Here is a 132703-nt window from a genome sequence, read left to right as displayed (position 1 = left end):
CAATTACAAACTACAGTAATCAAATGTGAAGATAATGTTTAAAATAAGAACAGCATTAGGAAGTGGAAAAAAAATAGGAAGCAGAAAAACCCAGTGTGCTCTGTAGCCTGGAGGAAGGCAGAAAGAATTGGGACATATTTCTGCATTTTGTTCCCTTATGTCAGTCAGTTCCACACAGCACATACTGTGGAGGAACCAGACAAACAGACATAAAATAGCAACAAGACCACAACATATGAGGAAACGTAATCCAGAGCCCAGAGCAGGGCAGAACTGGGAGGTGTGACTGGGAGGGGTGTCAGCGGCTGTGGCAATTCCTTACAGAGAGGAATTCAGCCAGTTTAAAAATAGAAGTTGTCAGGCAAAACAGAAAGTCCTGGATACAAGCAGGTGGCTGCAGCATATTTTTGTGTGAAATGAAAAGGTGGAGGAAAATTACCATCTTCATCCAACCTTTTTGTTTCTTGAGATTGAGAAGAAGCCAGGAAAGCTCATGGAAATCTCTTGCCTTCCCACTGAGCACCCTTTTTATGGAAAAATTAAGATAATGTACAATATGAACTATTGCTGCTTCTCCAGTTAGTGTATTGATGTTCTCTTTGCTCCCACAGTTTGCAAGGTCAGTTAGAGGCCGGATACTCTTCCAAATGTAAGATGTAATTTACTGCCTGTGTCAAAGGTTTTTTTAGTTTCTCTGGGGCTCTGAAACACTCATCCTCATTCCTGCTAGCACTTGGAGACAGTTGCCTCTGGCAAGGAAGGAGACAGTTGCCTCTGGCAAGGAAGGAAGGGATCCATTCCTAAAGTAACCAGATTATGTCAGAAATGGGAACAGGCAGAAGCAGACAAACAACAGCCAGTGCAATCCATCAGTGATTCCCACGGCTCTTAGCAAACAGCCGTGACACGCTGGGTGCAGGAATTTACCATCAGTGTAACCAAATAAAGCTCCATGCACTGCAAGAAGAACAAAGAATTTTCTTTGATTAGATGCTACATGTAAACCAATAAACATATTGTCAAAGTACATGCTTTTGCAGATAATTTGTTTTAAAAAGAGTGGACATAGTTTTTTGTGACAAAAATACCTCTGCTGTACAGGGAAAGATACATTATTCCTAATTTTGGATGACTATAGTGCTTGTTTATCTATCTGAGCTCCTGACTGCCAATGGAAACAAAAATTAGGCAGTTTTAAATATGATGTATATAGTGTATTTTAGATATTGACTTTAGAGTGACATCATGGACAGTTGTAACCACTATTAAGAAAAGTCAGATGAATGTCTCTGACATACTGTTCTCCACATCTGGTCACATGGGAAGGAGTAGTTTAACCTAACAGACCTTGGCCTGTGTAGACCAGCACTTCCCAGTAGCTATAACCTCCTGCCCAATGTGGATATGCTGGTTTATTTAACCTACAATGTTTTACAGTCATCTGGGACAACCTCACTGGTCTGCTCAAGCTAGCAATGGGAGGATTATGTAACAGACCCATGCCTTTGGGGCAGCACTGTCTGAACCAGGTCTCTTTTCTGGACTGGTATTGCATCTTTGTATTTTCAGGGATGCCTGAACTCTCCACATTTCATTCCCCAAACAGCAATAGGGACTGCAAGAGCTGTACTTCACAGTGTATCACCAGGAAGACAAGCAGTCTAGTCTTTTCCTGTTCCTTTTCCTGTTCCACTGGAAAAGGTATTGACAGCAGTATATCAGCCTACAAAGTTCTGAGGCATAGATAAGGTTCCCCCAAATCCTTTGGTTTTCAGCTGCACACCCTGATATACTCTGGTGTGTAGGTGACTAATTTCCACTTGGTTTCTTCTGTAGATCTATCCTGCTCTCTTTGTTTTTCTCCTGAAGCTTCTTGCCATTTCTTTTAGTTTTTTTTTTCCACAAAATGTGTTCATTTTGCAAATTTATAACTGTTCAAGGGCAGTATGAAAGGCATGAAGTAGGCCTGAAATCAGAGTCTGGGTAGGACATTTCCAATTAATTTCCATCCTTTGAGTTCCTCAGAAATGGCAGTTTCCACCACTGGGAAACTCTAGCATTTCTGACCTTATATTCCAAATTGAAAAACCTCAAATCAACCAGGAAATCTGAAATCTTATACCAGTACAGGCATTTTCACCTGTGGCTGTGTGCTAAGGGATTAAGAGGGAAGTTTGAATTCTGCAAAACAAATATTTTTCAAAGGAAAAACATTAGTTATGATATTTTCAGCCACAGATAAGTGAAGTCTATCTCTTTATTCAGATCTGACTTTCTTCATTAAATTCACTTGGCAGGATACTGGCTTAAGAGAGATTATTTTGCCAGCATGCTGTTGTGCAGCATTTCCCAATTTTGTTCAAATAGCTTTTCCCCAGATAGCCCATGGGTAGGTGGTATAAACAGTAGCATATATATTGTAACTACCTTTCCAATTTCAAAGAAAATTCAAGTTCACTTGCTATTGCAATGTCTATCTGGCAAATGACTTCTAGTCATAATCTATGATGCTACCTTCTGTGTTTGTGCAATTAAAAAGACATGATCAATCTTAAAAATATCACGTTGTAATGCCACTAATGACCTTGTCTGCACATTCAGGGGATGAACACTTTCCCTGTATTCCTCTTATGGTAATGAAGTGTCTTTGTTCTTGCTACTGCCTTTTCTGTGGCAAAGGTAGGAAATGTTAAATACATCTCTGGTGTAAACCAATGCACCTTATAAAGACACAGACTTAATTAAGTGATTTTGAAGAGGTTTTCTCCAACTGATAGAAAATATGGATACGAAGTCTCAAAAGTGCAGCACAGGATACAAAGGGAATTTGCTCAGTGCATCTGTTAGAGCAATATGTGTGCATATATTTCCATACTCAGCATGCAGAAGGGAGGGGGTGTTAGGATCCAGTTATTAAAATTGTTAGAGATATGCCTCTGCCCTGACTAAGGTGCAAATGAGACCATATGCCAAAGTCAATAGTATGGATTGTATCTAGCAGTAAAAATGAGATAGAGAAAGAAAGAGAAAAGGGGAGTGGGGGAAAGAGCATGACAGAGAGACAGATTAAGTAGAAAATGTCACCACTCCATAGATCCCAACAGCGTCCTGTTGATCCTCTTCTTCTGGTCTTCTCGGTGGTGGGTGTCCCACTAAACACAGAGTTCAGTGGATTAATATATGTTCAGACTGGGTGGGAATACCCAGGTACCTCACTTTGTTGGGGGGAAGTTTGGAGCTGTCTCTTGCAACAGACTCTGGATCTGTTGCATCATTTGGCATCACATGCAGCCTCTCTGGTGCCAGGCCTCAGGAATGAGTCTGGGGTGCTTTGGGTGTCTTTGATGGTTTATGACAGCTCCTCAGCTGCCTCTCACATATATGTCCTCTGTGTATGTGGCCTTCCCATGGTGGGGGCTTTTACAACTGAGACAGTTTGTGTCAGGCAGGATGGGTGTTCACTCCCTCTGACCAGAGGTTACACCACACACCCAAAAACTCTCCTTCTCCTGCCTTGGTTGGGGGGGAGTATGTGCAAACCTGGCCTCAGCAAATGAGTCTATGGGCTATGGCCTCTCCCAGTCCGAACCCAGCCAGGGCTGAGTATCAGGGCAGCTGCTGGCTTTGGCTTTCCTTGTGGATACATTCGTCTCCTTAGACCTGGGACAGCTTGACTCACAGTCCAGTTCCTATCAGGAGGCATATCTGGGTGGGGAGTGGGCTTTGGTGGTCGCAGCTTCTTTAACGATGTTTAAGCCATTAACCATAACTTTTCAGTCTCTCACAGGGGGTTTTATATTGTGGGCAGTAGAACATGAACTTCTTCAGTATCTTCTGGGTCCTATGTAGAACTAGCAGAGCACTGCCAAGCAAGCCAGTCCCATGGGGACTTCAGCCATCACCTCACTTCACCTCTGTCCTGGCCTTCTAATATTTCCTCTGTGAGCAACAGCTGCATGTCAGGGTAAGCTCTGCTCAGGACAAAGACTGACTGGCATCCTACTCCCACACCATTCTGGCAAAAGATCTTTGACCTCTGCTCCTCTTCCCTTCCTTTCTTTCCCAGTCTGCTTCCTGTAAGTTCAGTTCTCAGAGGAAAAAAATGTCATTGTGACACCTGTAAGTGAAATGAATAATGGTAACTCCTTTTATCTGAGATTTTTGTGCTTCTGAAAACACTTCAGTGAAGTCTGTAAGTTGGCATCTCATTTTTCTTTGGCAGAGGTCTCTGAGGCATAAGGGCAAAACAAGGACTGTAGGGCAGTATCTGTGCCAGCCTGTAGACACTGAAGACTAGGATAGGAATAGAATAGCATAGAACAGAACAGAATGGAACAGAACATTTTGATTGGAAGGGACCTACAAGGATCGTCTAGTCCAACTGCCTAACCAATCCCAGGGCTGACCAAGTTAAAGCATTTTGTTAAGGGCATTATCCAAATGCCTCTTAAACACTGATAGGCTTGGGGCATTTACCACCTCTCCAGGAAGCCTGTTCCAGTGTTTGGCCACCCTCTTGGTACAGAAATGCTTCCCAGTATCCAGTCTAAACCTCTCCTGGTGCAGCTTTGAGCTATTCCCACATATCCTATCACTGGATCTCAGGGAGAAGAGTTCAGCCCTCTTCCCTTGCCCTCATCAGGAAGCTGTAGCAATGAGGTTGACACTCAGCTGCCACTTCTCCGAACCAGACAAGCCCAGAGGCTGTCGCCACTCCTCACAGGACATGTCACAGGGTGTGCCTACCAGCCTTTTCACCAGCTTTGTTGTCCTTCTCTGAACACACTCAAGCACCTTCACTTCCTTCTTAATTGTTGGGGCCAAGAACTGCACACAGTGCTCAGGGTGAGGCTGAACTAAGAGCCTCAGCAGTGGGATAATCACTTCTTTAGATATCTCCATTTGAACTCGACACCTTAGCTTCCCTTTCCAGTTAGCAGACAGAAGTAGACTGAGTCATCATGCCTATGGTAGATAAGATGAACTGCAGCCATTCCTCTCCACTGATCACAGAGGTAATGCAGTGATGACAAGCTTGGCAGCAGATATCTGCGTTTTAGAAGCTGATGTAGAATGAGTGGCATTTTCTCCATTTTGATAAATGTCAGCATTCTCTGGCATTACTTTTGATACACCATCAAGACTACCTGCTGCCCTGTGATGAATGTCATGTTCAGGCTCAGCTCCAAGGTAAGGATGAGACTGATGTTGCTTGGTCTGGGTTGTAACTTCTAGGTCTTATCTAATGTCTTCAGCAAACTTTGTGACTGAAAAGTTCCACAAGTAGTTGACTACAAAGGACATTTGCCAGCCATAACTTGTGTAAAAGAGTGAGAAAACAAGATGAAAGAACTGTTACTGTGGTCTTGATATTACTCAGCATTAGAGAGCTTTAGAACCAGTTAGCCTTGATTAAAGAGGATAAAAACCAGGAAAACAGAACAAGTGAACAAGAAATTTACTTTTTAGACTGTGGTAAAACCCTGTCCTTCCTACTCATCACATTCCAGTGTACATCTCGAGAGAGACACAGTTTTTTCCAAGTGTGGGCCATTGCCAATCCCAGGTAAAAAATGCCCTGTTCTGAATGACCACAGATTATCAAATTTACTCATTGTTAGCTTTTTCACCAGAATGTTTTGGAGAACAGCATTTGTAGGACTGGCATTATGGAGAGCCAAGATCTCTAGGTAGTATGAAAATGTCATATTCCTTTTCACTTTATTTTCAGTTTTACGATCTTGCATGATAAACATAAAACAAATCACTTCTCACTCATTATATCTTCCAGTAAAGAAGACCTAAGCCATATCTCCAGGATAAACAGTGTAAAAAGAGTCTCATAACATAGTGAGACACCTTGTCTTGGCACAACCAGCTGTCTTTGGCTGGGAGAAATTACAGTCATCTCATCTTTGCCTGTACTGCCACTGGGATACATATCTTCTTGAAGCAGTTACTCTCAAATCCCATTCGAGCCCCTTGTGATAGTCACAGTACCACAGAAACCATTTATCAATGCCCTAAAGGGCCATTTTGATTTAACTAGAGTAATCAGGGAGATAAAATATTATCATTTCTTCCTGATTAAAGAAATCCCACATCTCAGATTTAATTTTAATGGGGTGGGAGGAAGGGTATGTTTAAAGAATCATATCCATTTGGCTGAATTAATTATTGAGATTAAAAGCTCTGACATAATCAAGCAGGAAAGATGAAATCATACTGGGAAGCAAATACTGTATTTGGGAATCAAGACACTTATTTGCATATATGCCACAAGAGGAAGATAAAGGACAGATGGCTTTTTGATCATCAATTCAGTTTTCATCTTGTCAAGTCTTACAGAGATGCCAGCTTTGCAGGCCAGGTCAAAAAAACTAAACCAGTAAACTGAAGTGTAAAGAAGGATTATGTTTGGTTTTTATATCAATCTTGTGATTCTCTGTGAAGGATAGAATCAGCTCTCCCTGAGCCATGCTGGGCCTGAAACGAGTTAATTGTGTAGGCACAATTTCTGTATATTCAATGTCATCTTCTTCATATGAGATCATATTTAAATTAATATCTGAATTCCAAACCAAAGAAACATACAAGCAAAAACCCAACAAAAAATGTTGAGAGGAAGTATAAAGCCAAGAGGAAAAGGATTTTTATGTCTTCCGTTCAGCCAAGTCTGAAAGCCATGGGCTGAGTGTTCCAGTGGACCAACATTATCTTATGTTGGGGTTTTAGGAGCTCTCCTGGGGTTTTTTTTTCTGTTAAAGGAATTTTCCCCATATGTGTTGGTAGGGGGACAAATTGCTGGGAACTTAAGAAAAACAAAACAGCTGGCTATGGAGGTGGGGTGCATCTGGCTACTCTTTTGTTTCACTTGGGTGTGTGGTCAGTCGGTCCCCAGCGGCATTTGAACAGAGAGAGAGGCTGCTTCTTCAGCTGCTTTTCCTTCTGCCAGAGAAACCCCAGGATCCCAAGCCCGCCTTCCCTGCCCTGCTGGGAGCTGGGCTGTGGCTGTCCTGCCCCCGCCGTTGCATCAAGCCTTCTCTATGTTGTAGCCCTGCTCACCCTGCCTGCCCAGACCTCTGGGGGGTTCCCACCGCAGCTCCACAGTTCGATACATCTCGTCTGCCACCTGGGATTTGTGCTTTTCCCTGCCGTTCCAGCCTGCTGTTCCTGACGGTCCAGCCAGACACCGGGATCGGCTGCCCAGGGGTTTGTGAAGCCTTTGTTCCATCCCTTCCCAGGATCCCAGGGCACCAGAGCAGCCGCGTGCTCCCCGAGCTCGCTCCGGAGCGCCCCCTGCAGCCGCGGGGGAACCATCGCACCTGCCCTGCTCACCGGGAGCCGCCAGCACCCCTGCCGGCTGCGAGCGGAACTGCACCCGAGGGGAAAGGGCCCGACAGCCGAGAAGGCTGGGACTGGGTTTGTGTTTGCTGTTACTGCCAGAGTTATTGTTGTTTGTTTGACTGGTTATATATATAATAGTAAAGAACTGTTATTCCTATTTCCCACATCTTTGCCTAAAAGCCCCTTGATTTCAAAATTATAATACCTTGGAGGGAAGGGGGGTCGCATCTGCCATTCCAAAGGAGGCTCCTGCCTTCCTTAGCAGACACCTTTCTTTCAAACCAAGACATCTTACAAGGCACATAAGCGTCTCTTAGCAGGAGTAGCTCAGATCTGATTGAGCTGCACTCTTATCTCACAGTGCTCATGAACTGATTCAGCTGTATTACAGGATCATGCTTGCTCTTTGTAAAAACACAAGCAGAACAAGCAGTTTAAGAGTTCAGGCTTTGCTTGTTGCCTAAAGGTGAGCTAGCTGATTGATTGAATGGATTTCTTTGTTATCTAGAGAGATGACTTCTCTAGACCTTACCTGCTGGCCACATGTGTAAGGAAAGACAGAACATGATCCTGGAAGTAACTGAAATACCTGTACTGGCTATTTTCAGAAACAGGTTTCTGAAAAGATGGACATGCCTTAAAGTTCTGGGTACTGAGTTTAATCCTACTGAGGAGTCTTTGGGGAGACACATGCTGACTTCAGTAGCAGCTGAATTGTGCCTAATTTCCCCAATGAATTATGATGGAGTACCCAAATTAACTGCTGTCACATTTTATATATACAGGGCTGTAATCATTTAAAAATGGACATGATAAGAATATGAAGGAAAACAGAGATGTCCTGTGCTGTTATATTCACTTCCTGTGTGCCTGTACAGAGATTGCCTAGACAAAGCAGTGTGTGTGGGCACAGTGGTCGGTCAGCACAGGAGTATGTGCCCACAAAGACAGAAAATCTCTGTCCTTGGAGATTTCCAAAACTCAGCTATGCAAGGTGCTGAGAATCCTGATCTAACTTTGAAGATGTACATGCTTTGAGCAGGAAGCTGGACTAGATGATTTCCAGAGGACCCTTCCAAGATAAATGTACCCAAATCATGAGACTGTATAAAGCTGCTGAGAAGTTTGAAAATGCAGCAAGAATAGAAGAAACCTACTTGATGTTCTGAAAAGAAACAAAGAGTGGAAAGTTAAAAACCCCAAACCACAAGCCTACCATCATTCTTTCAAATTAATTGCCCATAATAATAACTTAAATCAGTCATCTTTTCCTCTCATTCTGTGTGCTAATGCTAGAGCAGAGTAAAAATTTTCCCTTTTTGCAGCTCTAGTTTCCCCTGTTCTTATTTGTGTCCCACCCTTACACACCCCCGTCGTATCTGTTCACTACCACAAGAAAACACACTGCAAGAAGTTGCATCTATTGCCATACTCTGCCGTCTCTGAGTTTCATGAATTTGAATCCGTGAAGTTTCATAGTGACACTTTCCTTTATACTCCAATCCAAATTCGTGAGGATATTTGGTGCCCTCCTACTCCTTTAGGCAAGGCAGACTGCCATGTAGTTGTTGTTAGATCTTCCACAGCTCAGCCCATCACCCCAACCTCTCAGATGTTACATTTCTCTGCCGCTGAGGTTTTACAAATCCACTGACAGGGTCCTACAGTGCTTACCTAGGGTTAGAGACTCACAAAATTGCAGGTAAGAGCCTCACACTGTGTTTGCCTTGAACAGAGAGCTTTATGAAATCCTGTTGGCACCTTCTGCTTGCTAATGGACCACCAGACAAAAGTCGTAAAAGTTCTCTCTCCAAAAAGTATCATATATGGTTATATAAATGTATTGGGATGGAGGAACATCAGCAGAAAGGGGGAGTGGGAGTAGGACACTGAGAGTGTTGCACAGAAAGGAGACAGGACACCTAAGTAGGTGACCTGGAGGGAAACAGAGGATAAAGTCCTGTCTGGGACCTGTCTGTGGCTCATGACCCACCCCTGTTCATAAATCCCCATCCCTTTTAGGAAAGATGTAGGTTCAAGGCTGAAACTTTCTAGGAGATGATCAGAAGGGCAAAGCTGACCACATTTAAATCTTTGAAGATTTGGTCATGTGTACACCCTCCAGCTGGACTGCCTCTGTTCTGGCAAAGGAGTGACCAGGCTGCTTGTGGGCTGCAGCGTGTCCATAAGGGCAGCAGGGTGCTCAGAGCTGAGGAGCAGTGCCTGATCTCTATGCACCAGATCTCCATGGTGGAGGTGCCAGCAGAAGGCACTCAGATATGCACAGAGTGGTCCCAGGGTGGCTGAGAAGTCTGTGCCCTGCAAATGTCTCCTTTTGTGTAGCACTTCTCATGAGCTGTTCTGCAAACATAGCCAGAGAACAGGAAAGCAGGTTTCATTTCACACTGATTTTTTAAAATGGCGATATAAAAATATATTTAATTACATGACTGTGAAAGAAGGACATTATTTCAGCCAGGATAGTGGGGAAAAAAAAAACCCAACCAAATTCAGGTGGGAGCATGAATCAGATTCTTTTCATCAAATTCCAAAACTTCTGTGCAGAGGAGATAGATGGAAACTCTATTAAGTACACATTTTCTACTCTAGTCCAGTGTGTGAAAGGGTTCAAATCTGCCTAGAGAGGACAGAAAAAAATAGGAATCATGTTGGATTTTCAAGTGAAAAAAATATTATAAGGTTTTATTTTCCACAGAGTAAAATTAAAAGCAAGGAAGAACAAGTCACAAACCTCCAAGCGGAACCAACTTTTGCTGGCGTAGAGGGAGGCAGCTGACCCAAATCACCAGAAGAGCAGTGATACAGCTGGGACTGGACAGCAGACCTCCCACATGCACCTATTCTGCCTCCCATGGGGCTGTCCTTCATCAGTTCTTCTCCCTGGATCAAAAACATTTTATCTGGTTAATTATTTCTAGAGCACTTTTCGCCTGCCATATCACTTGTTCGGAATTATGTGTGAGGTATAGATGAGAAAATATGTGTATTGTGCCTCTGCATCAGCAAGGAAAGCTGCTTGTGCAGTCTTGCTTTCCACAATCCACATTTTCCAGACATACAACTTTCCCTTTTCCCTCTCTGTTCCCTTCTTGAGAATTTCATTGCCTTTCACCTAAACTTTTGCTCATTTCCTTCCTTGTATCTTCAAAAGCAAGGAAAAGAAAAAAAAAAAGAGGTAGACATATTTAATAGCTGAATTTTCTGGCCAAAGAACACTGCAGCAAACTCAGAGTAAAAAGTAAATTTCACAAATTTCAGCTTTTTAATGAATTCCAGATAGAGTTCACTGAAAGAAATTAAGATGTAAGAATTTGGTGCTGTGAAGGAGGTTTTATTGGCATTCTGTCCCCCTGAATCATCAGCACTGTAAAACTATGAGCTCTTTTGTCCGTAGTGATACATGAGGGATTAATTTGGTCTTTCTTGCTACTTTATAATGCTCTGGACAGCAGGTGTTACATGACTCAGACTGAAGCACAGTTTTGCTGAGCTATGGGCTCATTGCCTGTCTCAGAGGGGTGGCCCCTCAATGCACACCTGCAGGGAAGCACCACAACCTCCTCTTTTCCCACAAGCTCACAGGACACGGGCACAAAGATATCAGCATTGAAACTTCATCAAATGGGCTGTAAGAGGAGCAGGGAGGAAGATGAAGGAGGGAAAAGGTTAGCTCTAGAGTTGAGCATTTCTCCAAGTAGTGCCTGAGAAAACACAAGGACACCATTCTTATTTACACCTGTGGCATTTGTGGAATATGATTCATGCATTACACTGAGAATTGAGGTGTTGGGCTGGAGAGATGGGGCCAGTGCTCGAGTCCTGGTTCTGGGATAGTGTGTGCCACCAGTTTCCTTCATGGACCTCACTCAGTCATCTCCTAAGACTCTCCCATAGTGGGTCACTCCCAGGGCTTGCTTAATGCAATATCACTTTTTGTTTTAAAATTCCTTTGTGTCTAACCCTTTAAATCCAAATTAATATGTAGCTATATCCTTTTAATATCCACTTACAATTTCCCTCTAGAAAACATAACATCCATTTTACAACCAGTATATTAATTTCTTCCTCTAGTAGAAACCAGTTTGTCTTATACACTTCCTCTGTTCCAGCCTTGGAATATTTTCATGCTGAATTGACACAGCTAAAAAATCTGTAGCACTCTGTAGAAAATGTGGGAAAAATTAATCTTACTAAATCAAAGAATACATTAAAACAGAAACAGACTTCAAAAAAGCTTCACTGGCTATGGCTAGTCAAGGGGAAACCTCTCACAGTGGAATGCTGGTATCATTCTATGGACTTTAATAGAAATAAAAGGAACTGAGTGAAATTTTAAACGGATTCAAAAATCTTTCACCAACAAATTTCTGATCCAGAATTGCTCTTAATTAAGTCCTTCATTTCTTTTCATTCACCACTCTCTGGATACCTGAATCACTGTCTTTTATTGCACCAGAAGAGGGATCATGAAATAAGTTATAACAATAATCAATCTTCTGCCCAGCCTGTCACAAGTAATCCACTACTAACAGAAGTGGGAGGCTGAGTTTGCACTGGAGACAGTCTTTGGGGGATACTGTAATGTGGTACATTTTTTGTCTAATCTACAAAGTTCACTTAATAATTGCCATCTGACCTGAGGTCAAGATAAGACACAGAATTTAGATGACATGCAAATAAGTCACGTCTGCCCCTTTCTTGGTCTTTGAGGTTCTGTCTGAGCAGAGGTTTTTTTTGTTACTATCTCCTCTGCTCAGATTCTGCATGTAATAGTCCATAGTGTTACTCTGCATATAATGATATATTGGAGTAAAAAAGAAGTGTCCTGATACAATAACATATCTTCCACAATTCAGTGTATTGTGCACTCCCAAAGTATCTTTCAACTGGAAATCTTTAAGAACAACTTTATAGATCCACTGGGATTAACAATGGAGAAAATAAATGGATTTCTTTCACCATTTTTTTCTTTCTCCATGGCTGGCTGCAGTGCATGCCTAAGAAACAGGGACAACAGAGCAAGTGACTGGATCTGCCTGACTCCCCCACCTTTCTCCAAGTGATACAGCTTGGCAGGTTACACCAGACTAATTATGACGGTGACTTTTGCAGTTAAACTACATGGCCCCTGAGGGTACCCTGCTGCCCTGTTCAGCAGGAATGAGGTCTCAGCTGGTGCATTTGGATACATTCAGAGTCAAAGACCCAGAAAAAATAGAAAGGTCTTGAAATATATGTTAGGTTTCTATTAGGGAGAAAGAAGTAATACTCGCTTCCATCCCAGGATAGGTAGAATAAGAAGCAATCAAGGAAATGTGAAAGATGTTACATATCGGAAAGCAGAAAACACTTTCTGTGAGAACAATAGATGTTCTACTACCTTCTCACGTGCTCTGAAGAAAGGATCCTTCTAATCCTACAATTTCCTGTATAATAAATACTTGTAAGTTTGCTCAGTTGTAACTGCTTGAGATAAAATTTTCCAGCCTGGGAAATCTCCCTGGACTTGAGCTTTAGTCAAATTTTCAGCCCAAGCAGCAACAAAATTTTATGTTCTACCACTTGTCTTGACTCCATTGCTAAGTTGGGCTGGAAAGATTTGGTTTGGAAAAACTGCAGTCTTTGCTGCTCCCAGTCATCCAATCCAAACTGGAAAAATTACTTTAGAAAACCGCAAACCTCAATACATACCTGTGGTGGATGGTTAGGCTGTGGTACAAAGAACAGAGACAGTGTGTGGTAAGACAGTCCCTAGTACCAGAGACTTCTGTCCAGGCCACGGTGAGAAAAGAAGCCTCTCCCTGGATGCTTTGTTCTCTTATGTTAATCTACCCCAATTCTGCTTCCCCGGTTGGCTGTTGGCCGCTCTGCCCCCTTGCTACCTTATATGTTTCATATCCCAGAAAGTTCTCCAGGTTCCCCCCATTGGCCTTTGCCCCTCACCACTCCCCCAGAGCTCCCCCATGGATCCCCATTCCCTAGTCCCGCCTTTGTACTGCCCCCGTACTTAAACCTGGACCCTCCATTGTTCTCAGTCTTTGTCTCTGGGATCCTTCACAGTGTGGAAGAAATAAACTGCTCCTGTGGAAATCTATGCAAAGATCGTCCTGCCTCTTTGCTGTCAACTTATATTACTGAAACTATCCATGCGTTTGTGCATGCACACAGGTGTGAGTGGATATAGCTGATCCTGCTGAGTGCCTTCGCTTTGGAGACGCTTTTTAGAGATCGCTACACCTTGCACTCAGGCACAGAAGCTGCAGAGCTCGAGATAGCGATACATACCCAACAGAATTTGTATTTTGTGGTTATCAAATAGAAAAACTCTGCATTCAGAGAATCAAGCTCAAATAAGTGATGTTTGAGCAGGTATTGAAGAAGTTCCTTTTACTGGTACTTCTGACAGTAGGTGTAACACTCGCAAGGTCTTTAATGTCTCACATGTGGCTTTTTTCCCATTGTAAATGAAATGAAAAAGTGATGCAAATGTGGGTACATCTCCAATAATTGGTATAGGACCTATCTCAGGCCCTTATCTCTGCTTAAACACTCTTCTTGAATTTGGAAACTGAGATGAAGCACAAGCCTTTCCCATCTATTTGATGTCAGCCTGCCAGGATCGCTAAATCAGCTGCTCCTGTTGCCAGAATGCTGTACAAAGCTTCTGCACCTTCACCTGCCTGAGGGGAGATAGCCATTGAGATCCTGTCAGCCTTTCTGAACAGGTTGTGCTCCCTGCTGCCATTCATGGAACCAGCATCCAGCTTCTGGTCTGGTTTCACGATGAAATGGGCTTTTTTTCAATCAAACACCTATTTGCAACACAGTTTAATTCTTCAGCTATTATTGGCTTTAATAATAGCAATTAGCAGATTGGAAGAGCCTACTCGACCTCTGAAGTCTCTGCAATGATTTTCCTGCTATCAAAGAACAGCAAAGTCCTGAACCCTGATAGAAATACAAGAAACATCTGTATCAGAACAGCTGTGGAAATGTGACAATGATATCACCATTTGAACAAAAACAAACGGCTGTCTCATATTGTGCAAAAGTGACTGATGGGAAAATGCTGTGATGATAGCAGAATCATGGTATTTTCCCTTGGTCAAATAGAGAGGTGAGATGATTCCCCCCTTTCTTCATGTTATCTCAGATAGGTCACGCCCAAGAATTGGCTGAGATCAGGCAATGCAGTCTGTGTGAGGACAGAGAGATACTTGCTGGGGCAGTTGTGCTGGGCCTGGCAGTGATCTCACAGGATCAAAAGAGAAAAAACTGCAGGAGGAAAGACATGAGTGTTTTGGGGACTTCCTTGCATAAAACTTTTTATTCCCCTGGACAAGGGAGGCATGTGCCAAGAGCAGACAATGAGAGAAGGGTGCCTGGAGCTAGAAGCTGTCCCTCAGGTGCTGGAGAGGGACTTCTGTCTGGGAGCTGGCACTGGGGAAAACTGTCTAAGGAGCTGCCTTTGAAGCTCTGCAAGAGGCACAGTGTCACTCATCCTGGGTGGCAGGTCCCAGTGGTACTGCCTGTGCACATCTCTAACTCCCCTGGTGCACAGGCTTCTCACTTTCCCAAGACTTCTCACAAGGCAAGGCAGGGGTGACAATATGACTAATTTAGTTCAGCCAAGCCAAATTAAGGTAGCTGCACTTCAAGTAGGGGAAAAGGTTACAGAAGAGAAAGGCAGAATAAATGAACCCAATCTCATTAAATGAACCCAACCTCAGATCCTACCTGTGTAGAAACATTCCTCCCTGGTAGTTGCTGAGATGCCCTGAGGATTTTCTCATCTGAAGAGCAGAAAGAAGTTCAGGCATTGACACTCCTGTTCCTGCATGCTGCTTTCAGTGTTGAACCCTAAAAGGGTTTGACCTCTGAGGTCTTAGCCCTGACCAAATACCTTCCACATCCCTCCTGTGGTGGCTGTGGCTGAGCTCTCTCTTGCTCTTTTTATCTGTGATGGGCCTCCTTCCCAGCTGCATTTGAATTCTGCTTGCTGGTTCTTCCCTGTGGTAGGAAGGCAGCCTTGGCTCAGATTATTGTTATATTGGACCATCTGCTCTAACAATAGACAGGCTCCAAAAGACAGGCTTGGAGGGATAATGTGCAAATGTAACAGGACTTCTCTTGTCCTCCTAGGCAGCCCTTCACTTCTAGAGTCTTTTTAGGCTGAAGCTTTCCTTCTGAATTCCTATGACTCACACTTTGTAAGACACATTTATTGTACAGACACCATGGGAAACCCACGGCCCTGCTGGACTTTATCTCTCTACAGGGACCGAGAACTACATCACTAATGCAGAGGTTGGAGTTGTCCAAACTGCTCATTCCCACACCTGCCCACACACTGCTCACAGAGGACCTGCTGGGAAGTCAATATCTATTTATTTATTGTGCTGTGGGGTACAGAGGAAGCAGCTGAAAGGTTTTTCATTACCTTGGTCACTGCCAGAGAGCAAACTTTTTTCCTTGATTTAAATAACTATGAAGGCACACTTTCTGAGTGCCTAAAACTCTTTGAAGGGTTTTACCACCTCCCTGACTGTGACAGTGTGCTTTCCCCTCTCTCTTTTCCTGCTTATGCAATAGCCACCAGTGGTGGTCATGAAGGCCATGTCCAGCTTAGAAAGAACAGCACAATAATTAAGGGCCATAAATCTTGTTCAACAGCTGAGGACTAGTTGAGCATGTGCCAACCCAGAATACAACTGGTGTGTAAATATGACTCTGTCAATCATCCTACTTCGTAAAGAACAGGCAGCCCAGGGTCCATTGGATTCTCCTGCAGGGCAGCAGGCTGCATGACACAATCTCCCCTTGTGTAGGGATGTCTCCCTAGGTTACTCTTGAGGCTGACAGATGCTTACGTGCTAAACTTTGAAATCTCACCTAAGGGATATAAGGAATTGATTGTGCCTATATAACCCTCTAGACATAAATGGTTGACTGAGTCTGGGACTAAACTTGGATCTGGCTGCACCTACATCTCCATCTCCTAACCACAAAGGTTTGATTGGTGGGTTTATTAAAATGGCTTGTTCTTGGTCAGTGCTGCTGTGCAATCTGAGCTCAGGAGCTCTCTCTCCACTGTCACTCTGAATTGCTCTGCTGCGTACTGTTTGTTCCTTCTTCCAGCATTGAAATGCTCTTGACTAGGAGGGTTCAATTCTGCAGCCACTGACTGCTAAAAATGCTTTGTGGCATCTCCTGCCCCATCTCAGTATGTCCCATAAGGTGTTATTTGCAGCCAGAGCTCATATCCAGGCTTTCATAAGTATCTTCAGATCTCCTGGAGAGGATGGGCTGGTGAGGTCCTCGCATCAGGTGCTGCAGGGAGGGGTGGTGGTGTGAGCACAAGCAACTGACTGTGCTGCTTCTGCTCTGCCTCCCAGTGCCTGCACCACTTTACCCATGCAAATGGGGCATCTCATGGGGGCCCTGCCCTCATGTCTCCAAGGTGATGTCTCTCCATGCCACCCACTGAGCCTGGATGGGAGAAATTGATCCCCAGGGTCGCAGTCACTCTGCGGGAGTTTAGAAAAGCTTTTTTTTCCCTCCAGATAGGTTTATTGTGGGCTTTTTGCCAGCCCCACCCCCTCCCCAGCCCTCATGTTGAGTTCTGCACTACAAAAGTCTGAAAATGTGAAATACTGAAGCTACTTACAGCTTTTTTATAATGGAGCATTTGATCACAGTGGCTCTCTCTTTGCTGTGTGCTCTGTTTCCTCCAACATACAAAACTGTGAGAAGCACATATATTTGATGAGAACCAACAGAGGTTTTTTCCAAAGCTTTCAGCTGCAAAGTTGCTCTCAGTCTGCTGACTGTTTGAAATCTAGCAATCTCAAGCCCCGCACACACCAGAAACAGCTCCCACTGTGTTCAGCAAGAGCCGTACTACTTTCCTATGTGATGCTGTGGCTGAGAGTCATTTCAGTTTAATATTTAAGCTGTGCTGGGGATGATTGACCACACAAAACATATTGTCTGTTAATTAGTTAATTGAGCACGAATGCTGTGGCATACCAATGTTTCAGGGGCTCTTTGATGGTGGGTCTCATCATCAGAGCTTTGCAAGGTGTGAGCAGGATGCATTCCACAGTTCAGCAGATACCTTGCAAATGCCCACATGCCCCACTTTGTTTGCTTCCTTTTCAGTGAAGTATGGTAGCAAGTAAAACCAGCTCACAAGGGTTCTTGTATAAAAGACCTTAGTGCCCTGAGATGACAGGTGTTTTGATGGATTAAAAAATGGAGATCACAGTCAGGCACATTCAAAAATCAAGAGCCTGGTAAAAGCTCTGAATTAATGTAATTATAAGCAGTGCAATCAAAGAGCTCTCACATATGAAGGACTTGCCAGTTGCCCCAGGTTAAAAGAACATTTTTTGTTGACAAATTCGCCCTGCTGTCTCAAAAGCATGGAAAAAAACCCCATACTGCCTGTTTTTCTGATACAGGTATCATCATTTATTTAATTCAGTTGCAAGAGAAACTACCAGTGGTTTTGAATCAACCATAGCCTTTGAAAAACTTGTAAAATATACTGAATTGCCTACAGACCCACAGAGCTGAAATGAGACCAGATCGTGTAGGATTGAGCTATTGCTGTCAGACACTGACCCTGATCAGTGCTGAGGAGCCTCAGCATTGCCAGAGGCTGTCCTCAACCACACATCCCACAGGGCAGCCTGCTCCAGTTGATAAGCCTGCTCCTGTCGGTATCAAGCTGCTCTGAAACACGGAGGTAGCAGGATCAGCTGTGAAATTTGGAGCTGGTTCCTCCTCTGTGTTTCTGTTGTGGGTTGGAATGTGCAGGAGCAGGGTTCCAGGTCTGGGTCTGATTTGTGCTGCCAAACCTGCTCGTAAAATGCATTTTCTTAAACTAAATTTCATTTTTTTCCAAGCAGGCAAGTTTCCCAGTCCCAAGGACTGCAGAGGTGTGAACCACCTGATTTTATAGTTTAATTTACAGCCAATAACAGAAGAAAGTCAATAATACAGGCTCAGTAATCAACATGCTGTGGGTACTTGGCCTCACACGGAGCAATGAGGAGCAGAGATAAACCAGGTATGTTCTGCTTTTCATTGCTGGAGGAGGAAGAGCTTATTCCATCAGTATTTAAAATTAAAGAAGAACCCAAAATGTTGCTTACTTCCAAAGAGGGAATGACTTATGTGCTCTTGCAGTAGTGGGAACAGGTGGTACAGGGGAGAAGAAACAGGAGTTTTACAAGGCCACTTGGCAATGGTGAGTGTTTAATTTTAGTAGTGAGTGAGAGCTGATTTGGAAACCTTGTCTTGTGATCAGGGACTGCAGGAAAAACCTTGTGCCCTTGAAGGATGCAGAGGAGAGGTCTGAAGGCAGGGAGTCACCCAAAGGTAATTAACAGGTAGAATTCATGCTCTGCTTGTCCTTCAGCCTCATTGTATGGGTTCAATTAACAAAGCAAGGCGTGATCAGCAGGGCTCGTTAAGTATTGCAGCCGTTACAAGACCAGACTCAAACAGAGAACTGATATTTCTCTCACAAGGTGTCAGTCCCCCAACCTGTCTGGGAGTCCTCAGGATGCTCATGGGGACTCATGAGGAACATCCTTTCAGCGTAGCAAAATGAATGGGAGTAAATTCAGAGTCAAACCTGTCACTTTTTTGTGAAGCTAATGAAATGTAAATGATTGCAGCAACCGGGGTTTAGTTTTGTGTGCAGCAAGATCATTTTCTTCCATGAATAAATCAGCATATCTGAATACTAACCAAGTGGAACAACCTTTCAGGCATCTATCAGACCTCTTTTATTCTGTGCCTAAAAAAGGTTTTGTGCATGGCATAAGCAATGGACTATCTGGGGTCTGACACAGACTGAGATGCCACAGGGAATTTAATCAGCACCCCAGTGACCACAGGGGCAGGAGATCTACAGGTGCAATTTCCTTCTTTGGCTCTAATGGGAAGCCACCTTGGACAACCTAACATCTGCTAGGAAATAATTTGCCCGACATAGTAATAAAAGGCTTTGGCAAGGAGGAGTTCAGCTACACAAGATCTCACACTCCGGAGTGTGTTTATGATACAGATCCCCAAAGATTGATGGAAGAACTCAGCTGCTGCTGGGTGGGCAGATGACTTCGATGGCTCACAGTCCAGCCAGAGACAGTAAAACCAAGTTCTCATTAGTCTCTGCTTCCCTATCCATAAATCCAGCTGACTTCTCAAACCACTGAATGGAAATGAAACCACTAAAGCTGATCTATAAAATTTCAGCCCCCAAACTAGAGATATTGTGTGGGAAAGTGAGGTTTTCAGAAATAAAGATGCTTTAGCTCTTGATCTGAGGGCCTGTGGGGGCTCTACAGTCACTGGAATATTAAAGGGTTGTAATAGGATTTGAACTACAAATATAGTTCTTCCCTAACTTTTCTTGTTTATCTGCCTGCACAATCTTTGGTTTTACAAACTAAAAATGTCCTGACCAAAACCTGTGGAGACAGTCGAAAGCATTAAGCCTTTCCATCTTTCCTCTCCCCATCATAGATGCTACAGAAAAAGAAACAAATATGCTGACAAAGCATCCCAGCTCCACTTTCCAGGCTGAAAAGTTTTTCCTGTCCAAAACTCCAACTGTTCCTATTTTTACAGCACACGCGTTGACTCCACACTGCAGAGGTCTGTGGTGGGCATGTCCTTCAAGGGCACATCTATCACCAGTGATAGATGTTGACCCAGAATCACATGGACAGCACTGGTTAAGGCAGATGTTCAACTCTCTTAAGGTTCTATCATGGCCCTGGGAGGGAAAATCAGAATGCTTGGCTTTGAAACCCATCTTCCATATTGTCACATTTTAAATACCCAGTCCAAAAGTGCTCCTCACAAATAGCTACTGCAGCTCCTTGTGCCAAGAACAGGAAGACCTGGCCATGGTACTTCAAAATCCCGTGTCCAGAGCCATGAGCAAATCCACTTTGTGGTCATAGCTGCTGATGGAATATCTGTGTGAGCTGCATACCATCAGCATTCAGTCAAAGCACAGCTTGGGACATGCGAACCATTTCCAAATAAAGATGATGAAGGGGAAAAAATGTGCTAACTGAGCAGAACAAATCCTCCTAAAGCGTTGCTCTTATTATCACTCTTTTCTTAATATGTTGACTTTTCTGCACTGTATTCACCGCAGTTGTGTTCCAAGGCACTAAAATAGCCTTTGAAGCTGCTATAGTGTAGCACTTTTGCACAAGTTGTGTGCATCCATCTGCACTGTGGGTACCAGCTCCCGAGAGCTGTTGGTTGAAGGCAAAGCTGCTCTCTTGGGTGAAACTATTCACACACCAAAAGCAAGAGCATAATGATTGTGTCAAGAGGCTTTTGAAAAGTGTTTTGTTAGGTGCTTTGGTGAGGTTTTATTGCTATGGCTAATTAAAAGTTCATCACAAGCACTAAACACAGCCAATGTTTATTTGCTGTACAGTCATATTGACAGGCCAGTGCTTTGTCAGTATATTAGAACTGTGTGCTGGTTTCTGGAGAGGATTAACTATTGCTTACCTGTCAGGAAAAAGAAACATCACTAAAAAATAAGTAAACAAACAAATCCTTGTCTCTCATGTTGTATCAGCCTTTGCATTTGGCTCTTTTTCTAACATTTTTCTAAAATCTGGCATGTAAGTTGCAGTGCAAAGCTAATCAGTGTATGCCAGCATGCTTTGGGCATGACAAACCTATCTGGATTTTCTTGTGCTGAAATATGTCCCTTGGCCCAATGGGGGCTTGCAGCTGTAACCACTGCTCATGGGTGCAAGGTGCCTTGATCCAGGATGAAGGGCTGAGAGGCAGGGCTTCCAAATATGGCTGCATGACTATCTGCAGCCACTTAGGCTGCAAGTAGCAAAAGTGGGTGAGGGATTCCTCTGAGATGTGGTATCCCAGAGTGTCTGACTGCCCTGGTTCAGGAACTGAGGGCACACAGAGACCCTTAATGGATGAGAACTTCAGAGAATGACAAAGAACTAAAGGAAAAGGAATCCACTGGAAGGAGGTGATGACAGTACAACTATACTGTTTGACTATCCCACCTAGCAGTGTAGAGACCCGACAAATTTCTGGTCTGTATTCATTATATATTTTTATATATATTTCAGTATTTCCCAATCTCCAGTGATTCTCAATTTTGCCCACTAGTGGATACCAAATTTCTGTACGTGCCTGTCTTAAAAGACATTTGGGAAAGAAGTCTTACAGCACCTGTTGATATCACCTACAGGTCTGGCATGTTTTCAGTATTTGAATGCTGAGGGAAAATCAGGCTGCACATTTAAATTGAAGGTGGTTTCCCTCCTCTCTGTCAGTCTCCCCTTCACTCCAACTTCTGAGGCAGCAGTTGCCTGTAGTGCACTTGCAGCTTTCCAGTTGCTCCCTGGCAGGAGCCAGCTGCTTGGTAAAGAGCTACAGCCACCCCTGCAGCAAAAGGAGGCATTGCTGGGAGCAGTATTCTCTTGTGTTGGTGGGTCAAGCACAGCCCTTTTGAGGAGCTGCAATATGAAAAAGTTCTGAGCTGTGATGGGCAGGTAACTCTGAAAGAACAGCATGTTGGAATTAGCCAGTTAATGAACTGTCAGTGTCATCACAGAGAGTTCAGCCAGGGCCACTCTTCGGTCAGAGGGAGGGAAGGAACATCCAGAGATCTTTCTGGCTTGTTCCTAATGAAGGTGGCCTCTGTTCCTGATGTGGAGTCCTGGAGCCACAGCAGAGGCATCCAGGAAGCAGACACAGTTTCTGCTAATCATTGTAGCTCTGATTAGTCTTCATAGCTGCTTACAGAAGTTCTTAAAAGAGAGGCTGTCTGGAACAGTTCTATAAATTAGCCTTTCTCCAACAGAAATACATGAAAATTTATTTGTTTGCTATTGAGACAGAGATTAATTAGAAAATGGAAAGAAGTGGCTGTCATATACCAAATGTCTGGGAGGCTGGAACCAGATCTTGGGTTGAGCTTTTCCCCAGTCACAAATAGCTGATAAAAAACATATCAACTAGTCTGGAAGGAGACTGCACTTTGGAGCTGATGGCAAGCAGGCTATTCAGCCAAGACAATAAAAATCCCTTTGGAGGTGGCAGCTGGCACACAGAGCAATGAGGAGCTCTGCCTGGCAACCAAAACCCCTTTCTGTGACTAATATGTGAAGAAAGCAAATTCTTGTATCACCTTGTCAAGGGATTTCTTTCTTCCAAATACAAAAATCATTTTAACATAATGATTAGTCACTATGAGACCAATCTGCTGGGTCCAGTGCAGTTTGCAGGCTGGGAGCAAGGCACAGAATATTCTGCAGAAATACAGAGCAGACCACAATCCAGTGCTTCACACAGTCCAAGGCAGCAAGAACAAGCAAGCAGAGTAAGGACGGATTAACACAACAGCTGCCATGCAGGATCAGGACCTCTGACCTGACACACTGGAAAAAATTCAGACGCATTGCCTTTTTGGCTGTCACAACATACTCCAGTCATCAATATTTATCTCTCATCTTTTGCACCAAAATAGTTTTATTTGCTCTCACTGGAGCTTTTAAATTTCATTTCCAAAACTCATGGTATGATGAGACATATTAGGAGAAACAGTATTATTTTTCTGTTTCATACAGGTTTAGTTGCAATATAGCACAAAATTTAAAATGTGGTTTCAGATGAATATGTCACACGTGTGAGCGGAGACTGCACCAGACAATGGCCTGGTGCAGAGGGATATGAGAGGAAGAGGGACTCCAGGGTGATCAGCACCTTTCCATATCACTTGCTTTATTTGAATGTCTTGCTACATTCAACTACGGCAGATTCAACCCTGTAATTGTGTTCTAATTTCTCGGTCATATTAAATACACTTTCTAAAAGAAAATAAACAGAAAAATTCATTCACTGTGGTCCTTTGACACATGTCTAGTTGTAATATACTCACATATCTGGATAATTTAGTTATATTTATTATACGTTCAACATGAAATTTAGAAGAAAAACTGAGTCACAATCTGCTGGAAGGAGTGGGGATGGAATGCTTTCCCCTTGCCTTATCCATCTGCCACTATCATCTGTGGAATGGGAAAGAGGCACTTTTAGAGCAAGTTGTCCCATCCAAAATAAGCCTCCAAAGTGCTCTTCAAAAATAAGGTATTGATACCTTGAGAGATCACCTAAAAACAGAGACTAGACAGGAGTAAGGGAATAAAGGTAGGTATTTACTTGAAAGGCCTTCAAAGGTACCCCCTGGGGAGCCGGAGGCTACTGCCAAGATGGACCCCAAGATGGATGACAGGTCACGAGTTCTTCACACTTTTATAGGTTTGGTTCATTTGCATGTCAGCATAAATTCTCCAATTAAAAGTCCAGTTAATGATGTAATTCCCCTCAGCTTGCCCTCCTTTCAGAAACTTTTGGTTTACATATTTTGGGCCTAGGACAGTCTGAGTGTCCTTGGAGAGCAGGCCTGGAGAGGCTTTGTTATGTCTACCTAGCATGAGAGAGCAGAAATTAACAGGCTACAAGAAACTTCAGAGTTACACACTAGGCAGCACAGGATTTAAAAAATATGAAAGTTAAAACCTCCCTGTGGAAGTTTCACTGACATCCATTTTCCAGGCTGATTCCAGACTAATTACTTTGTTGTAGGCCAGAGGGGAACACAGAGGCTCATTGCACAGTCATAACAGGCCAGGTAAAAGCAGTACCAAACAAGCTTCCTTTGGAAATGGCCTCTGAGAATTATCAAGGTGCTGCTTTTCTATTCCTGCACCCTGAGCTTGCCAGAATTATCAGCATTTATAGGATCTCTTTGTCTTGCCTTTTGATACTTTAAAATGTGCAAAGGGTGCTCACACTTTGTATGAGTGGTGCATGGTGGAAAGCAGTTTCACAAAAGTTGTCTTTACAACAGGTCTGACTGTGGTCGACACTGGGGGAGGTTTGGATGGCTAAATTCAAATTCATAACCACTCATCTGAAGGCCAAGTGGGGTCATTGAGTTATCAAGCCTTGCCTTATGCCTGACACGGGTAGCAACATTTTATGTATTCTTAAGCAGGATGAGGATTTTCACAGTGACAACTGTGCAAGGTTTTTTCCCTTGTTTTCTTTAATACTCCATGGTTTGTTCCGCTCTGCAGCCCTTCTCTTTTCCATTGCTCTTTGCCTTTGCTTTTCAAGCAGCAGGATTTTTCCTGTTCCCTGTCGTCTACAAGGATCATTTGTTACCACAATGCCCATGGATGAGTCTTCATCTTCCTGATCCCTCTCCTCCAGAGACCACCAGCACTTTCAAATTGCAGCTGGAAAAAGGCTCTTTCAGTCTCTGATACTACATCCCTGTCATGGGCACTTAGCTCATTTATGAGTGTGTGAGATGTTTTTTGTAGAACATAGCATTTTTACCAAGAGGTGCAGGATAAATTCTACACAACACCAAATGAGACAATTTAACCTTAGATGTCTTTTAATAATACCTTTTATCTAAAAATATGGCATTATAAGGTTATTGAAAAACAGTTAATTAATTACAAAACTATGCAACGACTGTATTATACATTTACCTTTGTGTAAAGATTTTGACCTTAATATTTAATCGCTCATCTGTAATAATAAATACTTGACTGAGAAATCAGTTTCTGCCTTGCATTGAGGAATTTACTCTTTAATTCAGTTTTAGGTACATAATGACACTTTCAATAATAATGTCAATAAAGCTGCAGCAGTAATGACGTACATCATTAATATAAATCATTAATGTACATTAATGGTAATGTACATTAGGGATGGGTCTTAATGAGCATTCAAAGAAGACGTTCAAATATTCTGAGAGCTCCCATTTCTGGTGTGAATAGTTATTTTTCTTTTTCGAAAGAATGAGATATTTCAGATTAATTAATTCTTTTCGCCTGACTTATTTTTAGTGAAAGTTTTCATATTTGATTGACTACAATGAGAGCCATGATCTACCCTTTTCCTATAACTATCCTTTCACTAATTGCACCTGGCAGTGTGTAGATGAAGAGAACCAGGAAGACAATGAGAATAAGGAGAATTATGCCAATGATGATGTACTTCTTGTAATTCCTCCAGATCAGGTGATACAAACACTTGAAAGGATTTACAAACCAAGAGAAGGATGTGTCTGGTCGGCTAAAGGGGAAGAAAGAAAAAGAAAATCATTTGTTAAGGCAGATCCATCTCTTTCCAAAATGATCCCACTGCAAAATATATATTTGAGTCTAAAAAGGACCTTTAACTCCTGGGAACCCACTACAGAGATTAGAGGGAATGTCCACGAGTTTCACAAGCTGGTGGGTCACTTCCACCCATTCACGAACCCAAGCTCCACACACCCCTTGTAATGAAATTCCAGCTCACACATCATAAATACTTCCATTTATGTCATGATATAGGGTTTAAATTTGAAAACAAGATCATGATAAACCCTAAAGAAGAAATGCAGGCATCATGAACTTGAGTACAAAAGCTTTCTAATAATTTTAAGAAATTTAGCATCACAAAAGTGGTAATGAACTGCTACAAAAAAATCTGATTGCACAGTGATAGTCATGGTTCCATAATAATCAGAGCCAGCTCAGATCTGGCATGTGGCCCAAAATGGTGTATTTTTGGAAGGAAATTTAAAACAGGCCTCCTGAAAACAGGAAATGATGAAATGAAACCCAGATGGTTTACTTGTGTATATAAAGAAGAGCCTCCTTCTTCCGGTGGAGAATATCTGCATCCCACAGTCCAAGTTTTTCCAAATGTTGCCCCATGTTGTGTTCTCCTCCACACCCAGAAGTTTCTTCACACTGTACAACAAAGCTGACTGCATACAGAGAGGAAAACAATGTTCTACTTAGGAAAAATGTTGGCCTGGTCTCTCCTCTGATTGGGTGGGCACTGTGCCTCTCACTCCAACAGCCCTACCCAAGGCAGCATCTGTCAGCTTTTTCGATGGGATGACCCAACGAACGCAGTGGTGTGGGGCAACATTAACACCTGCAAAACTGGGGCAGGTTGTCTTTCTTATCCAATGTCACGTTGTGCAGATAGTGCAGCAATAAGGAAAATGAAATTAACTGAGGGTCACAAAAAGCTGTGGCCGTGTCTCACTCCAGAACGGTGTTTTAGGAATTTAAGCAATCTTAGTTATCTGATGAACTCAGCATTCAGCCAGTGGGAGCGAATGCCAATGGGACAGAAAGTCTGTAAATCCAAAAGGCCAACTGAATATCTTTTAATGAAAGACTGAGCTTCATACTGAGGTGGAAATGACTCAGAAATAAATCATCAGATTATCCCTCCAGGTTAAAAGGAATTATTAAAAAACTGGACACTCTGAAGAATAAAACTACTTGAGTAACAAGACCCTTAATCTGCATGTACCAACTGCTTGAGGACTTTTCATAACCCTTAAAGGCTGGGAAAAAAAAAAAAAACAAAAACCCAGACTGTTGCTTATTTAATTTGTTTCCTTTGCAATGTAGGCAATAGAATTCATTATCAGTTAGAGTAGTGCATTTATTGTAATAGACTGCATCTGGAAAGGCATCCTGTCTTGATCAGCAGAAATGAAGAGATGAATAACCTCACAGTGCTCTGGCCAGGAGGAAATTACACTCATTGAACCTTATTCTTCGTTTGCAAGTTTCTCTCTCTAGTTCACAGACATTTAATCTTTGTCCACCTTTGCTTTGGTACATTAAAGAGTCTGCTACTGTCTGTAGCGCCTAGAAAACAATTTTTGTTTTGAAATTATTTTGTTTCTTAATTAGAAAGAAGAATTTTGCAAAACAATCAGAAAATTTGTCTGCTTCTCTGGGTATTCCTACATGATGAGGAAAAAACAGAGTGAACCTACAGTAGTGGCACAGAGATGTGGAAGTCCTGACAAAAAGATCCTTGAGATCCACTCCTTCCTGAAGAGGACTCATTTGAAGGGTAGAATCAATTATCTTTTATCTCCCAGCTGATTGTGACTACTCTGCATGTATGAACCACACATTGCATCACTTGGGGGTACTGAGCTTGATGCTCCAAGGCATCAAGCTGGTAAACTTTAATATGTTTAAACTTAAATGAAACTGGGGCTTGCAATGTCTTCAACTATTTATTTTCCTTCCAGTGAGTGAGTGTCTAGCTAAAATAATTTTTACTATTCACATGCTATATTGCTTTAGTAACCTTAGGATTTATTTTGTCTAACTTTAAAACCTAGGGGCTCAGTCTGGTCATTCATGGGCTGTCTGCATGGGGAGAGGAAGGACCTTCTGGAGATCATTTCTTTCCCCATCTCACGTCTTAAGATATGTGTGGTACGTAGATGGGATGACTCCCCCACTTGTACCATGAGCAGCTGCAAAAGGAGCCTGAATATTTTGCTTCTGAGATAGGTAGTGTCAAGTGATGCTAGCCCCACCTACTTTTGCTTTAATTGAGGCATACATCTCAATTAAGAATAGAGTAGAACTAGAGCCATGTGTTGGCTGTGTATTCAGACCACAAAAACCACTGATTACTCAGTGCAAGATCTGGAGGAAGACTCTGGTTTTGTGGCTTCTGGGTCAAAGCACCTCCATGCTGTGCAGCAGAGAAGGGGCCACCAGGCTGGTGACAACCTTTTGGCCCAGCAGCACATTTGCACATAAAATGCCCTTGAGCTTAAAACACTGGGAGCCCTAGTCAGCCATGGGTGCATGGGCTGGGTCTCAAAAAATGAGAATGAGACAGTGCCTTGTGCATCCTGTGAACAATCTTCTGGACATATAGTTTTTCTACTACACTTGACACTCCCTCTTAAAACTCCCTAGGCTGATTGCTTTCCACCACATGTATTTCAGAGCTATCCCCACTCCTCTCTCCTCTGAAAAAAGTGCTTTAGTTTCCATTACTGGGAGTCTTTCAGGCAGACACCTGTCAGGCAAAGCTTATCCTGCCTTTGGGTAAAGGTGTTGGGTGAAGTGATTGATTGAAGTCTTTCCAAGGCTTGTTTTAAAAAATGTTCTGATACCTCTGATCTGACAATTCCTTTATGCTGCTTCCTCTTTTCTCATGTTTATCCTGAGATATATCTCAGACCAACAAAATTAAACAGAATTACCATTATGACTAGCAATTGAATTTTAGAAATTTTGGTAGCAGGAAATATAACATCAATTCCTCTCACTCTCTATTTTTTTTAATCTAGCTCATTTAAAAAGTGCTCAAGTGTTTTAGTAGAACAAAGCATTTGAGCCAAAATAGATTAAAAGTACTTTTTTTCTGAATGCAAAAAACTCAGCTGATATTTTTTTAATGTGACAAATACTGAAAGATAAACTGCTGCTTCTAGATCATTTGCCTTAGTTAAAACACTTAAAATGTCCTCATTAAAAAGTCTTATGATGAAAAATAAGCATCGTCATTCTTTAAGTATGAACAATAAAATTAGAGACAGAATTTTGAAGTCATATCCTTCGTGTGTCTAAAGAAGGACAATGATGCTGGTGAAAGCTCTGGAGCACGAGTCTTGGGAGAAGCAGCTGAGGGAACTGGAGTTGTTTATCCTGGAGAAACGAAGGCTTATTGCTCTTTACAACTACCTGAAAGGAGGCTGTAGCCAGGTGGGAATTGGTCACTTCTCCCAAGTAACAAATGGCAGGATGAGAGGAAATGACCTTGAGTTGTTCCAAGGAGGGTTTAGACTGGATATTGGGAAAAATTTACTGACCAAAAGGACATTGAAACAGGCTTCCCAGGCAAGTGGTGGAGTCACCGTTCCTGGAGGTATTTAAAAGACGTGTAGCTGTCACACTTAGAAACATGAGTCAGTGATGGACTTGGAAGTGCTGGATTAATGGCTGGACTTAATGATCTTAAAGATCATTTCCAACCTAAATTATTGTATTATTAATATAATAAATATAATCCATCTGATCTTTATAGGTGACGAAACTGAGATGTTAGCTGTATGTGTAAACTGTGATGATTTAAGATATTATCACGTGCCACATCAGCTATGGAATGAGCTCATGTGTGAATTCTAGCTGAGGACAAATGTGCAGCAATGCAATTTATTTGGGCTTCCAGAGGAAGACATTTAAGCAAACCTGGAAGGTGCTGCCAGCAGGAGTGCCAGCCACCAGGCCATGCACAAGCTGGACAAATTACTTGCTGAAGGTTGCAGCATGAAAGAGAAGAATATCCAGGAGACCAGAGAGGACACCTGCCCTTCCCCATCTCCTGCTGAATGCCCCTGCCCTGGCATCTTTAATGAGTATGCTCCTACTCACTTGGGTTTTTCCAAGGGCTCGGGCTCCTTTCGAGCTTTGCCTACTGGATTCTTCTCGGCTTCTTCTGCTGTGACCAAGTGAAACTCGGCTTCTACCTTGCCCTGGATCAGAGAGAGAATAGTAAGCATCCAATCCTGGGTTATTATCATCACTAATTTACAGCTAATTCCTCTTGTGGAGAAATGATGGAATCAATTCAGGGCAAAGGAAATTGAGTAAGGAAAATAAGATAGTCTTTGCTTTTGAAGAGAAAGAACAAAGGAAAACCCAGGCACAAATTCCTGACTTATGCTCAAGGACCATGAGGAAAGAGAGGTAAGATATTTTCTTCCATTAATGTATTTTCTGCTTCCTAAATTATAACATAATTAATCTGAGAAGACATCTTCTACCTATCACACATTCTGGCAGAGCTGAAATGTCTGAGGTAGAAGCTGTGTTGCTGACGTGGACCAGATGTAATCCTTCTGCAGAGGGAAATTCAGGCAGTCACAAGTGCTGGGGCCATTGAGCTGTGGGTCTCAGCTCAAAAAAGGAAGATGGGATTCCAGTAACAATTAAGAGCAGATAAATCAAATCAACTTTATAGAGTCTGTGATGGATAAAAAACAGACAAATGGCTTTACATATATTTGTGATTTTCCTACCATATACCTTTGTGGATGGTATTAATCTAAAGTGTTGATCTATGGCCACTAGGTGGGATTCAGCAGGAACAGGGATGAAAGAAGGATGCCAATAAAAGGAGTAAAGGTGGAAGCAGGGAAGAGAGTGGACGGAGAGAAAGGGAATCAATTGTACTGGAGCTGAGAATATAAGTAAATCTGGCATTTAGAAGTGGAGTTCATTCACTAAATCCATGGAAAGTACACAGTCGGCTTCAAGCTGAAGAAGGCAATGAACTTGAAGATGGAACTTTTTATTAAAACATTCTTTTTGCTGGAATAGACACAAAAGTGAAGGAATTGTGAGGTTTAGGGAAACTCTTGGAGAATCAATAAATATCTAGAGACAGAGGGAGAAACCCCTAAAAAAGGACCAAAGCAGGTGAATTTCTAGAGGGCTATACTACTGGAAATGAGTTTGTAGCTCTTGGTTTGTGTCCCCCCATGGAACTAAATGCACCTAAAAAGACACTTTAGTGCTCAGTTGCCTGGGTTTTTCTGAACTAAATATATGGAGAACTACTAACATTTAGAGGAGTCCTATGGATTGCCAGTGGTGGTTGTTCAAAATACAAAATTAGCATATCGGTCCCAGAGAAAACCTGTCAATCTCTAGTGAGGTGCTTACTGTGAGCTCCCCAGCCTTGATGAAAGGCCACCAGCCTTTGATGCGCTTCTGCTGAAATATGGAGATCTTGTTTTCTTCACTTGCTGCCACAACTGTGCCAAGGTCACAGCTCTTGGCTGTCTTTGCTGCTCGAGGGAACCCATTCAGGTCCAATTCAAGGGTGCCTGGAGAAAGAAGTAATGTGACAACACTCAGGGACCAGACAGACATACAAACATTCAAGTAGCAGCTTCCAGATGAGATACATGAAGGAATGCAGCAGCCGGGCATTTCTCTGTACTGTCGGTCATTCATTTGTATTGCCCTGGCATTCTCATCTGATTCCTAATTATTGAATTGACAAGAAATGTGTAAGTTAGCACTGTGGTGCTTCAGAAAGAGAAAAGCAAAAGTTGGGGCTCAGACAGCACTTTTTGCATACCTCTGCAAAACACAGGCCTGGTGAGACGAAGTTCAGGCAGATCCATTGCATACTTACCCAAGAAATCATCTGAAGAGAGTCTTTCGAAATCCCACACCTGAAGCACCAGCTCAGCAGGTATTTTGCGTTCTGTCTTTTCTAAGGAAAATATGTTTTCTCTTTTAGTAACCACCATTTGTTTCTCTGCTGGGAGATAGTGGAATGGGAACACAAAGCGCCAGTTGAAGTTGCCCTCTCCTGTCAAGGAATTGTAATGTACATCTGTCTCCTGTTTGTCCTCTTCCAGGCCCTTTATCCACCTACAGCAGGCACACAGTGGAAAGCATCGGTGTCACCAGGGGATCTTGAATTGTAATCATTGTTATTTGGGTACAGGCCTGACCATTTACTAATTCCTCCCTAACCAGTAACAGGCAACACACTGTTCAGGACTGTGACAGGCAGCAACAGCCCTGGGTCAGGCCTCTTGGGACACAGGCTGCTGTAATGATCAGTGGTGATCAAAAGCTGAGAGTGAGGACATGGTTTTTATTTCACTCAGACCCCAAAGTACCAGTTGGCCCTTTGCTATTGGCCAGGACACCTCTCTTCTTTGGGACAGGCAGTGGTGACAGCATCAGTCATTTATCCAGCACTGAATATCCTGTATTGATGTTTTGCCACACTAACAAATTCTGTGTCGGTGTCTCAAGACTGTTATCAGTGCTCAGTATTAGAGACTAATTTTTTTTTTAGTTGCTGTTTGCAGGTATAAACATAGCGTTAGTATGGCTGGAGAAGTCTCTCGGGGTTTTTTGTGATTTCCTCTTGGTTTCTGCTACAGTATGCACAATATCAGATGTGCTGTGGTACAAAGGACAATTCTTTCTTAAACATAATTTTCTCGTCTGAAGAGCTCCACTGAGGTAATGACCCAGCAAGGTATGTTTTAGTTCTGTAGATGATTTATCACAGCTTGAGTAAAGATTAGCATTTTTGAGCTGTATCCAAAGAGAGCTTTTCCCCTGCAACCCCAGTGTTTCAAAAAGGAATTGTGAAAAATGGTAACAATCTGAAACATGGCACTGCCCCAAGTGCAAATCCATGCCTGCTGACAGATACAGTGCCACATGCACTGTTTGAACATAATGAGATTTGTGTCTTCATCATTAAGGCACAAAAGCAAAAAGTTTCCCACTCCTGGCTTCTCTGTCAGACCGCTCTGGCACTGATGGTGATGTTCTCATCACACAGCTCAGCACAAAGGCTGGCTCCCTATTTAATTCCTCAAATTCGTGTTCTCAAAGCTACTCTGCTACTGCTCTGAACACACAATTCATACTGGCATATTAAACTTACTCTCTAGTAGTGGAAAAATGGCAAGAAATCTAAGACCAGTCTGGCACCTGAGATTTTTCAGTACTTTGTACTACCACTTATACCGTAATTTCCTCCCAGCCTTCCATAGTACCTGCATTCAAATCCTGCTCAGAAGCAGAAAGTGCAAAGCAGTGTTCTAAAACAGGCAAGGAATTAAGAAATAACTGGCTACAATCTCAGGAAAGGAAGGAGATGGAGAGCAAAAAGTGCCCATGTGATGTTCTCCTCAGCATGACCGTGGTCATTCACCCACACACACTCCCCACATGAGGTTAGAAAATATTTCTAATAGAAAAAGCTTGGCAAACACCTGCTTTCTTATTTCTAATGTGGTTAGGATGCTCCTTTCTCTGATTATGTTAAACCTCTCTGCATCTGTGTAAGCTCTTACAGTTCAAGTCTTGTAAGTGTTTGATCTCTCTGTGCTAAACTGTGAGCTTGGTGCTTGTTTTGTGCCATCTCTGCCTGAGAAGGAACTAACGACTAGTGTCATTTTACAGTTACTCGATTTTCAGAGGAAATAAAACAGGAAAAAAGGGAGCAGTATCCAATATGGGTGAGTAATTTGGGCAGGCATTCAGAGCAAAGTGCCAAGGTCACTGAATAGTTTATCAAATATTCTCACAACCCATTTTTTTCCTCTGATTTTTGAATGAAGTATTTCATGTTATTTTGATGATGAGTGCTGAAGAACTTACCCTTTTACATAGATATCACTTGATTTTTGCCCTGTAAAGATATTTTCATCTTCTAGAATTACATCCTCTGTATTCCAGATTATTACCCTCAGTTCATACCTGAAAAAGAAAGTAGGCCTGTGTGTAAAGCTCTGGTCAGGCACTAATGCCAACCTCTATCAAATCACGCTTTTATAAAGTGAGAAATACTGTATTTGTGCATCAGACTCAGGCCTCTTCTGTTTACAAGAGTCTAGTGATAGAGTGGGGATGTTGGCTCCTCTCAGCTCATGGAATATGATCGACAACAACAGGGTCACTGCCAGCTTTGGAGGGATGGAAAATTCCTTTCTTTTTATATGCCTGTTCATTTTCAACTCTTTTCACAAAAATAGTGCAGTGGAACAAGACAAAGTTGATCTGAAAAACTTTGTCAGAGCAGTCTCCAAAACAGTGATCAGCTTGCTAATAAAGAACAGAGCTGACTGAGAAGTGCTTTTTAGAAGAAAGGCCCCAAAACATTGCATTTTGTGCAATCTAGTGCATTAAAAGGGAAGAGAAGGACTGCTTGGAGATATTTGCATTTAAGCAGGTACAATCATCTTTAGAAACAACAGTAAAAGGAATTAAAGTTTCTCCATCCTTTCCACTCCCTATATGCAGACATTTATGGTGGCCATCCCAAGCTCTCAAAACTTGATGTGAAATACAGATATTGCAGGTGACATAAAAAATTAATACTGAAAGATTTAGGTATTCCTTGAGTCATTGTATGAACTGCAAAATACATTAAAAAGACAAACAAACTATGTTTGATAACACCAACATATGATTTCCCTGATATGACATATTTTGTCTTGGAAATAGCCTCAATCTCAGGGTGTGGAACAATTTGCTTCAGAATTTACCAGATACTCTATGTCATGGAGCTCTTAGGGAGCTCCATGAAAACCAAACCTCTGCAATTGCCAAAGAAACTTGAATCTGCAATGCTCCCCCTTAGCCTTGTTCAATCAAAGATCATCAATAAGAAATATTTTCACAAAAGTGCTTGAAGTTTTATAGAGGTTGGAGCCTGTTTTGCTGCAGGAGATAAACATTTGTCAGCAAGATGTGTAACTTGTGTCTACATGTACTGTTTTTTTTCTCATAATTAATGTTTGACACTATTTTCCCCTGCTTTAGTAGACTGGCAGCAACAATTTGTTTTTATGGGCACGATTAATTTTAAATATTTTTGGATTGTAAAATGCTTGTTGTTAAGTAGTTTTATAGAAAGTTCTGGTCTGAAGGAAGTAATTGCTACATGGATTCTTGTTTGTTTGTCAAATAAAATAATGTAGGAATAGTACCTGATGATGTTTCAGACGTTAAATTCTCAGGAAAGGTCTTGCTAAAATACAGGATGGGCTGAGAACTCTGTTTCTCATTTTTGTTTTCTTTACAATATTCAATTAGCTTGAAGAACTATGTGCAGTATTGCATGTAAAGCAGTATAAGTAAATGAGAGAAGGCTATTCCCAACAGAAATTTTCTATCTGTTGCTGCTTTATGTGTTTCTTGATCTTATCCTTGAACAAATTTCTGGAAATCCAATACGCGTAATGCTATTGCAGCAGATAAAAGAGCTCAACTAGGGTCAAGGAAGTTATCTCAGTGAAAGGTAGTGAAGCCAGAATTACTTCTTGCAGCTCAAAAAGTAGATGATAACATCAGAATTATTTGCCTCTAGCCACCTGCAATCAATTTACTGGGATAAAGGATAAAAAAGGATATCTTGGTAAGAGGTGTGTGATAGCTCTTGCTGAAAAAATCACCAACAGTTCTTTGAGTTGTTTAATGGAGGAAACCAAATTAGATGCTCCTGTTTGACTTGAAGCCATATGAACCTAAGAAAACTTTCCTCAGGACTGAAGAGGTTTGTTTTAGTAGTTTGTTTTCTTTTTTTTCCAGACACTTAAGAAAGACTCGATCTTTGAAGAGTTATTGCCACTGTGGTAGGAGGAAAGCACAGAGTATTACCCTTTGGGTTTTCTTGGTGAAATGTCCACAGGGGGTCCCGGCAGAGGCATGTCATTAGGAAACATGTCAACCCACATCTGTACACGACCCTTGAAAACAAAGAGATAAACATCCCTGTAACCCTATTTTACAGAGGCTGTAGAAGGCCTAAATGTAGTTCTGACAGCCAAAATCACCACTTCCTCTACAAGCACCAACCAGCTCAATATCCTGTAACTATGATTTAATCTAGAAACTTTCTATACAATATATTTTTCATGCACATATTCTTTCAATCTTTCAGTTATTTGATGAAGTTGAAATAGAGCTCAAACATTGTCAGCTTCACGGTAAAATCCATGCAAAAATATTATGTGAGGAACAGAAAAAGAGAACCAAGGTCTAGATACAAGCAGAGGTTTTGTTAACTTAATAAAGCATTTGAAAGAATGAAAATTTGCAGTTACACCTTGTGTGATTACTGTGTATTTGGGTAATTTGCTGTATACACACATGGGTAACAATTTCCAGGTTGATACTGTACAAAGTCTCCTGTTTGGTGTAACGCTGGGGTGCTGACTCTGTAAGTTTGCAGTTACAAATAGAAACCACAATAACTGGAGGAAATGAAAACTGCTCCTGGGTCTACCACCACCATCACCACCTCTGAGCTGCTCTACCTGTTCCATTCCTGGCTTATCCTTATGATAGAGAGGCCGAGTCTCAATGTGCTCTGGGACCAGTTTGTAGCCAGCTCCAGGGATTTCTTCCCAAGCACGTAAAACCTTTAAGGAGAGATGTTCATATGATTCAACTGGCTCCTCTATAGGAAAGAGTAAAACAAAAAGAACAATCAGAGCTGAATTTTAATATTATCAATAATATTGAACCCCTTGGTAATATGTTTCATAAGTTATTAGAGGTACTCATTAAAAATTTGCTTAAGAGGAAGGCTTTATGTATTCCACCTAAATAAAGAAGGGCTTTGAAATGCTTCTAATTCACATAAATAAGGGGACCCATGTGATTAACTAGAAGATTAGCACTCAGGCAGCAGTCCTGTAAAAAACACAGCAAATCATTCCACTACTACAGCAGCCGTTTTTAACAGGAAGATGGAAGAAAAATGCCAACTATTCTTTTGACAGAAAATTGCAAATTTTTAAAGCTTGTGAAAAACACGGAGACTTGTATTTGACAAAGCCCACAGTAAATAGGCCCTAGGAGTTAACTATGCTTCTCTTTTCTTTGTGATAGCAACAGCAAACACCGCCTTGGAGAATTTAATCACACCTCAGAGGAAGAGAGTTGAAGTCCATGGGCAAGAACATTTCACCTCCTGACCATCTCACCTTGGCCACTGGAAGGGAGACCCAGAGCATCCCAGAGAATGGCACTTCAAGGAAGGACCGGTGCTATTATTAAAAGTAGGGTGGATGTTAGAAGGCAGAGAAAGCTCTTCGAACTCCTGAGCTTCTCTCTCCTCCTGTTTTGTGTGGGCTCCACACAAAAGGAGTCCAAAATTTTAACAAGTGATATGTTCTAGATTAAAAGTCCCTAAGTGAGAAGAAGGTTAAGATTTATTTGCGTCAACAAATTGTTATCACTTTTCCTACACATGTTGCTATGTCAGAATTACTAATAGTTGGCAAAAGACTCACTTGGAATTTAAACAGTAGATGTTAAAACCTCCCTAATGGCTCAGGAATTGAGGAAGGATGATCCTGTGGTTATGAATCTTGGTTCCCTCTTGTGCACCAACATTTTATTTTAGCCAGCAAAAAAAAGGTCTCTAGCTGCTATTCAGTCAGGCAGCCTCAGTAACAATGACACAGGTTATCCTACAATATCCTATATCCTCTCAAAGACACCTTTATAAAGATTTTTTTTTACCTCTGAAGATGCATATTTCTTCCCATTGGCTACAGGTAGTCCTAGACTACCTGGGAGTAGTGGACAGGCAGTTGGACTAGATGATTATTGTAGGTCTGTTCCAGCTACCCTGCCCTGCCCTCTCTTCTGTCCTGTCCCGTCCTGTCCTGTCCTAACTTCTTTGTTCCTAGAGCAAAGTTAAATTATTCCTTCCCTTGCAAGTTAAATCTGGGTGGATAAGTGTAATTTTCTCTACCCATACAGTGGAAATGGTACTGCTTTCCCTTTTCAGTACGCCTCTAGAGCTCAAATCTGGGGTCTTTGTTAGTTTTACAGATCCAAATGAGACCCACCACAGAAATCCATCAGGAAATAAGGACCCAGATGTACTTGTCAGAACAGCAATCTGGATAGAAATTATGTAAAGACTGTATGCAATAAACTATTTCTGTACAATATTGAAAAACTTGTATACATAAGTACTTTGGTCTTTGCCATCTGGTTCTATATTTCCTTGCTTCTGATTTCCATCATCTTATTTGACATTGGTTTGTCTGAAGCTCATTTTAGTGAACTAAAATTTTGATTTAGACATCCTATTTCTGGTAGTCACACTCAGTCATCTGATAGTGAGGAAAACAAACAGCAATACTGGAGTAAAAAATCTCTTTCAGGCCAAGAAAACCAAAATAGATCAACTCTTCTCCCTTCAACAGTGCTTTCTTGGCAGCCTTCCACTCAAAGTGTTAGCTGTATTTTGTAGTTGCCAAGAAGAATGTGGTCAAAGACAAATCAACACAGCTAAGGGAGTGGAGGTTTTCTTACACTGCCACAGTATCTGCTACTGTCTCCAAGATCAGCTCCTTTCATTCCCCTTGAAAGGCTCCATCCTCACATCTCTTTTCCTTATTCTAAGCATAAAACTGAGTCATAGAATGGTTTGAGTTGGAAGGAATGTTCAAAGACAATCCCGTCCATCCCCCCTGCCATGGGCAGGGGCACCTTTCACTGATGACTCTGTCCCACTCCACCCCAGTGTGATATGGACACTCAAGGTCCTGATTGATCTCTTTTTAACCTGGGAGTTCCAACAGTAAGTTCTGTGCTGCCATCTGGATTCATGGACCCCACAGATACCTGGATTTACAAAATGCTATTTCAGTGCTTCAGAAGAGCAGTCAGTGTGGCAGTAACCAAGAGGAGGAAAAAACCAACGGAGAAGAAAGACAAGTAGTTAAGGTGGGACTGACAGGTAAGTGGCTTGGAATCTAACTATGGTCAGAGATTTGTCTGACCTTGAGTAACTCCCTTCAAAATAGTATTTCCCTTCCCTCTTCTTCTCACTTCTTGGGTCTGTCTATTCTAGTGTTTTAATTTAGACAGAGAATACATTTTTTGAAAGACTCTCCCTGACTTCCCATGCTTTGATATGCTGTGGGGAAGGATTTCAGAGCATGCAAGCTGGACTCCTTAGTAAGACCAACAGTAAGCCCAAAGACATGATCCAAGAGGGTCCCCTGCACTCCAACTAATCCTGGACATCCCATCCTTGGGATCAGGTAGCAGCTAGTCCAAGGTATTCCCCAACAGCCACCATGGGGATGTCAAGTCATCAGCAACAAACTGTTTCATTTGACAGATTCTTTGCAATTAAGCGACAGCAAACACTAATACAGACACAGCCTTCATTGCCAGATTTATATGAGTGTTTAAGAGCAGAGACAGGCTCCAGTAACCTGATTTCAGAGTTCACAGCACAACAGGGCTCCAGCTACAGCTGGACAGGCTCCTGATACTGCTACAGTGCAAAGGAAGGATGCTGAACTACTTTGTTACCGTTCTCATCTTCTGTGAAGACTGTCTGTCCCTTGAAGATTTTTGTTCCTACTTGTATCTCCCCTGGCCGCATGAAGGGTCCACTTATTCTGTAGTCCTTACACAGCTTAGTGAGGATCTCGCTTGGCTTGGTTGCATCTCGCCATGCATTGTACCCTTCTCTGCAAGGAGAGAACAGAGTGAAGCAAAATGTGTGAGGTTTTCCTTCTGAAGAGTGCACTGACAGATCAGGAAATTTCTATGCAGAGATTCGCTTTATGGTCAGTGGCCCTGATATCTGCTCAGTAAAATTTTCCTTTGTCCAGCACTGCTTCTTATTTGAGACACTGCCTCTGTCTGCTCAGGTCCTGGAGATCAACCACTTGTTTCTCTTAAAACACAGGAGAAGCTGAGGCAGCCTTGCCCACAGCTTAGATAAAATAATAGCATGGGCATGCTTCCCATGAGGAAAAGGAACAGAGCTTGTTCCCTGTTGTACCTAAAAGATTCGAGTTTACATGTGCTGCCTCCATTCAAGGAGAATTATTCTGCAGCTCTCAGATGCAAAGGATGAGCTCAGGTTATCTCGGACCTGGAATAAGCACGTAAAGAAATATCTCACACTGGAGACTGAGCTGGCAAGGGAAGCTTTGGGGCTTGTTCTGTGTTCCTGGATTGCTTTTTGACATTGTCCACCCTTGTTTTGTAGATAAAATGAGAAACAATCATAGATGAACCCCAAACACACATCTCCCAGGTTAGTGCCCCACCCCAGGGCAGCGGAGTTATTTTAGATTGACTTTCTCTGCATTAATTAATTTTTATGCACAATGTCCTTGAGAGTGCAGCTGTCTGGCCCGGACCAGGAGCTCAGCCTCACTGCCCCATGACTCACCCTGTTACAGAGGTCATGTCAGCAGCCTCTGCTCCTGCTCCCCCCAGTGCCACACCAATCCCACCAGCCTTGCTGCAACTACTCCAGCTGCAGCTGAATAACAGAGAACAAAGTAGAGCCCTGGCATAATTTCTCTGAGAGATTTTCCCCATTAGCCCTTTATGCCTGTCCAAAGGCAGTTTATCAAGCAGGTATGTAGTAAACATCAGCTGTTTACTATCTAAAATACTTCTTGAACAAACAGTGCTGGTAATTTAAAAATATCCACTTCCCACTGAGGCTGGCAGTTACCCAAAGCCACCACTAAGCTCTTTGGTGAATTTTAATTAAAATACCCCTGTGACACTTTTGTGCTGAAGAAAGCATAATATCTGGAACACATTTGTAATTTCTCCTTCAAGTCAAGTCACTCACTGTGAGCTCTGTTGCTGACTGAAGAAGTACTTACATTTCATATTGACTCTGTAACCCACAGGTAGCTCGATGTCTGCTGTAGAAACGATTTTCCAAATCAATTTTAGTCTCTCCAATAAGATCATCTGTCCCAATGAAGTCATGGTCATAGATCAAGACTGTGAGCAACGAATCCTTGGGGAATGTAGCTTGGATTTCAAATGATCTACAGGAAAAATTTAAACCTACATGAAGTCAGATCAATTTTGAAGCCTAGAAGACTAGGCTAATTCATGCCATGCAAACGGTGAGTGGTGTCTTTTCTAATAAGCAGTAGCTTTTCCGGTAGTGCTTTTTGCTTCAATTAAATATTTGAGCATGCTGGAAACACACAGTGCAAAAGTATATTCTTTCTCCTGCTTCCCTAGCACCCTGCGTAGAGTCCTAAGATTGTTCCTACAATCCTGACTCCATGAAGGCTAATACAGCTGTATGTAAGAGTTCTCACACATTTTTCAGAACCCCCAAAAGGGACATAGAAGTCTTTTCTGGTTTCTTGCAAAAGCTGCAGGTTAAATATTGAATATAGGAATCTGGGGGCACCAAACAAAATGATCAGGCAAAAGGTTTAAACAAATCTCAAAAAAGCAAAGATAAGAACTCCCTTTTTACTGGGTGCATTTTTCAGGAATCATTATTGTTGAAAATATCAAAGTGATTGTAAAAGGGATTTGACAAATTAGCGAAAGACAGGACACCCTGATCACCCCAACACTGGCTCTAGATTGCTCCAAAGCACAGACAAAACTGAGCTTTGTCTCCTGAAGGATGAGTTTTGTACTTTCCCCCCCCTGTTCTAGGGGTCTTTCAGTCCAAAGTAGTATAGTGTCTCTGTCTTAATGTTCTTCCACCCAATTCAAAATATTTTCAACCTTTTTAAAATAGGAAAATCTTCTGAAAAAAAAAATCACAGCCATTAGCATTAAAAATATAAATAAGTATAAAGCATTGATAATACAAACTGGCTATTTACAGACAGCTTGCCCCTGGCTCCCCCATTAAGAAGGCTATATGAGTTTAAAAAACTCATATGTCCTAGAATTATGAGATTTATTTAGCACTCTATTTAACCTGAAACAGCAACAAAGATTGTGAAATCACACTTTACTGTTCTGATATTTATTTTGCTTTAAACTTAATGATTGTATTAATTTTCACAGACAATTATCATTTGTGGCCTCATTTCCTCTTACACATAAATTTGCAAAACCTCTCACAGATTGCATTACTTGGTATGTTTTGACGGGTATGAAAATGAAATATTTTATCATCAAACAGTGTGACACCAATTCCCAACATTTTAACCATCAGAATTACAGAACGTCCAAATTGGCAGAAACCAGCATATAGCAAACACTTAGTAACAGCAACTGTGGTAGCAAGTGATAAAGCACAAATTACACTGAATACAAAAATAAGTCATCACTGACCTTCCAAATATAGGGTTTAGCTGCTTGGGGATGTAGTTTTCCCTGTCTTTAATTTCTGTGTTGCCCAGCCTCAGCACAATGTAGGGATCTGACTTGCCATCTGGATCAGCTGGGCTGAGGTTAAATGCCTGTTAAGAAGAAAAATTGTGTCCTCAAGAAGTTTGTGTAAATACAGCATGGTCCCTACACAGGACTATGGTTTTCCTGCCTGGTCCTGGGTGATCTGGAAGTCCAGGGGCTTTGCTTGCCTCGTGTAATGTAAAATTTGGCCTACAAAAAAAGTTTTATAGGCTTCTAGGAAAAGATGATCTGGAGGAGAAGAGAGTTTGCAAAGCTGGAAGTGCTGTCCCATCACTAAGATAGAAAAAGCTGAGCGGGAGAGGCAATACTGAGGAAGAAGCTGGTGCACAAGGTAGGATTCAGGAAAGAATTACCCACAAATATTGTTCCAGATCCTTGAACAGTGCAAACCAATTCTTTATAGAATCTCAGAATTGTTAAGGTCTGAAAAGACCTCTAAGTCTTTATATTCGTTCAGGAAGTAAAACAATCTCTTCGTATTTTGTTGCCACAGTCTCTCTGCATGCCATCTTTCTGTCTTAGATTACCCGCAACTCTCTTGTTTCTCTGAAATACCAGTTCATTCTACCCGTTTTACCTCTCACACCATTCCCTCTCATCTTGTCCTCTGTATTTCTACTTTTATTGATCCCAAAATTTATTCACAAGATGTAGAACTTTGATAGTATGCTATTCATAGCCCCCCAAAAATATGCTATCATTTCCCCCTTACTGAAGTTTTGTTTAAATGTGTGTTATTTTGAAACAACTCTACTGATTAAAACTGGCTGCATTTGCATATTGTGGCTGGAAAAGGTTGTCTATACTATGTTAGTTATTTATCCAGCCATTTTAGTTTGAACAAGTAAAGGGATTCTCCAGTCTTGCAGAAATCTCCGGAGTTCTTGTGAGGAATATATATAACATTTTCTACTCTGAACACCCATTTATACAGTATGAAACATTGGCTGAAATATGACCAGAAAAAAACCAAACCTCATGGATGAGGCTTTTCAGAAGCTTCACTGCAAAGACAATAAAAGCAAACAGAGTTGAAAAGAAACACCCAAGTTATTTCAAGGTTAAAAGACCATCTGTCTACTTACTGCCACAATATAAACCCTGATGAGCACTTTGACAGAGTGGTTTGGGGGTATCCCTTGCAGGATGCGGGGCTGCCCTCCATCCAGCAAGCTGCCATCCTCAGGACTTGGGTATATGCAGAAGGAGCCCTGGAAATGCAATGACTTTTATCTCCCTTGAAAACAGATCAAGTGCAATACAAAATACAAAAACAATCCTTTGAATGAAAAAATCATCATTCATGCAACTGATTTTGTGGTAACCCTCACAGGAAACCCAACCTGCAGTGCACTAAACATCAGCTTTTAAAACATCTTTTCTCTATGACATGGTACTATCACATCTAGAGGTTTACAAGAACTACCTGCCTATTGACTATTTTTAACTAATACCTGTAGGTGTTCTAAATCCAGTTTTCATATAATTAATATTTTTTAAATAATATATTGACCTTAACTGTATATTGGCAAATTTATAATTCCATTGGGTAAGTTTCATAACAGTGTGACAGGAATCCAGCTGTATTTTTGCAGCCACCATACAACTCATATAAATCAATATTGACTCATGTTGCTGAGTAGCTCATACTGCCTGAAAGCAACTAACAACTCATTTAAGCAGAAATTTGCATTGCAAACTAATTGAGATATCAATGAGTTTAATCAGTTCCTCTAAACTACAAAGTGCTTGAAATCCTGATAGCATTACTCAGGCTTTGAATTTTTCAGATTGCCTGATGGAGCCCTGGATCAGGCTGTAGCTGTGAGGCCCTACACCTAAATTACACAAAATTACGTACAAGGTTATGTAACTGATACTGTAGAAACAAAGTTGCATTAGTGAAATCTGGACTACATAATATATCTCTTCTTCCTCTTCTGTAATTTCAAACTCCTTGTAATTCCTTATTTCAAAACAGAAGTGAACACCTGGTGCTGGATGCTGGTTTTTTTCTATCAGGTAATGGGAAAGGAAAAAAATTAACACTAAACAAAATAAAACTAATTCTATTTACAACAGACTATCAATGTCTGTTTCTTTCATCCCTGGCATACCTGAAATATCTAAAGTCTCTAAATTATTACCCATTTAATCAACATCAACTAAATAGGTGTTTCTGCCCGGGTTACAAACCCAACCCGCGACAAAAGCTTACCTTAAATTTTCCTATTATTCTGTCTTCAGCGTCAGCATGAACTTCATCATTAGATTTTCCTCTTAAGAGCTGGAAAGTTTTCACCCAGTCTTCAAAGTTATTAAATTCACTCTCCAAGTCTCCTTCATAAATCTTTGAAAACAGAAGAAGGCTTATATTTTGTGGTGCAGTGAATACATTTATAGCAACTTTTTTATTAGAGAGTGAATAGAAATTCATTTTGACCCAAAATGCAGACTTTAATAAAAACCAAGGTTTTGCAAAAGTCCTTGAGGAAAAGAGTTAATTCCCTATTTAAAACAGGACCAGTTTTATCCTCAACCAAAGTCTTTCCCAACTATTGAAATAGCACATTAATGCAACAGGTGGAAGCAACTCTGGAGGGGCCAAAATGAACATTTTTAAGCACTGGTGTGAGTGAAAAAGTGCAGATGTGTTGCTCTTTGCTTCTGTTTCCTTGCTGCATTGTGCCTTTGTTGCATTGACCCATTCTGCTACGTTAATGTGTCAGAACTTGAGAGCAAAACAGACAATAATAAAGTGCTGTGGGGACAGAGCTTTAGGATAGCTCAAAAGACCAAACCATTTTTCAAAGAACATGTTTTTCCAATACTCTCTCCCAGTAATTTATCAAGTGTTATTCAGTGTGAAATAGAAGGGCCTATACAACTGCCGTCTCTAAAAAAATGGAAACAGCAGTTTCAAATTCCCCTTTATTCAGCTACAATCTAATCCAAACAGTCCTAATCTTTTCAAACCTCTCATCTCTCCAGACAGTTTGCACAACCCATATAGTTTTCTTTGAATTCCTTCTATCATTACCCAACCAAATCTAATGTGAGCCGAATATTATTTCCCATCAGGGAGGATGCACTAGCCATCACAGCAATGCTTTCCATCTCTTTTTTAAGACATTCTTAATAGTCCAGAATATTTCTAACATGAAATTTTGGATTTCTAACTACAGTGTTTTACATGCAAACAACAAACCTGGATTTCAATGAAGTCTCTCTGAGTTTGTCTACACCAATGAATTCTATGTCTAAGACCAAGTTTGCCTCATCCACCCTATGAGACCCTGTTTTCCTCTGTGTCCCTTGTGCTGGAGGGCATTATAACTATAATTTAGTGTGTTTTATTCATTTTAAGGTGTCTGAAATATATGTAAGGAGGGTTTGTCAAACTTAGCTGTTGATGTCAAACTTTGGAGAGACAGTGAATAACAATAGCCTTACCTCAGCCTTATTTTTCTCTTACCTGCAGTGTTGCTAGGTTTGGAGTTTCTTTCTGTATCCTTTTCAATGTCTTATCCTTCTTCTTCCTGTCTGGCTCATCCTCTATGATCAATGCTATGTGGTCAGAAGTCTGCTTATCTGCAGAAATTTAATGACATCATGTACGTTTTAGTAAGCAAAGCATATAAAATGCTTCAGAGAAGGATGCAAATATACATTTTTGAAGAGTCTCCTTGCTCTTTCTCTATTTATTCCTCTACTGCCAGACATAGGAATCTTCTCTTTTACCACTGGTCCTCTCAGGCAGAGAGGTGGCAATTTATGCTCTCTGTGGCTACCAGTCTTCATAATGAGCTTGTTGGACCAAGTGTGATGGTGTCCTGTATGACTCCCTCCCTGATGCCACCTCCCAGACCACCCTTTTCCTCCTTCTCTGACTCCTCCCCAATGCAAATAAACAGATCTTAACAGCTTTCACATAAAATTTAAGGTTTATTTAAAACTGAAAGCTGTCATTTAGGCTGTTAGATATTTAGCTGTTATTTAGATTTCAGGGTGACCCATGTCCTTCTCTGATTAAAGGTATCACAAAATAGGGTGTATCTCACCTGGTCAAAGCCTAGAAGTGTGAGAAATGGGAAGAGGTAGATCAGACTAAAGTCAGATTCCATTAACACTGAGAGGGGATTTCCCAACAAAAAGAGAGTGAGCCCTCAAAAGTTACACTGAGATGGTTCAGTTCTTCAGCTGAAATCTGGATTACTTTCATTTTTTGAGTAGATCATGTGTGTTTGACAGCAATAAATATTTAGAGATACATATTTCATGTCAGAGATGTCCTGTATGTATAATGCTTATCATCACAGGTGAAAATTTGTAACAAAAATGATCAAGAGAGAATTTAAAAGGTCTGAAGTAATCAGTCAGAACCAATACACCACAACTGCCTGAATAATCTGTGGGTGGATGTCACAACTGTAAATGAACACCATATCCTTGTAGAACATTTTCTGTGTAAATATCACCTCTATTTGGACAAAGAAGCTTCACTCAGAAACTGATCTCCTCCTCATCTCTCAGCAGCCCTGATGATCACTGAAGTACCATTATCTGCTATTTCCAGAATGATATCGTGATATTTAGGTCATGTCTTCCATTCAGAGCAATCTCAACACCCCCTTTAAACCTTTAAATCACCTCAGTCACTGGTGGAGTGCGGTCAGTTCTGGCATGAAAAGGTGATTAATTTCATTCTGAATAGCAGCTCTTTGTAAACATTAAATATTTGTTTACTTTCCCAGCCTTCTCAAGCAGTCATATTTGTCCAAAAATAAAATTTTCTAGAGTTCAGTTTGACTGTGGGAGGACCTGTTGAGCCATGGAATATATATGTATGGAGACATATATATTATGCACACAGAGCCTGTTTCTGGCCAATTCTTTTAGGTTCTTGTGAAAAAAAAATTTTCATCGGACCTGAGCTAGATAAAGCTTTCCAGCTATGGAAATAACACACATGACTACAAGTCTCCTAGCAGAAGCTGTTCCTGAACTGGATTAAAAATTGAGAGGAGCTTCTTTTTCTGAACCTGTTACAAATGCAGCCTAAGATCAGGATAATCTCTATCTTGCATCTTTTAGGACTTTAACTTTGCTAGTCTTTGTGCACAATATTTGAGTGACGGGAAATTCATGTTAGCTCAACACTGGCTCTGAAGTTTTAACCTACCCATCGTCTGATCAGCTGTAGAGGAAAGAGCCCAGTACACCAACAGTACTCTGGTACCAGACATTAATTGTTGCCAGTAAAATAGTAGAGAAGCGATACTAGAGAAAGTATTAGTAGTGCAAAATAATAGAAAAAATGCAAATCATTTACTTACTGTCTTCAGGTTTTTCTTCATTGGAAAAAATTCCTTTTGCCTTTCAAAAGAAAAACACGATGGACAAGCTCCTCATTATGAGTGTAATACAAAAAGGAATCATTCAGCAGTAAATCTACTTTTACAACACTGCTCATTCATAAGAGTTTTGAACATGCTGGGTGACTCACCTTTTGCATTTTGAACACAGAAGCATAGTATTTTGACCACCAGTCAATAACATTTTCAGCTGATTCATCTGCAATCGTTCTTTTTCTTCTCTTTGTTGACCGTCGGATGGATTTTTTCCTATCCTACCAAATGATGGCAAAAGTACTAGAACTGATTAAAACTAATCACCTGACTCATGACATTAAGCATGAACAGATGTATACATAAAAAATTTCAGCCTCCAAGAGTTAAATAAAATGCAATGTGAATTTCTGTCTCTGTCTTTTATTCCAAGCTACTTCATGGTGATCATCACATTATTAAAGCTATCTCTGTATTTCCTGCTGACTACGCCAGGACTTTAAATATTGGAGACACTGCCACAGGAGCACCCCATACAACAGGCAAATCTACACAGATCATAAATGATGATGTTTTAAGGGATGCAAACGTTCAGATACAAATTGGCTTCTCCCACTTGAGTCTGCAAGTATTTTAAGAATCTATTAGTGTAAGTAATAAAATTCTGTGTGCTCAAAGCCGCATTGTTAACTAGTTCTCTTGAGGGCGAGCAAGATAGTGTGGGTATCAACATTAATACCTAAATTATCTAAACCTGGGGTCAGCAGATAACCGCTTTATAAGGAAGGGCTAAAGTCTGCAAGACTGCAGGAGGAAGTTAGCTGGTAGCTTCAGCTGTACCCACCTTCTGTTTCCTCTCTTGCCCTGGCTCAGAGGCAGAGTGCTCTGGTTCAGCGGCAGGAAGTGCTGTGAGGGACGAGTCTGGCTCTGTCACTGTCCATTGACCCTGCTTCACCTCGGCGTAGATGTGATCAGCTAAAACTGGTTCTTCTTGGGATAGCTCAGCAGGCTGGGATGACTCAGATGACGCTGAGACTGAAACTTTGCAAGTTAGGTAAGATTTTGCCAGAAATACTGTCATAGCATTTGATGATCATCACATAATCATGTGATTAAGGGTTTGACCCCTGTGCTCAACACAATAAAGCACACTTCTAAGTGTAAGCCTCTAAGCAGATCCTTTGTCTTTTTATTTGGAGTCAGAATTGAACACTTACCTTTCTCAATTTCTTCAATGTCTACTCTGTTAGGTGCAGCTTGAGGACCCAATGGGGTTTTACATAGGAATTGCTTAAGGCAATTGATGGTATGTGTTCCAACAAGAGTACTCCTCCCAAATGCTCTCCAGTCGACCACACAGATGCTTAGTGGTGGATGCAAAAGTTCATTTTCAGGCAGCTCCTAGTGCAGAGGACAGACAGCAGAATGAGAGAATTGCTGGAGAATATAGAACATGTGTAGAGTATTTCTCATGCATAGCAATAAGGCTTGTACTCTACCCTCCCTCCCTTCTCCTCCTCAGCTATTAACATAATCATAATGCAAAATGGATTCAGCATAGGCAATATGATTTTTGTTTCCTGCAAAATCTGGAGAAAGCCTTGTTCTTAAGAATGCAGAGTGGACTGTACAGGCTGTGCTGCTGCGTTGAATCCCATGCTGTCATATTCAAGTATCTCTTGTTAGAATAAACGGGGAGAATCAGGAGTGTTCAGAAGGATGGAATGCAGTGTGGGAAGTTGTGAGTCTTAATGTCACTGCTGCTGTGTTGAAGGCTATTAACCCTATCTGCCTCAGTTTGCCCAACAACAAGATGTGGACCATGGGTGGTTACATGCCTTATGGGATGAACTACCAAGAGGAAAACAGCTCTTAGGACATACACTATAAAAGCTAAAAATACTGTAGAAACTGTACTTCCTTATTCAGGTTATTGTTTTGATATATTTTTCTCTTATAAATAAAATTCTCTCTTGATCGTAGCAACAAGAGCAAATTGAACAAATCAAGACACAGAGGAAATTATTTGACAAGAAAGGAAGAATAATGGTAATTAACACCTTGCCTAACCAGAGAACAGACAAGCAAGGGGCAGCATGCTATACGCACCACTTCAAACCAGTCTGCAAGGCCAGTGAAATTGGGATTTTTCTTGTAGCTCTGTATGACAGAGGATTTAACTCCTTTCCCTGCACACTCAATGAGAACCTGGGGGCGATCTACCGAGAGGAGCTGGACTTTCTTCAGCTCTCGAACACCCCAGAACAGGACCTGTGGTGTGCAGAGAGAAACACTGTTAGCTTGCAGAAACCCTGACTTGGCATGGGGAAATGGGCTAATAAGCAGGTGGTGTGAAGGCTGCAGAATGAGTGGCAGTGAACGGTGAGGCTGGGCAGCATCAGGCATTACAGTGATAGGAAAAGCTGCCACTTTTCCCAGCTTTCTATTATAAGGCTACTTTGGACACAAATCGTACAGGAGAGAAGGGCAGGGAAAGTGTAGACATTTGTAGACACAGGCAGAAGGCATTGTTTGGCTGAAGTCTGGGACCCAGAAAAAGCCTGTGAGATAGCTGATACCAAACTTCAGTTCCAGTGATGCCATTTGCAAGGGGAAGCTCTCCATCTCCTGTGGACACTTCCTTGGGCTGCACAGAATGTGGGTCCACCAGCCATGCTCTGCCACAAAAGAAGTCCCTTCCCAGCAGGTCAGGATTGAGACACAGCCCCACTGTTCCCTCGGTGGAAGCACAGCCTGGCATGCTCAGCCTCAGAGAAACAAATTGGTCTGAACTTACCACATCCATTTTGGGATTTATATGCTATTGTCATGTGAATCCTATTGATCAAGATTGTAAAATCATCAGTTACTGTTACAGTTCAATAAGAGAATAAAAGAAGATGAGATCAGGAAAAGGAAATATACAAAGTATCTCACCTCCACTCTGTATTTGCTTAAAACAGGCCGTATGTTAGCTGGGACTGAGTAAATCTGGCCAGTATCTGGTGGATCCAGTGGAGGAAGTCTGTCTGGATCTGACTCAGGAATCTGAAAAATGAAGCAAATGTAACTCAGGCTGTTTTTTGGAAGAATAAAACCTGTAATCAGATGTATCTGTTGATAATGGCACATAGAACACACCAACTGAATCGGTTTTATAAGACAAGTTGCAGAGCAGAGCAGCTGTGCTGTGAAAGGAATGTGACTCAAAATGCTCTCTCTCATGCAGTGATGCTAAAACACACAGCAGAAAGAGTATCCAATCGATTGGGTTTATGTGCTTTTCTGAAAAAAGGGCTCCTTTGTCCTAGTAGGACATAATTTGGCCTAAAGACATGCCTGTACTGAAGTGTGGTAATTCTATTTTAAAAAACCTGAGCAAAACTGCTTAGAAGACTTCTACAGGAAGAGATCTGATTCTAGTTAAAAAGAGCTGGTGAACAGACAGCACACATCAGCAAAATCACACATTTGCTGGAGAGACATAATATTCTCCAGCTGCTATGGAATAGTGTTCCTGCATTATTGCATGCTCTCGTCATCTGAGAACTTGCAAACCACCTCTCCAGAATTAGGGCTGAGTCTTTTTTGTGCAGCTACTAAAATCTTGTGGCAGGCAGCACTTTTGTTCTTCATATGTGATTGCATATGAACCTGTCCCATGTTCAGGAGCATATTTGGGTGTACATGACTGCCCTGTCCCAGTTGGGTGGGAGGAGAGCAGTCTCCACAGCAGGTCTGAGGCGTGACCGTCTCTGCCTCTTGTTGTGCTTCAGGCTTTGCTGCCTACTTGGTGCACTTTCTGTGACAAAGCTCATTGGCTTCATTTCCCAACACCTTCCTAATTTTTAACTGTGTATTTATGACATTCTCATTCCATACAGGGCAGATCTGAAGCCTGGCCTGATTTAGCAAATTCCTACATAAAACAGCAGAAGCCAGGATATGATGATGAGTTCTGTCAGAAGCTCAGGCTGTGGCAGCAGGGAACAACCTACAGACAGAGCTCTTCTCAGCTTTCACTTGAAGCATGGTACCTAAGGAGTACTGTATATGCAGCTTCTGGGAAAAGAAGCACGACATCTGGAGTGCATCAGTATTCCTAAGCTAACTTGTCACTACTGAGAGGTGAAGTGGGTGAGATACAGCTCTCAAAGGGTCCTGTGAAGTTGAAATCTTCTGCTTTATTTAACCAGGCTATGTACAGTTGTGGGGGAGTCTAATTACCATAAGGGAGAAAGGATGTGTTCCTTGGTACCTTGTAGGTGAAGGAAGAGATAGGAGAAAAACTTAGTATCTAAAACAGCACCTGCAGCAGAGGTGAGTATTCACATATTACCAGCAATAACGCACGTGCACATGTGATCTACACTTTATCAGTAAAAATCCAAAGCAGTTAATATAATACCTGCACAGAACAAGAGGTGAAAAATTATCTAGTACTCATATGAAAATAGAGTGAAATACCTGCATGAAGCTTTACAAAGGGATTTTGCTTTTTTGAGTAAAAATATCAATAAACCCTGAGTTCATTCCAAGCAAAATCAAGACCCTCAGTATTCATTTTTGGTGTACTCCTTCTCTAAATGCCAGGATGCTTCATTGTAAGATTAATTTTATCCCTTCAGCAAGACACAACATTCATTTTGAAAGAACAAAGGAGCATTCACTTCATACACAACACTCTTCAGCTGAACCAAACAGTACCTGCAGATCAGAGTTATCAAGAATGGTAGTATGGTATAGGAAAGGTTATGGGTTCAGAACCAGAATAAATCAATGATGAGAGAGTTTTGTTTCCTTTCTCACACAGAACACCATCAGAAATCCCCTGAGGTTGGAAAAAGCCAACAGCACATCAGCTCTCAGAATGCTTTGGGATTGAGATGAAATGAGGTGCAGTGGAAAGGATAAAACTTCCTGAAATGATCCTCATTGCAATTCGGAAATCAGGGAACGATGTGAAATGAAGTGATTGGAGAAGAAATTGATGAACTGAAATACTTGGGGGGAAAAAAAAGGAAATTCTGAAACGATGTGAAAACAATAAAATGGATTGGGATGACATGAAGTGCAGGGAAACGGACCAAAGCTTGCCAAATTGATACTCATGGAAATAGTAAGATCTCATTTCCTTTCATGAAATGATGTTGTCAACCTTCTAGAGAATTCTTAGTAGTATATTTGAATATATCCCCTAAATAGTGTTGCTTCTTTGTTCCAAAAGATAGAAAAACAAAATATAACTTTTTTTCACCAAAAAGTGAAATCACAGAAAGTTTCACTCACACCTCTATAATTCCTTGGACTCAAACCATTGAGAATCTGAGACTATGATTGAACCCAGCCACACTCAGGCTCCTCTCTGAGAAGAAGTTTAGAAAGCAGAGGGGTCCTTTCTGCACCTTGTGACACAACAGGAGGGCTTCTCTAATGAACTTTGAAGCTCTCACTCTCTCCTGTGACACCACCACAATGAGGAAATATTTCACACGGTGTTGTATTCCAGGCTTCCACCAAAAACATAATTAGCTATCATGATTAAAAGCCTGTTTTATCTGTAAAACATGTTATGGCATTCCACATTTTTCCCATTTCAGATTTCAGAATAAACTACTGTAGGTTTTCAGCAGACGAAAGTTACCTTTAACTGGTGGCTCTGCAAATTTCAGTGAAATTGCGTGAAATCCCAGCATGATAGACTCCAGTCCTGCATCTACCAGGACCGAACTTTCCTTTTGTTTTGCAGCTGGAAATCATGTAATGTTTCTTTTAATATAGTAGGGGTATCTGAAAACTCAACCTCCCTAATCCAATCCTTGTTATTCACCATTTCATTTTCCTAAGAGTGAAAGCAATATTGGGAGCTTCAAGGCTGGTAGTCAGGCCCATATGCTACTCCAAACAGCAGGTCATTGCAATGGCAGTGGGATTTTCACAGTGTCTCAGGCTGGAGCACAGTTTAGGGCGGGGCAAATGACAGGCAAAGGAGGCTTACAGTGTGTGAAGGGCTGGCAGTGGTGTGTGTGTGTGGGCAGTGGACCCTGACAGGGTGGAGCAAGTGACATGAATCCCAGTGGCTCCCGTTGCAATTCCTATTAATTCAAGATGGTCACGGACCTTGATGACATGGCAGCTTTTGTGAACCCCAGGATGTAAAAGTGTAATTGTCAAGAAAGTCAAGTTTACCTCCAGAAGCTCAAATGTGGCAAGAAGGTCTCCTCCTGAAAGACTTCCACAGTGCACTGGGTGGTAACAAAGTTTTGGTGGTTCATAGTTTTGATGAGCAAGTCTCACCACAGGGGCAGCCACTGTAGACCCAATATATTCTGCCTTACCCTAAATAAAGGAGAATACAGGGGTCAAATGCATTTGCATTTCACAACAGTCATAGGAGCCAAGATGATGCAGAGCTTAGTATTTATGAAAAAACCTTCTTCTGAAGGAAAGGCTGAGGTAAGATGCAAGGCAGCTGTGAAAAGGAAGAGCTGAGTACTTACTAGCTCTTGAGAGTATCCAAAATTTCTAGCTCTATATTCAGTCAGTGAGACAGCATCAGAATCTGCATGGTCTTGACCCAGACTTAGATACAATATTTACAGTTGTGTTCAAGGGACCTGGGGGAAAGATGCTTCTGATTTCTGCATGCTGGTCTTTGGCAGCAAGATTCACTTGGGGAAAATACAAGGCCACATCTTTGCAAGGACATGTAGGGTATCTCAGGGCTGTTCTCAGATGTTAAACTGCAAACCACAGAATCACTGAGCTCTATTCAGCCAGGTGATCCATTTAAAGCCTATTCAGTGATTCAGCTTTGCTTCCACGCTTGCAGTAGCATGTAGGAGCCCAGGTTTTTTAGTGAGAAGAATTTTGAGCTTACCACTGCATCATCATCGTACAGCTCGATGACAATCTCTGGTGGGAACTGGGCAATCTCCTCTTTGTCACCATGAAGGACGACGCTGTTGAAGAGCAGTGTCTGGTTCCAGGTGGGAGATAATGTCTGAGAAATGATCTAATGGAAGAGAGGAAATGTTTAATGAGCTGTCTGGTTGTCTGTCCTTCAGCAGGACATGCTCATCTGCTGATGACATCCTTTCCCACAGCCTGAACAATGCCACATCTGAGGCACCCCATTTTTTCAGCAGCTCCTCCTAGTTGGAGGAATATGACTCTTTTGCTTTGAGGCTGGTATCTCCAATTTCTCCATTTCCCTGTTTGCCTCACAAATCCCTGGCAAGCATATCAATACATGACAACCAGTCTGTGTAGACAAACTTCATTATTAAAGTTAGAGGAAAGCTGCTGGTTTAGGAAAGCAGGCACATGCCAAGTCCTATTAAAATAAACCCTTTGCCATAAGTGAGGCCAATTTTCACTTCTCCAGGGCACATTTTTAAAATCTTATTTTTAGTTCTGTGTAATGACACTTAACACTTTATGAAAAAAAAGATATTTTCATGAATCACTCAAAATAAATTGGAAATTTTTAATTTGTTGTAATTTGAATTAGGTGGATGCTTATAGCATTTCATCATAGACAATGTTTTAACTGTCTAGGCAGAAAATATATTTAACAAAGATAACATTTAAAGAGGAAAAATGTGCCAACTTCAAAATGACTGTCAACTTGTTATCATTCTTTTGAATGGAGATAAGGCTCTTTACTACCGTTTATTGGCACTTGGCTGACACTTATGAAAACATGCAAGTTATTCAGGGGGTGAATAAACTTAACACTTCTGTGCCTATAAACCACTATTTTTCCTGGGCCAAATTCTACTTTCCAGAATCTGGTGCATCTAGACACAAATTTAATTGGATTCGTTCACCATCTTCTATTAGAAGTTAAAATCACATTACGGGAAAAAATCAATTAATAACCCTGAGGCAAACTAACTAAGGCAAAGTAACCCTGATGCACAAGCAGGCATTTACAATTTAGAGAAAGGTTTTTATTTCTTGCTCCCTTTGGCACATGCAACAGAACTTGCTTTGTAACAGAGTAAGTTGTCAGAGGAATTTTAGAATTAATTAAATTAAAACAGTCATCTGTGAAGTTTTGGAGGGAGGGGTTGGATGGGAGGGTTAAATACTTTTTGTGAAGCAAGACCATATTTGGCTCAGCAAATTCTGTTTGTGGCATCATTGTCAGAATTCCTGCCCAATTTTAACTCCAGGGTAGTTGTAAAGGGCTCAGGATTTTGAAAGCTAGTCTTCATGTTCTGTGAGAGACCGTCCTTGTGCTCACTTTCCTGGGCTGTACTTCAACTGTTCTTGCTGAAACTCTGTAGAAGTTTCCACTTCTCTCTAGAGGCCCCACAGGAGACCATTTGATCCCTGGAGTTTCCTGAGGGAGATTGGAGACCATTCCCTATGGGCATATTTTAGCACCCTTTAAGTCTCCCACCTCTCTGTTTTCAGCTCATTTCCATCTTAGCGCTCTAAAACCACCAAAGTGCTTTGCCACATTCCATCACAAAGCCATGCTGGCTCACATGGCTACAGAAGCCATAGAAAGGTCTTCACTCTGCTCAATGACTGAATGCATAGGCTAGTGGAAAAGAGAGCCATGAGGGTTCATCCTTATATCCACCTTTATACCTAGCAATGACAACAGTCCAAATTTAAAACACATTAAAAAAGATGTGAAGAAAGGTACACGTACTGCTGCGCCTCTTATTAGAGTAGTGAGTAACATGTAAACTTTTGCCTTGTCTGCAGTGGACTCTCAGGATCTGGTCTTTAACAGCAGGCATCTGACTTTTCCTGCTAGGTGCCTCCTTACAAAACCAAGGTTTTCCCTTTTCAAAACTTAATTGTAAAAAAAAAAAAAAAAAAAAAAAAAAAAAAGCTTTCACAGTCACCAAAAGAGACTTTGGAACTTACTTTTGTGGTCTGGCAGCGTGATGTGAAGGTAACCTTTGCAAAAGGATCAGAAAGTCCAGTGCTGTCAGCGGCAATGAGCCCCCTTGCCTGATACATGTGGGCTCTCAGCTGGAAGAGGTGCGGGGCTACATCATGACAAAGAAAACAGTAGCATCAGCTCCGTGGAAATAGTGTAGCACATGGGTAGGAGGGCAAGAGCATCAGCTGCTGTCCAACCAGGATCTGACAAGGGGTACTGTTGCTAGTGCTGTCTCACTAAAGAAACACCTGAGACACTCAGAAGTTGTGCAAGACATCTGAATTCACTTAAAATCAGTTATGTAGGTCTCCACTGCAAGGCTATTAAGTGCCAATTTTTATCTCCCATCACTCTTTTATCTACTAGGTGTTCTATGCATCATCAGGAGAACTGAGGGATTCTTCCTCTGCAAGGAGACAGATCCATGGGACAGGGAACAGAAAATGCAAGCAAACAAGTTCTTTCTTTCCCTGACATTTACGAAGTGTCCATGGCAAAACTGATGACTTGGCAATTACGCCAGCCTTTTCTGATGAGAAGAAACAAAGCCATTATCATCTTAGAAAAGTTACTTTATATAGGGGTTGTGCCACACTGTGAACTAGTGCTTTTGAGGCCGTTTCTCTTAATTGTTAATATGGAGAAGGAGGAATGTCTTACTTTTATACAGCAGGCAAGCAGATGAGGGCACCACACTGTGCCCTGAGCTGGTGTTAGATGGCAATTCAATGTCATATCCTACAGGCAAATTCTCCATGGCACTGTGGGCATAGCTGGTAGGTCCAAGCCATAGGTAGATGTCCACCTTTGCCTGCACAGTCCAGCCCAGTGGGCGCTTGCCTGGAAGCTTAAGAAAAAAATCCAACATCACCAACAAGCTCAAGAGAGACGGCTGGATGCTGAGTCTCATCAAGCCAGAGTGAAATAAAGAACCATTCTCTGAGCTGATATACTGATAAATGGCATTTCTCCACAGTGAGTGGCCCTGAGACGCATTTAGCACAAGAAACTTCTGTGATTCTCAGGGCAGGAATTAGTAGTTTGCTCAACCAACAGTCTATGTAAACTGCATACTGCCTAATATGCAGAGGTTGTGCAGGCTACCTTATAGCTGCATACATATAAGTGCTATCTTATGCCCTACTTTGCCCAGACTTCAGCCCACTTTCCATTTTATGCAGTTTTGCTAGTCTCCAGTACTTAGTCCCATGTACTAAAAATATTACTCCATTGGGCAGGTCAGAAAACATTTCCATTGTAAAATGTTACTAGGCTTGACCTATTATTTCCTTTTTCTTCCTTCCCACTTCATCTAGATCTGCTAAGTTCAGAGTTTAGTATTGTCTGTTCCTAAGGTAGTTCTTCATACTGAAGGGGCTGGATAGTTAGTTGCAGAATATTTTATTTCATACAGGCAAGTAGCACTTTGCTTAGCAAGTAGTACTTTGCTTAGCAAGTACCTATGGCAAGTATCTCAGGATCTTGGATGTTTTTATCTGCTCTTTAGCTGTGCTTTATGGGAGTATTCCCAGAAGTCCAAGGTAAAAAACCACTAAAATGTCATTATATGAAGTTACTGTTGTCTGGAGCATTTGGGTTTTTCCTGATTATCACAGTGGCAATTACATTGCACAATATTCCACTCTAGGTACTACCAGTCCCCCTGTCTTTGTAGGAGTATATCCACTAGGGCTTTCCTTCAACATGAATAATCCCATAACAGTATTTTGGACATATATTGCACAAACTTAGGCATGTTTTAAATAGAAAGTATAAATAATTCTTGTACTACCCCTGAATACCTAGGTTTCCTTGCTGAGTTGCTGAGTGCTGATCTCTCACCAGTCTCCTCCCAGACTTTCATGTGCTGCATTCTGACGTTTTTGCCAGCAAAGAGGCTGAACCTTTTCTATTTGTTTATGTATACAGACATTGATAAACAATGTTCTATACTTGCCATAAGAAGTAGTAAGGGAATTAATTGCTCATTCATCTAAAGCCTGGTAATGATACAGTGCTTAAAGAATGACAAACATAAATGAAAGAAGCAAATATTAATAAATGGCAGATACAAATCTGTACATATTTTTACACTACAAAGATGAATCTGTAAAATATCATCCCTGGAAGAAATTTGAATACCTAATGCCCCCCAGGCATTACCTGTGTTTGCAGAGTGCCAAAGACTTACTTTCAGGAAATGAGTTTTAATCTTCCCACAGTCCTTGCCTCTCTGCTCTTTTGCTGGGGAGTAGAGTATGCTTTTTGCTGGGACTCTTGCATATGCAACTCTTTTGTTGTTGCTGATCATCCAGATGAACACATCAGGCACTGTATTCTGTGGCTGTTAAACAAAAAATATTGAACTAAAATGGAATTCTTTCTGTGAGCCACCACCATTGTCTTTTTGTTGAAACACTCTGATGCCCTCATGGCTCCTGTGGAGTGGCAGATGTGCACCTGAACTAAAAGAGGCTGTCACTTCATGCTTTGCAGTCCACCCCTCCATTTCTAATTACAGCTGAAGGTAAAGAACTTTGTAGAGTGATTAAGGAGCACCCACTTCATAAATCATTTTAGGAGAAACTAAAATTAAGGATCTGGGTATAACTCTGTCCCAGGAAATAACCACAGACCACATAAGTAACTACCATGGAAATACCATCAACTTCATTATACCAGCAAACCAAAAAGGACCAGGACCAAACTCAAACACTAGCATATTATCATCTTTTCTGCTTGTGATGATGCTCAGTGAGATTACCTTGCCCTGTCCCAAATAATGTTTCCCCAAGCAAAGCTTCAGTGAGGTTTGAAACAAAGACCAGCCAAGGGGCTGTTCCCCAGAGGAACTGTAAGCAGGGTTACTCTGTTACTGGAAGGAAGAGAATTTGTGTGTAGGATGCAACCATGCCACTGTGCCACTTGGTCTCTGAGCCAGGGAACAGCCATGGTCCTGTTTGGTTTGTGAGCACAGGCAGCTCTCAGAGGCACAGCTCTCCAGTGGCTGGCTTTTGGCTCAACCAAATAAATAAATTCTTCTCTTATTCTCAAGCTAAATAATATAGACACCCCTGAGCTCATCTAAGTCTGAATCCAAACAGGTGTCCATACAGGTGGAGACATGAGTTCAGATCAGAAAGTCGGCTTCTCCAAGCCACAAAGTATCACATGACTTTATTAAAAAAAAATGTATCTGTGATGCATCCTCTCCATACCACACAGCCCAGCCTTTCCTACCCCAGTTTGATAACAGCTCCACTCAATGCAAAACAGGATTGGGTCCAGATATCTGAAGGAGAACTCTTTGGATAACCAAGCCAGGATTTATTAATCACATGGGATTATGAAAATTAAAGCCAAGTCTTGGATTTTAATTTTTTCTGAATTCTGTGTGGATTACCTCATCAACCAAGAAACGAATTTTATCTATAAAGCTCTGAGTCTCACGAATCATTTCATCTAGTGGCATCTTCTTTTTCTGCTGCTGAACAATTCCCTTGGCATCACTGGACATTGCTTCCTGCAGTCAGGAAAGACAATATATACTTTTCATCTGTTATCAAGTAGTTTGAACTGGAAGAGAAACAGTCTTTGATTCAAGTCAAAAAGAGAAGATGGAGACACTTTGTTCAATGTTTCTTTGTCACAACAGAAACAGATAAACTCTTTGGAGCTGGATAACTCCACAAAAAGTGAATGTCCTCCGTTTGGTCTTTGTGTGTATACTGCATGTATGGAAGTCCCCAAAAACATGTGATTGCCACCTGGAATTATTGGGCCTTAATCCTGCCAGAAGGCACAACCTTTTGTGCTACAAGCAGTAAAAAAAGCTAATAAATACTCAGATGACCTCCATCCAGTTTGGTTTCTTCTCACTGGTTCCCTGGAGGAGATTACTAGGTCCAGGAATATCAAATGCCAGACTTTACTAGTCTTGAGGTTCAGCAGCACCACAGTAGTTAAATGTCTAACAGCAGTGTAAATTTGGTGCTTTTCCACTAAACTCAGCATCATGCCATTTTAAGATGCATGGATAAGAACAATAATCTCATTATTATAATGTCTTATTTGTATTTAAAAGCAACATCTTTGGATTCATTTTAGTGTATCTGACAACTCTTCATTAAGCACAGTGGGATTTATTAAAAAATATGCTCATGGATACTATATTCATATGAATTACAAAGCATTCCCATATGGTGGAATCAAACAAAAAATAAAATGTCTACAACCAGTGTGCTTTCAGTAATCATCATTGCGTCGATGCTTATAGGAAAAGAACACACATACCAACTCTTGCTTGAACAGCATGAGCCTCTTTTTGTCCAAAGCAGTGTAGTTCAACCCTTTGGGCTTCTTTTCAGCAATGACCATGAACGCCCTAGGACACATGAATAGCAGGTTTTCTAAATCTGTTATTTTTTTTAATGTGAGAATACTAATGTGCTAAAATACATTGGAATGTTCTATGTCTACTGCAGTACATGAAGCAGAAGACAAAGATGCTGAAAATCTCTAAAATATTATGCCACTATAAGATTCAAAGAAAATAATCCAAAACCTCTGCACCACACTTCAGAGAAATGGGTTAATAATATCTAGAAATAAGGGGTTATACCTATTTTGAGCCCAATCATTGTCATTTGACACAGAGCCCACTGGATCCATACTAATATGTGGCATCCTTTGTTTTTATATTAACCTTGTCTTTTTATTTTTTACAGTGTATCTATCACACACTTTATTAAATCCTACTTATCACATATACAACATATTCTTAGAGTCCTGAAAGCCAAAATAATATGACAATGATTGGCAATCGTCTATTGTCAGTTCTGAATATGGAAAATAGCAATAAATATTTTCTCAGTCTAAATAGAAACTGTAATTTGGGAAGGCCTTTACTTTTACAGAAGAATAAATAAAATATATATCTCAGTAAGTTTACTGTACTTTTTAAAAATTATCATCAGTTTCCTTGTCTAGCCTTGAATTTGTAGCCAGCATTAAATTTGATTTTCTGTATGCATCTAGTAAATGTTATTACCTGCTTTGATTGATAAAACCATTTAGGGTCTTCTTCATTTTCTCCTCAGCTGCAGTCTCTGAAACCTTGATCAAGTCCTTTACTTGCTCTAATGATTCTTCCTATGAAAAACACATGAGAAAGCCATTATGCACAGGAGGGCACTCTGTCATTCTGTCGGTGTTACAGCACCATTTATGACTAGCAGGAATGAGGGAGGCTCATTCAAAGGGAAACTTTGTGGCCTGACAGAAAGAACCTTTGATATATCACTATACTTGAAGTGCACAGAGAAAAGACATAATATATTTTGACCTTTTCCCAGTCTTTCCAATTACTAGTCCAAGCTATTAATGCTTGGAGCAACTTTGTGTTCTTACTTCTTTGAGGAAGATCAATCAGTGGGAAACATTATCTGTTAGGTAGGAGAAAAAAAGCTAGTTCTTCTTGGTTCTGTTTCTAACCCTGCTGCTTAACTTTAGCAAGCTGCTGGAGTTAACATCTTAAACTTCAGTGGTCACCTAAATCCATATGTAAGGTCCATCACAAAACCTGCAGTTGTCCATGAGGAATGTAGTCTGTTCTCACAAGCTAAAATAAATAGCTGGATTTCCAGCAGGGCCTGTGGGTGTTCAGGTGCACTGACAAACATATCTCTCCACATTTGTATATTCAGCTGTTTAATTTTCAAATACCTGGATTCAAAATGTTGGCTTATAAGTCATTGTATTCTCCTGATACAACCTTGCATAAGTATGACTTCAGTGTTACTGCTCATGAGATATATATGGATAAATGAGGGATGAATCAGACTCTTAATCTGAGTGCCCCACATTAAAATATTCAACATTAGGAGTCACTTTTAAAAAAAAACAAACAGCAAAACCTACATTCTTGAGACTGTTGATAGTCAACTTTAAACAAGGGCAGGAAAAAACCATCATTATGGGAGAGCACTATGACTGGGACATCAGAGTGACTGCCCTTAAGATAATATGCCATTCTGTCTCTGTCAATGTTTTAGGAAAACTAAGAGCAAATATCGTCCTTTAAGGAGTGCCCAGCGTAAATATATGGCAAGAAGACATTAGAGGAAGAGCCACAGGAGACAGAATTGCTCTGTATCTCATATTTTAATTGTTTGAATGTTTTTACAAAGAATAAAACATTGCTGAGGAAAGAAGGCAGACCTACAGCCAAAAAAATATAGTTGTGGTCAGGAATACTTGGGCAGCTTTAATAGTTCAAAGCAATTTGGGGGGGAGAAAAAGGAAAGGGTTAATATCAGCTACTTTCTCACAAAATTAACAACAAGGAATGCAGCTGGGCAAAATTTTGAAGGCCAGATTTGGAAAATGTGGCCTCTCACTGCTATACTTTACTGAGTACAGGAGCCTGGGAGGATGGTTGCCACTTACCAGGTGATCTGCCATTTTCTCAAGAGTGTTGGAGGAGTACAGCCGGAAGGTCTGGTTGCCCCAGTAGCTCTTTACACAGGTACAGGGCTTCCTCTCATCATATGGCAGGTACTGGTAGTTCCTGTGAAAACAAAGGTAGGGAGCAGATCATGAAGATGACAGAGCAGTTCAAGGGGAGGCAGAGCAAAGAAAAATTGTTTGGTTCTCTCACAGCACAGAAACTGTAGACACAACAGGATGTGTTCTCACAAACTGACAAGTAAATCCTGGAAAGAGCAAACACAAACATCACTTATGCTACCTGTGAGATCCCTGAAGATAAAAGGTTTCAGATCAGTGGATCTACTTTCAGTGCTTTCCAGGGTGGGAGAAAAGCCAGACAAAAAGGCATGCAGAGAAGTTCTGAAATACTATTAATGGTGGGAAGCCACGAGGGAAAAAGGAACAAAGACTAATATCTGATCACCTCTCCAAAAGCAATAGTTCCACACACTGCACAGTGGGAGAGGCATGGCAGAGTCTCAACACCACATTGCTTCCACAAGATGCTCTTTCTCAGAGTTTGTGGAGACTGACATTCCCTATCAGAAACTGATCTGCAAGGCCCTGCTTAGTAAAAGTAGTACCAAACTCATAATAACTCAGTGATAAAATGGATCCACTGCTCTCTCTTTTCACACTGTTGATCTTAGGTCCAAGTTGTCAAATTGACTCTTCTCGTAACTCTGCTTTGTGTGCTCAGCTGCATGAGTGACTTGCACTGAAAAAAACGCTGGTTATGCACTCTGCATAACCAGAGTCTCTGCAGACCTGCCACAAAGCTTGATGTTTTGATTAGAGCTGTAATACATACTATGTCAAGTTCATATATCTGATAAGCACATTGTCCTCCTTTATATAAATACTACAGCCTCATGAAACTTAATTGCTTGGCCACACTGGATTTAACAATAGAGGAATAGAGGTCTCCTCATTTTCCATACCAATTGTGGGACAGTGGAGACCTTTTTAATGCGTATGAACATTTGCAAACCACTTCACGTTCTTCTGGCCATGGCTCTAATGGCCTCAGATAGTCTCAGTGATTTCAGGTAGAACTGACCACATGTGTTTCATCATCAAACCAAGACCATGGAAATCAAATCACTTGTTGTTCTTGAGTGTCATATCAATGACTCCAAACTTCCACACACCCCTAAGAGGTTTATGTGTGATTTTTTTCCATTTAAAAAGATTAATATCGTCTCTGTAACTTCATTTTAGTGCCCCATGTGATATCAAAAGAGAGAGAATTTTCCATTTACTTTCTCCTCAATAACCTCCTACAAAGTGAGAATTACCCATTGAATTTGGTGCACAGCAGAGCTACACAGGCCTTGGGCATCATTAATTTTGGAGCTTCCATAAAAGAGAAAATCAATTCAACTATCTCCCAGGGCCTGAACATATTAACCTGAAATTCATAGACCTTATGAGCTTTTTCATTGGATTTACTAAGACGAGTATATAGCCATTAAAAAGTTCAAATGGAAAACTGAAATTTCATGTCTATTATTCCCACTATTACAATTTCGAGGAATTTGAATTTTTTCAGTGTTATCTTATCCTTAGTATATAAGTTTTGACATAAATGTGGAAAACTCCTGGCAGTATCATGGTGTCTGCTTTAGAAGCCTTATTGCTTTGCCTGATCCTTTAATTAGTTAGTGGTTTTAATCTCCAAAATATACTCTTCTTTTTGTTTTCCATTATTCATTTAAGAATCTAAAATGTAGTTTATCTAAACTACTGAATATCCCATTAAATACTGATTAATACTAAAAATATCCAGTGGTGAGACCAGTAAGATGCCATTATAGGAAGACAATGAAAAACTCATTAATTGGTATCTGTGGCTGGCCAAGCTGTTTTAAATAGCACAGGAGGGAATAAAATATGCAGTATTCTACATAAATTTGAGGAAAAGGGATCTTTAATGAGAGAAAACTTTATTAATACGGGAGCAAGCCAAGAAGCAAATAGCTGATTTGAAGAGTGATTCATTCTTTTATAACGGTTCTTTAAATCTAAATTCTTGTTAAGGGAAAACTAAAAAATCCCAGCTTCTCTCAGGGAGGATAATAATGCTCTGCATGCACCCAAATCTGCAGTTCTGTTAACAAGGAAAGGCAACTATCCATCTATCAAGCACTGAGGCTTTTTCCCTCTTTTTTTTACTTGCTGCAAAACCAAAAATTTTTACCATGATATTTTCATTCTTGTTTTCTTTCACTAGTTCTTATTTAATCTAAGTGAGCCATTGATTGCAGAAAAGAATGAAAGTGCTTTTTAAATTTAGAGATATCCAGAAACCAAACAGATCCAGATTGATATTTTCCTCCTGGTCCTTGTATCTGTAGACTGCTTGGCCTTCTAAAGAAAGAGGTACCATCTAGTCTTGGCAGTCACCTATATCGGGGATTGTTCTACCTACCAAAGCAACAAAGAAAATATTTCTTTTTATTAGCATCTTTCAAATGAATTAAACCTTTGTGATTCTGTTTATAAACAAGGCTATTTAGAAGAACTGTTCTGCATGTTTTCTTCCATTGCTCTCCATTTCTTTTCTCAAGGACTATTTCCTCCTACTTCTGTTACTACTTGCTGTTTAAGTCTGTATCTGTAATTATTAGCTCTGGAAAGTGTTCTGGGAAGCTGAATTTGCCTTGACCAGACTTCAATATTTCACATGTGGTATTGTGCTTCTGGAGCTGGACACTGGCTGGATGTTACTTGTGATCACAGTGTGGGACCCTAAACCAGGGATGACACTGAAGAAGTTGCGTTTTCCTGTAGCTTTTCAATGCACAGGTGTAACACAGCCCTTTTAGAAAGGGTGAAGACTAAAAAATTTACTGTTGTGAGAGATGTAATTGAGGACCTAAAAGCCTCCATTTCACACAAACTCTTTAATGCTGCCAGGGTTCCTCAATGAGTCCCACAGGATTATAAAATAAGAACCAGAGTCCTACATGATGAGTTTTTGAAACACAGATCCTCACCTGTTCCCACCTGTGATCAGTGGCTTCTCAGGAGGTGTGGTAGATATCAGGGGTACTCCAAGGCCATGAGAAATGTCATCTTCCCCCTCATGCAGAAGGCTTTCTTCTGCTTCTCCATTATGTGTCTTCTTTTTCCCTGCAGCTCCTGCTGACACCCCATCAGTAGTACTTCCAAAGTTACCTAGAGACCCAGGGTTACAGGAGATGTCTAACTTGGAGGTGGTAAACATGAATGGGTTTAAAAAAAGAAAACAACCAGTCATACCAGTGGGAAATCTTTGTCCCCTCCTGTTCATTTAGCTCTTTTAACCACACCACAGTTTATAAAGGTTGTGAGAGGTTATGTTTGTCTGTGGAATGTCAGGCTCCAGGACAGTGTTTCCTTACCTGTCCCATGTGACATATACCTAGTATATCACATCACTAAGTGATGTGATCCTCTGGTTGCTGGCCCCCAGGACCTCCAGCTTTTGCTAAAGAAATTCAGAAACCAAAACAATACTGCTGTTGATATTTCTATACTCCAGAGCCCTGATATGGCATTGATTTACACAGAAAATGTATGTTTTCTTCAAACATATGGATGATCATTTCAAAGTTTAGTCTCAGAAGTGATAAACTCTTTTTCAGACAAGTAAATTTTGTATAGTAGGGTTGCAGAGTTAGTAATAACAATGCTTTGAGGCCTCAGCTTCAAGCCTAATGCCAGACAACTCTGCTAACGATACAATCATCTTCCCTGAAAGGATTTTGCTTTAAAGGGCAATTAGCACTGGGAAAGAGGTACATCCATCAAACTGATAATTACAGATTTTAAAAGAGACAGGCAGAAAACAGTCCCTGCAAGAGAAGAGTATACTGAATCACCCCACATGACCTCCTGATCTGAATTGTTGGTTCAGCCTTTTGTGTAAATAATGGTAACTTGCCAAGTTTGGATCCAAATTTCCACTAATTTGGAAGCTAATAGATGTTCAGGTCCAGAATTCAGAGCCAGATTCATCTTTAGTATTAATTCTGACAAGAATCACTATCGTTTCTTGCCCAACTATTTAAATGAGTTTCTTGTCATTCTCAGCTCAGCTTCCTGCTAAGTTTCAGCAGGAATCAGTATCACTCCTTGATTCCCGTTTGTCACAGCATCTCTCCCTGCACACACAGCCTTACAGCTGAGCACAGTCATGGACGTGAGCAAAGACTGAAAGTGTCAGGGTGCTACTGTGCACCTGGGCTCCTGGTGGGTCTGGTACAGAGATAATCAAACCCCTGCAAGGGAAATGAGACCAATTTCTCTCTTAAGAGAAAGTTCTGCTTTGAAAATATGCACTCATTGTTCATGAAAATGTCTTCATTTTCTCTTCAGTCTGCTTCCATGGACAATCTAGCTCCATGATGAGGAGCACATGGAGTACGGTCCTGCTTTCCACTGGAGGAGGAAAGGACTTACCAGGAGAATGTTAGGACAAGCTGGTGCATTCAATTTGAGTCTTGGCTGTACATCACCCCCCTGCCACACTCCAGACCCACAGGTAATTAATGGGATTGGCCAAGACAATGGACAGGGATCCTTCCCAAAAAGGGCTCCCTCACAGCCAGGGACTAATTGCAATGGACATCACAGAATGAACTCCACCTGAAGTAAATTATGTGAGTTTGGTCTCACATAAGAGGCTAAATACTGACTAAGTTGCTGTATATAGTGGGTGAGAGGATTTGTATTAATACAGGGCATTTTGGGCATAAGACAGCATCAGTATACTCAGCTTGACAGTTATCCAGAGAAATGATAATCAGGGTTTAACTCAAATGTAAGCTCTACTCTGAAGCTGACTCCTGAACCCTGAGACACACCAGTCAGTAACACCTATCATCCCATTGCTCCTGAGGCTCCCTCTGCTTTGGGTAAGACCATAACACACTTACCAACAGAAACCTCAAAGGTTATTGGCTTGTCCCCAAACTTCCTATCAATCATTGTGGCTTCAAAAAATGTCCCAAAGAGAAGGAATTCCTCAAATTTCTCTTCATAGATCTATTGGAGAAGAAGGAGGAAAATGCTGGCATTTATTTTACCGTCTACTATTTCTTACAGCACAAAGGAAAAGCATAATGGTCTTTTGTGGAGTTTTCAGGCTCTGCTGGGCTCTGTTTACACCTATTGGAGACCCAGCATCTGCTTGTCCCTGGCATGGACTCTCAATCAAGGAGGGCCAGCTAACACTTCTGATGCTCTTGGGTCATTAACAAAAAAGCTATTAGCCCCAAACCAAGACTAAGCTCAAAGGTGATATACTTTATGGTTTGAGTTCTCCCCAGATTTACACCCCACGTGCTGCCATCTTCCCATCCAAACCCTTCTCATTTCACAACAGCTGCAAACCGAGGCCCATTAGGCAAGATCAGCACTAGCTTCTTCTGCAATGTGTGTGAGGCAATGAATAAAACATCATCTCTACATGAGTATTTGTTTCCCTGACTTCTGCAAAGCAGAAAAACTTTTTGACACAGACCATGATCTCTTCATTTTAAAAAACCTCTGCTATACACAGCAAAAGAGCATAGGTCTTCAGTGAAAGGATTAGCAGCATCGTATATCAAAGTCAACAGCACAAACAGATTGCAGCTCCAGAGTAACTTCAGCTTTTTATACTTTTCCAGTATGAAACCCAGAACATAGGGTGTCTAATAAAGCCAAGGCTCAGAGACTACCATACAAGCATCTATCTCCCATGATAAAAAAAACGAATTTTAATATCTTCTTGTTGTTGGAATAAGTCAATAAAGTTGTGCTGTGGGGATGGATAATTTGCCTCTGTTGTCTTGGAGGCTCTATGAGACATTTTTCACATTATTGGTAATGTCTCCAGTTCCTGCTTTTCCTTTCAGAGAGTCATAATACAATTACTGTCTACTGTAGCACGAAATATTGCTGAATGTCAAAACCAAAAGAATATCAAGCATCACTGTATCATGTTGTTGCCTTTTATTCCTTCTCTATTTGAAACTGAGACACAGCAGCTGGAAATAAATCCTTATTATTACTATTAATGTTTTTTGGTGTTGCAGCAGGGTTTGTTTCCCTACCTGGGGTATTTAGCCAGGACCTAAGACCATAGTGTCTGAGCTACTCATAATGGATTTATTGCATATAAAGGAAAATTTATATGGAAATAAATGTCTTTGAATGTCACCTCTATTACAGTCTTCAGAGAAGAACTGAGGGACAGAGGTAATTTACAACTATATGAGTAAATAAGTAAGAGCGGGGCACAAGTTCACACAACTGGCTTGCAATTGCCCATGCCAGTTCTCTGCTAACACACTCATTGACCCACTCCAGCCAGCCCTCATGCCAGAAGTGCCAGGGCACACGCCAAGGAAAAGCACTTCTCAAGGCTAGGCCTCAAGACCAAAGAATAATTGCTCCTCTTCTATTTACTTGTAGAGATGGAGTTGAAAGACCAAGAATCAGAACTAATGAAGGACACATATCTTAAGAAGTGAGCTGGAACTTGCACTACAAAAGCCAAAGTTTTGATCAATGATATAGATTCACAGAATCATCAAGGTTGGAAAAGACTTCCAAGATCATCAAGTCCAAATTTGACTGAACCTGCTCATTGAACTATGTCACAAAACACCACATCTACTCATTTTTTGAACACTTCCAGCAATGGTGACTCCACCACTTCCCTGGGGAACCTGTTCCAATGCTTAACCACTCTTTCAGTGAAGACATTTTTCCTAATATCCAACCTGAACCTCCCCTGGCACAACTCATGGCCATTTCCCCTTGTCCTATTGCTAGCTGACTGGAGAAGAGGCCAACCTCCACCTCACCACAACCTCCTTTCAGGTAGTTGTCGTAGATACACCAAAATGAGAGGAAAATTGGTTATGAGAATATTTTTTCCTATTTATTGGCTTAAAAAAAAGAGCTTGCTTATGCAGTAATTGCTGTTGCTCCCAGACAGTGACGTGGTGGAGCAGAGAATCAAAGCCCAAACACTGGCTCTGCTCCCAAGCCAACACGCCCTGCCACAACTGTCCAACTTTCTCAAAGCACCATAGTGCAGATCTTCCCATGATGTAATCCTATACAACAGGTGGAATTAGGCAAACATCAATTAACACTGTTTGAAACTGAGAATATAATTTTCAGCTCTTCTTCTGAAGAGATTATCAACCTAACACTAACCACATTTGCAATGTAATATTAAAGGAAGAGACTAAATCAGGCTAGACTGCATCTATCTCTCTGCATTTGCACAAAATCTATGTCAGTGATTCTCTACTGACTTCAAGAGACAACCATGGGTTTTCTTGGATGAATGCAGGAAGTCAGGCTTTATAATTCCCAGCTGCCCACACTGGCTCTCTATCAGATATTAAGTTAGATAAGTGTCTAGTAGGAACATGTGGATGCAGCTAGTGCAAAAGGAATAATAGGACAGAAGACTAAGTTTTATGAACACCAAATCTTACTTGATAGTTTTTTGACTTACAGGTACACACTAAACACTGCATTTGTGCTGTATTATTATGGGGACGTCCCAAGAATGTGGAAGCATGGAGAAACTAGGGAGCACAAAAAGCAGTATTATATGGCCTGACCCCAAACACACACACCAGTGCCGTTCTTGGAGGCTTACCAACACATAACAACCATTCTCTTGATATCATACTGACCTCTAAAGGTACATCAAAAGGCTCAACTTCCACTTCAGTTGAGTTCATCTTGTCTGAAGGAGAAGCTGACTTTCGGTCCTCTCCTGCTTTCTCAGTTTTGTCTTTTCCTTTGAGTGCTTTGAAGTCTTTATCTTTAGATGACAATTTGATATCCTTGATAATGCTTGAAAACTTCGACTCACGGGCTCCTCCTGAAAGTATCTCCACAGCAATCTCAAGGAAGAGACGTCCCCTGAAGGAGACCCCTTCTCCAAAACCTTCATTCAGCTCTTGGTGGTCATCAATGAGGCTGTGGTTCCTGGGTGAGCCATAGAGATTGATCCAGGCAGGCCCAAAGGTAGGCAAAAATCCTGGAGAGAAAGTACCTTTTGTGGCTTTTCTGTTAGGCGTTAGCATGCTCTCCTCACTGTCTGCTCCAAGAAATCTTGCCTCTAATGCCCCAAAAGCCAAACCTGGACCCATTTCTGTGCAGTTGGGGATCACTTCACACAGAGCACTGCTTTGCAGGGCAATTCTTAGACACCAAAGAACCTCTGCCAATACCCAAGCGACTCTGCTGGTTTGGAGCTCTTTCTCAGAAGGTCATGGTGCCATACATGCTGGGCAAGAGGTCTATTGCATCTCTTGAAAAAAGAGCTTGCCACTGCAGGCTAAGGGCTGGGACATGATGGGAGAGGATAGAAGCTTTCTCCTTTAGTTCAAATTGTTTCCAACTCTGTGTCACTCAGTTTATATGAATTTTTCTTTTATTTTCTGATTAAAGACTCAGACACACATTTGAATTGGCAGGTTTAAGGAGTCACTGTGCCTTCGCTGAGCTGTGATAACTGACCGTGTTCCACACATAGGTCACACAACATAAACAAGGCTATACATACAGACTCAAACATCAGTGAAAAGACTCCAGATAGCAAGCCTCTCCTCACACAGAGGATAACACACTAGTTCACAGTGCCTCCCTGGGCTGTGATATCACCCAGCTGAGCCTTACCTAAACACTTTGCTTCCAGTGGGTAGATCAAAAACACAAGCCCACTCTGCCGTTGATTTTTAGTGATTTTCAGTTTGTGGCTTCATTGCTCAACAGAAACTCACATGAACTATAAACTTACATCAGTCATCCCCTGTAGATTAGACTATTGCCACAGCCACAAAGATGGTACCAAATTAGGCAGCAATCCTTTAACAAGAACAACGTTAGACCCTCCATGCACTGAGCACAGTGTAATATAATGTGAAATTAAGCAACAGAAGGTGTCTCAGAACCAACACTTTAACTCTGGATATTCCTAAAATAGGATTAGCCAGTGCCAAGATCCCATGCAAGTAGATTTTATCTTAGGGGCATATCCTGGAACAGACATTTTCCCCTTTACCTTTGTCACCATCTTGTTCATTTGATATTTTCTTCAGATCAATGAAATGGGTGGCTAAGGCCACATCATTCATGCTGCCTTCATCCCAGACCTGGATTTTGACTCTTCGACAGAGTGGAGGGAACATTTCTTTGAAGATAATCTGTTCATGCCACACAGGATCTGCACAGTTCTTTTGCACTGTTGTCCGGCCCTGAAATGAAAGTCCAGCAAACTTAACTCCAGAGGGGTTGAACTCTGGAGAAGGCAAGGAGTACAGCAGAAATTGTGCTGAGCAACATCTCTCTGGCCATTTCTAAAGTACAAATATCCTATCTTGAAAGTACTTTGGCTTTTCTATTAGCTTGTTCATTTTGCCCTCCATATCTAATAAAAGACCACATTATGGCTAAAGAATTCTCACTGGAAAACAGCAGAGCCTGGAATAAAATCTAACTCCTCAGGATCGTTATCCACTAAAAGTATCTGTAAAACCAGACTTTGGCATTTCTGCTACAAACTGCACATCTTCAAATGTCTTTTGAAATATCTGGGTAGTGGTGATGCAGCGCAGTTTTTTTCATAAAAGACTAAATTCATTGCAGGTGCCAGGCTGCATGTGCCAATGGGATTACTTTAAATGAGGCAATTTATCTAGCATAAAATATGATTATTGTGGTTCATATTCTGGACATATGCCTACGTGCAGGAGGTGTAGGTCCTGGAGCTATTCCTCCAAACCTAAGGAGATGGCAGGACTGTGCAGCCACTGGCCATGGCATGACTTCTGCTTTCACATTAGCTGGGGAGAACTGAGTCAGAAAACCCACCAACACTGCCTATAAAACCATATTTTGCACACCAGTGTCCAAACTCACATCAGTGACCATTACTATGTCTTTGTTAGCCCTCTATTGAACCTGAAGGTGCTGCATGTGTTTGCATGTTTTAACCTACAGTAGTATAAGAAGTAGTACTTTGCAATTTGGATCCACGACAAAACACGCAATCAGCATCAAGAGCCTTGTTCTCATGCCTGAAATATTTGGAAAGGACTGACTGGAGCGGTCCCTAAATTTTTCTTGCACACAGAAAGCATTCTAGCTTAAAATAGTTTCCATTTTGATCCTCTGTTTATTTACACCAGTAATCAAGACAGGCTCCCTGATACAGTGTCTCATGGGTGTACCCCAGGGGAACCAAGCCCCTGGACCTCCTCTACACTCCTCTTCCACCAGAGTCAGAAGCCCCTCTAAGCAGTAATCTGTCACACCATGTTTGATGCTGAAGCTGCTCTAGGAGCAATGAAGCCAGGCAACACTGTGCCACACTGCTAGAATGCTTACTCCACCCACAGGAAAGCTGAGAAGGTCCTGAATTTCAGAGTAATTCAGAAATCAATGCACAGCTCTGAAACTCTGATTGAAGCATCCTCACTGATTTCAGCCCTGCTTCCTTATTTCACTCTAGGGAGACCAGAACATAGCACTTACCTAATACCATGCTGGGTAAATCACTGTCTTGTAACTCAATGTTTTAGTAACAGAATTCTCTTGCTACAGAATTCTCTTTCCCCTCCTGCTGCCTGCCTCTAACCTACTGCTGTGAGGCTGACGCTAGATCTGCTGGCATTAAGTGCCTCCATGACTTTATTTCTGCATAATTTAAGAACTGAACAATTTCTGATGACCAAGATACATGTTTTACCTAATTTATGTAACTACAAGTTAAAGGACATCAGCATAATCACCTGCCTGTAGCACAGCTAATAGGAAAGAAAGCCTACTTTTGTGATCAAGAGGATCCCAATTACCATTTGACCTGCAAACATGACCACCACATAGGGATCCACAAGGTCCTTACTGTCGCCTATGAATGCTTTGGTGACATTGGCCATGATGCTAGAGTTCATCTTCGGAAGTCCTTCTGCTTTGTAAATTCTCACATAAAATCTGGCCCATGGTCTTTCAGACGGAAAGCCTTTGGGGATCAAGAGATTCCTGAAAGGAAAAGAGAAGCCATTTTCTTAAAATTGAAAACTTGGACAATGAAATGATATTTTTTCCAACAGCATTGTGACCTTGAGTTAGCATGCACCTGAGAAGACACAAAAAAGGTGTATGAATTTGCTTTTTCATTTGAACCAAAAAATATATATTTTTACCACTAGAAAATGATACGGCATTACTCAGCAAACTTGTCTATGTGATATAGAATCGGGTCCAGTCAAATGAAGTTCTCAGGACCTTGTTCAGTAAATTCTGAATATCTTAAAGGACAGAGATTTCCCACTCTCTTTGGGCCCCTGTTACATTTGACCATCTCCATGGTAAAAAAAAATCTTTTCTGAAATTCCTTTATTCTTGCCTGCCTCCAAAGCCTCTCATCCTTCTACTGAAAAGAGCCTGTCTCTGCTCTCTTCATGTATTATACCCCTTTGAGTGCTCTTCTTTAGGCTCAAAAAACCAACTCCCACCGCCCTTCCCCATAGACCCTGTGCTCCAGTCCTCCATCAGCTTGGTGACTTTCCACAGACTAGGTCCAGGATGTCAGCACTGACCAGAAACATTGCTTCAGTAAAATTTAAATTATGCTGGTAGCATATTTACCACCTTGAACTTCTGTATTTTACAAGGAGAATGATAATGCACTTGAGTTTATTTAAGGATATGGAGGTATCCATACACACGCATCCGAGAGTGGAGAAGGAATAGGCTTTCCTCATATTTTTTCTTCTTGCTTCACTGCTTTAAGAAATCATTAGTTGGTTTCAGATCAATGAACCTTCTGTCAGGGGTAATTTGTAACTTAGCCAACAGGACTTGGTCAATTCTATCAGCTGCAGAGAAGTGACCCTAACACGCCCTTCATTTTAGATGAGAGGACTGTAAAAACTCTCTTTGAACATGTGAGAACAGCCAAGTGTACAGTGTTATCCTGCTATTAACCCCACGTTAAAAAGGAAAGGACTGAAATGAGGACAGAGGACTATTGAGGCACCTAGTAAGGAAGAAAGCAGTTAAAAAAAAAAAAAACAACAAAACCCCCCAAAAAATTATTGCAGTACTTTTCAATCTGTTCCTCAGTATCAGCTGTTTTCTGTGTAGCTTGTATTGCATCACCTTTCCCAGTCACACTGATGTCACACTTCAGGTACCCCTTGGCTCCTGTCCTAATGTCAGCAGGGTCTGTGAGAAGTGCCCACTTGTCACAAAACTGATGACCTGTAAGAAGGACAAGCTTAAACATTCAAATAGAGGACATAAAAAAATGCAAATATTTTTCCTCTTCACTCCCAGAAAAGGTACATGCAACAACATTTGTTCTGTTGGGGGGATTGTGCTGAAGTGTACTTATATACCAGACACTTCTAGAGAGTCCAAAATGTTGTGTGATCAAAAAGGCAAGCAAAGGATTGATCCAGAGCTTGTGAGAAACAAGCTCGTTTTCATCAATGTTTACTGAGATCAATGACTAAAGACCAGTGGAAGGCTGGGTGAGATTTCAGCAGCTGAACTAAAGCTTTATGAGGAAAGGCCACCTCTTTGACAAGAACTGTCTGAAGATCTCAGAACTCTGTGGCAGCAAAACCCTTGCTGGGTGCTGTGGCCACTGTAACACTGGAAGTCAGCTGAGAAAGGAAGGAAGGAGAGTGGACAGCCTTCAGAGGAAGAAGAATTAGCCAGAAGCAGGTTCAGCTCCATCTTTCAAGGGGGAAAATGTACAAGGCAATTCACCCACAACAGCCCTTTCTGTAACCCTACTTCAAGAACCCTGAGAAAGACCCTAAGATTATATGTTAAGTCCTTGGATGTCACCTTGGGTGGGTAAAGGAGTGGGAAGGAGAGACCACAGTGTATCTGGGATATGAGCTCAAGATCAACCCTCAAACATCACCCTCCTGTTAGAGTGTGAGCAGGAGGTATGGGGCAGAATTCAGAGACTAACACAGCCTGAGCACGGATGTAGACTGCTCACTTCAGATAGGCCATTTCTCTCCACTGACTCTTACAGAAACTGCAGAGAGGGTAGCCTGAATGACTCTACACTCTTCCTGTAACTCTGACGTCTACGGCAAGTGGCCTAAATATGTTCTTTCCCAAAGACAAAGAAGAGACCATGTCCTTGAGTAGTTATGGAAGAGAAAAAGGTACATGTTTAGTGGATGGTTGTGAAAAAAAAAACACCAAAAGAGAGGTAGGTGATCTTCTCTTAGCTTCTAATTTCAGAAAGCACTGAACACCTCTGAAGATGAAAGGTCAAGTGGACCCATGGTCACCTCTTTGTCATCTTCTCTCTCCTGTTATGATCTGTTCCTCCTCTTGTCTTGTGCTCTCCTCACCATTACTTGAACTCTCCATCCTGCTCTCCCTCCCTCTGCTCCTTCTACCCCAACACAGGTGGCAGAGCTTTGGATGCTCTGTAACAAATGAGTGCAGTTCAGTTTTGTAGAACACTCAGCTGCCCACTCTGACCACTTAAAGCAATGCCATCCTTGAAAAGTGCTACCCACCAAGGGGCAGGTTGCCAAGGTGTTTTCAGTATTGAACTTCTTTCCAACAGTTTTTCTGGTACCCTGCTCTCCAAATAGGAAAACAACCCTCCCAAAAGCTTGAAGTTAGTATAAAACACAACCACCTCAGTGGAAAAGCAGCGTATCTCCCTCTCCTCTCCTTCCCTGCCTCACAAACCACTTAAAAGACAAAAAGGGAAGAAAATGCACCACTCACCTGGTTGAAGGTACACTGTACCCAGATCCACTTTAAAGGAGCCTATCAGCACACTCCCAATCAGTTTATTGTGCATAACCTGTTAGAAAAAGGTTTATTAAAGAATGTCACTATCTCTCTTCCCAGTCAGCATAAGAAAGAGCATCCAAACAAAAATCACATTTGGTTCAGAGGCAATAAGCAGCAACATCCAGCACCACCCAAAACTGGGGGCACGTAGCCACAGCAAATACAGCAAGTATTTGAAATATGTTCTTTACCCAACATTGTGCCAATTTAGAAAACAATATAATTGCATCTGAGTGGAATCACACATGTTCATCCCAGGTCCCTGGGTTATAGAGAACAGGAATTAGATGGATGCTCCTTCAGAGCAGATGCAGTTATATTACTTATCCTGCCAGTTTTAAATAAATCATAATGAATATAAACACATGGGACATAATTGGTTTCACACTAGGCTGCAGAAAACTTATCACTTTCTGTGCAATAGCTGAATTGCCATAAAAACTGAGTACACTCGGAGGAGAAAGAATTTAAGTGTTTCTTGGCAACATTTTGATGTGCATATAAACCAAGAGACTCAATTCTAGTCTACCCCCCACAACATTAATGAAATCGGAGAAGTGATATAGATGTAAATTAGATGGCAAGCAGGCCCCAGTGAGTCTGTGTCCGTATTCTTCCTGCCAAGTAATGAATTTAATTTAATTTAATTCAAATTTAATTAATAATTTTCAATTGCCATGATTCCCAGACCTATGTATTTCCGTGTCTGGTTTTCAAATACTTGCATGTGGTTCACTTTACAGACAAGGCAGAGGCTAGCAACATCTTCTAAGGGAAGATTTGCTCTAGAACTGTATTTCTCACAAAATGCATCTCACCTGGTTTCAGAATAGCTTAAAAGGTTGAAGCCTATTCCTTGGTTGTGGAAAAGCCTCTGAAAGAGGCTGAATTTTCTGGAACACCTTGGTCAAATTGCAAAGAGAAACTAAGCTCATTAAACTCCACAGAAGCTAAATCCAAATATTGAAAGTAAACAATCAAGCCTCCGACAGCATTTCAGGAGTCTGGAATACATCACATCTTCTCTTTGGACCTACACATCATAAGTAAGGATACTTCTAGATAGGAAGACTTCTGCAATTTTGCACTGGATTTGGTATGTGAATTTATTTTCTACACTTTTCAAGAGCAGGAAACATACATTTCAAAGTAAAGATCACTGACACCTTCATCAAGATTCACCAGAAAATTCAGGAAATTTCTAGTTGCAGTATAGTGTCAGTCCCTGTTAAGGGCCTATGGCCACTGTGTCACTGTGACCTAAGAAACACACTCAGTTGCCCTTGGTAATTCCTCACTTCGATATGGAAGCAGTCTCCAAAGCTGAAAAATCAAGAGTGGACAAAGGAGCAGTTTTCTTTACTCTGCTATTAAAGCTTAAAATTGAAACAACCTTGATGTGGAAGAGGAGCCAGTGTGAAGTCAATGCTTCATGCACAAGTACTGCTTTTCCTCAATCCCTGGTGCTGTCAGGTCCCATCATAGCACTGGACCCTCCCTCCTATGAGGTTGGACTAGGGCACTCAAAGAGTTGGGAAGAAGCCTTGAAAACTGTTGGGTCTCTCCCTGAAGCCAGGCAATATTACAGCTTTAGAGGAAGTACATGGGAATGCCCAAATCAACAGATGCAACCAGGACAGATTAAAGGGGGAAGAAGGCTGTAGCCTTTTTGTAGGAAAAAAACCTAGGAGCTTCTTTAAGACTCAAAAACAAGATGAAGGTATGTGGTGAGTCTAAAGTGGTGCTGTCTCATTGCTCTTTGCTTATTTCCTCTCCATGACAGCATTTCCAGAGAGTGTCAAATGTTAAATGTGTAAAACTCACTTCTCTGTCCTTGAGGTTTCCTTTGTGAAATGTAAATGCTCCTGTTCCACTGAAATGATGCGGGTTTCCATTCCCTGCAGTACACATTGCTTTTAATGCTGAGGAAATAACTCATTGCTTCTATCAAACACTCTGCATCTTTCCTGATCCTTTTTATTCCAAGTGTGCTTTCTTCTAATGCAACAAAGCAAGTGAGTGTGAAGTTTATAGCAAACATCTCCTGTCTTCTCTGAGGGAGAACATCATGTCCGCACCATATCTAATTAAAGATTAGTGTCTTTTCACTTGATTGTAGATGACCAAAGGATTTTCTTCCGATTTTCTGAATGAGCACAAACACACATAGTGTTACACTGAGGAATATTTCAGTAAGGGAGATACAGTTTTAGCACAAAAAGGGCACCTTAGTTTTATTGTGGTATTACTACAAGTTTGCTGAAATGTATGGGAAGAGAATAATGAAGAAAACTATCTAGTAATTAGCAAGTGCTGGGACATTGAAAGTCTCATCTTTCTCTCAAATGTAGGGTTTGAATACATCTAGACTAACTGCTAAACTGATGGACAAGGGCACTAATCTATTTTGTTTTCCTTGAGCTTCCATATGCAGATAAGTTCATTTTTACAGATTAAGCAAATTTGGTGCATTAATTATTGCTGATAATGGAGGCTGCCAATCTTTGTTTTTTCTTAAACAAGATTTGTGCTAAGCAAGTGCTGTGAAACTTTCCATCCCTCGGGGTTTCCTTTACTCCAAGCACACATATTTCCTCTCTTTGTTTCTGTTCCCCTGATAGATTGCATTCTCCAAAACTATGTTGCAAGGTAATGAATCTCTGTTTTCAGTACCATACATGAGCATTTCCCAAGGTTAGTTCATTGTTGTTACTGAGTTTCTTCCTAAAGTCATTTTTACCTAGAAGACCTTTAATTTCTTAGTGTTGTACCTTCATCAGCTATAAATAAAGTAAGTTTGCTGAGCCTGATGAAACTGTGCAGATAAACAGCAGGTAACGGTGACACATTTTCCCACACCCCCAATGCAGTCAGAAAGCTGGCACTTTCCCCTCCACCACTGGATATATGGAATCTTTATCAAAAGAATGTGAAATTGGAAAGACTGGCCATATCTCAGAGAAAAATAATTCTACATCCCCCAAAGCAGCAGCAGCACCACACAGGAGTTGGTGCCTTGGCATTGTGCTGATACACAAATCATGTCTGAAACACCTATGGGGCCACATGTTGTGATATGTCATAGCAGTGAGGTGATATCTACTCCCATGCCATTGTCAGCCTGTAGTAAATTCTGTGCTCACAGGGAAGATGAGATCAGATCTGCAGATACCTTATGTAGTTATGCACTTCATATATTTGAGCTCTGTGTGTGATACAGTGGATTTGAATGGAACTTTAGGATTCTGACTGTCAGTTTACTCCCAGCATTGGAAACCTAGTTGTCCAGCTGCCCATGTGTAAATGAACATGTTTTATTCTGTAGCTGAGAAAGGTCACTCTATTAGCAGCTCAGAAAAGAAAGTAGAGAGTGATGTGTCTTATAGCTCCTGAGCACTGCTTGTTTCTTTCAAGCTCAACCAGCACACATCTTTTCCTGGTATACATTACTGAAATAGACAAAGCTCTTCAGAGAAAAAGAACTTTTCCTGGAGCAACAACACACTGTTTATTTGCCAGAGAAGTCTCTGACAAAATGGATGGACTTTTAGCAAAAAAAAAGAGTTCACGAAGAACACAGCTTGTGATATTTCTAAATACAAATACAGCACTGTCCAGAGTCTCATGAGATCTTTAATTCCCTAGCAGCTTTGCTAAGTGTGGTGATGAGTTTCGGACAAGATAATTAACACGGCTCCATAGACTTCCAAACTGCACATCATTATCTAATGCTCCAAGTCCAAGAGCATGCATGTCTTCCATCAGGACTGTTCCGAGATGTCACAGAATCATAGAGTCATTTAGGTTGGAAAAGAACTTTAAGATGGAGCCCAACCATTAAGGCAGCAATGCAGAATCCATCACTAAACCAACTGCAACATCCACATGCCTTTTAAATCCCTGCAGGGATGGTGATTCCACCACTTCGCTGGGCAGTCTGTTCCCAATGCCTGTCTACCTGTTCAGTGAAGAAATTTTTCCTAATATCCAAGCTAAATTTCTCCTGCTGCAGCTTGAGGCCATTTCCTCTTGTCCTGTCTCATTGCTTAGGAGAAGAGACCAACCCACACCTGCCTCTAACCTTGTTTCAGGTATTTGGAGAAAGCAATAAGGTCCTCTGATAGTTTTGCTGGAACTTTAGTTGCAGTGAGCAGTGGAAGCAGTACTGAACTCTTGGAGACAGCTCCCAGAGCCCCTGTTGAGGATAAGGCATCTGCATTAATTTAGTTTAGTTAGAAACAGTTATATCTGAGGAACTGATACAAACCAGAAGTTTCAACTCAGTCATTTGGATGAAGTGGCAGCTTGAAAATTAGATGGATGAAGACAGTGAGGAGAAGAGGGACCTAAGCTGAATTTTGTCATTCTACCTTGCAGTTTGCCACTCCAGCAATGAGTGTCCCTGAAAATGCAGACTAAATCTTCCTTTTGGGTTATGCTCCTTCAAATCTCTGCTGTCTCTCCTCCTTATCCTCTCTTCTATCCTTTTTCTGTCCCATACTTTATGCTGACTTTCTAGCACTCATGGTACCTAAAATTATGTTTTTTAAACTACATTAAGAATCATTTTGAGTTGAAGTCACACAAAAAACAATGACCTTTATTTACTGTGCTAAGCTTTCCTAGATACTTACAGAGATGTTGATTATTTTGTCAAACAGCAACACCTGTGGTCCAACGAAATCAAACACAAAGTACTGTGGGAAAAGAGGACAGCAGATCAGAATCATCCTTGTGCAGGTAGCCAGGGCTGTCAGCTGCATGATTCAGCATTCTGTGTTACTGCACAGAGCCTCGGTGAGATGCTGGGGGTGCTGGGGGGCAGTGGTGGACAAAGAAAAACTCTTTCCTTTCCCCTGACACGTTTCTGCCACGGCCCAGACTTGTTTTCTACTCTACTCCTTGCATGGCTGCACAATACTTGCTTCACAAATGCCCATGAGCCTCAGTGTGAATCAGAAGGCATTGTCAAAAGGGACAGGATGCACAAGGAAACGTAAAGGACCTGTTGGTTTTGGGGGTTGTTTTGGCCTTGTTTGTCACCAATTGGAACAAACATATGTCAAGGAAAGGCTAAAACCATGAAATAGTAGAAAAGGGAGTGGAGGTGGTGGGGGTGCAGTGCTCCCAAAAGGATGATTTGAAAAACTGCAGCAGCAGTGGGGGTAAGACAGAATATAGTGGAGAGGGTGGAACAGGTGGGACAGAAGAAAAAGAGCAAATGGATCTAAACCCAAGGGAGTTTAGATCCCAAGGGAGTTTAAATCCAAGCTGGTGCTTGGTCTCCTGGAGAGACCTCCCTGCTCAGATGTGGAAGTGCTGCAAATTTAATTCACCCCCTTATGAGCTACCAAATGGTAGAGTTGACCCAGAGTCACTGAAGAAAGTGTCTTCTTTAAGAGAAAGCACCTACCTCATTGTAGAAAGGGGCATTTGTGCCTTCCTTTACTGTAGTTTGCTTCTTCTCATCACCTATCTCGATGATCACCACAGGATCGATGTTCTCACCCACCAGCTGCCTGGCCTCGATGATGGTGATGGCAATCTGTGGGGCACAAGGACAGTGAGAACACTCCTGGGCTCAGGTGCAGCCCACCTGGGGAATTCACAGGCACATAAGGGCTGTCACCCCCTGCTCACCTGGTAGTTCTGGGATTTCATCTCCTCTTCATGAATTCTAGTCACCAGCTTTGCCCTGTTTAAATGACAAAAGAAGTCATTAGACATCTCTAGGCAAGGGCTGGTACTGGGACACACACTGGAAAGACTTCTCAACAGTAAACCAGGATTATTTATGGCAGACAGCTTTGTTGTGAACTGTTAGGCTTGATTTCATCAGCAAAGACCATCTCTGTCTTTCTCATATACTTTTTGATAGGGAAATGTTTTGCATCCACACAAACCAGTGCAGCTACCTATCATGCATGGCAATGATTTCACTACTTGATCCCATCAAACATTCCCATTCCTCCCCGGACTGCATTCCTCTCCTGTATGAAAAACACAACTACACAAGCTCTTTGCTATAGAGATTGCTGTTCCCTTTGGCTCATTTTCTTTAGCAGAGTTCCTTAGCACAGTCCCTTTGGCTCATTTTCTTTAGCAGAGTTCCTTAGCACAGTTGAAGCACTCTCAGGATCCATTTCAATCTCTTCCTGCACTGGATAGCATCTGGTGATACCACTGAGCTGACAAGTGCATTCCACTCTGTCATGTGGGAGAGCAGGAGTGGAGAGATCACTGCTGTCAGCAAATGGATTTTCTGACAGACATATTGTTCTAGGATAATGCCCTTCCTGGGCAGGGTGGAAAAGGCATTTAGGAGGATGTTAGGTAAGATACATGAAGGAACACCTTTTCCTGTTTGGGCTTAAGGATCCAAAAGCACTGGACAAGGCATCGTTGTTCATTAGGTCTTCCTCTACTTCTTCTTGTTTTCCAAGAGTGTTGTGGAGAAAATTTGCACCTCTATCATGGTCACCTGATGAAGAAAACAAAGAAGTAAAACCCACATCTGATTTCTAGTAACAAAAGTCTCACTTGGAGCAGAACAGTGAATTTATCATCATGAACGGAGCATTTTATTTATCTGGGTGTCCCAGTTAGAGATACTCTCATGGTCTGTATCGAGTAGCATTGATTACAGCAGCAGCTCCCCTCCTGTGCAAAATCATTTCCCATATCTATGTGGCTGTAGCCACTCTCCACACCCCATGTGCACCCATGACAGGCACATGCACACTCCTGAGTAAAGCTGCCAGCTTTATTGAGCCAGCCCATCCAGCCATCAGAGCCTATGAAGGTTGTGTACTTAAGGTTTCTGAAAGAAGAAGAACTTCTGGAGGAATTACACACTTGTAATAAATTATCTACCTGTAAAGTAGAAAAAAAAGCCCCCAAAAATGTGCCATCTCTCTATGGTAAGAGGCAGGCTGACATTTTTAGTTTACCAAATAGAGCAGTATGAACTCACAGAATCTGAACGTGGACTTAATGAAACAGTTAACACAAACAGAATTAGCTCTCTGTTTATTTGGGAGTGATAAGGAGTTTACTGCCTGTTTTATCAATGCTAAGCCTTAAGACACAATTCAAATGAGTTCACATGAAATCAGACCTAATATAATCCCCCACCACCTGCTCTTCCCTGTTGCAATATTGATTTATGAGGCCTTACCCAACACATCTTTGTTTGCAATAGTCAGCCCTTTCTCGCCTTTTTTCTTCTTCTTCAGCTTCATGCCAGCAAACAGCCCCTTTCTGAAAAATTAAAGAAAATTGATCAGCGTTGTATCTCCAAACCTTTTTCTGTACTGGACTCTAATTTAACTCAAGGAGTTGTTAAGAGGGAGTTTTGATTCCCAAGCAAGATCGTTATATTCTGAATTTCCTTTTATCGACAGCAAACAAGAGAAAGCTCTTTTTGCTTCATCTGATTTAGTTTCTTTTTAAAGTTTGGCCATGTACAGGCAAACATAATGTGACAAGAGCCAAAACTTCTGTTCAAACCAAGACAGCAAGATGCAAAGAAAGGAAATAAAACATAAATTTCCAATCTACCAACTTCCCACACATGTAGTTCATTCCTTATGCCTGTGACAAAACCAGAGATAAAAAGGCAGATTACAGGATCCAGATCAAAAGCAGTTTTCCACTGAATTAAGATAAAGACATTTGTGTAAATTCCTTGGTGATGACACCCAAGGTATCAGTGGCACATACACCACATAATTTAGGTAGTTCTCACTCCACTTCAGCAGCAAAGCAATGAACAAGTCTGGACAAGGGTTTCTCCTCAAGCTATATTAGAGAGATGCTTCTGCCTAACATCAGTTCTTCCAAGAAAATAAATATGCCATGTTTCAGAGGGAGAAACAATCTGTGCTGCTTGCGAATTTTGTGCTATTAACTCTACCGACAAACAAGCCAGGTAGTGAGAGTCAAGCACAGAGGATTTAGTACAATAGCAGCATTTTTCAGGTTCTTTGTTGGTCACAAGCATGCAGTGACAAACATTCAGCACATTTCTTTCCCCCCCTGTCATTAGAGGATTTGTTTGCCTAAATTACTGTAGGTATAAAAATTTACCTGGAGAAGCACACAGCCAAACTAGCCAAAACAAGCAGGCACCTAAAAGCTGAGTAAACCTGATAGCAACCAGTGCTCAAACATCTGAAATCATTGGCAAACTCGAGCTGTGGAGGAAGATACTGCAAACTGGAAAGGGAAGTTGGTCATGTTTAAAGGTTGTATTCAGAGCAAACAAATTAAGTTTATTGGCCAGCCCAAGAGAAATGTCAGCAATGTAGGGTACAATAGCAGAAAATGGACAACTTCTGTGTGTCAAAGAATGCTAAAATCTGATCAGTATGAGTGCAAATGTAGTACCCAGACAAAAACATGCTTCAAGCAAAGCAAGAGTCAGACTGTGACTGGAGGGAATAGTCATTAATAAAGCCTGATGTGTTAACTGGGCTGTCTTCCATTATTCTTATGTTTACATAACGCTTGAAACTGCTTAAAGACAGAACTGCAGAAGGTGCCACAGGGTGACAGAAAGAGAACTGGCCAAGCTTTGGATAACTATGTGGTGTCAAGTGCAAAATCCATCTTTGAAGTAAACCAGATTTCAGTCTCAGGTTTTTAGTCTGCCAGAGGTTTGGGCACAAAAAGGCATCAGGCTGCACCTGAGCTCTCCTGCACCCCTAACCCCAGAGGTTACCTTAACCAAGGTAAACATGCAGAGAAGTGCTCCTTGACAGTGCCAGAGAGGCAGCAAGCACAGGTCACTTGCAAGGCTCAGCTACAGGAAAGAAGAGTGTGGGTTTGTTTACCAAGAGAACAGGGCTGCGTTCTCTGTATATGGGATTTGCCAGAGAGAATCTTCTCTGTAAGGGTCTAAACTAAGTAAATGAAGTCTTCAGGGAACTGAATGAATCAATCCTTCAAAACAGGCTCCATCACTTTGATATGTAAACTGCTTGTCAGCCAGTGTCAGTGTGCACACTCTAATACTGTGCACATGGGTAACATCCACACTGCTTAATAAAACCAGTTAGGCTTCTTTAAAAAGTTCTATGGCTACTCTTCTTGTGGTAGACAGTTTGTTCTCATGGAAGGAATAAAAAAAAGTAACCTTTCTCCAAATTTCCACAAAATGTTTTTCACTGAAGCTTTGACATAAATTCAATCAACTGCTGAAAACCTGAAAATTATTCCATCCCTTCCTCCCCAAGATGGTGCAAATTTTAACAAGAAAAAGTTTCAGCCTTCCATGCAGTTATACCAGATTTGATAATGACCCCAGAGTTATCCATACCCATCTATATCCCTAAGCCAGGCATAAAACTGTGTTCCACCTCTAGGTAAACCCCAAAGATATCGTGAGGAAATGTCTCCTGTGTTCTCCCAGGACCTCCTGGCTATCAGCAAGGCACAAACACAGGAAATCAGGAGAGACTTGTGGTGCAGAAAAACTCATTCACCTGTCATGGACCTGTGGGGAGGTTGGTGGTATTACAAACATCAGTGAAGATTTAACCCCCATAATGCTACATGATGCACAAATAGAGGTTTTGCTCCTTCTTGGATCCTACAAGTTAATTTGAGATACAATAAAGCAATATTGTGTCCAAAGAGAAGGCGGATGAAAGAATTCTTACGGGCTACCAAGAGGTTTCCTGTTTTAAGTGCTTTGATTAGAAGCAATTAAAAATCAGCCATCTCAGCTAATCAAGAACATTTCTTAGTTCAAAGAGGACTGAGAGTCCCAGCTGCGTTCACATGGGGATTGTAAAAAAATCTGAAGTTAGGAGAACTTTTTCTTTTCTGCATATGCACAGTACAATGCAGACCTTAGTTTATGACTGTGATTCATTGAGGTTTCTCTGATATAAATAGTAAATAAGAGTGGAACATCAACCATACCCCAGCATTTGACTATACTCAGACCATGGTGAATTTGTACCAGAACTTTGTAAATACAAGGGTTCATTTCCTGTTATCAGTGCCACAGGTCCACTGGGCCTCTGAATTAATTTTCATACTTCAAAAGAAAGACTCTGAAATTTCATTCTCCTCTTGTCAAGGTTCCTCCCTGGCAGCTTCCAGCTTTCAAAAAATTGCTTTCATGCCTTTCTTCTCATTTAAGCTGTTCCATCATCACAGAGGCTTCGTGATCACTTCCTGCACAGCATAATGTTCTCTCAGATGTCCAATAATTGCAATTTGCAGTCTAATTTAAAGGAAAGTTGGCAAAAAACATTGACTTTAGAGCTGTCAGCATGAGAGTTCAAGTGACCTTATTAATACTGAACCTCAGAGTTCCTCCACATTGTTTATTACTATTATATATATATAGTATTTTCTGCCAGCAAAATCTTTTCAGAAGTCTGTGTGCCTGGAGAGTTGATGTAAGAGGGGATTGACTTCTTGCTGTGGGAATGGTTACACACCATCCAGAGACAAACAGGAACTCCTGGGCTGCAGGTTACCTACCCCACTCTAGGCACTCACTGTAGGATGGCAGAGAACACTTCTCCCTTGCTTACAAAGTCAGAAGAATAAACTGAGCCATCTAAACACAGGCACGTGCAGCTCGAGGAGGAACCTTCTGTCCTCTTCTACAGAGTTCCCTCTCCATGCAGTTTTCCAGCACTTGTTCAAGCAAAACCCAGACTTGGGCTTAGCATGCATTAGACCAAGATTCTTGTCAAGGTCCATTTTTGTAGTCTTGAGATGCCCTTCCCTTGTGCTGGTGTGTGAGCTGCACTCCTGGTGGGCACAGAGGAATGAAACCAGGGAGTGAGATTTGGAAATACAGAGGACAGAAGCAGATACAAAGCCTATTTTATCCAATACATCTCCTGAGACCATCCAGTTCTGACATGGACAAGGCTGAGTGAGCTGCCAATGTACTCCTGGCAGCAGAAAATCCTTATTGGAGCAGCTGCCCTGCTTTTTCCCCCAAGTCCCTTACTCCCTGGAAACAGCAATCTCAGTAAACCTTTTGGAACCAAAAATGATTTAGTTCAGGGATGATCAAAGGTTTGTGCAGCTCAGCTCTGAGTCAGCTCCAGTGCCTCAGGATTGTAAGCCATGGGTATGGTGACTGCCTTGGCTGAGGAAGTATTAGAAACTGAAGAAAGAGGAAAAACAGCCTTCCTACACACGAATGTAAATTTTGTTAGGTGGGTTTGTATCTTTGGATTTTGTTATTTGCATTTTGTAAGATGTCTTGGTGGGGTTTTTATTCAGCTCCTTAAAATTCCACTTCTTTCAATGTAAGTTCATTTACAAAAGTGTTTTTCAGTAGATTAAACAGTACTGCACTAGGTGAATAATTATCTAGACATGATTAGTTCTAATTTCCATGAAATAAACACAAGCGACAAGAACCTAATTCTCTAGGTTATAAAGATGTTTCTCCTTTTCAAATGGAAAAAAAAAATTGACATGTAAGAATGACTCTTGGCTCATTTTATTACTTCCACAATATGCACTAGTCAAAGAAATTGAAAGGAAAAGTAAATTATCTCATAACTTAAACCCCTTTTGCCAAAGAATAAAATATAATTACAATACAAAGATGGGGCTTCAAAATGAAAAGTCTTACCAATCTAAAAGAGTCACATAAGCACTGGTGGTTAATTCAGAACCATTTTTTATTAAGATAGTATGTCATTTGTGATAATAAATGAAGTCCCAGAGAAGAAATTTATTGCATTACATTTAATTATCAAAGAGGGCTGAATAAAATAAATTCTATGATCTTGGGCATATGGAAAGCCAGAAAATCTTAATGAGTGGTTACTGAGGTACTCATTTCACACCTTCTTTTCTCAGTGTCCTGGGTTGAGGTGTATTCTATTACCATCCTCATGAGCTGTGGAAATCAGGTGGGGCAGTGTTTCCTTGCCTCCTCCCCCCAGACTATCTTTCTGTTAATGGCCCATCATTGTCCTGCTGCATGACTCAGAGATAACTCCCTCCGGACTATCTTCTGTTAATGAGCCTAATCAACACTTGGCCTCATGACTCATTACCCCATTGTGAGATGCTCCAACCAGAGGGAGGAACCAAGCATCCCATCGTGGATATAACTGGGACTCTGAGCACCAAAGAGATGGGGGGGGCTCGGGCTCCACTGGATTTCCAGAGGACAGGAGCTACACAGCCACCACTGGACTTTCTGAGGAAGAGCAGACCCCTTCTACTACAGGATCACCACTTCAGAGGATTGCAGCCACCATTCCACCAGACTGCTACCACTACCCTGCCTAACAGGGACTCAGGTTGTATCTTGACTCTGTCAGTGTTTTCTTTTACTTTCTTTTCCTTTTCTTTAATTTCCATTAAATTGTTATTCTGACTTGGTGCCTCTCACTGGTTTGTTTTCAAACTAGCACACTCAGGATTATAGAAGTTCAGGGAAAGACTTTGCCTGTTTATTCATTTAATTTACTCTGTTTCCCAGTGAAGGGTTGCTTCATTCAGTATACTGCCAGATCCTTCATCCTGTTTCTGTAAAGAACCTCCCTTTATCCCCATATCCATTATTTCTGCTGTGGTTCTTTCAAAGCTTGGAGCTCCTACGAGCTGCCTTAACCTGTTTACATTTTTCTTGATTTCTCCCAGTTCTGCTGTTTTGACAGGTCCAAGGATTTGCAATAGGGAAGCTTCAGCTCTTCAAGAAGGTGAACACAGAATCCTGTATGACAAGCTGCAATTTAAAAAACAGCTGTGGCACACACACAGGTTCTGAATCTTGGGGTTTTTCATATCTGTGTGACATTGGGATTTTACCTGTCTTGTCTCAACTATTAATATCTCATCAATTAGAAAACAAAATTGCAAGCTGACAATACAGTGGTCAGGATTAGTTACACACTGGCTCTGTGCATTCAAGAACAGGCTCTAAAATAGCTACTCAGGAGAAATTCTGCTGTCTTCAAGGATAATTCTGTGTGAAACTTCAGTTTCTTACACTGCAGCGGTCAAAACCTGAAATCAGCCATTAGAAAGTCATAATTCTGAATTCATAATTTATGAAAATTCAAAATTTTCATAATTCATAAGAAATGAGAAAAATATGTCAGGGAACATCTTATGCCACTAAATTACTGCATTTTGGCTACAGCTTGCTGCTTTGTCTTCCCCTCTCAAAAGGAACCCAAAACTCAGCAATGCAAAGAAAACACTGTGAAGTGTGATCAAAAGAAGGTCCTGGCAGAGTCTATTCAGCCTGAGAAAGAGACGATAGCCTGGTTTTCAGGAGGTGCAGTGAGGTAAAAACAATGAAGCATGTCTCAGAAGTGTTGAACTGGCCACCAAACACTAGAAAATGGTCCTGGAGTCATCCTTGGTGGTCTCTGAAGTCAGCAGCTCAGTGTGCAGCATCATTTAAGAACACCACACCATGCTGGGTGTTGTCAGGATGGGTGTTAGAAAGAAAGGAGCGAGTGTCATTTTGCCTCTAAAGCACTGGTGAACCTACACAAGGTCATTACACAGGATCACAGAATAAATCAGGTTAACAGCTCACATTCTGTGTGCAGCTTTGGCCTCCACATCTCAAATAAGGCAACAGGGTTAGAGAAGGCACAGAAAAAAGGCGGGAAAAGTCAGTTTAAGACAGACTGAAACAGTTGTAACTGTTCCTTTGGAGAGGAGATAACACAGTGGGAATAGGATGAAATTTTATAAATTCAAACTGACAAATAGGGTGAAAGCAGAACTGCTTGTTACTCAGAGTAATTCACAGCACCAGAATAAGGATGCACTTGACGAAACAAGACTGAAAATACTAAAAGGACCTGACAGGGATGTATCCATTAACGCTTGTGATAAAAATGTTCTGGATGCTAAGTAGAATGGACCACAGAAAGTGCCCAGGCTCATGTGCTCTCCCTGAATATTCCATCCTTTTGCCACTGCTGGAGAAAAGCACAGTGCCAGATGAACGCAGGATCTGACCTCACAGGATATTTCTCCTGTTCTGGTCATTGCCTGATCATAAATACCAAATCTGTGCATGGCTGGGTCACCTGGCAGTCATGCTGGATTTGAATCAGGTATGGGTTCATGATCATGTTTCTGTCTGAATGATCAAAGCACACAGCACAAGTTTTTGCCAAAATTATACCTAAACCAGCATAAAGCCTGATAGTGAAAAACACTAAAAGTGGAACACACTTGAATAGGAAGCTGAATTCATCCCCAGTTAGCACAGCCTCATGTGATCACTATGTTTTTGAGAGGTACCTGGATTTACTGTATTGTTTAACCACACCTGAAGTGGTCTTTGGAAGTGAGCTATAAAATAATGAGTGACATGGAAAGATGGAGAGAAAGGGAGTGTCTCAGTTTCACTCCCCAGACCACAAAACCACAGTGCTCAATGGCATTATCAGGCAACAAGTTTAAAACAAATGAGGGTGTGAACAAATGAGGTGTTCTTCAGTGAGACACATAAATCATAAGATGCATTGCAAGGAAGGTCGTTGAGTTAGAGAATTCAGCGATATTTTGAACATATTAATGGAGTTTGTGGACAGACAGTCTGATATCCATTCAGCTCAAACTTAGGTACATGAAACTGCTAAGGGCCTTGCTCATACCTATTTCACAAACTGCATTTCGAATTATCCACCTTTGGCCCCTCTTGGGAAGCACAAACGGGTTTGACACAGTTGCTTCCATGTTTTTCAGCATTTTAATAAAAAAAAATTGTTTCTCTAGATGCAGAAGAAGAAATATCAGGCATACTGATACACACTCTGAAGAAGCTGTAATTTGAACTTTTGCATTGTGCACAGCTCTGCCTCAAATGATCTAAAACTCCAAACTCTGAGACGGTTTCAGAAACAGCAGCACCACAGCACAGAATCTCTACAAACACTGGCCGTTTACCCTGGTACACACAGCCTGTCCCTTCTGCAGAAAACCAATGACTTTTTATTGACAAATTTAGCATCCTTATGCATCATGAGTCATGACAGCAAGGAAGCCACATCCTGAACAGATGCAAATTAGTGGTCATAGTCAACAACTTTTCTCATGTCAATGCACAAGAGCTGGATAACAGCTCTACTAAACACATATGCCTGCAAAACAATGCAGTTGTTACATGCAGGGAGGTAATTTCTTTTGTTCCTGTGCCTCTTAGAGCTCCTTCCTCCCTGTACAGGGATCCTGAGCTGTCACCTGCTGAACTCTGAAGGACTTTCCATGACTTTGTGCAGTTAGAAATTATTAGACAGCACAAGGTATTTTAGACTAGATCTATATCAGAAATAATAATCACACCTCCAGGAACAGTTAAAACAAGCATTAAAGGACTTGTTGATTTTCTTTTCCTTCAAGGAAAAGTCTTTAAATATAATTAGCTGAATTTATTCAAACCTTGGAGGAATTTCCTGAGGGGATGAGACATACCTGTGGGCCTGAGGTGCTGCTGTTGAGAGCTCCATCCTGCTGTTTATCTTTCAGTCTTTTCCTTTTACATTGTGAACAGGCTCTACCAACTTCCAGAACCATTTACATTGGAAAGGACCTCTAAGATCATCAAGTCCAACCACTAACCGGAGACTGCCAAGTTCACCACTAAACCGTGTCCCTGAGTGCCACCTCTCCACGTCTTTTAAATACCTCCAGAGACGGTGACTCAGCCACTTTCCTGGGCAAGCCTGTTTCATTGGTTGATAACCCTTTCAGCAAAGAAAGTTTTTGCAGTATCCAATCTAAAACCTCCCCTGGCCGCATTTGAGACTGTCCCCTGTTTTTCTTGCTGGTAGTGAATGTGGTGCCTGGTTAGTCAATCTGGTAAACACTGAACAAGAACAAAGATTTATTTTAGTGCAAATATTAACTCCTCTTGCTCTGCAGAGATCTGCAGGAGCCAGTCAGTTGTGGAAGGCCTGCACTGCTCTTGAACAACAGCTCCAAGCTAAAAAGCCACCAGGATTTTCACACCCACCAAGACACCTTGAAGGAGTTTAGATTTCAGACAGCCTTAGCAACCACTCTCTGGAAAAATAGGCCTATCTAAAGTATTCTTGCATTTGCACTCACTTCTTTTTAAATAAGAACATTTCTTTTTCTCTATATTCTTTTTTCCACCCATAGCTTGCCCAACTTCTCTCTATTGCAGCCCAGTGTACAGGGCTTTGGATTGTGGTTCCCCCTTCTACTCCTCCCACCTCCCCAGTTCAAAGGCTTAATATCTGTTATTTTTAGTTAATAAACCAATATATCAGTCACAACTCTTGCCTCCAGTCTTCTAAGTACAGCTACTTCCTCGACATTTCCTCTTGGACATACTCCAGTGCTTGCTGAGAACAAATCACAGAGGGACAGGACCACTTTTGTTCTGCACTTCCCAAAGGCCATTTTTACATTGTTCTTAACCTTGTCTGATGGGAGATGGCCTTTAAAGAGGACAGTATATTACCATGAGGTGGAACATCTCATTAAGGAATCTCATCTCATTTGGAATTAAATATTTGAACCCCAGCAGAAGGATTAATTATTCCCAAAATACATAATTAAGTTCCCTGCCATGATGAAGTACCCATAGCATGTGAGGTATCAGTAATTTTGCTGGAGTGAAAAATGCAGAGAAATTAGATTACAACAGGCAGCTAAACCCAAGTGGTCAACCATGGTCAAAATTCTCCATCCTTTTGTTTCTTTCAGCAGAATTTAGGGAGATAGCTGCCTCTGCACACTTACTTGTTCTTCCTCTGTTCAAGAAGATTCCACCCTAGCTGTCCACAAGCTGCCCTGCCTTTCACCAGCATCCATCACACTCTTGTTTGACTTGAGTGATTGAGCACAGTTCTGCTCAGAGGAGAAATGGTAATTAAATCGGATATCTCATATGCTCCTGTATCTTTAAAAAGCATATGCAAAATTCCTTTTTCTCCACTGGAGTAGAAAATTAATGCTTTTTTTTTCATTAATCCTTCTGAATTTTGCAATTAGCCCCAAGTTCTTGTGCTGGCTTTAACTGGGGATACTCATCTTAAATTTCTTTTCTTTTTCTCATCTTCCTTGTCTTTCCCAGTTTTGGGTAATGATATGCCTATGCTACAAGCAGTTACTGTTGCTTTACCTAGCTAATTCCCTTAAAAGGCTTAATAACTTTCGCATTAAACAGCATGAGCTACACTAAGGAAGGGAATTGGAACATGGATAATAGCACATAATAGCACACCTAGTCAGGCGGACTGGGCTGACAGCAGAACAGTGTGGTCCCCTGGGACACTCCACACAGCATGGCCATTCTAAAACACTTGGACCAAAGTGAGGTTTTAAAGCACCCTGCACTTAGATGAAATCCTAAACACTCAGAGCAGTCAGTGAGCCCTCTCAGTGGAGAGGATGCTTGCAGTCTGCTAAAATTTTAAAAAAATTCTCTCTTGCAAGGCTGAATTGAGAAATGATTCATGAGCTGTACAGAATGGTTTCACTACCCTGACCTAGAAGTTGCAACCAAGTAAGCAGAACTGGCAGCTCTGCAGGAAAAAAGCTGACAGGGAGAGAGAGAGAGTCCTGGGCACCCAAGTACATACCAGTAGATGATCAGTTTTGTTTACCAACATCCTGTCAGGCAACCAAACTCTGCTTACCTCTCCAGAGAGCTTCTCTGCCCCACTGCAAGCACCCTACACCACCTAGGTCTCAAACAGCTTATTTTCTAACTGGGCAAATCTTCCCATGAGACCTGAAACAATCCAATAACGTCCCCTTTGCTCAGCTGGAAATGGTGGCTCTGCGTTGAGTATTCAATTAGCGCTTGAATAACAAAAGCTGAGGTGACCATTCAGCAGCTGCTCTGACCTAATTGCTAATTGGGACTCTTTCTTGCTTTTTTGCTTTCTTAGAAGGTAACAAACTCAAATCTTTATTAAAAGGGGAGACACTTTGTTGGGAAGAAGGAGAAAAGTAGAGACTATGTTTGTCTTGACTGGTTCATTTTCCGTAGGAAATGTTTTCAGACTTAGGAAATTTAACGGTTCAGATTCAAAGTGTAAAGAAGTGTAAATCAGCCTTCAGGCCATATGGGGTGCCTGCCTTGAGCTGCCAACAGGGCTTTTTTAAGAGCATGTAAACATGTACACTGCTCTTCAGTCCGTGTGCCTCCAGACTGGCAAGCCTGGCAAGAAATCTCACTTTATAACTAAGTGCTGTAACAGCAAGGAAAGGCTGTGAGGGTGGTGTCTCCTGTTCTTGTTGCTGTGAAGGACCACGTCCCAGCTGCAACTTCAGCCCAGGTTTTCTGAAGTTTGTTTCCAGAGCTGCTGTGCAACAAGTAGGGCAGAAGCAGACTCCATGTGTGTGTCTATACACACTCTGAAATCAAGCCATGTTTGCCAAGTACGTGGTACAATGGAGACTCTTCTTCCAGGAACTACCCTTTCCATTTATTACTGCTCACTAGAAAAGCCAAGGGTGCCCTATAGAAGCTAGAGACTGATTTAGTGAAATAAGACCGTGTAATACTTCCTATCTGTATGACCATAGTACTGACAATTCCATTCCTCTCACCCTTTGCTAGTGAAACTAAAAACTCTTCAAGGCAGAGACTTTCTGTGAACATACCCAGACCCAAATGCAGCAGGGTCCTGGCCTTTACCTGCCATTGTATCAAAGACAGTGAAAAATGTTACCATAGTAATCCTGGCAATTGCTGTGGCACACAGTAAGTGCTGGGTGAGGGGCACAGTCCCCACGGTTGGGAGAACAGTCTTCAGGGTGGTGGTAGCCAAAAGTGAAACTTTCGTCAGCAGATGATTAACAGCATCTTACTAAAGCGGGTGTAAAACAAAGGGGGCTGGTTCCAGCTGTGGTGTTAATACAGGAAAGCAGCAGCAAGGAGCCCCACAGGTACCCTGCCTTCACCAGATGTCCATCACAGGTCACAAAACACATCACAAATCACTGCCTAGGAGGAACACTTTCCCAAGCCTTGCCCCCTTTCTCCCCTCCCTTAGTAAATCCAACCTCAGCAACATTTGTTAAATTAATGTTTTTCCCCACTATGCTCAAAGTTCAGATTTGCATCTCCCACTCGCACCCAGCAGGAAGACCCCTGCACCAGCTGTGAGCCTCAACCCACTGGCCAAGCACCACAGGACAGTAGTCCCTCTGCCTGATGGATTGCTCTGTGCCACAGGAACAGAAGGACAGAAAGTGCTGGCATGTTCATTTTATGAATCTGAGGCTGAACAGAAACTCCTTTGTATTTACAGAGTGGGTGTTTCTCTGAGCTGCCTGATAAATTAAGGTGGTGGCTGTACCCAGCACCAAGTTATAGGATACTTAGGAGTGTCAAGAAGTAGAAAGCTTACATAAGGGGAGTTTCTCAATAGTCAATAAGTTAAAAAGGTGACTCAGCCCCTCTCCTGTCATAAAAAAGTAGACTAGACCCAGGCTAAGCCCAGCTTCCAGTGGAAGGCAAGGGATAAGAAGAAAATCAAGATACAGAGTCTATTTCCAGCCTCATTCCTGCCATATCAATAAAGTTGTGTAGCTTTGAGTGGTCTCTTCAGTTAATGGATTTAAAACATTTACCTGTCCTGTGGGAAGAGCATCAGACTTCAGTGGTTTGAAATGTGCTTGGATCAAAAGCATAGCATTTATAGAGATGGGCTGGTGCACCTGAGGGCAAAATGGTTCCTCACAACTACCCTGGGCACTTAGTGATCCACATGTCTTGTGTTCAGTTTCTTTAATGGGTGCAGAATATTGTTCTCAGTTGCCTCTGAGACTCTGAGGGACCTGATGCCATTTGTTGCACTGAGACAGGTAGTAGATGCCCTATCTCTACATTCCAGGACAGGCTGGACAGGTCCCTGAGCAACCAGATCTAGTTGAAGATGTCCCTACCTATGGCAGGGGGTTGGGAGCAGATGACCATTAAAGATCTCTTTCAACCCAAACCATTGTATGATTCCAAATCAAACTCGGCATGTTGCTGCCAAATGAAAGCAGTTATAAACAGTCGTGACTTCATTTTGTGGCAAGTCAGAGAACATGAAGCATAAATCATTTGCTGACAGGGAGTCCTCAAAGCATTGGAATGACCTCTTTTGGAGAAAATGATACTTGGTTAGAAAAACTGAGATGTTAAATAGGCTGTCTGATCAGCAGGTATAAATTGGTGTGTTCTCTCAGTGACTGGGTGGCCCTATAAATGGGATTCCTCTAGTTTTTCAGGTAAGAATACATGTGTCAAAAACCATGCAGAAGCATCTAGCTAATGATGCTTAATAAGAGGTTTGATAGAGCCAAGTGTAAAGAGCAGGATTTGGCTTTTGTAAGTGGTGCTGCAAAGCTTACCACGGTCCAAATGAAGTGCAGATATGGAAGTCGCTGTACAGGGTCATAGCAGGAGCATTTTTCCAATGCTTCCTATAGCTTTGAGGAGCAGGTTGCAAGGTGGTCACACAGGGATAGAGAGTCAGAACCTGCTGGCCTCCGCAAGACCTGGCTGGTGTGGGGCAATGCTGTTGGATTATCCTCAGTAAGTGTATTTCTTCCTGAGTATTGAACAGGTGGATGCTTTGATGTAAAGGAAAATATTTCATATTTGAGAAATACAATGCTTGTGGAAGTGAAGTATTACATTCAGTGTCCTGGCCAGGGAGACGTCAGTGTTCTGATACCATCCCTAACTCAATCTTTTAGCTCTTGCTTTACTAAAAATTTTTATTTCAGGGAGACAAATATATACAAAAGGTCAGAGGGAGTGGTACTCGGGAGTCCTGAGTTGTAATCCCACCTTTGCTCAAGGCAGGTGAGCAGCTGCTGGCAGGTCTCTGTGCCCGTGCTTCCCCTTCCACCTCCCTGCTTGTACAGCAGGTGTTGCTACGTGGCTCAGGCAGCATAAAGTGACTCAGACTCCTGCTAATGCCTTTGGTTCTACTGCAGTCATAAAAGCTACTGTATCTGCAGAAGTAATGAAGCATCAGTGACAGACTAGGGGTTGTGCTGGTCGGCAAAAGAAACCTGCTCAGCTGCCAAGTCACAGAGCAGTCTCACTGCCAGGTCAGCCAGGAAAGGTCTGTATGGCAGTGATGATACTGACTTAGTGCCCTGTGAGTGTTAAAACAAGCCTGGGGCTTGTTCCTGACCAAGCCTTGTTTTGTGAAGCCAGGCAGACAAGCATCCCTTGCTGAGCCATTTCTCACAGGCAGTGGTTCAACTCTTCACACGCCATGCCATGCCTCAGTATTCAGCCCATGCTTTGCAGCTCAGCTGTGCAATCTACCTCTCCCCAAGGGGCTTGTTATTTTACAGTACTCACAATATACTTACTCTTTGATTTTCCAAAGTCCATTAGCAAGATTTGTCAGCAAATTATTGTGGAGCTAGAAAAGGAGAGGATTCATCAATCCCATCTGGGGGGACTTGGCCCACAATATTATGTATGTTTTGGACACGGCTGTCAATCCCAAGTCAGAGGTAGTCTCTTGTCAAGGTATGAGTTAAGTCATGGTGGTTTAATTCCTCTCCCTGCCTTGCATTCCTGGTTATGGAAGGCTGCCTGGGTCATGGATATGAAACACAGGGCTGCCCTACTTTGTACCAAACCCTGTCAGTGCCAACAGCAGTGCCGTGAGCTCTCACATGCTCTGATGGGGAAACAAGGCTCTGCCTTCTGCCCAGTATGACTATCAGGACTCATCATGACCCAAAAATACAGACTACCAATATAACCCTGAAACTGCTGGCTAGGTCATCACCCTCCCATGATGACATAAAATATACTATAAATGTCAATTAAGCAGTGACATTTGCAAAGATGCTTCTGTTTTATCAGTAGATTGTTTGCACTGGAACGTAACCATTGGCTTGTGGGCAGGGAAGTATTAATCCCAAATAAATCCTTTCTGACACAGCAACAAAACCAGACTGTTTGCTGAGGGAAGTGCTCAGCATCTCAGCTTATCACACACGCAAACTGAGATTCTCTACCAGGTAGACATGAAGTACAAACACGGCTCAGGAGGACAAGCAGGATGGTTTCCATAAACAAAAAAAATGTGAGCACAAAGCAGCTCAGAAGTTACTACACCTGGCACAGAGCTGCTTTTTTAATCCAGCCTCAGTAAGGTTGTAGCTCACCTTACCAAGACAAGTACAGACATCCAGAAGAAAGGGTCCTGGTGAGCAAATGTGGAGGGTAAGGGATGTATATTGCCCTCCCAGAGTTCTACCAAAAGCTACTGATAATTCTTGAGCATATAATATAGTTCTCTATTTACAAATGCCTATGTATGAGATTGAAGTTATGAGTTTTGCATTGCCCACGGACTGACAACACTTTTTCACTTCCTGTGTCCCTGTGATCCCACACCACCAACATTAGATCTCTTTCCTTTTTAGATCTATTCTTACAGTATAAATCTGTTCTTATTGTCCCTACTTTAGTCCCAGTCCAAATAAGTGAAAAGACCACAATTGACCAACGTAAAAGATGCTCCTAGATGAAGAGGCAAGCAGCTTGGGATTCTGACATTTCTTGAAACAGGATGAACATCCCACTTACCTTAAAGTGCAGAGGACTCATTTATTCTGGCTCAGTGGGGCTGTGAATTGCTAGAGCTCACCAGTAACGTATTCCAGAATAACCTCCTGTTCTGCAAAACTTTCAAATTAATCTTCAATATGATTTTAGAGGATTATCTTCATAACAGACATATCTTTTGAAAACCAGAAGAACAGATGCTGCCTTCAGCATTTCTATAGATATCAAGTTTAAAGTGAGTATTTTATGGAACAGCTGCTGCAGTAATTCTGTTCTGGTCCAGACAGCAATCATTGCAAGGTGACTTGATTTTCACTATGGATAGCCTGTACCCTGCCAGGCCAAATCAACTCCTTTATTCTCCAGACCTGAACCACTCACAAGAGAGAGAGAAAATTAATAACACCTTGAACAATTACTTGTGTTGCAATGGTAGAGTGTGAGGATAATTTCCTGAGCCAAATCCCAGGGAGGCTCCAAAGGAAACGAGCAGGACACGGGACTCCTGCCACTCAGCACCAGGTGACCCTTTGGAAGTGCTGATCAGTGCCACACTACACATGTGTCCTGGTTTACCCTGGCAGGGAGCTAAACACCACACCACCATCCACTTACTCCCCCTCAGTGGAGAGGGGGAGAGAATAGGACAAAAAGGGGAAAACTCTTTTGTTGAGATAAAGAAGTTCAATAGGACAAAAATGAAAGGGGAAATAATACTAATACTTATACTAATACTAATACTACTATTAATAATAAATGATGGTAATAATAATAAATAAAAATAATAATAGTAATATTAATGATGATGAGAGCATATACAAAACAAATTATGCACAACACAGTTTGCTCACCACCTGCTGATGCCCAGCCATTCCCCGAGCAGCAGGTCACCACCCACAGTGAATTCCCCCAGTTTACTGTTCAGCATGATGCCATATGGTGTGGAATATGCCCTGGATCATTTGGGGTCAGCTGTCCCAGCTGTGTCCACTCACAACTTTTTGTGCACCTCCAGACTCCTCACTGGAAGAGCAGTGTGAGAAGCTGAAAAGTCCTTGACAGAGTGTAAGCACTGTTCAGCGACAACGAAAACATGAGTGTGTTACCAACATTATTCTCAATCCTAAATCCTAATCCTACAGCACTGTACCAGCTACTAGGAAAAAACCTAACTGTATCCTGGCTGAAACCAGGACTATGTGCTTCATTCTGATTGTGCAAAATGCCTTTAAACTGGACTGGAAGTCAGTCTCCTCTGGTGCTGCAGCAACTCAGTTTCCATTTGCTACCAGAAAATCCAAACCTGTAAAAGAAAATGTGTGACCAGTCCAGACTTTCCACAAAATCACACCTTAATCCAAAGACGGTTTTATCTTTCAAAGGAGAGGGTCTGAAAGTTCTGGACAAATATCTTCTCTCTCACTTTGTATCACAGCCATCCATATAACATTGTTTGTTAATATTGCTCCTTCATTTTACTGCTGCTAGAGGGAAGCAGCTCAAATAAAGGCTGCATAAAATGTCTAGAGCATTACTAATGTCTACAGTAAATATCTTTATGTCTAACCAACCAACTAACCAACCAATATTTGTGTCTCATCAGTGTCCTTGAAAGCATCCTCCCTTCACAGGGTGGAATTCAAAGGAGTGTGCTCTTTGGGGGTATGAATCACACTTTGTCAACAATAAGCACATTTGGTTGAACCAAGTGCTTTTGGTTATTGCATTATTTCTCAAGATGTTTGGAAGCAAGTTACTGCAATTGCCACAAACCCTGTTAGTGTCAGAGATAGAAATGGCTGATCAAAAATACCTGTCTATGCAGTCTGGCAAGGAGCCTGTCTCCACATAAAAATTGGTCCTCTTGTGAGGAATCAGGTCTGCATCATTATTATTATATGAAGAAAAATTGCTGGATGAATTACTAATAATGCCCCTTTGTATATAAACATACAGAGAGATAATTCTATTCATAGAATTCTATTCATAGAATCACAGAAAAATAGATTGGTTCGGGTTGAAAAGACCTTTGAAAATTATTCAGCCCAAGCCCAACACAGACAGGGACATCTTTCACCAGACCAGGTTGCTCCAAGCCCTATCCAAACTGGTCTTGAGCACTTCCTAGGTTGGGATATCTACAACTCCTCTGGACAACCTGTTCCAGTGTCTCACTGCCCTCATCAAAAGAATTCTTCCTTATGTCCAATTTAAACCTACTGACTTTCAGTTAAAAACCATTGCCCCTTGTCCTGCCACTACATGTTCTGGTAAAAAGTCTTTCTCCATTAGTTCTATAAGTGCCCTCTATATATAGAGAGGCTACAATAAGGTCTCCCTTGACCCTTCTCCAAGCTGAACAATCTCAGCTCTCTCGGCTTTTCTTCAAAGGAGAGGTGCTCCAGCCCCCAGTCATTGTTGTGGCCTCCTCTGGTCCCACTCCAAGAGTCTTTCTTATGTTGAAGACCCCAGAGCTGAACACAGTGTGGGGGCAGGGGACTCCAGGTGGGTTCTCACAAGAGCACAGTAGAGGGGAGGAATCACCTGCTGGCTATGTTTCTTTTGATGCAGCCCGGGACATGGTTGGCTTTCTGGACTGCAAGTGCATATTGCCAGCTCACGTCCACTATTCCATCCACCAGGATCCCCAAGTTTTTCTCCTCAGGGCTGCTCTCAACCCATTCATTCTGCAATACTGATATTGGGGATTGCAACCCATGTACAGGACCTCGTAATTGGCCTTGTTGAACTTCATAAAGTTCACACAGACCCACTACTCAAGCCTGCCCCTCTGGTTGACATCCCTTCCCCCAAGTGAATCTGCTGCAGCACTCAGCTTTATGTCTTCTGCAAACTTGCTGAGGGTATTCATATGACTCAAAGAGGAAAGCAGTATGTCCCTGAAGTAATTTTCCATACCCACTGTTTCAAAAACGTTTCATCCCTAGCACAATTGATTTGCTTTTTCTTGTGCTGCAGTCCCTGACAGAGCTGCTGAGTTGTAGTGAACAGGAATATAGCTCCAAACTTGAAATAAAGGTCCTCACTATGTCCACCAGTGTTGAGATAGAGGGAGGGAGCCAGAGTTTGGTCCCACTGCACATTAGCAGGCAGGATCCTCCTAGAAGACCAGTGGAGACAGACAGGCTCTTCCAGAAAACATTTAGCCACAAGGACTTATCTGGTGTTATGTGAATTGTTTTCAGGAGGAATACTTCCCTCAGGGACATCAAGCATCCTGGATACAACATAATACCTAAAATTAATCCGAATAATCCCACCCAGCCTGCTATTGACTTTCTTCTGTGATAAACCCTTTTCAGAAAACACTTGCTTTTGTTAACTTTAAAGGTATTCCTCAGTAATGCAGAATAAACATCAATGTGATAATAACTAGAAAATCTTTCTTCTTTGATAAAGATATCCCTTGTCTGCAGGATCAGTCCCACAGAACAATAAATGACTTGGACTCCAAAATCACATATATATATATATATCTCAGCAGAACAAATCCATTTCAGCAGAAGAAATTGAAAAAGTTGATATAAATCTTACCAGAGCTAATGCTAGTTTAGCTTTAGGTAGATATTCTTAGATTGTTTCAATGAAGGAAGCAAACTGTTAAAACAAAATATGACTTTCTATTCGCACACAAAAAAACCTTGTGCAGTTGTCCTAGGATTTAGGGCGAGGCACAAATTAAAATTTGTCGCTACACTGAATTTATTTAATCACTACAATTTATTTACTATTTATATAAATTATATAAAATTCTAAGGCAAATTTTCTAAGAACTTTGGCCAAGCTTTGGTCTTAGTTCCACATCTCTGAGTCTGTAGAGATGCTACAAAATCCATGAAAAAGTTCTGGGTTTGTTCTCCTACAGCCAAGGCAAAATTTGTTTTCTAGATCCACATTCTACAGCAAAAGAAGGTAGAAACAAGAATATATGCTACAAGCAGGACATCCTATTTAAATAATCTTACTGTTAACAGAAACACAGAAACATTTGACTAAACATGGATATATGCATATATATATATGCATATGCTCGAAGACACAAACACCCACATATTCCTCTGTTCTCTTTCAGCAAAAAGCCAGTGACCTTTCCTTATGAAAAACAAGCACTTCATAAATTAGAGCTAATCCCCAGCTCATGAATTGGATCAATTTCAGGAAAGTAAGATTATTTCCACCTGTTGCACCTGAGCATTAAAAGATTTAAGTGTCAAATTTTGCCTTTAGATGCATCCTATCGAAATCAAAACACATTCTCAATGGATAAACTGATGCATACATGTATCTACCTATTTATCTACCTATGAAACACAGCAATGCTGTTTCTAAGTACTTCTTCAGGGCAGAATCACAAAATTACAGGGAGAGATACCAGTTATGTTGGGCCGGCTGGTGAAGACACAGAAAACACTCTTGTACATTCACGCCCCACAGCCCTGGACCAGGGTGTTCCAAGGGATTTCTGTTTTCTCAACTTGCACTGCTGGGTCAATGCACACCAAGTGTGAGCCAGAGTGATCCTGAAGACACTAAACTTCGAGAAAATGGTGAACAGGAAAAGAAAAACCTAAAGATATGAGAAAAATGCTTGCCAGAGACATTAATCTCCTCCCATTTGCAGTTCAGTAGAATACATGATCTTCCCTTGAAGACTTTCGGAGCAAAAAATTAATAATACAAAACCTGCTGACTTAAATGCAACCCTCATGCAAGCACCTTAGTATTAAAGTTCTAAGTCTCTAAGTAGTCCCAAATCTCATTTGTTCTAACTGCAGATGTCTTACATTTTCACTGCCAAAAAAAAAAAGTAGAAGAGACATTACCTGGGCTTTTTTTCCTCCATCTCCTACACTTTCCTGTTGTCTGGTGTCAAGCTGGCCTTCAGCAACTCATCCCAAACATGCCAGACACACCAGTCTTCTTCCTTTGGCTGACACAGAGAATCTGCTTGTGTTTATGATTAACGCACCGAGAGATCCGCCACAGTAGGGTGAGGCTGTTTAAACACTTAATTATATTCATGATGGGTATTGTAGATAAGGTTTCCCAAAGCACTGAAGTGTACAAGTGCAGTTAGCTGCTTACTGAAGCCTAGCAAAAGTCTGTGTTTTTGGCTCATACTGCTCCTTCACAGAGACATTTTTCCTCCTCCTACCATGCTGCTGCAGTTGGGTGGGATCAGCTTATAGCACAGCCAGTGTTTTGGCTCATAAAACAGTTCCAGAGGCAAAATAGCCTCATGTTCTGGGGTGCAATAATGTCAAAATGCAGTATGCTGGCATTTTTTGGGTTATGGGGTATATGTCCTTTCACAGGCCTTCATGTGGTCCAAGTATTTGCTGCACTAACGCAGTTCCTGCTCCTTCTTCACATGCATAGACCCTCCCTCCAGACTTACTAGTCCAGACTTTTCTCCCCAGTGTACAATTATCCCAACAAAATCTATGGGAGTTTGGAAAAGATATCAGAGTGGATAGGCACAAGAAAAATCTTGCTTAGTTTAGTTCCTCCCACAGTTCAGAGTTATTGCTCCCTATATGTCCCAGACATACAAAAAAACTGTTCTCAATTATGAGGACAGTAACAACCTGCTCAGAGAGTCTGTGCGAACTCTGTCCTGGCAGATTTTCAAAACCTGGTTGGACAAAGCCTTGGGCAACCTGGTCTGCACTCATGGATCTCTCTCCTCTGAGCAGGAGGTTGAACTAGAGCCCACCCAAGGGCCCTTGCTCAGTTCTCCTGTGATCCTGTCCTATGATCCTGTATTCTGACACTGGGATGGTTGTGCAGTCATATCGGGATTTACAGCATGGGTTGAGGATGAAATCTACTCCCCATAGAGACGTTGGTCATACATCTTCTCTGAATTACAGCTTATGCAGCTGCTATATGGGAATCATTCTAGTTTCTTATTTCCCTGGGGCATTTGCAGGCATAGTATAACATTTTAGAATTATTCATATGGCAATTGATGTTCTACAGTCTCACAGCAGTAGACCAATGCAACGTTTCCATTAGTGCTTGAAGTGATGCAAGTGTAGACTTTGGGACAAAGCACAGGCATAGTTTAGGCAATGTCTTGCTTCACCTAATTAAATTAACTGAACATCAACCTGCTGACCAAATACAGAGGGTGTTAACTAGCTTATCATTTCATGTGTCATATAAAAAAACATACATATGCTATGCTGTGCTCCATGGTTCTGCCTCTTCCATGTATTAAAAAATGCATGAAATTAATAAAGAATAAAGAAACTGCTGTAATTAATAAGCAAAAAAAGAGGGGACCTGTCTCACTGAGCAGTCCATTGCATATGCAGTCATTTTTCTACTCAGTGCAGTATCTTGGCAATTCATTTCTAAGTGTTACCAAAGAGTAGTGTTGAAGAGTAAATGAGGAAGAAGAGAAAAGCCTGACTACTGGGCAAGAGGAATGCCTTAAACCATGAAGGTTAATTCAGGTCTTTCCAAACAGGAACTGCTCTCTATCTTAGTTAAGAACAGATTATGATAGAGGGAAACAGTAAAGGGCATCAACATTTATTACTATTTTCTAAATTGATTTTTTAGGGCTTATGGCTGTTTTAGCACTTGGCTACTCACACAGATGCTCTGAGTGCTAAGGAAAACTCACAGGGACACATTCATATCCCATAGTGTAGACATTTGTCATTGATGGCTTTTCACATGGCAATCTGAGTCAATTTAACAGCTCTGTGCTGTTGAGAAGGGATGGGGGCATCACTCCAATTTACCAGTCCCCTCTTTGCTCTCAGCCATCTTTCTGATGCATATGTTATGCCAACTATAGCAACACTCCTCTGAGACAGTTTATCAACCAGAAAGCAGTGGACAGTTTGGAACTGTCTTCCAGGAGGAACCAGAGAGTCTGGAGCCCAGGAGGAAAGGAGGGAGAGCCATCATGCGGTTGGGAACAGGAGAAAGGACAGCAGGGAAGATAGAGCCATCAGGGTGGCTCAGATCCTGGTGAAACCACCATCTTAAGCACTTTTTCTCCACTCACATGTTCCCTGTGTGGCCTATGAAGGTGTCAGGTGAGCAGTTTCTTCATTCCTTCACCCAATTATGTTTATCCCGACAAAGTAGTTCTAGCAGCTTTCTGAGGAAGGCTCTAGGTATGTTTAGGTGAATGCTCATCAGGACAGCAATTGGAAAAAGGAAAGGACCCAATCTTCAAAATAAGGATGCAAAGGAAGCACTGTGGCTCAACAGAGGCAACCAGTGCCATCTGCAGTGCTTCAGGACATCCTGCTTGGTCTCCAGTCACTGCTCCAGAAATAGGTGGGTGTCCTATGGATCCTGTGTTATACTTACCAACCCTTGTGTGTGGCTGGCCTCCATGACATCTCTAATGGCACAAGATGCCTGTGTTTATACAGTTCCAATTTGTCTTGTGATACAGCACTTTAGGAGCACTGAGTGTGACCCACTAGTTTTTGGTAGGTAATGCTGCAAGCCTCAGTTTCCAAAACTGAATAAAATAAAACAAAAGATGGAAACTCAATTATTTTAAAGGCAATTCCAAGCTATACTGGGTGATCTCAATCAGTCCAGCTCCCACATTCAAGAAAGTTTGTCTTTCATGGTGCAGAGCTCTTTCACTTCATAATTATTTCAGGCATTTTTCTGAGGCACAGTTAGTTCAGTGGATATTATAGCTGCCGCTTTACAGAACTACTTTACAGAATTGATGTAGTTTCCTTCACATTTAGGATACCGACATATCTTAAGGTGACAGAATCATCTCTCATGCTGACAGACATCCATCAGGTATCAGCTGTCCTCAGTTCAGCAGTCCAGGGTGCTTTCTAATGTGCCTGTCCAGAGGAGGCCAGCAAAGCTGTGCCTCACTGCTCTGCATGAACTGGAAAGGGCCTTTATGACATTAAGTGACATTAATCTCACCCTCGGTATTTTTATTTCTCTAATTCCCTGAAAGATGCCAGTCTCCTGGCTCTGTGGGAGACCACTGATGGCTCTACTGCACAGGGGACACAGGGGAGTTACTATGAATTAGTATTTAAAGTGGACAAATTCAACTGCATTCATCTCTGTGTAGAGACGTGCTCTGAACTACTCTGACAGTAATTTAATTTAGTTTCCTTAACTTTGGAAATGAAATAAATTAAAGTGAAATGAGGGACATTTCAGTGCCCTGGAGGAGGTCACCCAGAATTGCTGTGAGGTCTGTCTGATCTGCTTGAACACCATGGGGGCAGGAGAGGCTGCAAAATGTAACAATGAGCTGAAAAGCAGGGACTGTAGTGAAGGTTTGCTGTCTGCAGGAAGGAAAGGAAGAGGAAAAATGTGTCAATACCAGGCTTTTAGTCTGCTGATATCTTAGGGTTAATACGTCCTCACAGAAATAGCAGGGTACCTTGTAGCACAGTCTTTGCAATGAGAGATAATGATTGATGCCATTGGAAACCCAAAGTGGGGCTTCTGCTGTCCTCAGACTGTGGGATTTGGGTTGGTATTAATTGACACTAAAACCTCAAGAAGAACACGTGAACTTTTTTTTTTCCCAACAGCTATCCAATGATTGAACATAGAAAAATTTGCTGTGTTTCAGTAGTGGGAGAAAAGTGAAATCAGGTCTGTCTGGACCCATCTCCAGCAATGCACTGCTCTTTGGAGAGACCTCCCCGGCCAAGGGACCTGGGCACTTTCCTGCTTCCCAGGAAGCTGTCTTCTAGAAACATCATGACTCAAATGTTTACCCACCAATATCCCCACCTCTAACAAGGCAATTTGGTTGGGAGTTTAGCTGAGAGCAGCCACAAGGTGTGGCTGGTTGTCATTATATGGTTATCCTTATTAGTTTGAACAGTGCCATTATACCTGCAAGGCAGGGTTTGGGTAATGCAATGTAGTGCATTGAAGTGCTGAGCAGGATCCCCATCTGGGTAAAGCACATTGCTGGACAGAAATGGGAAAACAGGCAATGAGGAAAAGGGCTCCACCCAGGCAGATGCAAAGCTGCCAGAGGTCTTATACAAGTCAGAAAGAAAGCAGAAATAAAGACAAATTAAGAGGTTCATTTTGAATATTCACTCAGGGATTTAATTACAAGGACATTTTATTTATGCAGTGGCCGTGTCCAAGAGTCCCTTTTGTGGATGAAGCATCTATCTTCATTTTGTGACAAAAAGGATTATGCCACTCTACACACCTAGTTTTACACTCTGTGTAAAAGTCTAACATTGTATCCAGTTCTCCCAAAAGAAGACAACAGAACCTCTCAGGGGACAGAGGAGAGTGACTGAGGTCACCAAGGGCATGGGGTGCCTTCCAGACAAATTACAGCTTGGACACTGATGCTTGGAAAAGGCAAATGGGTGGGATACTTTAGGGCCTCTAAAATCATTAGTGGAATGGCAAAGATGAGCCCAAAACACTTATTCACAGTTTATCACTGAAGAAGCATTTTGCATAAGACACATTGCTACAGTGTGGAACAGATGAAGCCATTCGGCTGCTGCTACTTAGCACATGACCATGTAACATTGAGATATCAGAAGAAATTAAGGGTAAAGCTACTCCATTCAGAGCACAGAGTACAAGGTTCTTAAATACAGTTGGTTTTCAAATAAAAGGTTTTTTTAAAATTCACAATTAATAGATCATCTATTTGGCTTCTCTAGCAGTTCATGCTTCTTGGAAAAATTGGCTGAGTTTTCATGAAAAAATCCAGTCCTGAAAAGGTGGTTATTGGTGTAGAAGAATTGGAATAGACATGCACAGCTACTATAAAAAAATTTCCATGCTCTGAAATGGAAGAAGAGTTCTCATGTAAATGAACTACAAGCTGCCATAAAAGTTTGATGGCCCCTTTCTCTCTGCTTTCAGAACAGGAACCCCCTGAGGCACTCAGATGAAATTTTCTGCTGCCTAACCAAAGCTGGTGTGAAGTCTGGAGCATATCAGGGAGGCTTCGGCCCATCCCTGGCCAGCCCCAGCCTGGGCAAAGAGTAAGCCTGTGACATCCTCTCCTGGAACGGCTTGTGCTGCAAGTTGCTCAGGCATGAGGCCTCCTGGAGGTCCAAGCCTTCCCTGCTTTTCTCTGAATTAGTTAGTAGAGACAGCAGCAAGAGAAATAGCTGCTGGGAAATGGAGGCAGGACACACTCCTAAGAAACCCTGATAAGGGAGCCAAACCCTTCCAGAGATGGATTTTCTGGGTCTGCAGCACCTGAATTGGGAGGAGCCTCTCTTTCATTTTACTTCATTTATCAGCTTACCCCATCTTAAAACAATCCATTTCCCCACTTAGCCACCAATCTAATAAAAAAGGTGCAAAATGAAGACAGTCAGGCACAAGCCAACTCTAACATAAAAGGAGGATCTTGAACCTGCTGTCAAATTTCTTACTTTTCTTCTGCTGTTTCCTCTCTGCTTTCCTCTCAGAAGCGAGTTGTGCTGGAATCCACACAGTTTGCTAGGTCATAACCCAGCTAATGTGGATGACAGAGATGAGATCATCTCTCCTAACTCCACATATCTGCAGACTAAATGTTGATGTGTGAAATAGTCACCTAGAACCTCTTGGTCAGTGGAAGTAAAGAAACATTTTGAGACTTACCCAACCTAACACATTCTGGAGAGGTCATGCAGGTGTGGACATCTAGCCAGGGAACCCCCTGAGTTCTCCTGTCAGGTTCAGGTTTAACATTTGCAGCCATGGCCCAGGAAAGAGGGTGGAATAAATGACCCAAAAGTCCTTCCCAGTAATGTGGTACTGATATTACACTCAATGGCATAACAAGAAGACATAGTTAATAACTAACACCATGAAGGGAGCAGCTTCTGTTCAATACCCTCCTCAAGTTCAAAACATCAGGCTACCCTAGTCTTACAACCAACAAGGTCCCCACACCATATTAGCTGGCATTTCCCAAGAACTCTGCAATGTTTGCTTCTGGTATCAAGTAGAAAGGACATCACACAAATACACACCAGACTGACCTGTCCTGCAGTGTGATCACTGACACCTTGTCTGCCTGCTCCACAGGCAAAGCTTCAGCCATGTCCTTCACTTAGTCTTACTTAACAAAATCAAAAGCAGCTTACAAAGGCTTGTATCTGGATCCCCCAATGCTTTAAATGAGCACCTTTTATTGGTTTGAAGGTAACATACAAAAAGCCATCTCTGCTCCATATGCATCCCTTTCTCCCTTTTACATATAGTATGAAGAGACTGGGATTTACACAGATTTATCCCGTGTGAATCAAATAAAATTCTCCTCATTTATATAATTACAGCTTCCCATGCAGCTCAGTTATAGATGCTTCAGGTTCCCTCTGTGATACAATTCTGTATAAACTATTCAAACAGTTGTATGTTCACAACCGTAATTAAAAACCTGGTTTACTTCCTTCCTCAGATGTGCTGCATTAGAAAAGGGAAAGAGTGTTTTTTTAATATGTGCACTTCTTAGTATTTCATACAGATATGCTCTGTTGGTTTATTTAATCCACAACAAGCTTATTCATTTACATTGAATCTGAAATCCTGTGGGTGACATTTTCATGCCCATATGTCAGCAGATGTCATTTTGGGATTGTTTCTTTCACTTCAACAGAAACAACTTTATACAGAATTTTCTCAGCAGTGTCCATAATTCAAATTCCACCTCTAAGCAAGCTTCCAGGCCTCAGTGGCTTGTCATATGCATCAGAGTGTGTTCTGTGCTTTAAAACCTCACACAGTATTACCCACAGTAACCTTCCATTCTCCTTTCCAAAATTTATCATGTACTGTCCTCTGTTGACCCTGAACCTAATTTTCTACAAGCAAGTTACTTTAAAGCTAACATTGCCCACAGAATTATTTGTATACCTTCTCCCCTTCTGCAAGACCAAGTAGTTACTGCATCCATAACATCACGTTCCTTTATTTTGTTTAGACCTTATTCTATAGCATAGGCTTGATAAGGCAAAGACAGCTATACCTTTGAAATGCTTTTCACTTGGGTGTGATTCAGACCAAGCCTCTGATCACATGATTTTTTTTAAATTTCCCAATTTCTGCATTAAACAGATTTAATTTCTTCTATAGGCACCTGTGAAACATTCACTCCTCCTTGTAAAGTTTGATTGCCATAAATTCTGATTTTACCATCTTTATATTTTTTTCTCTTTGTGTATAGCTATGGAGAATAGTTATTGCCGATGCCTTGCACAGCTCCCCCATTACTGTTCCAGCCTCAGCTTTGTGAGCATTGCTTGGAGAATGCATTTTTATCAATTTATGGACACCTGCCCACAAATTTCCATAATAGACGTGGGGTTTCTAAGCACATCTGCTGCTAATGGATTTGGAATTGCTCCATGTATTTTATCTGCATTGCTTTGCCTTCAAAATACTAGTGGTATAATTTGTAAAGCAGTTTTCATATTATCTCCTTATTTAATTTTCTTCTGTGATGTCTCAAACCAGGATGAGACCAGAATGGTGATGTCTTCGTATGGCTCTACTTCAAAGCTGCATGCAGGTCTTAAACAAGAGATCACAGCAGCAACAGGCAGCATTCTCTCTTCCTGAACCCTTGCAGACCAGCTCCAGGAACCAAAATAGAGCAGAGGGCCAGTTGCAGACACAGACTGTCTGAAGAGCAGCCTCCAGTACAGGCACCACAGGCCCTAAAAAGCCCAGTCACCCAAACACTGTAACTCAGAGCCTCAAAAATATTTCCCAATACTGTTGACAAAGACTTCTCAGGTGTGGCCTCGCTTACCAATATGAGGTGCCACTCTTCCCCTCATTTGATTTTATAAGGAGGCAAAGGCCCCTCCATGAAGAGCTCTTCCCGTGTACTGACTGTCCTGGGCCAGGAAACACCAACTCTGACTCTTGAGCATCTCACCAAACAAGCTTTCCAAATGATTGTGTTAACTTTTGGGCACAGTTAACACCTTCACAAATAGCCACACTGGCACTTCCAAATATCTGATAACCTGGCCCTGATTTAGGCATCCCAGATGGTGTTCAGCTCTCATTAGTTCTTGCAAACCACTCAGTCAGTACTAGCTTAATTCAGTTAAAGAAAATGACAAACAAATGTCACACTTTCTGATATCAAACCAACAAGTTGGAAGTGGTTTTTTTACTTAGTGGGTAGGGCACAAGGTCATTACATGGACAGGAACAATGCTACACATTTTTCACAAGTATTTCTATGACTGGGTTTATCTTGATTTTGTAATTATTTTATCATTCAAGATCTAACCAAGTATTGTAGTCTCCTTTTGCATTTTTTATTGTGTGTGGGTTTGGCCTTTTTTTTTTTAAATAGCCTGAGCTGTTGGAATAATGTCACCTGACAATTTCAGCCTTTTCTTAAATACTCCTCTCCACCTCTAGTATGATTTGGCTGCAAAGTAAAACCCATCCACCTGTCCACCAAAACCACCTACAGGCTGAGAAATCAAGGAATAACTCCAAATCTTATCTGTTGGGGCACTCCATTCCAGGTGGTCTGCAGTTTTTAATGTTCCCACATATCGTGCAAATCAGTCTTAAGAGATCAGAGAATTTGACACAATTATTGTAAATTATTTAGGCATAGTAGATATCAAATGATAGGCCAGGCACAAGTATAAAATTGGGCTATAACATGGAGTTCTGCCAAGTTGGTTGGTGTGTCAACACCCCTGTACACAGTGTGTTTGGACCAGGTGAGTCAATATTGAACAAGGAGCTAAATTTGAGGAAGTATCTTGTTATTTCAGTGCCACTTTTATGAGAATTTTCCTTATGATTTTGTCAAATATGTATTTACATAGTCAGGATTTCAGGTGCAACTTCAGAATGGAATATGCAAAGCCAGGATGGTGGTTTCTCTGACTCTGAGAGCCCACTTTCCTTAGCAGGGCACAGAGGAGATGGCAAGGCTGGCAAACATGACCCAGGAGAGTCACCCTTGTGGATCTCACTGGCCTTGTCCCTGGTGGGTACCTCCTGGCTCCATGTTTGCACTTCATATCTTTTTCCTTGGTCACACAAACCTCTTTCTCAGAGAGATGCTGCTGCTGGCCAAACACAAGTATTTTATATCTCCCTGAACTGCCTCAGCAACTGCTAAGTACTTGAGAGCGTCTCAATTTCAGCAAGAGTGACAACTCCTTAAAGACCCCACTCCAAATCTGGGTGCCACCCTCTTCACACCTATTCAGACCTATGCAGAGGAATAGTTCCTGCCCTCCAAAAATTAAAAACCTGAGCAAACAAGGTCTGCTTCTGTAAGTGCACTGCCCTATAAATAGACCCTGAGGCATAGCCTTTCTCTTCATTAACTTTACTTTTCACATCATTTTCATAAAACTCAAGTATAAAACTGATTTACAGAATGAGAAAATGGAAACAAAAAATGAGCTCCATAAAATAGGAGGTGGGTAAGGCCACACAGATTGAGCCCAGAGCACTCAACTCCCACTTTAGAGAATGAATGAGGCAGCCCAGAGCTCCATACTGAGCTGTAGAAGAAAGCAGAGTCATGTAGAGATGCCAGAAGCATCAGTGTGCCCCCAAGGCAGGAAATTCAGCAGGGCCCTGCTGAACCCTTGGAGGTGCCAGCAAGGGACAGTCAACCCAGGCTGTGATCCATGGACGGTGGGACCAAGGTGAAGTAGAGACTGCCCCCCTGCTTTGCATTACCCAAAACCTGCCCCAAGGGACCCTGAGCCTTTATAGGGGTAATTGTAATAACCAGACTCCTGTTCATTCACACCCTGCATGAATTTGTTCTCTCAGCTGGTGATGGTGGTCTTTAATCACCTGCACAGGTCTGGCTGAAACGTGGGTCCAAGTTCTCTTTGTGGCAGCACTTTCTCCCTACCTAAAGTTCAAAGAATGGACAAGAGCATTTTGGTCCGAGGACTTTAATCAAGAGTTTTAAACCCAAACCAAAGGCTAAAAGGAGCCTTTCCATCCCTCTCCAAACACCAAGTACACAGTCTGATTGCGGGATGACGTGATTTCACAGTGCAAGTTTGGCATCTTCAGTAAGATCACTGCCTCAAACTGGTACTAAAAATACAGTAAGTATGAAAGGCAAAGGTAAAAGTAGATGATGCTTTTTATACAAACAACTTCTATGCTCATTTTGTATCACTCTCTGAGACATTCAGGGCAACATTCCACTGGGCTCCATCTGACAGAGGCAGGAAAACATAGCTGCTGCCTCAAATCACACATGACCCAGCAAAGAAGAAAGGATATGAGAGATGAGGCATCTCCCTAAGCTCCCAGTGATTTGACTCATTGTTTATCAGGAGGGTTTGATTTGTTAATGGGAGGCAATATGTCTCCATTAAATTGTCTTCCCACACCGAACACATGCTGCAAAAATTATAGCCCTGGTTAAACAAGGAGGCACACACAAAGCTGCATCGCTTCGTGACAGTTATTCTGCCGAAAATTAAGTTAGGGATAATAGTTGATATTCTGAACTGCCATAAGTCACAGCAGAAATGCCCAGTTACTGAACACACCAACACTGCCAGGATCAACACAAAAACAGCCCAACCTCCTCACAGCACCAGCTCTGGTGAGTAAGGCAGAAAAGCCAAATACTTACTTTTCTGATTTGGAAGCACATTTGTTTGCCTGCAAAGAGATTGCTTTATTTTAAATAGGAAAAAATCCACTACACTGGGGACCTGGAAGCCAGATAAAATAAGCATCTAGGAATATAAATAAGAAAAAGCAGACAGAGAGGAGATAAGCTTTTTTGTCATTCATCTCAATAAACATGAATTAAGATTTTTTTTTCAAGATGTGTAATTCAGTTTTGTGAGAGGTACAGTGTAGGCTGATAAGCCACACTTTTCAATATGAATTTAGATATTAATATAATTGAAAGATAACAGAAATTTCAGATGTAATAAAATTTAATTAGTACAAAACAAATCCAAGCAGCACTGTGAAAGCCATAAAATCAGAAATGCAGCTGTCTGTCACCTGTGATATAACTTACTTACATCAGCATTTGAGCACATACAGCCTTTGCTTTTTTGCAAAATCTCTGTAAAACACAGACCTGGATTGCTCTCATACAGGGGTTTATATCCAGGGGTAGTATATCAAACCACTCGTACCCAGGAAATGGGAATACTTAAGAAATTTATAGCTTCATCCAAAAGCCTGCTTCTTCTTGTTGTATGTCTCCTTTTAAAATAACTAGCTGATCCTTCATGAAAGAAAATTGTGTACCTAAAAACACTATCACATTTACACAAAAAAAATCCGCATTTTTTAAAGATGTAGAAAATTTAACAAAATGAACTTCAGATGGAACTGGTTTGGGTGAAAATTACTGCAGATGGAATAGAGGAAAATTCAGGATCTGTGAGATTTCTCTGAAAAGAGCCACTTGCAGGAATTTCTGAGTGCAAAAGTGAGCAACTGCACTTCAGAGTCATAGACTTGCAGACCTCGGTATCTGAAGGAGTCTGCAAGAAAGTCTGCAAGGAAAATGCCAGACTTTGTTTTAACTCTTCTGCCTTCTCCACAGCTACCATGGTTTATGAAAGATTTAGCAAAGCTCATTTAACTGTCATGTTTTCACCCAAACACAGAACAGAATTGGAGGGAAGAAAGCTTGATGCTTTTTTGCAAAGGATAACCAAGATCCTTTGTCACTTATTTTTTCTCTTTCCAGGTAAAGAACCCTTGGCAAGCAGAGCTCAGAGCCCATCTGCTCTCTCCCTTTCCCCTCAAAAGCTGCAGCAGCAGAACCCCCATCCCATTTCTTAGAGATCCATTTCCACCATCGCTACAGAAACTCAGCTGCAGCAGCAGGAACACACAGAGCTCTGACCACATGCTGCAAATAATGTCATATCTTTATCTAGTCATTATATACACACACACACACACACACACACACACACATATATATATATATATATATATATGTAGTTCCAGCTCCCCTGTCATGGATAGTGATATCTTCCACTAGAACAGGTTGCTCAAAGCCCCATCCAGCCTGGCCTTGAACACTTCCAGGGATGGGGCAACCACAACTTCTCTGGACAGTCTGCTCCAGGGCCTCACCACCCTCACAGTAAACATGAAATGACATTTATTTCCAAAATCCCTGGGCATTTCTCCTGAACTGCTTGTATAGCGATTGAAACTTTCCATGATAAAGTCTTCCACTCAACAGCTTCTAAGGTATTTCCTTAAAAATTTCCATTAAAATGCGGGAAAAGCCAGGTTAAGTCATTGTCTGATAGAAATTCAACAAGGAGGTTAGTCTTCTATATCCTACCTGGATGTGTTAACCGTGATACTATGAATTTAGGAAAAAATGAAAAGAGACAGGAAACATGAGTCTTCGTCTCTCCTGAATGTGTTCTTCTGCATTATATAAAGAATCTCCCCTATTTGATGTGGAAGCAGGGAAAGGCTCTTTGAGCCAGTGTGCCCACGGTACAATCTGAAACTGCTCCAGCCACGGGTCCCCTTGCCCCCGGCTGGGCTGGGTCCGGGCGGGGTCTCAGAGCCAGCAGACAAACAAATAGACCAAAACAGAAAATAAACAGACCTCGGGTCTCTGCCAAACCCATCCCTCAGGTGCCAGGCTGCCACGGCGCAGGATCGCCCCGCCCTGGGGCAGCCCAGGAGGCACGGTGGCAGCAGAGCACAGGAACAGGCACTCAGGGGCTGGGTGCAGAGCAAATGCAAGACTTTGAGGGATCGTGTCAGCGTTTCGTATTTTATTTTCAAGTCAGCTACCCTCAAAAACAGTTTGCCTGTAAGAACGATAAAATCATCTTTATTTTTTCTGATAGCTGTTGCCAAGTTGCCGGAGCTTTCCCACTGCACAATTCTAGTCCCCCTTCACTAGCACAATTCTGCAGATGTATTTCACTACAGGCTGTTCCTATAAAGCAAACCCTTGGCTTGGAAAACCTTGAGCCATTGCCTGCCTAGTTCTCTTTCCAGATTTACTTCAGCTTCTGTTACCTGGTCTCTTGCAGGTTTAAAAGGTCCAGCAGATTTATAAGACAAATTCAGGCTTGAATCCTGGCAGCCAGTGCCTGAATAACTCAGGACTACAAAGGTCCCTATAGATAGAGGTCAGAGAAGCTGAAGCCAGACCTTGTATTTCTTTTATCTGTCTGGTTATACGGCAATGATTGCAGCAGCAAATTCAACAATATTTGTGAGAAGTTTTACCCTAATTCAAGTGTACAGCAGGAATAAAATTCCCATTTTGGCTGACAGTGGGATAAATCTCTACTGCAACCAGCACTAGGGACAGGTATGTGGATCTTGGTAGTGTCCCTGCCTGTGGCAGGGATCTGGAACTAGATGATCTTTAAGGTCCCTTCCAACCCAAACCACTCTGAAATCCTATGATTTCAAAACATCCCATCATTTTGTCCTCTAACTTGCAATGACAAATCCTTAGTGTCAACAACAGCAGTGCAGGGCACATTCCCAGAAACATCCAATTTAACCAAATATTTGCCAGAAAGGCAGGACATTGTGCATTTTGTGAGTCTGTTTAGAAATACTCTCTGCCAAAGAGCCATTCCAAACTACAAAAAACCAGCTGTGTTTTAAACTACCCGATGTAGGAATTTGCATGGTATTTTCGGAACTAATCTGGTGCATTGAAAGCCAAGACCCTTCAGACACTTCACCTCTTTTACTGTCACGGATCAGATTAGGTGAGTTGCTCCTGGGGAACTCGCTATTGTGGTAACCAAACTGGCTTTGTGAAGAAGGGGCAGTCAATAACTAACTCATGTAAGCACAAGTTAACTATTGGGAGACAGCAAATGTTAGTTCAGACAGAAGATGTTAATTACAAAGCCTGAGAAGCCGAATTCACCCTAATCTTGTCAAGATAGAGGGGACAAGGATCATCTCAGAGACTGCTGAATCATTCCTCAAAGGACTACGCATGCCCAGGGAGAAAGGTGAAAAGTTCACTGAGAGGATGACTACTGGCCTTCATCAGAAAGACCCCCGAGGAAGAGGAGAGGCCTTCCTCAGCGCGACCACCAGGACACACAGCGCGTGCGTGACCCATATGCTAATGACTTCCGATAAATAATTTGTATAACCACACCTGTCCCAAGGAATGTGATGAATATTCGTAATTTAACCCTTAATACTGTGTTGTAGAGAGCACCAGGTGTGTGTGTTTGGAGGAGTGATCCCCACACACCCGGCGCGCCGAATAAAGCAAATACCCGCTTCTCTGACTCTGTCTCTGAAGTGTCTCCTGGCCCGGTTGAGGCGTGATTCATTTGGAGCGTTTCAGCAATCTTGGATTCAGCACAATTAGGAAATAAACAAGTTTTTCACTGCACTCCATTGTAATGATACAGATCTCCACCCTTTTCCTCTAAACAAAAGGAACTTTTTGACCACCACAATGCCATCCATAACACTGATGTGATGGTGAAGCTGATGAGTCAGTCCTAAGGGGGTGGTAGGGACCACTGTAATTAGGACATCCCTTCACTTCTGTCCTTCTATTTTCATCCAGCTATTTACTTCTTATTCTGAAGTACTGTTGTGCCAGGTATCAGCCACACAGGCACAGCACCTGCTGCTCAGCAAGCCAAGAAAACTGAGGCATTACACAGAGTTAAAACCTTTTTGCCCTTTAAATCTCTCCAACAGATAAACCTATTGACATAGTTACAACCTCACTGCAGCACTTTGCCATCCACAGGGTACACACAGCAGCCTTGCAGCTGTCTCGTGTTGCCAACCAAAAGGAGAGGAGGAGTTTGGTTCTGCTGGTGAAGTGAAGAATATAACCTTGGTCAGTTTGGAATCAAATCAAACACCTGTTTTAGTATGATTCCCGCCCCCCCAAATTCCAACATAGGCAAAATATCTCACTATGGTATACATTTAGATTAAATCTGCAAACAGTTCAGAAAAAAAAAAAAAAGCCTGTTTCCTCTGCATTTTTTTAACAGGCAAATTTTTTGTCAAAAAAAAGTCATTCAAATAGAGCGCCTCAGCTCCAATCTTCAGCTTTAACTGACTTGTTTGCATCAGTAAAGAAATGGGGTGATCCTTCAGCCTGAAGTTTTAAAAAATGCTATGATTCTTTCAGGGATGATCATAAACAACTACATCCCCCTGTAGATACATACTTTGATATTAGTGTGAGCATTTTTTTCCTTGCTTAGATAAAAATGCTTCATCAATTTTCTGTTTACTATTGGTTTATACCTGATACAGGAAAAATCAACTTCATTTCTCTAGAAAATACTACTTATCTGTATTCTTTGAAGCGAGTGATAAAAACAAATTAGAGCTTGGTGCAGGCATGAATCTTTTTGCTATCCTGTTCCTTGCACAAGACTGCAGATTGGTTTGCAAATTTTTTAATCAAGTGAGAGTGAAATCTCGAGATAAATTTGAGCAGCAGAACACAGACAATTAATATTTTTCCTACTGCCTGCATTCACCCCAAGGAAGAGCTGCCAAAAGCCAGGCCTCTGGAGGACACCTGTGAGAGGTATGCAGCACAGCAGAAGGATATGTAGGGTATGGGTGCTGCATTTCTCCCTCCATATCTGGCCAGGAAGTTGCAAAAACTATTCTAGTCTTCAGAGTTTGAGATGACAGGCTGCAGAAGTGAAATTCTACCTTTTGCAGAATAAATATAGTATGATCAAAGGAAGACCTTCAAGTGATTTTTGTTTCCTGGAGCTCCCAGCGCACTGAAATGAAACTTCTGATACTCCTAAGCACAAACTGCCTACTGTATTTTTCCTAAAAAAAATTTTCAGCCATAAATACCAAGGTAGGGAGCTTTGCAGAGAGGAAGCTGTTCCGGTTTGGTCAAATTTAGAAATATATCCTCTGAGAGAAGGCACAACCACCCCTCCCCCACCAGGTTTGGGAAAAATAAATTTTCCTCAAAGGAAAGTGAAAGAGATAAAAACTGTTTATTTAACAAACACACAGGAAAAGGAAAATAATGCTAAATAATAAAATTTCACTATGGAGAAAAAACCTAGGAAAGTGTTAGATTCCTCCCTTTGGTCTCCTCGGAGCTGGGGCTTGGCCCAGGGCCAGGCCCTCTGTGCTTGGTGGAAAGTCCTCCCGATGTGTTCTGATATTGAAGCAGTCCAGCAGAAAAGGGAGAAAATCTGAAATTCCAGAGAAGGAAAAAAATTCAACTCTCAGTCTCTCTCCAGAGAAAAAGAAATTGAACAACTGGCCAAAAGCTGACTGGAAAAAAAACCCCTCAAGCTGGGTGCTTCCTCGCTTCCCTGCTGCAGCTGGAAAAAAAGTCGCTATCTCTGTGTGACCTTGAACAAGCTGCAAACTGCTTTGAGAAAGTTTTGCTCAGTTTTTCCTTCCTCCTCTCAGGCTCAGTTTAAAGGCATAGAAAGGCACAAGAAATAATTTCTGGGCATAGGGCAGCGATATGGGATACACATCATAAAGTCACCCCAAGACAGAAGCACAGTTAAAATACAGACCAGATGATACAAGTACATGATGCTGTCCCATCCACTGCTCTTTCTCACCTGAGGATGCTAAAAAAAACCCCAAAGGGCATCAAATAGAACACTAGCAAGAGGCCATGAACATCTTGGCCAATAAAATATTTGTGTGTTTTGCTCCAAAACCCACCAGAGAAGTTGGTTTCCCCTTGGCTTTGCCCAAGGCAGGCAGCAGCCTAGGCTCACTGCAGATTTGCTGCTGTTTGTGGCAGGTGAGGGCTGAACTGAGCTCAAAGCAGGAGCCACAAAACAGCATGTGGCATTCCCCTGAGAGGAATACTCAACACAGGACATTCTTTCTTACAGAGGAGCAGTCTCAGTCCCTGCCTGTACTGGGGAAGAGAAAGAACAGCCCCATCCCAGCGGGAAAGCCTCCTGGCTGCCACCTCTGTTCCCTGCCAGACACCCTGTCATCCCCTACACCTCACTTCTGATGGCACATGAAATCTGGGAAGCTGTTTGCTTTCCTCTCTGGCCACAGCATGAAACACCCTACATCAGCCTGACAGCCCAGCCTGAGGATGTTTTAATTACAGTTTCCAGGGCTGAGCTCTCAGTGACAAAGCATAGAGCTGCCATGGCTCAGCTCGCACTGTGAGCAGGGTTTAACAGAACCGTCATGATGGATTTTGGTTCCAACATCATCACTCAAGACACGACACATAGGTAGTTAAATATATGCAGAAAACCTCCATGCTGAAAATGGCTTTTCTCACCTCAGCACTCAGTGGCAGCAAATATAAAAGTATCACTGTTGCCAACAGACCATCGACTGCAACTCAGGTTCACAGATATATTTCTAGGTTTTCAGCACTGAGTATCTGCTTCAAACACATAAGAAACCACAGTTTGCAATTGCAAATCAATAAATTTCTAAAGATTGAAAAGTTTGTGTCTAACTTTAAAATATTACTTGGATTTTTAAAATTTTCTTTGTTCAAAATACAAAAACTGCATTATTCTTTAAATTTTCATCTCAGGTACTCGCCTTTCTGGAAAAAGTGAGCGTCACACTCAAATGATCTGTAAAACTAACAACAGCTCTTCCAGAGTCTGATGCAGTGATTTTTCAACCTCTTCAGAGCAGATAACTAAAATCCATTTACAGAAATCCCAGCACCCTGTACAAATCTTGAATACTTTGTAGAGGACTACAACACCAGCATCAGGGCAGTAGGTGTTAGGCAGGGATTAAATGCCAGGAAAGACAGCCACTTAAATAAAACTCTTCTAGCAGCCAGATACTAAACCCTCCAATCCTTTCTGCATTACATTCTCAGAGGTGCAACTCTATCCAGAACTGCTAACACAACTAATATCAGTTAATGTTCCTGTGCGTAAAATAAACATACAAGCCATAGTAAGTCCCTATCTACAACACTCTAATAGGTTTTAAAGATATTAATTGTTATAGTATGGCTATGCTTCATATGTATTTGGGTTGAATTTTATTTCCCATTAGTCTTCCACCAGGATAGTCTGATAAAAATATCAAGTTGAGTGCAGGGCAGCTGGTTCACAAAATCATACTAGGAAGTTAAAAAATTATGGTAAAAAAGCAACTATTAAATATGACAGCAAAAATGCCATGAAGCTCAGCTAAAGTCTGCAGGCACTGTGGTAAACTTTGAAAATACAATGTTCATCAGTGTAACAGCCTCAGACCCATATTCAGATGAGTGTTTCAGATCTGCTTTATGCTTTGAGCATTCATACAGCTCTTCATCCTGGAGAGTCCCAGCTCAGTTTTGGTGACCTCCTTGTTGCCTTCCTGAGTGCTTTCAACCAATTCCATGCAAAAGCTCAAAGGGTGTCTCCCTGACCTGCCATTTTAGGAATATCATGCAGACATATTTGCAACTTCTCACTTGTTTATTCCAGGCATAATCGCATGTTTTATGCCATTACAGTCCCTCTTGGTAAAATGCCCACTTGTGTATTTTGCTGCTGAACCATAATAAATTGTTATAATCATAATTTTAATTGACTGTGCAATGTATTTAAAGAATTAGTGAGAGAAAGTTCTGGGGAACATGGGGAAGAAAAGGCTGTCTTTAAAAGTCAGTTCTCCTTTTCTTAAAATAATTTGTTTTCTTTGAAGTTAAGAAGGATCTGAACTGTGAATTGATGTTTTGTAGTCTTTGCCTTTGCAATACAATTAACCATTTTTTATTGCTGAAAATTTCAGAAAGTTGTCTTGCTGCATAATTGATGCCACAGATAAAAAGGATTTGGGTGTTTCCTTCTGCAGTCATGTAACTATGCTTGATTCTCATCTTTGTGTTTTAGAAAACCTACTTGTTTCCCATAATCTGAGCATAAACCGCTGATTCTAGAGTCAAAGACAAAAATCCCTTAGCATAAAGGTTTTTTTAATATTTTATGACTTTTTTCAGGTTGGGAAGACTCATGCTGGCTGGACATGTAAGTGTTGCATGTCTGATAGCATGTGGAACAACGACCACTTTGGCCAATTTTAATCACTTCATGAGAATCATATGCCTTGAAATAAGGCAGAGCTTAGAACAGAAAGTTGTGCTTTTTCCACAGTGTTACCAGATTTAGATTTTAATTAGCTCCAGCTCATTCATTAACACCTCTTTTTGTCTTTGCTCTTCAGGATTTCAGTGTAGGAGTTTAAATCAGCTTATCAAGTGGGACAAGGATGATTTTTTGCTGTGAATTTCTATACCTGAGATCTCTCTCTTAACAGCATCAGACAGAAACAGTCAATGTGGATCCCGTGGGAGGGTGTCTGACAGGGTGATAAGGTGGGAGGCTTTTCACTCACAGACTCACCTGAGAGCATTTCCTCCTGACGCACTTGGCAGGGGAACACATCAGAGAAGGGAGAGAAGGCACAGAAGAAAGGAACACATATGTGGCACTATATCCACACAATGCACAGACACACACACAGCTTTCCAGAACTATCCATTAGACTCCTAGGTTTCAGTAGCAGCAGGCAACATTACATGGGAGCTCTTCACACCAAAGACAAAGCTGTCTCTGCCATGCAGGATGCAGAACAACCTTCTAGTACCTTTCTGGGCAATAACGTTAAAAGTTCAGTCAAGTTGGCAAATCTACAGCATATTCATTCCTTTGAGGCTTGGTGCTTTTTAGACACAGCCCAGTACAGAGGCAGGGCAAAGCTTGAACACCTCCTGACTCATCTCCCTCCATTCACCCGCAGCTGACCTTCTGCTGACTCAAGCCCTGGCAAGAGCTCTGACAGCAACGCAGGGAAGGGGTAAGTCAAGGGGAAAAGGTCTCCCTCAATTCTAGAACAGCAATGCGCTGTTCTGCAGGTACCATGCAAACATCACACTGTCAGCTGTAAAATCTCTCTGACTTTGTTATAACTCCTTAAAAATGCCACCTTCATGGGTGAAATATATTTTTTAAAAATTTTGAGTAAGAAGGCTTATCGCAAAGTCACTGGTGGCCTAACTATTTTTATTTAAAAATAAAAAGGCACAATGCAATCACAGTCATTGTCTTCTATCCCACTTAGAGCAAAGATAAGCCTGCAGCAAAATAACTTGATACACAGCATTGTTCTGTAACTTTTGGAGCTAGGAGCTCTATTTCTAAATATTAATAAGATATCCCAAGCCACAGAACACCTTCATCCATTTTCATTTGGTTTAAGCATTCTTTCCTTCCCTCAAAATAGCAGTCCCTGTCCTGAGCCTGCTCCCCACATCACCCATTCACAGGCAGCCTCACACAGCCTGAGAAGCCACTGAGCACTGAAGCCCCAAGCCCACGTGTGACGGACACACCAGGACAATGAGTTAACAGAGGGTGCCTGTGCTGTTGTAATAAAAAAGCCTAGACCTGCTAATGTGACTAAATACAGTGAAATTAATTCTTCCTGAGCCTGACCTGTGCCTCAGCAATGCAGATGAACTGTTGGCAGAAAGGGATAACCTTTTCTCGCAGCTATAATTAGCATGACACCATCATAATTACATGGGAATTTAGATGTGTTTGGAGAAGGAGATAAAAAGTCTGCTGGGATCCTGTTGACTGAACTTGTTATCCACAGAAATGTTATCATCTGGATCAGGGCTGGGCATAGACAGCTACAGGTGGTGGTATGGAATTCCAGAGAATGCTTCTTGCTCTGCACATGTGAGACTGGGGACATCCCAGGGACAGACATGAACAAACTCCTCCAATTTCTAAATAGTCAAAGCCAACTATTTGGTTCTTTTCTTTCATGCCACTGTAGCTCACAGTTAACACGACAGAGATGCAGAAAAATGAGGGTAATGAACTGTAGCTCAAGCATCCAGACTTCTGGGTTCCCTTCCACAATCATCACTGGGGTGTGTAGGGATACATGAGAGTGCAATGCAGTTCGGGGTGGCAAAATGAGAAAGCACCTGCAAAGGGCTGTGCTTGCTTGTTGCCTCCACAGTGTTGGGATGGTTTATCAGTCATGCAACACAAGAGGAGCTGAACAGCAGGATGCAAGATCACTGCAGTCAGGGGCTGGCTGTCCCTAACCCCAGCTAGTCCTGATGAGCTCTGTGTTAAGTGTATTAGATACTTATTAAATAGGTCAGGGTGCTCAGGCATGCTGCTAAGGCCTCCAGCCAGCCTTGCCAAAGTCCTCTGATGGAAAGAAATTGAACCTGGCATTTCCCCAGCAAAGACCTAGCCCAGATTAAGCTAGTGGCTTTCTTGCAGCTTAACCCTGGCAGAAGGGAGGTCAGTGCAGCTGGCCCATGGACCAGCTGTGCTGAAGCATCCCCAGGATAGCAAGCACAGAACCAGTCCAGCCAGGCTCCCTCTGCTGCACTTGCAGAACCAGAAATGCTCTTACAGCACCCATCTCCTCTGTGAGAGCTTTTGCAGAGGTGATGACAGTAAGTCCTCACGGCCTTCAGCGAGGCCAGTGATGCTGCATTTGCACCTCTCTGACAAAAAAGAGGCAGAGAAACAACTTGAAAAGGGCAGCAGGAGCTGGCAGCAGTGCTTAATGTCAGGAGTTGAGCTCCTGTGCCCAGTTTACACCTGTTGTTCTTTACCTCTGAACATAGCAGGGAGCAAAGAGCGGCTGTGAAAGATGTCTCTGCTTCTCACTCAGTCCTCCACCTTTTCAGTGCTTTTTTAAAAAGACCAAGACAAAGAAATTAAAATATATTTGTGATGACATCTTTCTTCCCAAAAATAATAGGCGTGAATTTCCACAGCCTTTTCAAATGATCCAGTGCAAGGAAATTTACTCTTGGATCATTTTCCATAGTAGCTTCAAAGCATATGTTTCCAAAGGCAGCACCACAGCCTCCCCCTACCCACTGCATGAAAAAGTAAATCTACTCTGGGGACAACATTTTATTTTTCTGCAGAGCAGTAAGTCAGCAAAGGAATCTAATTCACCCAGAGTATAAAACACCAGTGCCAATCTTTCACATCAGGGCAGGTAAAAATTGCACAACATTCCCCAAATGCAAATTTTGACCATTTTGTCGAGGGAAAACGTGCTAAGGCTGTAATTGCTTTACAGTCCCAGATAATTCAAGAAAGCACTTTCCTGGACTGACTTCTGAAGCCAGGGGACCTTTAGGTATCTGGTTACAGGATCATGGCAAGGAGATGATAGATATATATCCTTACAGGGGACATTTTAAATATATATAAAAGCATGCTCAGAATTGGGATACACAAATTCTGCTGGGACTTCAATGAAACCCAAGAGGAAGCCTTTCCATCTCCCTGCTGTTGGCACATGTCAGGTGTCAGAGAAGTGAAGACATCAAACTGGCTCACTGGAGCTGCTATAAAAAGCCAAAACCCTCAGGAAATATTCCCAAGTGGGAAGTTATATCCAGTATTACTTCAGTGCTGTACACCATTCCCTTCCTCCTCTTTTAAACATTTTTTAAGAGAAAATACTATAAAAACTGAAGGAAGAGGAACACTCCGTGGAGCAGCTTTGCACAGTGAGCAAATTGCAGGGTGTCCAACCTCCACATAGCTCCCTGGGGCAGAAATTTACTGAGGAAAACAGGATGGAAGGCAGGAAGAGCTGGTGGTATCCCATTTTATCTGCTACAGTGGGGATTCTGTAACACAATCAGACAAGGAGGCCATGGAAAAGGAGTATATACAGACAGATTCTTGGTAGATGTTTCAGAGAGATGTTTATTTCTCCAGCCGCATGGCCGGGGCTCTGCCGGGGAACTGCTCAATCCCAGGACCCGAGGGTCCCTCCCCGCGCAGGGGAACACAAAACAAACAATGGGGAACGAGGCTGACCAGGGGCAGGGAAACCCCGTGTCTCCCCTCAGGGCCCCTCTCCCAGGGCTCCATGGCAGGGGGAGGGACCCCGACATTTATCCAAGTTTATCTGCAAAAGTCCAAACTAGTTTGGAGGTAGGAGCCTGGCTTTGCAAAATCTTTTTTCTTTTTTTTCCAAGCCAAGCCTGACCCTGGAGGATAGCTACAGTTTTTACCAGACATGCATGAGATTAAAAACACCCTTGACAGGTAAGCTCATCTGATAACTTCTTTGAAGCACTTGAACATTTTCTGTAATTTTTTCCTTCATGTGCATGTAAAGTGGGATTGGCAGTTTGAAGCTTGCTATTAATTTAGCTCCAGTTTTAAACCTGAGGGACCATAATGTATGACAAAGCAAAATTTAAGCATTTGAAACCTGTAAGAAGACGTGAAGACAGAGGAAGGGACAAGAAATGCTCCAGGAGAGCGACCAGCAGCTCAGGTATGGCAGTGTAACACCCCACGGGGACACTTAATCCCAGGTTAAAAATAACCCTATTTCGGACTGACATCTCCTCTTTCAAGAATAATTACCCTCTTCCTGACATGCCATTCAATTCCCTGCTCAAGAAAAATTAAAAACTTTGTAGTGATTATGATTGGAAAGATTTATTTCAGAGATGCAAATACAACAATTAAAAAGGGTCCACAGAATTAAAAATAAGCTTGCTGCATTTTTTCCATGCATATAACGCCCTTTCTAACACTTTGCAAGGCTTTTGACAACATCAGTCTTTTAATTTTTGTTGTGCAGAGAGCAATCTTTCCAAATGTAATGGCTACATAAGCTCTGCAGCTCTGAAAGCCTCTGTTCCCAGTGCACACCTTCAGGAGACACCTTTCTTCTTACAGAGATGCTACAGCTCTTTCAGAGTCCTCTCTGCTGGTTATTGAACACGCCAGTGGCCACAGCTGCCCAGGGGCCCAGCTGTCCCTTCCAACCATGGGGCCCCTGCACAGACCTTTCTGAGGCCATCTGAGATGACAGAACCCCAAGATGCTCAGGAGCAGTTTGGGACACATTTGCTGTCCATCTCTTCTTGTCAAGCAAGGTAAAGGCCCTGTGAGTGGGAAGGGGAGGTGAGCCACTGGTGAGGCACAGGCAGGAGCCTCAGCTGACAAGACACAGCTCAACTCTGTCGTGGGGAAAAACCCTTCCCAAAGAGCTGTTATGTGCTGTAATACCAACACAGAGCAAGTCATGGGTTTGACAGCAGGGCCAGAGGAAATGGAGTGGAAAGATCTGCAAAAGCAGTGTTGGTCCACCAGTCCTGGCACAGAATGCAGCAGCAACAGCAATAAAATTCCTGCAAATCTCCTCAGTTGTGTGGCACCATCAATTTCTACTCTTCATTTCCTGCAACACTGCTAAGAGCCCAGAGGTACCCCAGTGTCAGGCTCCTTTCTTTGAATCATCTCACCAGTGCTGCTAACTGATCTCAGCACAAACTAGATGATCTCAGAAGGGATTTTTGCCATCATGACAATACTTAAGCAGACCACATAGCATTTAATCAAACTACGTTTACCATCTAAATATTTTAAGAAATCCACTTAAAGCTGTTCTCTACTCAAGCAAATGAAAATCTATTACGAACACTAAAAATTCTTGTGTTTTTTTACTAATAAGATCCTTGCACTAAGAATAATTTCTTCCCATCTCTCTGCTTCCCTCCTCCCACAAAATATTATGTGACTGTTAGCACACAAAAAAGCAAAGCATGAACAGGGGACACCTGTCTACTTAAGGTAATCCATCAGGCTGTGGCACCAGCTTGGGTTTGGAACGAGCCAGCCAACCCCCACCCCACTGCAAGGGCAGCAAGGAGTCCAGCCTTGTTTTGCTAATGTGGGATGGTCCAAAGGGGTCGGACATTGCTGACGTGGTCCAGGGGTCCCTTTTAAGCACAAAGGGAGCGATGGTGTTCACCCAGTGGGTGTACAAACACCAACTGCAAGCACACACAGCTGTTGGCAGCTGGGCTCTGGGCACTATACAATTGTCATTCCTGGGAAAAGGCAATTGGCCAGGTGGGGATGCAGCTCAGGCTGCCAGGCACAGCACACTAGCACCTGCTGGGGTCCTCATTGGGCAGTGAGGGCCCACTGCCAGCACACAGCAGGGGCCACGTCAGCCCTGGGGCACTTGCAAAGATGAAGGAAAGCAAGACAAAGGAAAATCCAAGCCAGGAGCTGCAGTCAGAAATTTAAACCTCCACACTGAGCTCATCCACTCTGGAGATGGAGATGCAGATGAATAGAGATAGGAAGGGAGAGAGTCTTTTTAGGAAAACAAAAGTATTTTCCTAAAAATCAAGAGCTCCTGGGTAGCTGCTCTTGACTCTTACCCTAGGAGAATCAGACACAACAGCACTTCTCTGCAATAGATTAGTATCATTTTTTAAATGCAAGGCTGCTCCCTGTAGGACTGGAGAAGTCCTGCCTGCTGTTAGGAACATTTTTAAAGCCCAGTCAGGCAGCAACTGGTGCTCTTCCAGTATCAGCAGCACTCTGGTCCCACTGGCAGGGAGTTAAAAATCAGTTTATGGAAAAAGCAATAGATTGTTTTGCATCCTAAGAAAGCAGTAGCTGGATTTTCCCCTTGATAAACAAAGCAGCTGTTCTGCCGAACTCAGAGCCAGGACTATAAACAATTCTCCTACATGGCATGCTGATTATTTTTTTTCTAATTGCTGGCTTCAGAGTTTCATTCCATAATATGCAGCTATTTATATGAATTATACTAGTTACAGCAATGATCATACTGCTTCAGAGTAATGGCACACCTGTTTCAAAGCAGGGACCGAGTACCCTGCAGACGTCTCTGCTGCAGGGAAAAGGATCCATTGCACACATCCAGGCATATCAGGCCCATGGAGTTCCCTTTCAGCAAATCAGCATTTTCTATGCAGTACTGCTTGTAGAAGTTGGCTTGGGCACTTCATGTATTCATGCAGTTTCGTGGGTCTGTTTTGTAGCCAAGACCAAACTCTTCACCTCTGCTGGCTTTGCACAGGGCTGGTTGCCTTTGCCCAACTCACCTCACTGAAAACAAGTTTAGTGACCTCCTCAGGAGCTCATGGCTTCACCAACTCAATCTTCAGGTTTGACATAGATAAATTAATTATTTCAATGCATAAGCTCACGTAAAAAGATAGTCTCCAGACTGTGTTGTCCAGAGGAACTGGCTCTATTTTATCTTGTTTCACTCCCACCTCAGGGCACCTTCACCTCCTGTACAGGCATCCTCAAGACAAGTGCAGAACACTTGAATTATATAGATCCTGCCATCTGTTCAGTAATGGATCTCAGATGCATCTGTGCTGAAGATTAGAGATAAAAATGGAGTATCACCTTCCCTCTTCTGAAATATTATCACATGTGCTACCATGGATAAACCTTCAGTTTTGTCATTGACATCAATTCAGTCCCCTCAAAACATATTCTGCATAGTTGTGACATCAGCTCTCTAGGAAGAGGGCAAGAAGTGTTGGTCTAATGAAGAATATGAGCCAACAAAATCACACTCCTTAGCCAAAGAAACTAATACTTTAGAAACTGCCGTATGGAAATTCAGCTAATAATACTTTCTTGGACTTCCTTGGAAACAAGTGTCAAGGAAAAGAGCTCTTTAGTTAATTCATGAGGTCAGAAATTCAGAGACAGCCTAGACAAAATGCTAACCAGGATCAATACAGAGCAAGAAAAGCACAGAATGCTACAAAACTGAACTTCAGCAGTCTTCTAAATACAAACCCCAAATCTCTTTCTGAATCTAGTGGCTATGCTAATATCATCAGACTTGCCAGGCTGCTGAGAGAGTACCAAGTTCAAGAGAGAGGGTGCTCCATGCCTATTTTCTTCCTATGCATTAAAAAGGTTTAAATTAACTCTTCCATCCTCCCACTCACGATTATAAAACCAATCTTCTGTAAGCAGCACTAAACCATGTTTCTCCTCCTTCTTCCAAGGTGCTTCAGACCCAAGTTTTCCATGTTGCTCAGACATTTGAGTCACACACATTTACTCATAACTGAATGACCCTTCCAGAGCTGGACTCCAGTGCTCCAGGAAGGCTGGGTTCAAGTATGCCTGCCCTTGTTGGATTTACAGCAGGTGAACAAACATGAACGTGAACCAGCTGCTTGTAAGTCCTATCCCTCACACTGAGGTTCCTGACTGCTTCAAAAGTCAGAACTCTGCCAACCTGGAGCTAATGCTTAACCTAAGAGATGCTGTCACATATGGCAGAGCACATTACAACTGGTGAATCTCATTTGTTTCAATATTTGCCAAAGGCTTAGTCCTATTGTTTAGACAGTTTTATAAATAGCTATATGATATTCTGTATGTAGCGTTTTAACCAAGTCAATTTTCTGAAGCCTCTTTATCGAGTAAGGAGAGCTCTGCCAGTTAATTATATAAAACTTTACCTAAATAGTATTCACTAGCAAAGAACATCCACTCGAATACTTTTAATTTAAAAAAACCAACCAACCCCTCCAAAAATCCAGTTTTTTCCTGCTACTCCTGTTGCTGGAAGTCAAGAAAATAGCAAGAGAAGTGCTGACACCTACAGGACACTTGTGTGTCTAGAAAAGTCCTACTACATCACTCACACTGTGGTAATTAAACAAGCAGATGGCTTCAGAGTACACAGCTACTCAATCAGAATTAATTTACAAATGACTGGAGTAATACTTCATACACTTTTTCAACACTTTAATACATCTTGTGAACATACAATCCAGGCCAATTCATGCTGATTTTTTGAAGCTCAGAAAGCTCAAAAAATAAGCTATCAGAGTACTTTCCAATTCTGTTTCTACTCCCTCCTTCCCTGTCTGCTCACAACCTTGGCACTTACCATTTTTGTGTCTACATTATTTTCCTTTTTTTTGGCAGGGGTGAGTAAGGAATGATCCCTGAGCACAGGTAATCAAAAGATGTATTTCCATTTCTTTATTCTGTTAAGAGCAAGCTCTAGGACCTAACAAGTCAGAAAGATGCTTCCCCCTTCTCCCAACACTTTTTCTAGACTATTATCCTTCCCCTCTACTAGTCATTAGTTTCTTCTCATTTCCATTTTTCCCCAGCTGAATGTAATAATTTAATGTATCAAAGGTGTCACAAACTAATGCCTCTATCAGTGTGATACTTTCAATTCACTTCTGTGCAGTTCTGCGCAATCAAGGACAAAGGAGTTTGCACAGAGAAGTCATGTGCAGCCCTAAAGCCCTAAAGCCTGCTACGAGGGCAGAGACTCAGGTTGGCACAACCTGAGGCCATTGTGCCACCTCACTCAACTGTGTGCACCAGATGGAACCCTGAGCTCAGCACCTCACTGCAGCTCCACAAGGACTCCCATGTTTCCAGGCCCAGCTCCATTCCTACACCCTGCCCAGCCCCAACCTGCCCTCACCAGGAGGACCATTTCCAAAAGACATCTTTCATACCAAGTAGCTCCTAAGAAAGCAATCTTGATTATCAAAGTCATCCAAAGCCATTTCCAAGAAGCGTTAAGAAGCTTGGCTTTGTTCCAGGGGACTAGGAGGAGGATTAACATTAGCTTCAAGTGCTGAACAATAAAACCAGATACATTTCTTTGTGGTGCAAAAGGAGCCTTGAGCTCTATCACGATGACAAAGTTAGAGAGACGCAGCAGGAGTTTTCAAGTGGAACAAGTGGTGAAGAGGAAAAACATAGAAAAAGGTAGTTACATACACATTCTCAATAAATCCAGGCCAGAATAAAGGAAGGTTTAAGCACAAGGAGGAGGTTATTTGGTT

The 132703-nt window shown here is 41.8% G+C and overlaps 1 protein-coding gene across 2 annotated transcripts; it reads right to left on the bottom strand.

The window, feature by feature from the left end:
• Nucleotides 1-24932: 24932 nt before the first annotated feature.
• On the bottom strand, nucleotides 24933-92017 carry FER1L6 (fer-1 like family member 6). Of its 2 annotated transcripts, none has more exons than XM_069005443.1 (41): nucleotides 91983-92017; nucleotides 83725-83807; nucleotides 82902-83028; nucleotides 82188-82242; nucleotides 81961-82092; nucleotides 81182-81244; nucleotides 76479-76557; nucleotides 74816-74972; nucleotides 73562-73748; nucleotides 71770-71962; nucleotides 70394-70743; nucleotides 67628-67736; nucleotides 65705-65885; nucleotides 62664-62784; nucleotides 61267-61367; nucleotides 60510-60600; nucleotides 59620-59739; nucleotides 58408-58560; nucleotides 56877-57063; nucleotides 56198-56322; nucleotides 54189-54323; nucleotides 53498-53647; nucleotides 50246-50356; nucleotides 49418-49579; nucleotides 48526-48709; nucleotides 48153-48349; nucleotides 47467-47589; nucleotides 47297-47336; nucleotides 45436-45551; nucleotides 44179-44310; nucleotides 43046-43171; nucleotides 41880-42007; nucleotides 40445-40615; nucleotides 39123-39283; nucleotides 36095-36237; nucleotides 35436-35524; nucleotides 33435-33533; nucleotides 31435-31676; nucleotides 30957-31120; nucleotides 29664-29764; nucleotides 24933-25536 (listed from the first exon to the last, which is right to left on the bottom strand). In XM_069005443.1, exons 1-41 carry the CDS (start codon nucleotides 92015-92017, stop codon nucleotides 25350-25352), a joined length of 5610 nt encoding a protein of 1869 aa, XP_068861544.1. In that variant the 3' UTR covers nucleotides 24933-25349. The 2 variants fall into 2 exon arrangements, with proteins under 2 accessions (XP_068861544.1, XP_068861545.1); XM_069005444.1 differs by having other exon boundaries at nucleotides 48153-48337.
• Nucleotides 92018-132703: the final 40686 nt, after the last annotated feature.

Source organism: Aphelocoma coerulescens, chromosome 2 (assembly GCF_041296385.1).
Source record: "Aphelocoma coerulescens isolate FSJ_1873_10779 chromosome 2, UR_Acoe_1.0, whole genome shotgun sequence".
Taxonomy (NCBI): Eukaryota; Metazoa; Chordata; class Aves; order Passeriformes; family Corvidae; genus Aphelocoma; species Aphelocoma coerulescens.
Note: the sequence above shows the minus strand (reverse complement) of the source record. Positions and strands in the feature narration are given on the sequence as shown.

Bases quoted from the DNA above. Each gene is read 5' to 3' on its own strand.
- FER1L6 (XM_069005443.1), bottom strand. From the start codon at position 92,017: ATGGAGCTCTCAACAGCAGCACCTCAGGCCCACAG. The intron at 82,093-82,187 runs GTGAGCAGGGGG...TGTGCCCCACAG, and splicing joins TGAAATCCCAGAACTACCAG to ATTGCCATCACCATCATCGA. The intron at 70,744-71,769 runs GTAAAGGGGAAA...CTTTCTCTCCAG, and splicing joins TGAACAAGATGGTGACAAAG to GATTTTTGCCTACCTTTGGG.